The sequence below is a fragment of the Pinus tabuliformis genome, chromosome 3_2 (assembly GCF_031772625.1).
Source record: "Pinus tabuliformis cultivar Carrire ecotype Pingquan chromosome 3_2, CPIR1, whole genome shotgun sequence".
In the NCBI taxonomy this organism is placed as follows: Eukaryota; Viridiplantae; Streptophyta; class Pinopsida; order Pinales; family Pinaceae; genus Pinus; species Pinus tabuliformis.
Genome location: NC_142302.1, coordinates 116,291,069 through 116,435,247, shown reverse-complemented (window position 1 = coordinate 116,435,247; position 144,179 = coordinate 116,291,069). Strand labels below are relative to the sequence as shown.

The following is a 144,179-nucleotide window of genomic DNA, read 5'->3' as shown; positions in this document are numbered from 1 at the left end:
GTTGCCTCGATGCTTCCATCTCAGGCCTCCTCCTCTACATCCCTTAAAAACCTTCTGGGGTCCTCCTCCCGGGGAAGCCTTCACCTGGATGAGTTGTAATGGGATCCACCGCCATCCAATTACTGCACTTATTGTTGTTGTCATCATCTTGGCCCTAGGTCATTGACTCATTTTTCATGTGTGATAATGCTCCAAGTTATCCCACTCAATCTCGTACTTCTTATCATTCCGCCAGGATGCACCAGTTGGGGTACTGCCGTCGGGATGAGTTGTGTGATGGAATCCACTGCCAACCAATGAAAATTATCTATCGCTGCTCCATCTACCCACATATTCTTGACTCTCCTTTAGTGCCTCCGCTTGCAGCTCTGCCACATTTGGTGAAATTCACCAAACTAACCATCCTCCAAAGGGTCCTCCATCCATTTAAATTTGCACCTCTGACTTTGGGCAACCTAAGCTTTGAATGGCGATAAGTTGTGACCGAGGAGGCCATTCACGAACTTCAATATACCGCTGGAAAGATCTTTCCAAGTACAATCCAAATATGCCATTCCCTAGAGCATATGAGCTAAACTCCTAGGGTAGAATCTCCTCCAAATCCAAGGACTCCCTAACCATCATAGCTATAAGACTTTGTAAAGTCTTTTCATATCTTGCTACTCTGATGGTTCTCTACCTAAGACTACAGGAACCATAGGACTCCCCTTGAGCTTGAAACACCAAGCACATCAATGATAGACCAATGGAAATCAATGCTAACATGGTTAACATCAATGTCAACACTTTTTCTACCACCAACATCAATGTTAATCTGGTTGACATCAATGCCAACACACTTGCTTCCACTGGCCATCCACATAATGTCAATTTTCCAACAAATCCAACATGCAAGATAGGAGGAAAGGAGGCTATGTTTGGTGTGTGATAATCATGGTGGTTTGAGTTAGAATACAACTGGTGCATTGACCTATGAAGTGCTACTTGCTGGATAATGACCTTTCTTGAGAGATGTGCAACTTGTGATTTGGTTGAGGAATAAAAACAATGGTGGTCCTCGTTAGTGAGAATACATGAGTTCAAGTGAGAGTCATAGTTGGAAAAGTGTGAAAATATATAAGGAATACCTAGAATAAAATTAGTGCAATCAAGAAGGGCTATGCCACACAAAATCATGTCTTGAAAATGAGGGTCAATACTAAAGGTGACAACTCATTACTTTAATACAAATAAGGACCAAGTGCCTTCATTCCTTAGTTGAGATGATATGAATGAGGATGAGGGTCAACTGGCAAAGCCAATGTCATATCAAGAGTAGTTGAGATTAAACTATTTTAACTATTGTTTTCCAGAATTAGCTCAAGCATATGCTCTTTAATTTCACAATAGTGAATACTGCTCATTATCTAGAAATGTAGGAGTCAAAGGGAGTATCATAAGTGCTAGGTTGGGATTTGGTTTAGCGAGATTCTCCACATTGATCACATCCTCAAGAGGAGTCATGTATGTGACTATCTCAGGGTATAAAGTTTTAGTGGAGTGTAAGTGGTGAAAGGCAAGGGCAATATATTGCATTGTGAGATGCCATTTTGTGTGAAGTGTAGTATTTTCCAATGAGAGCTAGGGAAGGAAAAGTAAAAGGGAATTTTGTTAGAGCAAGATACATTTGAGATAGAGAATGAAGGTCAACATGGCACTTACCCAATTTCTTTTTCATGGCAACAACATTTTGGAAAGCCAAGGAAATAGATGCATTAGGGACGAATATGATTTCATGGCACCACTGAGGAAGCAACCCACAATTAGACTTAATCATAAGTACATATTTAAGATTTGAAATCATGTACTTGGAGTTTGTATAAGGTCTCAATCTATTGGTACATTGTCTAGCTAGAAAAATATTACAATTGAAGCCACCTTGTCCATAAATCTTCACTATAATCTAAACATTCAAAGAGTGCTATGCATAAGTTGTCCTAACTGATGATGGTATTATAAGTGTGGGTCATTATCCTATCATTTAGTTCTACACACAAATGTTGCTTTGATCTATAAATGCAAGACATTTTCCCACAATTGAGTTGCCAACCCTAGTAGGTGATGTGCTACTAATGTACTTTTATCACGATGTAGTAGATCTACCATGCGTTTAAAATACATCGAAAAAGATCTAAAACAAGCATCCACTTGTTTGCCATCAAACACACAAAAAAACCAAGCAAAAGTGAGTTTAGGGTCCAAGTGTAGTCCAAAAGTAGGTGTTGTTGAAGGGTTTCTAACCTCTAGATCTATACTTGAATTTGTCATTGTAATCACTTGAGTACACTACTAGATGAGTTGGATGTGGTGGAAGAATTGGATTTATATCACTGCAAATGATGCAACTTTACCTTGAGAAGCCTTATGAGGCGCCATGTGATATATTTAAACTAAACAAGAAAAATTTCTAGAGTCATTGTTGCTCGAGTGAGCATATAATCTTAAGATTGTCCAAAAGGAGTTGGTCCCTTTGTGTCCCTTAACATAGACTAAACAAATTACCATAGAAAAGAGAGACTACATCCACATAGAGAGGGCATAAAACCTTATTGAATCTCGATGGAGAAAATCCTTGTTAGGCTACCTAGGTCTATAGAAGAAGGAAATGGATCCCTTATAGCAACTGTAGATACAAGTTTTGATACTAATTGATGCATAATGAAAATGTAACAAACTAAAATTGATTATATATGTAAATGTGGTAGTCTTACTATTAAATGTTTTTGCCTTTTTCGTCAAAATCTGATGATACATTTTTTGACAAAATCATGAATGTAAATTGTTTAAAATATGTTTTTGAGTGTATAAATAGAATCAATACCTAAAAGACTTCTTGAACACTCTATTTCTACACATTATATAATTGAACCGTAAGATTCCAATAAAGACTAAAACAATACTCTAGAAAAAAACAAAAATATCAAACTGTCAAACTACTGCTGAGTAAACAATTAAGTTTGTTTATATCTCCTTCTTTTATTTAATTCTATATAACTAACTACTTATTAATAATAAATCACTAACAACACTACTAATGACAATCATTAATCTCCACTTAGTCCTCTTTTGGGTTTTGCACAACGACATTTGTACCACGTCAATAGTATATTGTATAAATCAGTGTGAAAAGGAATCAGTCACATGTATTATTGTTAAGAGATCCAACCAGAATCGTGACTGCACATCGGTCACTGTTACACGTTGTCATTCCAAATTGGAATATAAAAATGTGAAGCGACGGACTCAAGGAATTATAAAATATAGGAAAAAGAAAACTTTTGGAGGTTATCGAAGATGCCGCAGTACAAGAGGCAGTTTTAGTGTTTGTTGCGTCATCCTGATGATTGGTCTAAAAAAGCAGCGTGGATTTAGATATGATGGTAGATTTTATATATAAATATATATATATGATGGTAGATTATATATATATATATATATATTTCATAAAGAGTGAAGTTGATAAAGTGAACAGCCCCAATAAAAAGGAGTTAAAATAATTTTTAAGTGTATTGAAAGAAAATATAATATTATAATTATTTAAAAAAACGTGGTAATTATATTAATGTCGTATTGGTCTAATTAAATCAAATATAAATATCTACACATCTCCACTTTCAACTTCGAAGTCTACTGCATATGTTAATTTCAATAAGATTTCGTAGCCCTCGATCTTCACATCACATAGAAAAAGTTCACCAATTTTAATAAGGTATAGAATAACAATAATATAAAATAAAGGCATTATAAATAAAAATATTAATGAAGACCATGCATTTTTTCATTAATAAATCATAATAAAATATACTTGAAAAATTAAATAATGAAAAGAAAATACAATTGAAAAAAAAAATTAATACAGAAATCTTAACATATCAATTAGTTTCTTGAAGTTAAAGTCCAAATTGAAGATAAGAAATACTTAATACATTATTAATGAAGTTTTAATAATTAACATCCATGAATGGGGATTAATAGAAAATTGATAAAAAGTCAACATGTACACATTTAATTATAAATGAAGATTCATTAGGGAACATTAATAAAGTTCTATCTCCACCAAAAGGATGATGAATTAGTGAATATAAAAACTTCAAATATTAACCTAATGAATAAGTAATTCACAAAAATTTAAATAAGAAGGATGAATTTATTTGAGTACTATATCATCACTCCATGTACATAAATCATAGTACTAAGATCCAAAGTTACCTAACTAAATAGCATTTATGATCCTAATGCATATCATGTTAAAAATGGAAAAGGCTTCATAAAGTTCTCATTATAGAGAGTGATTTATGTGAGGAGGAAGAGAAAGGTCACTGAGCAAGTAAAATAAATTTTGATAGACATTTTGAGAGTCAACCCAATATGTATTTATATACACGAAATTGTATCTCAATTCATCAAGCCCATATAATTTTATGATATCAATAAATATTATTATTTTAATATAGATATTATGGAATTCTCTCTTCATGGATGATGATTTAATGAAATGAACTATCAAGTGCATTTCATTTGTAAATGGGATCATTTATTTAAGCTCACAAGGATCAAACCATATCATTATAACCACACATTTACAATATATACATAACCCAATCCAATACATTCTAGGGTTCAAACTCGAGGTATTACATTCACATGCACATGGAGTGTTTACATTACAAGCAGTAAATAACACATGATAATGAACAAGAAATGAGAGAAACCAACAAATGACAAACTATAGCAATAAACATCCATATGAAAGGGTAGGAGATTCCATTGAGAGGGAGGCTAGAAATACACAAGAGTAGAGATTGAAGTTGAAAATTCAATCTCAAGCTTCAAGGGCTCTAGGTCCTATGGAATATTCTTCAGATTGAATCCATCCAACATGTGGATTCTAATCTAGGGTGATATATCATAGTAAGGCTCTATAAATAGAAGAATGCAAAAATGATGAAGTGGAAGGGGATAAATAAATAATGTCTAATGGGGGGACCCCACAACAAATTCAAGTGTAAAAGGTTCAAATGTGACACTACATGGGGAAGCATAAACCTATATGTTAGTTTAGAAAAACATATTCATGATTCAACCATGGTCGAAAGGATAATTAATAAGTATAATAAAATATATCAAGATCTAGCTCCTAAGGAAAAAACACTTAAAAGTCTTGTGAGATTACATATGAGCTATTATTTTCGTAGAAGTGTTTTTAATCTTAATTTGTTCATCAACATCCTACTCAATTGAAACATAATTTGTATCAGTGATGGCAAATTGAGACAAAGCCTTCTCTTCAAGTGCAAGTGGTGCATTTAGGGAGTTTTAAAAAGATAATTATTGTTAAGAGGGATGGAATCTATGGATACCCTTTTAGAATGGTCAAGACTACGAAGGATTTCGATAAGAGAGCTAGTGTTGAGGTCATCTCAAGAACTATTTAAGGGAATCATGGCCTCTGAAACTTTTCATTGTTAGGAAATAATATTGGCAAAGTGGCAAGGGCTAGAATCAAGCGTACAAGTATGAGGAAGCAAATTTTTCACAACTAATGTGAGGAAGAAAGGCGCACACCCTTCATTCTTGTAGTGAGAGTGCATGTTTTGAAATATTAAAAGATGGTCCTTAGGTTCCTTATCAAGGTTAAATAATTTCTTCACTTGGTTCAATTGAGGAGGAAGCTTAATAAACTTAAGAATAGGCACGAGAACACTTACTTTAGCAAGAAAAATAACCAAATCAACACTCAAAACAAAATCACCATTCCTTTTGGCCAACATGGGATTAGGGTTAGTATTCAAAGGTAAAGGAGTTCTAGTCCATATTTTTGTTGGAGCATCAATATTGTTTGGTTTGGAGTTGTGAGGCTACTTATTTCTACTTATGTATTGCAATGAATTATTAAACTCATCCTTTGCTTCTTCACTAAAAGGATTTATGTCTAAATTATATAATTAACACATCCTTCAACAAATTGTTTATGATGTTCCTTCGTAAGATGATCATTTTTATTAGGAAACACATAAAATAGTGTTGGGTCCCTATAATACTAGTGATTACCCCATTACTATTGTAGTTATACCCCTTATCTATATTGTTGTGCCCCTATTACCCACATATTGTTATTTCTGTGCCCCATAGAATCCCTCTATTATTATTTTTGGGGCTTTATATTATTATTGTTAGGTCGGCTAGATTATATTGTGACTCCTTAGACTCCTATATATAGAAAGGAGGTTTTGTCATTTGTGGCATCCAAGAATTGTTCATTTATGTAATGTAAAGGAGGTTGCCCCCTTGAAGAGGCTGAATTCTAAGGCGTTGATCTTTCTTTTCTATCTTTTCTTGAGCTGGTTTCATAACATTTGGTATCAGAGCTTTGGATTCTAGGGTTTCGCTGCTCCAAACAGGTCATAGTGGAATTTTCGCTATAACTTTTTTTCTGTGACGTTTCAGAAGTCACAAAAAAAACTCATTTGAGAAGAAATCGCGCTGAACCTTGGGTCCGAATTTCAGAGTTTTTCGCGCGATATTTTCGGAGATATGATCTGAGGAAGTTGGTCTTTTTGTAGACTCCTGAATTACACTAAAAAAAGGTGACCTGGGGAAAATCGTCATAAATTTCTTTCTGAGCATCGGATTGAAATTTCGTAAGAAGTTACAGAAAGAGGACGGACTGTAGTTTTCTTTTATATATTTTTAAGAGTCAAAGGTTGAAACAGTGACATGTGGTACGTCGTACAAGTTCTCTCTACTGAACTAGTCTATAATCAAGTCACTGTGGGAGATTTCGCATAACTCTTCCTTGGAGAATCCAATTTGGGTCAGACTTGTGGCATTGGAAAGAGGACACAGAGGGCTACTACAGGGCACAAATTTAGAACTAGATAATCAGAAAGTACAGAGATACATCGGAGGCAATATCGAGCTCCTACAAAGTGAAAAAAGGTGTGTAGATTTTCTTTAATTTTTGCTTAAGCTTGGTTTGAAAATTTATTTTGAAGGAATTCAAAGGGCATATTAGAGAATTATTATCGGTAACTGATGCCCCGAGGAAAGAAAATGCAAACACCTAGTAAGGAGCCTGAAAGCTCTAGCATGACTCATGAAGAAGAAGAAGAAATGCTATATGATATATCAAAATTACAAGAACAAGTGCAACGAGTCTCACTTGCACAAAAAGCAACAGAATCTAAAATGGACGGTTTAAGGAAAGATGTAGAAGCTAAGATGGACAGTTTAAAGAAAGGTGTAGAAGCTAAGATGGATGGCATGGAAGCTAAGGTGAATGGCATGGACGCTAAAATTGATGGCATGGATGATAAGATGGATAAGTTGCTACAAGAAATGGTCACTAAGGGTGAAAGAGTACTAAAGGAAACTCATGATGAGAACAAAAGAAATGTTAATCATGATTCCATAGACTCTAATGTTGGATCGAAGACTCACCATGTTCCAAAAATCGATATGAGGAAGTTTGATGGCAAGGATCCCGCCACATGGATATTACAGATGGAGCAATTCTTCGATCTCAATAATGTGCAAAACACACAAAAGGTACGTATGGCAACTTTATATTTGGAACCAAATCAGTTTGTATGGTATCAATGGCTTTGTTCTCGTAAACAGTTTATCACTTGGGCAATTTTTACGGAAGAATTGATAGCACATTATGAGGATACAAAAAGCAACACTTTTTTTAGCCAATTGATAAGTCTCAAACAAAAGGGTTCAATAATGGAGCACATTGAGGAGTTCCAAAAATTGAACATAAGGGTAAAAGATATTCCAGAGGAGCATAGGATTGATGTGTTCATAGGGTCTTTAAAGGATAATATCAAACATGATGTTCGCCTTTGGGAACTTGATTCATTAGAGAAGGCATTCAGGTTAGCAAGAAAAATGGAAAGCAAAATTATGGCAACCAGGAAGCATACCACACACAACTATAAAGACGGAAGTGTTGTTGCCCCTAGTCTTCCACAACCTATAAGGTTGACACCACAACAATTGGAAGAAAAAAGAGAAAAAGGGCTTTGTTACAGTTGTGATAGCAAATACACTAAAGGTCATAAGTGTGCTGAGAAGAAATTATTCTACATAGATTGTGAAGAGGAAGAAGAAAAGGAGCAAGAAAGGTCAAAAGAAGAGGATATACTCCAGGAACAAAGCCTAGATGAAGAACAAATAAATCCGACCATATCTTGTAATGCATTGGTGGGAATTACCACTCCTCAAACCATCAATATAGAAGGACAAATCAAGAAGAAAAAGGTAATAGTGTTGATTGATTCAGGAATCACCCACAATTTTATTCATTGTAGGGTAGCAAAAGAATTGAATTGCTTCCTATATCCAGCACCAGAGTGTCAAGTGATGATTGCAAATGGAGGAACAATAAATTGTTCTGGAAAGTGCCATAATATCAAGCTATCCATGGGAGAATATGTATTGACTAGCCCAATGCTTTCCATTCCAATGGGAGGTGCTGATGTTGTACTAGGAGTCCAATGGCTACAATCCTTGGGTACAATAGCTTTTAATTTTCAAGAACATTTCATGAAATTTTCTGTGGAAGGAAAGGAAGTTGAATTAAGGGGTATTGCAGGGAAACCAGGAAAGATAATCAGCTCTAATGGCATGACAAAGCTTCTAAAAAAGGAGCAAAGAGGTGTAATTGCACAATTATGTTCGCTAGATGTTTCCACATTGGAATCATCTATTTCTCCAGATCTCCAAAAAGTCCCGGACAATCATTCCAAGGTATTTGAGACTCCCAAAGGTCTCCCACCTATGCGTGATCATGATCATGCTATTCATCTGATTCCAGGAAGTGTTCCTCCAAACATCAGGCCGTACAGATATCCATATGTCCAAAAAAGTGAAATTGAACGTATGGTTGCAGAAATGCTAGAGGCTGGTATAATTCAACCGAGTCAAAGTTCTTTCTCAGCTCCAGTAGTATTGGTGCACAAGAAGGATGGATCATGTCGCATGTGTCCAGATTATAGGGAGCTCAACAAGCTCACTATTAAAGATAAGTTCCCCATTCCTGTCATTGATGAATTACTGGATGAATTGCATGGATCAATTTACTTCACCAAGTTGGATCTTCGTTCGGGATATCATCAAATCAGAATGAAGATTGAAGACATTCCGAAAACGACATTTAGAACTCATGAGGGTCATTATGAATTTTTGGTCATGCCTTTTGGCCTTACCAATGCACCTTCAACATTTCAAGGTTTGATGAATTCAATTTTCAAACCATTCCTTAGAAAATTTGTGTTAGTATTTTTTGATGATATACTAATCTACAGCAAGTCTTGGAAGGATCATGTTGAACATGTTGACAAGGTGCTACAACTATTGGAGGAGAAACAATTATATGCAAAAAGATCCAAATGTTTCTTTGGAGTCCAGGAGGTGGAATATTTGGGTCATATTGTATCTCATGAAGGAGTTAAGGTAGACCCTAGCAAAATTAAAGCCATTAAGGAATGGAAAATCCCCACATCCATAAAGCATCTGCAAGGATTTCTTGGGTTGACAGGGTATTATCGCAAGTTTGTTAAGAATTATGGGAGAATAGCAGCACCTCTAACAACATTATTGAAGAAAGATTCATTTTCATGGACTCTGGAAGCAACAAAGGCCTTTAAACATCTTAAGGAGGCAATGTGCCAAGCACCAGTCTTAGCTACGCCGGACTTCACAAAAACCTTTATTGTGGAATGTGATGCTTCAGGAAATGGAATTGGTGTTGTTCTAATGCAAAATGAAAGACCCATTGCTTTTGAAAGTCGTCCAATCAAGGGAAAGTTTTTAAGCAAAGCTATTTATGAGAAGGAAATGTTGGCAATACTCCATGCACTTAAGAAATGGCGACCCTACCTAATGGGAAGACACTTCAAGGTAAAAATGGATCATGATAGCCTTAAATACTTTTTAGAACAAAGATTATCCTCTGAAGAGCAACAAAAGTGGGTCACAAAGATGTTGGGTTATGACTTTGAAATCATCTACAAAAAAGGGAAGCAAAATGTGGTGGCAGATGCACTCTCAAGAAAGGATGAGGATATGGAAGCATTGTTGTGTGCCATTTCTATTATCCAACTAGATTGGATAAACGAAGCAAAGGAGGAATGGAAGAATGACGAAGAAGTGTGGGCACTTATTCGAAAGCTACAACAAGATTCAAGTACTTCTGATACATTTAGCTGGAAAAATGATTCGTTATGGTACAAAGATCGCTTATACCTCTGTAAGAATTCCCATCTAAAACAAAAGATTCTTATGGAATTTCACACTTCTCCATTAGGAGGGCACTCAGGATTTTTAAAAACTTACCACAGGGTTAAGAAGGAATTTTTTTGGGATGGCCTTAAATCAGATATTCAAAAGTTTGTGGCGGAATGTTTGGTTTGCCAACAAAATAAAGTTGAAACAATTAAGACACCGGGTCTATTACAACCTTTATCCATTCCAAGCCAACGTTGGGAGGAGGTTTCAATGGATTTTATCACAGGTTTACCCAAGTCTGAGGGAAAGAGTGTCATCATGGTGGTAGTTGACAGACTTACCAAGTATGCACACTTTTGTGCATTATCACATCCATTTAAAGCCAGTACAGTTTCTACTGCATTTATGGAAACAATTCAAAAGCTACATGGAAACCCAAAGATTATTGTAAGTGACAGAGATCCCATTTTCACTGGAAATTTTTGGACAGAATTATTTTCTTGTCTTGGTACTCAGTTAGCTCATAGCTCATCTTATCATCCTCAATCTGATGGGCAAACTGAGATAGTAAACAAATGTTTGGAAGGATATCTTCGTTGCTTTGTATCTGATAAACAGACACAATGGGTCAAATTGTTGCCTCTAGCTGAATGGTGGTATAACACTTCCTTCCATACAACAACAAAAATGACCCCATTTATGGCACTTTATGGGTAACAACCACCATCAATCACATCATATTTAAGAGAAAATTCTAAGGTTCAAGCAGTGGAACATCACATCGAACATCAACAACAAGTCCTCCAACTCTTAAAGGATAACCTCGTGTTGGCACAAAATAGAATGAAACAACAGGCAGATCAACATCGCAGTGAAAGAAGTTTTGATGTAGGTGATTGGGTATTCCTACGGCTACAACCATATAAGCAAATGTCCCTAAAGCAAGCTAAGAAGGATAATAAATTATCACCAAAGTATTATGGTCTGTACAAGGTGTTGGAAAAGATTGGTACTATGGCATACAAATTGGAGCTTCCTGCAGCTTCTCGATTGCACCCAGTTTTCCATGTTTCATGTTTAAAGAAGGTTATAGGCGACAAGCTCCCAGTTCAAACAATATTGCCAGAACTTGACGAGGAAGGAAAAATTATATTGGAACCGGAAGCAGTCACAGAAACAAGAACTCGGCAGCTACGAAATCGATCAATTTCAGAGTATCTTATCAAGTGGAAGAACTTATCCGCTGAAGATTCCACATGGGAGGATGAGAATTTTATGCAGAAGTATCCAGAACTGCTCAAGCGTTGAGGACAACACTTTTTTTGAAGGAGAGGGGCATGTTGGGTCCCTATAATACTAGTGATTACCCCATTACTATTGTAGTTATACCCCTTATTTATATTGTTGTGCCCCTATTACCCACATATTGTTATTTCTGTGCCCCATAGAATCCCTCTATTATTATTTTTGTGGCTTTATATTATTATTGTTAGGTCGACTGGATTATATTGTGACTCCTTAGACTCCTATATATAGAAAGGAGGTTTTGTCATTTTTGGCATCCAAGAATTGTTCATTTATGTAATGTAAAGGAGGTTGCCCCCTCGAAGAGGTTGAATTCTAAGGCGTTGATCTTTCTTTTCTATCTTTTCTTGAGCTGGTTTCATAACAAATAGACCTGAATAATTAATGAAATTCATGTATTGAGCATTACCAGGGCTTTCTCTTCATACCGTTGATTGGAAGGACATTCCTCCTCTCCATGGGATGCATAATAATAATTGCACCAATGGATAAATTCTTGATTGATCATATTTGTAGGAGCCATGGCATTATAAACACTCCATTGAGGAAGAGATTTATTAGTATTGAATTATTGGTTCCTTGTTGGTGGCTTATTGTTATTTAATTGGGGCTTAGAATGGCAATTTCGATGTTGTCCCTAATATCTTTCTAATATGGTTAAATTATTGATCATAGTATGTTGACATTGAAGAGTCTCATTTAAAAGTTGTCAAAATTTTGGGTGAAAGAGAGTAACTCACTTTAGATAGGATCAACATGATTCATAGATCTAGTTTTGGTCTCATTTCTAGCTTGTGGTATGGAGAAAAGGTCAACTTTGGAATCCAAGAGTTTTTCTTCAATACTAATGGCATATTCTTTATCTTGTATAATATTACTAACTGATTTATCCCATAAAACAAAACCAAATTATGTCCCAAAACCATTAGTATATTGCAATAAAATAGTAGCATTAGGAGGCTTAAGGTCTTCAGGAATCAACTTGACCAAACCATCAAATATTTGGTTGAATTCAAGATTGGTTTCAAAGATTTATTTTTGAATTTCAAGGAAATGGGTTAAAAAAAACATTCCATCTTTCGTAGATTCCTATTATTAGCATCCTTTAATTTTGTCCATGTATTAATTAACTTTTTAGGTAAATCCCCGAACCATGATTTTACACTTTCTTGCAAATAAATAGTAAAAATATTCAAATAAACATATTTGTCTTCAACATTAATCATAGTAACACAACACTAAGGAGTTCTTTGTGTTATTAAAAAATGATGACATTATTCCCAAATAATTTAGGTAGCCACTCATCAAGCAAATCAGGCATTTTGTCAAGGTCATTTTGAATGGAAGATATATCTATAAGATTAAATGCATTGATGAGTCATGGATTTGTAGCCATTTGAACAACTCTTGAAAAATTATTGAAGAGAGAGTTAATCGTAGGAGACACTGTTGGGATCTTTTCTTATAGATTTTAGAAGGATTAGGTAATATTTTAGTGGGTACTTAGTTATTTCATCCTAAGTTAGAGTGATGGGGTGGAGTTAGTAGATGAGAAAAATAAAATAGGTTTTGAGATATACCAATCAAAAATTTTGAGGAATAAGCTTTGGATCTGAAGGTGAAGGACTCAGCTCCTCCCTGAGAATGACACCAAAATGTTATAGAAAAATATTGCACCTTAGTGAAAAGTCTCACAAGGTGACTAAGACAAGGAGTAACATGACAGAGTCACCATTTTCACTTTAGTAACTACTCCCCTTGTTTGAGTGATGTATACAATCCAACACAAGGGAGGCTTCCATAATATATATTAAGGATATAATGGACCAATCAATCTAAGTTAAGAGCCCTCTAAGGTCTCTGCTTGTATTACCACAACTTAAGGGGTTAAACGCTTATGGTTTCTAGTGGATTTGAAGGTAATTTCCAAACTTGAGTTGAAAAGGAAATATGGATACTATAAACACTTAAATCAACTAATAAAAGTTGAAGGAATGTCTCCAAGCAAACACAATTAATAAATTAAACAATGCTGCTATAAAATAGCTTAGTAAATGAGAAATTGTATCAACATGCCACTTTACAAAAATAGTAATAAATAAACCTAGAATCTATGATAATAAAATGAAAAATGAGGGTTAAAATAAAAGTAAAATAAAAATTCTCCCGGGGTATAGCTCACTTGGAAAGAGTGTTATGTAAAATATTATGAGCTATTTGTTTCAATCCCACGAATCTACCTGTGTCTAAGTTAGTGGTAGCGTGGTTCACCTAGTGGTTATAGTGGTAGTTAATGAAATCAACTCCATGTCATGCAAGTATGAGACTACCCTAGTTTCTGATTCCACTAGTTATAAAAAAAGAGACTAAAATAAGAAATTTATTAGAGAAATATTTCTAATTTTATAAATAATATAACATCAATTCAAACCTTATATGTCATCCTTAGAAAGTGGCTAAAAATGCAATAATAATTATACTTTGTATTTTCCAATTTATTTTAAACACTTTACAATTTTAGGACTACAACAACCAAGTCAATAAATACTTGAAATTAATGGTTTTGATATAATTAAACCCTAAATTACCTTAATACATTTAAAAAAATGAATTTTTAAGTATCAATGGTTTCCACAAGAGAGAAGGCTAGTGCCTTTTTCAATCTAAGGTGTATGGATTCAAGCATCAACACACTCAGAGAAGTTGGAGTAGATCAAGGCTCAAAAGGCTAGGGTAAGTGCACTCACTATCCATAAGAATTTAAACCAAGTCTCTCAATATTCAAGGATGAGATAAGGGAGGAAGCCCACTTACTCATTCCTCAAAGAATTGGAATAAAGTGTTTTCCTGAGAGAGATAATGTCAATAAAATACCATGCACACTTGCTTAATACTTATTACCATAATCCATAAATAATAACCAAGACAAAAGAAGTGCACAAAATTAGTTTATCATGCATTAATCCAAGCTTCACCATAATCCATCCAAGAAAAAAGTGCAAAATTCACATCAACAAGTCCTCCTAAGAGCTCACTCTACTCAAGCATCCACAACGAACTAGAAAAAAATATAATATCTAAGAGGGGACATCTCTCCATAATGTGCAATGTCTCAAGTGAAGGTTGTCATATATATATATAAGGAAAACCAAGGACTTGGCCTAATTAGGCTAATATCCACCAAAAGTCCTAAAAGTACATGTTATAAATATGTTGTCATTGATGGAAAAGAAAAAGAAGATTATGTAAAAGGCATAGGTGGGTGAAAAAATAATGATCAAGATGCAAAGAATTTGGAGCCATTTTTGGTATATAAGATCATCTCAAATATGGTTGGAAACTGCTCAAATGGATAAAAATCTGAAAAAGATTTCTAGTGGTATATGGAAATCTACAAGTGGCCTTCTGGATCCGAAGTTATTACTAGTCAAAGATAAATACCCTCAAAGTCAAAGGCTGTAGAGCTATAGTGGGTGGAGCTTTCTAAAATCGTGAAAGTTTGGAATTTTTGTCAAACTTAGCAAAGTAGAGCAATGTTATATAGCATGAAGCTATATATGATGGAAGTGTGCCATGCATCCCCAGTAACCCATTGGAGCATATGCGAGGGTTAAAATCCTCGACATGTTAACATTAAGGGGAGACCCACATTGGAAAGTATCAACCAAACAGACAAACATGAGATCAACAAACTAGATTAAAGTGGGACCTACTCCATGTTTTTCATGAAACCAACCTAAGGGGGTTTGCAAAACAATTGTTTTAGTCGTAGGTTGGGAGTAGTGATTGGACGACGAAGGACCCACAAGACAACTCACCTTGGACCTCAGAATGTCAAATGAAAGTGACCTAGGAAGAAATGGAGATGGACATGTTAAGATTTATCCAAGCTAGGATGTCATACCTTAGACCTTAGAAGCCTATGAATCTCAAAAGAAACCCCTCTGATATATCATCACGATTTGTCGCTTGAGATTATACAATAAGAAGAATTGGCCCAAGGCTATTAATTTTCAATGGAGAAATGCCTCACAAAACAAGGCCTCAGACCCTCCTTCTTCTAATGTGGACTAGACCACATGGACCTATATAAATGAGACACATGGCATGATTTTATTAGACGAAGGAGACACAATGGTATAATGACATCAACATGATGTGGCACCTATGAGTGTGTGATAAATGTCACGAAAATTCAACATTTTCATGTACCTAAGTGGACCGAAAATGAGTGACACATGGCACCCTGACAGAGGTGGTAGACAACTGGTGGTGACATGTCATCCATAGAGGCCGACCCCAGAAGAAACTCCAAGGCATACACGATGGGTCACAGGTGGAATGACAACTCACCTTAATAATGATATGATTGGTCTAGGTGCGCCGCATAGGTCCCATTAGGATGACTATATATCAGAGAAAATAAATCCTCAAACGAAATGACCTCATATATTACTGAAGGGTGCACTAGTGGAAATCTTCGAGAATATGGAAGTTAAGAAAAGTGAAGATTGCCGACAAGAGATGAAAATAGTTCGATTCCAAGAGGATGTGGTAGATAGGATATCCTTGTGGAAATATGATTGGTATAGGTGGCAATGGTGTGGTCCCATGGGGCATGTACCCCCAAAAGAAAATTCCTTGAAAGAAACGACTCCAGAGGAAATCCATCTTGGTTGAAATAATCTCAACGATAATACAAGGTGTGCTTCATAGAGATTTTTCCAAGAGAGTTGTCGGTGAGAAATAAAGGCCGGGAGCCTCAATATGGATTAACACCAAGTTATATGTGTACATATGACCATGAGCGTGGAAGGTTGAATAAATGGTGGTTAAAGCCCTCGGGCCTTGGAACAAATGAGCAACTAATGAAGGTTGTATGTGGCAGCTTTATGAGAAAAGTGCTCAAGCCTATACTGAAGGTTTAGCATCGACAAGTCGACAACATGTTGACTTTTGTGCTATATGTTATATTTGGTGGAAGAATAAAAGCTTAAGAATAGGCATGAATGAATTGGCAGCGTTGTTTCGATAATGCACAAATCTAGAGACAAAATTTGCAGTATTGACTAAATCTGGAGTGAGACAAATATAGATGAAACATTGTTAAAACCTGTAAAATTCTAGAATTATAGATTTGAGCAGTTTAACTTAGACGTTATTGCAGAGAAATGGAAGACGGTTTACGAGAATTAAAGAACACATTTAAAAGACATGTTTGAAGAAGGACAAAGACAAAAATAAATATTTATGCATGATATTGAGACAAACTTGACTACAAGTTCAATAACTAAATATATATGTCCAAATTATTTATAAGAAGAACCAAGTGGATGTGTTAATGGTGATTATTTAGAGGTGGATGATGGTGGTTTGATCATTGACCCGAGTTTGCTGAAGGTGATTTTATGGTGTTTTTGGTGAGTGTTTGAAGTGAGATTTTTTTTTTTTTTTGTGTGTAAGGAGGTGGCTTTCATGGTTTGAGTTTGAAAATGGTGTGAAAGATGAATCATCGAGGTCAGGAAAGTAGCAACTTGCAGATCAAGGGTTGTAGCTCCTTCCAGTAGTGGTTGGTAAATATTTAGGGGTTTGGAGCTCCTTTCAATGGTAGTTGATAAATTTAAGGTTGTAGCTCCTTTCAGTTGTAGTTGATCAATTAGGGAGTAGTAGATTCCTTCTAGTTACAGTTAGAAAACTTTGTAACAACAAGTAGAAGCTTTCCTTTGTGAAGTAAATTGAAGAAAAGTTTGAAGAATCGATGTGTCATATTCTGTGCTTCTTGTGATGTTGATATGAATTATTGTTGAATTATTTATTGGTGTCATCATTATCTTTACAAGTGAAAGAATAGTTTAAAATTCCTACAATACTGATTCACCCCCCTTCTCAACATTGTACTGGTTTCTAAAAAATGGTATAAGAGCCACCAAGTTACTTCATAACAATTTAATAATTGGAAGAAAGACAAGGACTATGGAAAACCAGGAAGGAGGATATACAATAGGGCACCTATGTTTAATGGAACAAACTATGTGTTTTGGAAAGTTAGGATGAAGACCTATATTTAATCTCTTGGAGATGATTTATGAGATCTAGTGGAAGAAGAATATCAAAATCATCCAAACTTGACTACCAAAGGTCAGAATATGGAATTTACATGCAATGCTAAAGCTATGAGTGTTCTACCTGCTAGCCTACTTGAATCAAAACTAGTTAAGGTAATGCATTTCTCTATTGTAAAAGCTTTTTGGTACAAGATGATCTGTTGTTATAAAGGTGAAAACAAGGTAAAGCAAGAAAAAATTCAAGGTTTTAGAATGCATTTTGAGTCTTTGAAGATGCATGATGATGAAGATATTACTAAATACTTTCTAAGAGTTGATGAGGTTGTAAACACTATAAGAGTACTCGATGAAAAATTAGAAGAACCTATAGTAGTTCAAAAGGTGTTGAGATATCTCCCTAAGATATTTAATCCCAAGGTTTCAGCCATTGAGGAGATGAAAAAGTTGAAGACTCTCACTTTGGACCAAGGCTATGATGTGATTTTTCAAAGATAAAAATTGTCAAATCAAGTTTGTAGGCACTAGAGAAATAATAGATGGAGTTGTGAGAATTACAATAATGTCTATGTATTAAAATATAAGACAAAGAGATGTTGTTTGTTAAATATTGATGAGAGATGGATGTGGCATAAAAGACTAGGACATCTGAATTTTTCTCAGATTCTCAAATTGAGAAAGAAGAATGTTGTCAAATATCTTCCAAAGCTTTCAAAGCCAAATAATACTATTTTCAAGTCTTTTCAGATTATTAAATAAGTGCAAGTACCATTCAATTCAAAGGAGAACTCATCAAATAGGACATTGCAATTAGTACATATGTACTTATGTAGTCCTTCAAGAAATTAGACACCCATAGGTAAATAAACACTTCATGCTTATCATTGATGATTTCAGTAGGATGATATGGGTTGCATTCCTTAGGGAAAAATCAAAGGCCTTAGAGAAGTTTAAAGAATTTAAAGCCATGTCTAAAAATGAAACAGTTTGTAAAATAAAGTGTATAAGTTATGACAATGGAGGTAAGTTTACTTCAAAAGAGTTTGATGATTTTTGAAATCAACATGGCATCAAAACGCAGTTTACCATAAAAAAGACTCTACAATAGAACAGTGCAACAAAGAGAGCCAATAAATCAGTTCAGCAGTTGGGCAGAGCCATGATGGGTGAAATGAATATTCAACATATATTTTGGGCTAAAACTATTCACATAGTAGTGGTGATTCTAAACAAAGAACAATTCATACCAAACAATGATAAAAATCCCTAAGAGCTTTGGTATGGAAGACCCATAGCAAAACAAACCTTTTAGAGTTTTTGGAAGCACCTGCTATATCAAAATAAATGATGAAAAGCTTGGTAAGTTTGATGCCAGATTTGATGATGGTATTTTTCTTGGATATTCTCAGAACATCAAGGGCTATAGATGCTACAGCAAGAATATAAAGAGTCTAGTTGATTGTGTTGATGTCAAAGTGGATAAGCACATTGAATCTGAATTTTATCAACCAATGAATACCAACTCAAATGATCCAGTAAATAATGATGAGAAGGTTGATGAACCATTTTCAGATGAATAAAATGAAGAATCCCTGAGTCCTCAAACCAAAGATCCTACAAGATATTTGCAAAAACACCACTCATATGAGGACATTTTTGGTGAATTGGAGAAATGTGTACAAACATGAAGAAGATTGTTAAATCCTCCTACTAAAGGACATGTATCTCTATTATCAATGATGGAACCAAAGGATTTTTCTCAGTCCAATCAAGATGATAATTGGTTAAAATCCATTCATGAAGAAATTATTCAAATAGAGAAAAATAAAACATGGGAGCTTATCCCTAGATCAACAAACATGAATGTTATTGGCACAAAGTGTGTGGGTCCCTATAATACTAGTGATTACCCCATTACTATTGTAGTTATACCCCTTATTAATATTGTTGTGCCCCTATTGCCCCCATATTGTTATTACTGTGCCCCATAGAATCCCTCTATTGTTATTTTTGTGGCTTTATATTATTATTGTTAGGTCGGCTGGATTATATTGTGACTCCTTAGACTCCTATATATAGAAAGGAGGTTTTGTCATTTGAATCATCCAATAATTGTTCATTTATGTAATGTAAAGGAGGTTTCCCCCTCGAAGAGGCTGGATTCTAAGGCGTTGATCTATCTTTTCTATCTTTTCTTGAGCTGGTTTCATAACATTTGGTATCAGAGCTTTGGATTCTAGGGTTTCGCTGCTCCAAACAGGTCATCGTGGAATTTTTGATATAACTTTTTTTTCTGAGACATTTCAGAAGTTGCAAAAAAAACCCATTTGATAAGAAATCACGCTGAACCTCGGGTACGAATTTCAGAGCTTTTTGCACTATATTTGTGGAGATATGATCTGAGGAAGTTGGTCTTTTTGCAGACTCCTGAATTACATTCCAAACAGGTGACCTGGGGAAAATCACCATAACTTTCTTTCTGGGGATCGGATTTAAATTTAGTAAGAAGGTATGGAAAGAGGACAGACTTTAGTTTCTTGTATGCATTTTTCAGATCCAAAGGTCAAAACAGTGACTCGGAGCACGTCGTACAAGTTCGCTCTACTGAACTAGTCTATAATCAAGTCATTGTGGGAGATTTCACATAACTCTTCCTTGGAGAATCCAATTTGGGTCAGACTTGTGGCATTGGAAAGAGCTCGTAGAAGGCTACTATAGGTCGCAATTTCAGAACTAGAGGATCTAAAATTACAGAGATACATTAGATTCAATATCAGGCTTCTACAAAGTGAAAAAAGGTGTGTAGTTTTTTTTTTTAATTTTTGCGTAAGCTTGGTTTGAAGAAATTCAAAGGGCATAGTAAAGCATTATTATCAGTAACTGATGCCCCGAGGAAAGAAAATGCAAACACCTAGTAAGGAACCTGAAAGCTCTAGCATGACTCATGAAGAAGAGGAAGAAATGCTACATGACAAAAGCTAACAGAAGCTAAGATAAATGGCGTGGAATCTAAGATAAATGGCGTGGAATCTAAGATAAAGGGCATGGAAGCTAATATGGATGATTTGAAGACAGATTTGAAGAGAGACATGGCAGATTTGAAGACAGACATGGCAGATTTGAAGATAGATTTGACAAATTTTCTACAAGAAATACTTACTAATGGTGAAAATGTTGTAAAGGAAACTCATGATGTGAACAAAAGAAATGTTAATCATGATTCCATAGACTCTAATGTTGGATCGAAGACCCACCATATTCCAAAAATCTATATGAGGAAGTTTGATGGCAAGGATCCCGCCACATGGATATTACAGATGGAGCAATTCTTCGATCTCAATAAAGTGCAAAACACACAAAAGGTAAGTATGGCAACTTTATATTTGGAACCAAATCAGTTTGTATGGTATCAATGGCTTTTTTCTCGTAAACAGTTTATCACTTGGGCAATTTTTATGGAAGAATTGATAGCACATTATGAGGATACAAAAAGAAACACTTTTTTTAGCCAATTGATAAGTCTCAAACAAAAGGGTTCAATAATGGAGCACATTGAGGAATTCCAAAAATTGAACATAAGGGTAAAAGATATTCCAGAGGAGCATAGGATTGATGTGTTCATAGGGTCTTTAAAGGATAATATCAAACATGATGTTCGCCTTTGGGAACTTGATTCATTAGAGAAGGCATTCAGGTTAGCAAGAAAAATGGAAAGCAAAATTATGGCAACCAGGAAGCATACCACACACAACTATAAAGACGGAAGTGTTGTTGCCCCTAGTCTTCCACAACCTATAAGGTTGACACCACAACAATTGGAAGAAAAAAGAGCAAAAGGGCTTTGTTACAGTTGTGATAGCAAATACACTAAAGGTCATAAGTGTGTTGAGAAGAAATTATTCTACATAGATTGTGAAGAGGAAGAAGAAAAGGAGCAAGAAAGGTCAAAAGAAGAGGATATACTCCAGGAACAAAGCCTAGATGAAGAACAAATAAATCCGACCATATCTTGTAATGCATTGGTGGGAATTACCACTCCTCAAACCATCAAGATAGAAGGACAAATCAAGAAGAAAAAGGTAATAGTGTTGATTGATTCAGGAAGCACCCACAATTTTATTCATTGTAAGGTAGCAAAAGAATTGAATTGCTTCCTATATCCAGCACCAGAGTGTCAAGTGATGATTGCAAATGGAGGAACAATAAATTGCTCTGGAAAGTGCCATAATATCAAGCTATCCATGGGAGAATATGTATTGACTAGCCCAATGCTTTCCATTCCAATGGGAGGTGCTGATGTTGTACTAGGAGTCCAATGGCTACAATCCTTGGGTACAATAGCTTTTAATTTTCAAGAACTTTTCATCAAATTTTCTACGGAAGGAAAGGAAATTGAATTAAGGGGTATTGCAGGGAAACCAGGAAAGATAATCAGCTCTAATGGTATGACAAAGCTTCTAAAAAAGGAGCAAAGAGGTGTAATTGCACAATTATGTTCGCTAGATGTTTCCACATTGGAATCATCTATTTCTCCAGATCTCCAAAAAGTCCTGGACAATCATTCCAAGGTATTTGAGACTCCCAAAGGTCTCCCACCTATGCGTGATCATGATCATGCTATTCATCTCATTCCAGGAAGTGTTCCTCCAAACATCAGGCCATATAGATATCCCTATGTCCAAAAGAGTGAAATTGAATGTATGGTTGCAGAAATGCTAGAGGCTGGTATAATTCAACCGAGTCAAAGTTGTTTCTCTGCTCCAGTAGTATTGGTGCACAAGAAGGATGGATCATGGCACATGTGTCTGGATTATAGGGAGCTCAACAAGCTCACTATTAAAGATAAGTTCCCCATTCCTGTCATTGATGAATTACTGGATGAATTGCATGGATCAATTTACTTCACCAAGTTGGATCTTCGTTTAGGATATCATCAAATCATAATGAAGACTGAAGACATTCCCAAAACAGCATTTAGAACTCATGAGGGTCATTATGAATTTTTGGTCATGCCTTTTGGCCTTACCAATGCACCTTCAACATTTCAAGGTTTGATGAATTCAATTTTCAAACCATTCCTCAGAAAATTTGTGTTAGTATTTTTTGATGATATACTAATCTACAACATGTCTTGGAAGGATCATGCTGAACATGTTGACAGGGTACTACAACTATTGGAGGAGAAACAATTATATGCAAAAAGATCCAAATGTTTCTTTGGAGTCGAGGAGGTGGAATATCTGGGTCATATTGTAGCTCATGAAGGAGTTAAGGTAGACCCTAGCAAAATTAAAGCCATTAAGGAATGGAAAATCCCCACATCCATAAAGCATCTGCGAGGATTTCTTGGGTTGACAGGGTATTATCACAAGTTTGTTAAGAATTATGGGATAATAGCAACACCTCTAACAACATTATTGAAGAAAGATGCATTTTCATGGACTCCAGAAGCAACAAAGGCCTTTGAACATCTTAAATAGGAAATGTGCCAAGCACCAGTCTTAGCTACACTAGACTTCACAAAAACATTTATTGTGGAATGTGATGCTTCAGGAAATGGAATTGGTGCTATTCTAATGCAAGATGAAAGACCCATTGCTTTTGAAAGTCGTCCAATCAAGGGAAAGTTTTTAAGCAAAGCTATTTATGAGAAGGAAATGTTGGCAATACTCCATGCACTTAAGAAATGGTGACCCTACCTAATGGGAAGACACTTCAAGGTGAAAACGGATCGTGATAGCCTTAAATACTTTTTAGAACAAAGATTATCCTCTGAAGAGCAACAAAAGTGGGTCACAAAGATGTTGGGCTATGACTTTGAAATCATCTAAAAAAAAGGGAAGCAAAATGTGGTCACAGATGCACTCTCAAGAAAGGATGAGGATGTGGAAGCATTGTTGTGTGCCATTTCTATGATCCAACCAGATTGGATAAACGAAGCAAGGGAGGAATGGAAGAATGACGAAGAAGTGTGGGCACTTATTCGAAAGTTACAACAAGATTCCAGTATGTCTGATACATTTAGCTGGCAAAATGATTCGTTATGGTACAAAGACCGCTTATACCTCTGTAAGAATTCCTAGCTAAAACAAAAGATTCTTATGGAATTGCACACTTCTCCCTCAGGAGGGCACTCAGAATTTTTAAAAACTTACCATAGGGTTAAGAAGGAATTTTTTTGGGATGGCCTTAAATCAGATATTCAAAAGTTTGTGGCGGAATGTTTGGTTTTCCAACAAAATAAAGTTGAAACAATTAAGACACCGGGTCTATTACAACCTTTATCCATTCCAAGCCAACGTTGGGAGGAGGTTTCAATGGATTTTATCACAGGTTTACCCAAGTCTGAGGGAAAGAGTGTCATCATGGTGGTAATTGACAAACTTACCAAATATGCACACTTTTGTGCATTATCACATCCATTTAAAGCCAGTACAATTTCTATTGCATTTATGGAAACAATTCAAAAGCTACATGGAAACCCAAAGATTATTGTAAGTGACAGAGATCCCATTTTCACGGGAATTTTTTGGACAGAATTATTTTCTTGTCTTGGTATTCAGTTAGCTCATAGCTCATCTTATCATCCTCAATATGATGGGCAAACTGAGATAGTAAACAAATGTTTGGAAGGATATCTTCGTTGCTTTGTATCCGATAAACAGACACAATGGGTCAAATGGTTTCCTCTGGCTAAATGGTGATATAACACTTCCTTCCATACAACAACAAAAATGACCCCATTTATGGCACTTTATGGGTATCAACCACCATCCATCACATCATATTTAAGAGAAAATTCTAAGGTTCAGGCAGTGGAACATCACATCGAACATCAACAACAAGTCCTCCAACTCTTAAAGGATAACCTCGTGTTGGCACAGAATAGAATGAAACAACAGGCAGATCAACATCGCAGTGAAAGAAGTTTTGATGTAGGTGATTGGGTATTCTTACGGCTACAACCATATAAGCAAATGTCCCTCAAGCAAGCTAAGAAGGATAATAAATTATCACCAAAGTATTATGGTCCGTACAAGGTGTTGCAAAAGATTGGTACGATGGCATACATATTGGAGCTTCCTGTAGCTTCTCGATTACACCCAATTTTCCATGTTTCATGTTTAAAGAAGGTTATAGGCGACAATATCCCAGTTCAAACAATATTGCCAGAACTTGACGAGGAAGGAAAAATTATATTGGAACCGGAAGCAATCACAGAAACAAGAACTCGATAGCTACGAAATCGGTCAATTTCAGAGTATCTTATCAAGTGGAAGAACTTATCCACTAAAGATTCCACATGGGAGGATGAGAATTTTATGCAGAAGTATCCAGAACTACTCAAGCGTTGAGGACAACACTTTTTTGAGGGAGAGGGGCATGTTGGGTCCCTATAATACTAGTGATTACCCCATTACTATTGTAGTTATACCCCTTATTAATATTGTTGTGCCCCTATTGCCCCCATATTTTTATTACTGTGCCCCATAGAATCCCTCTATTGTTATTTTTGTGGCTTTATATTATTATTGTTAGGTCGGCTGGATTATATTGTGACTCCTTAGACTCCTATATATAGAAAGGAGGATTTGACATTTGAATCATCCAAGAATTGTTCATTTATGTAATGTAAAGGAGGTTGCCCCCTCGAAGAGGCTGAATTCTAAGGCGTTGATCTATCTTTTCTATCTTTTCTTGAGATGGTTTCCTAACAAAGTGGGTCTTGAGGAACAAATTGAGTGAGTGTGGTGAAGTGGTAAGCAATAAGGAAATATTAATTTCCAAAGGCTATGCACAAATTGAAGGTTTATACTTTGATGAATCTTTTTCTCCTGTTGCTCGATTAGAGGTAGTTAGAATGTTCTTTTCCCTTGATAGCTTCATATATCATATGGATTTCAAATTTACTTTCTTGAATGGAGAATTGTATGAAGAATTATACATAGAGCAGCCAAATGGTTTTCAGTTTTTAGATAAGCCCGATTATGTTTGCAAGCTGAAAAAGGCCTTGTACGGTCTTAAGCAAGCCCCATGGTCTTGGTATTCCAAGTTGGATAGTTACTTGATCAAGTTTGGTTTTAAAATAGGTGAAACTGATAACAATTTTTTTGTGAAATATGATAATGGAAAATTGTTAGTGGTGGTTTTATATGTTGATGATATTAGTTTTGACAGTGATTCAAATCATTTAACATGCCGGTTTGCAGTTGATGTGAAAGCCACATTTGAGATGTCTTATGCTTGTAGAAATTTCTTATTTCCTTGGTCTACAAATTGCATAGTCTTCTAAAGGAATCTTTATCTCACAAAGAAAGCATCTCAAGGAAGGTTTGAATAAATTTAGCATGGAGGAATTTTCTTTGGTAAGCACTCCAATGTTTACTAAATGCAAGCTTAGACTGATGATTCGCTAGAGGTGGATCATACTTTATATAGATCTATTATTGGTAGCCTCCTATATTTGATAACCTCAAGACAAGACAGCATGCAGGAAATTTATATTGTTTTAAGATTTCCAGTAGCCCCCTAATAGAGCCATCTCCTAGCAACAAAGAGGATTATCAAATATCTTAGAGCCATAATGGCTTATTGAATTTGGTACCCCCGAGGTAAAGATTTTCATTAACTATTTTTATTGATGCTAATTGGGCAGGTGATGTAGATGAAAAAAAGAGAACCAGTGGTTGTGCTTTCTTTCTTAGTGAATATCTTGTTTCAGTGTTGAGCAAGAAGCAAGCTTCAATCTCTCTATCTACTGCTGACGCATAATACATATTAACAACTTCTTGTTTCACTCAACTCTTATGGATGAAGAAAACTTTACAGGATGTGCAAGTATTATATGATCAACCTATTCTAATCATCTGTGATAATACAAGTGCCATCAACATGTACAAGAACCCTATTTTTGATTAAAAGATAAAGCATATTCCAATCAAGTACCATTTATTAAGAGAGAAACTTGCAAATTAGATTGCCAAGTTGGAGTATGTACCTACAAAAGAGCAAGTAGTTGATATAATCACCAAACCTCTATCAAGAGATCAACTTCAGTATTTAAGGAAAATATTGTGAGTAGTTCCTCTTGACCCCCTCCACTAGATCTTCCTTAACAGGAAGAAAGACAACCGACAAGCACTCAACATATCAAAAGCAAGCTACCAAGTCCACATGATCAGCAAGACACGAGGAGATTGTTGGTTAGGGGAGGATATTAGTTTCTTTTCCATTGATGTCAAAGGGGGAGAAGGAACTCAAAAAAAATATGGGGAGAGGTAACACCACAAAAGGAGAAATGCATCACAGGGTGAGTAACATCCACAGGGGTAGAAAAAGGAGAAGTCAGAATTACACAAAGTAAGAGAATTACACTTTGATTTTTTTATGCTTATGTTTGGTGTTTCCATATGTTTGTTTAATTGTGGTTTTTCCATCAATTATAATGGGGGAGAATGTTAGAAATATGTTATCATTGATGGAAAAGACAAAGAAGATGATGGAAAAGGCATAGATGGATACAAGGAGAATAGTCAAGATGTAGAGAATTTGGAGCCATTTCTAGTATAGAAGATCATATAAAGTACATTTGGAAATTTCTCAGATGGATAGAGATATGAAAGAGATTTCTAGTGGTATATGGAAGTTTACAAATGGCCTCCTAGATCAGAAGTTATTTCCAGTCAAAGGTGAGTACCCCAGAGTCAAAGGTTACAAAGATATAGTTGGTGGAGCTTGCCAAAATGGTGAAAGTTTAGCATTTTTTTCAATCTTGGTGGAGCAAAGAAACATTATAAAATGAGTAGCTATGTGTGATGGATGTGCACCACAATTTCTCATTAACCCATCAGAACATATGCGGGGGTCCATCATCCTCAGCAGGTTAAAAATAGGGGGAGCCCTGCATTGGGAAGTATTAGCCAAATAGACAAATAAGAGATTGATAAACTAGATTAATGTGGGATCTCCTCGCTATTTTCCATGAAAACAACCTAAGGGGGTTTTCAAAACCACAATGGTAGTTGGAGGTCGGGAGAATTGATTTTTTCGTTGGAGGACCTAGAAGACAGCTCACTCTAGACCTCAAAATATTAGATGAAAGTGAATTGAGAAGAAATGGAGATGAACATGTTAATTTTTATTTGAGCTCGGACTTTGGACCTCGAACCTCAAAAGCCTTTGAATCTCAGAAGAAAATCCTCTAAGATATCACTAAGATTTGTAGCCCGAGACTATACAGTGAGAATAATTGGCCTAGGACTCTTAATTTTTAATGAATAAATGTCTTGCAAAATAAGACCTCAGACCCTCCTTCTTCCGACGTGGACTTGAAAACATGGAACTATAAAAATGAGACACATGGTATGATTTGATTGGTTGAAGGAGACACAGTGGCATCATGATGTCACCATGACATGGAACTAATGAGGGTGTGACATGTGGCATGTATATTTAGCATTTTCAAGTATCTGAGTGGACCGAAAATGAGTGACACATGGCACTAGTAAGTGGGTGACATGTGGAACCCTAGCAGAGGTGGCATACAACTAGTAGTGACACGCCATCCTTGGAGTTCAACCTCGGAATAAAATATAAGGCAAAGAAATTGTATCAAAATTGGAAAGACAACTCACCTTGGTAGTAATATGATTGGTCTAAGTGTGCAACACATGTCCCACCAGGATGACGTATTCTAGGAGAAAACGCTGTCCTCATAATAAATGAACTCAGATATTACTGAAGGGTGTACTAGTGGAAAGCTCTAAGAAGATGAAAGCATAAACTTGAATATTGATAGTAGGAGATGACAATAGTTCCATTCTTAGAGGACGTGGTGGATAGGGAATCCCTACAGAAATATGATTGTGCAGGTTTTAGTGGCATGGTTCCATGGGACACATAACCCTAGAATAAAATTTTCTGGAAGAAACAAATCGAGAGGAAACCCATCTCAAAAGAAATAATATCGGCGATAATCTAGGCATGCTTCATAGATTTTTTTCCAAGAGAGTTTTTCACTAGAAATAAAGGTCACGAGCTTCAGTATGGACTAACAATAGGTACTACGGAGACATAAGACTATGGTAAAAAAAGGTTGAATAGGTGGTCGTTAAATACCTTAGGGCTTGAAAAAAGAAACACCCAATGAAGGTTATATGTCGTGGTTTTATGAGAAAAGTGTTCGGGCCTATATTGAAGGTTGAGCATGAATGGGTCAAAAGCATGTGGAATTTGGAGCTATATGCCATATTTGGTGGAAGAATAAAAGCTTAAGAACATGCATGAACAATTTTAAAGCATTATTGGTAGAATTGATAGACCTGGAGAGAAAATTGGCAATATTGACTAAATTTTGAGTGAGCCAAATTAGTTGAAACACTACTAAAAGCTGTAAAATTCCAAAATTACAGATTTGAGTAGTTTAACTCATCTTTTCTTTCAAATATAGGGAGAAGGTTCAAAATACTTAAATAACACATTCAAAAGACATGTTTTAAGTAGGACAAAGGAAAAAATAAAGATTTATGCATGATATTGAGTTGAATTTAACTACAAGTTCCATAACTAAAAATATCAGTCCAAATTCTTTATAAGCATAATCTAGTTGGTGTGTTGATGGTGGTTATTCAGAGGTGGATGATGGTAGTTTGATCAATGATCAAAGATTGTTGAAGGTGATTTTATGGTGTTTGTGGTGAGTGTTGGAATTTAGAATTTGTTTTTTTGTGTGTAAGGGAGTGGCCTTCATGGTTTGAGTTTGAAAATGAAATGAAAGATGAATCATTGAGGTTAGGAAAGTAGAAACTTACAAATAAGGGGTTGTGGCTACTTCCAATAGGGGCTACTAAATAGTTAGGGGTTGGATCTCCTTTTAGTGGTAGCTAATAAACTAGGGGTTGTAACTTCTTTAGTAGTAGCTTCCTTTTGGTTGCAACCAAATAAATTTGTAACAACAAGTATAAGCTTTTCTTTGTGAAGTAAATTGAAGAAATTTTTTAAGAATCCATGTGTTATATTATGTGCTTCTTGTGTTGCTTCTTCTGATGTTGATACAAATTATTGTTGAAGTATTTACTAGTGTCCTATTAATATTCACTAGTGCAATAAAAGTTTAAAATTCTTGCAATATTGATTGACCCCCCCCAATATTGTCTTGGTTTCTAATAATACATAATATTTGTGATACAAAGTGGATAGGTATCCCACTGACCCCCTCCATAGTGCCTCTAAAATAAAGATACAATGTCCAGACATGAAAAACATCCTCCAAATGGTCACACATATGAGTGTAGAAGGTGATGTCATCTCCATAAAGGGATATAAATGCTCTAAAGGTCATCTGTCTCTAAAAAAGGTTCGATTCAACATCAAAATTCATGTTGTATCATTAAAATGTGTCCAAAAATATCCTCATTAATGCTAGGCTATCACCACAAGTCATCATATGTCCCATCAAGGTAACACTCACTAAAGGAGTGATCACTTCTACCTAAGGCATGATGCCATCAATTGGAAAGGTGCCATGATCCCTCAAAGGCATGATGTCATAAATGGAAATGGTGCCTTAAACCCTCAAAAGGGGTGTGCTATCATCATCTACATCATGTAATCAATCTAATATCCAATGACCCCAAGAAGGTGCAATATGATTAAGGGGCTCCATGATCCCTCTCTCCAAGGGACATGTAAAGTTCATAGTGAAATATCCTAGCTCTAGGATGAAATTCCCCTGGTATAATGTGTGATGCAGTATGCCATGAAGTGTGATAAGTCATCTCATCGTGCATTTGTTATCATCAAGGATCCAACATTCATCAACAAGTTCAATCTCCTTCATAGTGTGTGCAACATTATCAATGAAGTGTGAGAAAATAATGATCAGTGTCATTCAAAGGACCATGTCTATGTATGCATCATCATCAAGAATGGCTCAAGGAATAAGTGAGGTAAATCCATCATGCATACAACAATCTATGTAACATAAAAAGTGGAATGACATTATTGTAATAAGACATTTAAGTAGATCACATTAGGTATCTTCTTCAAACTACACACTAGCTTATGACCTTATGCAAGTTTCCAAATTTAGGTATGGGAGAGTCATCAACTAACCCTATTAGGTGCTCCTTAGTGACAGTGAAAAAAAAGGACCTAGGAGGAGGAACAATTCCTAGGCCAAACCTTCAATCGATTGGTGTATGTGGTAAGTGATATGGTTAGGGGTGAACTTCATGATAAGTTTCATAGTATTATACATGGGTTATGTAAGACTGTCATCCATGAGTGCCTTTATAGAGGGAATGATTTATACTTGAGTTACCCTTTCCTTAGCATTTATTTTTATACCTCCTATTTAACCTTTTATTTTACTTTTATTAGCTTATTTTTCTAGATTGATTGATCTCATTTAGGTCCCATTTTAAGCATGGGAAGTTCATTTCTCATAGGGTTTGTGAATTTATTTAAGTCCCTTTTATTTTGATAGGAATGAGATGCATGGGACTGGGGGTGATGGCCTCATTTGAGGGGATAGAGATCAAGATACCGTGGATTTTGACTCTATGTTTCACATCTTTCCTTTATTTTGCATAATAACACTTTACATTTGCTATTTTTTATTTCATGCAACAAAATCAACCTATGGGAATTTCTAATCCCCTTCTTGTCATAGGATGAGACAAATAGGGAACCAACACGAGTGACTGATAACAACCAACTCAAAAATAGGAGAACAGAAAAAGGGATAAGTGGCAAGTGTTATGTTGAGCAATTGTTTTCATTGATTTCAAGGGTTAGTCATTGATGTTAAGCCCAAGGATATTGTTAAGCATGTTGGCAGTTGTACTTGGTTGTGTCAAGTTCAAGGGGATCCTAGTAAGAGTGTTTTTGCCCAGTCAAGGTTAAGGATATAGGTAATATATTTGAGGGAATTTATGTGTCAGTTTGCAGCTCCAAGAAGGGAACTACATGTTCAATTGGATAACCCTCTCAGAGACCTTTCCAACAATATATAGAATTAAGTCAAAATTATAAGGATTGATGAGAAAAAATGTTTTGAAGTGAAGGTCGTTTATGCTGTTCAAGGTATCTGAAATATCCTGGCACATATGAGAAATAATTATAATCTAAGGGGATCATTATTTTTCCAAAAACCAAATAATTTGGAAGTTACATTATTTTTTCGAAAATCAGATAATCCAGGAATTTCATTACTTTTCCAAAATCAGACAATATGGAGGTTGTATTACTTTTCCAGAAATGGATTTGACAATCCGAGGGTTGAATTGTTTTTCTAGAACTAGATTCATCCGAAAATATATCTACAACATAGGAAAACCACCAGATACCAAGGTTTTCTTTGTACCAGATGAGGTGGTAGCAATGATAGATGACAAAACATGAATGGTGAACACAAATGATGTAGGACATAACATGGCACTAGGTGACAATGATGTGGTAAGAAGATGACATGGCTCATTGATAAAGTACCATGTGGTAGGGTTGCATGGAATATCCTTAGGGTTTTGCTGTGCTTTTAGCAAATCCCTATTTTTTGTCCTTTTCACTACCTTTTTTCCTATCGCTTTGAAAAATTCCACTTCTATCCTATCCATATCATCCAACCCTACTCCATAAAATTTCCCTATAAATTTCCTCACTCCCATCCTCCTCATCTCACGCTTTCAAAATTGCTGCACTTCTAAGATTGTCACTACACTTTTCCCCTGCCTCCCCTTCACAACTCCCTTCCCATGGGTAGCACTTACTCATACCATTGTTTGAATTCCATGTCAATTAAAAGGGTAAGTATACATCTCCTACTCCACAGAAACATTAAATACCAAAAAGAAGTCAGAAGAAGGAGGTGATTGACATGACTTTTGGGGTTTTGAGGTCATTTGTTGCACACAAGGACAATTTTACTTAAAAATCAGTTTATGAAGTAATGGAGATGAAATTTACAAAAGTTAAATATGTTTTTTTCAATAATAGACCAAATAACAAAAACCTCCTTCAGTTTATGCACATGTGTTATGCTTTGGGAGATATGCAGTGAGATTTGAGGCATAGTTTTCAAAAATTTAGTCATTCTTTTGTGGCACGGATTCCAAGAATATGGGAACGAATTAAAAACAAATGAGAGAGTTTTTTTTCCAAAAAAACTTGTATACAAAAACCTCTCCCATTTTTGTAACATGTATTATGGTTAAAGAGATAATAGTTCATCTTTGACCCCTATTTTTACAAAAATGCAAAAATTTGACTACCCAAAAATGCAACGAGTAGTTGCTGTGCTTTTTCCCAGGAGGTCCAAATGCATAATTTATAGAATGTACAGACATATTAAGGAATAAGGATGTCAAAAAAGTACCTTAGGATGCATGAAGAGTCATAAATTTTCATAAAATCACCAAATATTTCCCATTTTCCACATTTCTGCCACTTTTTCAGGGCACTCGCTTTGCTTTTGGACAATATAACTTCAAGGAATTTTTAAGGGGTTTGAATCAGGTTTTTTTAGGTCCTCATGACTCCATTGTGTATAGGACATCTCTAGATTTCCATACATACCTTTTTCAGAAAAAAAAATAATCTAGGAAGTTCTCCAAATCATCCTCCAAAGTTGTGTTGTGCTTCTGCTGGACTTGCCATGCTTCTATGAATTTGATTGTTTTACTGCTTGTGATGGTGAAAGGTCAAGCTAGAATGATGTAAATGGTTACCTTATGATTTCATATTATGTAAATGATTTTTTTAGGGGTTAAATAGTAAAGAATCTTGTAATTAAAGGCTTTGAGAGACAAACTCAACCAATTATCGTAAAAGGGGAAGTGGTTTCTAACTCCCCTAGGTTTTGGCATTGGTTAGAGAGAATCATGTAATCAGTTCCTAGGAAGAAGGATTTGACCCCTTGGAGGGGAAAAATTGGTTTTCATCTATATGTAGACAAAATTAAGTCAAATAAAGGGTTGGACACTTGAAGCTCATACATTTTGAACTACTGTACTTGATTTTGACAAAAATAATACAGGCAGTTGCAACTACTTTTATGGGATTCTTGTGATGTGGTTAGTGACACTGTTTTTCTCGAATTTTCCTTATGCATTTGATGATTAAGTAGTTCTAGAGGAAATCTATATTCTTCTTGTGTTAATCTCCTAAGTTTTAAACATAATACATTGCCTCATATGCTCTGTTTCGTTTGAGATTGTCACATAAATGTTTTATCCTCTAAGTAAGTGAATTCATTATGCTCACTTAACTCCTTCTATATGGCTTCCTCCTCACCACACTACAATGAAAAACTCAATTTGTGTCATTGACTACATCTACCTTGCCTCATTCCATGATTGCAACTAATCATTTGGAATACTTGGCCTAGTTCCTAGAACTTGTGCTTCTTATCCAGCAAACCCTAATAAAAAACCTACTAAGCTGATAACTAGCCTAAAACCCTAGTATTCTCTAGTCACTTCCATTGGTTGTGAGGATTGATTTAGAGAGATCCCTCTTTGATTTGGTAGGGCTAGCTTCCAAGTCCAAATTTGGTATGTGGTTACCTCTTTGGTTTCCTTTATTAGCCTTGGGAAACTAAGGAGTGCTAATAGGAGGCACCAACCTCCAAGCTCTACTTAGACATCCATTGAGATGGAAGCACCAAATCCTTATATGTAGGCTCCAATCCACACTCAATAAGGAAATATATGTTCTCTATAATTGGCATTCACTCTGCTTGATTTCAACTCTTTATTCTACTTTGCAGACTTCTCTGTATTCATCCCACGCAACACTTTGTCATCTACTCATTCTACAACAACACACATTATTACAGCTCTCAGGCCTCTGCTCTCAACCACGTACACTCAACTCTCAGCCCCTTTTGTTCCATAGGCTCTCTTGGCCTCTCACAAAAACATAGGAACACTCTCAGCCTATCCTCAGTAGTGCACACGCTCCTCATAGCTCTCCACATAACTCTCTAAAAAATGTTGCAACTCCCCCCACTTGGTCAATTGCAATCCTGAGTTTTTATTTCCATTTTACACAGGGAATGATTTTATCTCTACTGCCATCCACACTACCCAAGAGTGTACTCCTGCATGGCACTCCATCCTGGTGTTGCATTAAGTTTCCTAAACATTGCAACTGCATTAAGCATAAGAATGGGCACCCGTGTGCTTCTCCATACTGAGAATTAAATATTAGTCAGCCTACACACTCAAGAAGTATCGCTCATGAATTTTGTCTACACAAATAAGATGGTTCTCCATTCGTTCTTAATTGCCCACAAACCTCATTTTGTACTCCAAGCATGGCTCTCATGGACTGTTATCAGATATTCTACACTTAGCCATCTTTTCCATTTAATTTCTTTATAGCATGCAAGGGAGATTAGAGGTGGCTTGTTTCCATTCAAGACAATCTCCATTAATTTGTTCTATGCAATCGTGGTCCTTGCTGCCTTAACTCATTGTTTCTTGATAATTTCCATTTCCACTAGTCTTCAAAGATATAATTTTCGACATTTTTCATGATAAATGGTTTTATGTTCTTAAACAATTATCATTTCATTCATTACTTGCATGAACCAACTGTGGTAAATACCCACTTCAACATATTTGTGAAATATGGAACACAATGTCCAAGATTTCTTGACTTGTTTCGACCATTAAATATATGTCATCAATGATTTTTCCTACATTCCAATGCTCACAACATTTCTTATTGAAAACAACTTGAAGGACCATGTTTACCAAAACACATGAAAACCACCGCAAAACCAAGTCTTGGGTACGCCTTCTGTCATTCGATGGAACAATCAAATGTCAAAAAATCTTCCATCTTCCGGCATTGTTACTCATAATAATAGCTCAACGATTTGTCCTTTTGGCTTCACACCCTTGGTCATAGATGTTGCATGTGCCCTCATTCTAGCGCAAAGCCTGTAGCCGTCAAACCTGAATAGTTTATTTTGGATCCTTTTAAAACCTTTGGGGTCCTTCCAATGGGCTTAGCCATCTCGTGGGACCCTCCCACTTAATGAGAGAACAACATTTCATTTGGGCTCAGTCAACTCTGACACCACCATATTTTCCTGATGCCCAGTTTGCACTTCGCATCCTTATTTCCATGCTCTTCAACCTTCTGGGCTCTGACCAGTGGGATGACGTCAGACTGATGTAATTAGTGCCACATGGCACCTCCACAGTGGTGACATGTGTCACATGGATTTGGCCCAATAGGTTACACAAAAATGGCGAATGTTTCTTCCATGTGTCCCTTTATACCAACATCATGCTGATGTCACTTTGGCCATTCCAATACATGCTTGCTTCGAGGAGAGAGAAAAGGGGTCCTAGGACTTATGTTTTGCATTGATTTCCTTTATAAAATTTTATAGGTACCGACTAAATTTTAACATGGCACTGCTTTGCCCTTATTGAGATGCTACCATGTTGCCCCGACGCTTCCATCTCGAGCCTCCTCCTCTACATCCCTTAAAAACCTTCTAGGGTCCTCCTCCTGGGGAAGCCTTCATTGGGATGAGTTGTAATGGGATCCACCGTTGTCCAATTACTGCACTTATTGTTGCTGTCATCATCATGGCCCTGGGTTATTGACTCATTTTTCATGCGTGCTGATGCTCCAAGTTATCCCACTCAATCTCGTGCTTCTTATCATTTCGTCGGGATGCACCAGTCGGGGTACTGTTGATGGGATGAGCTGTGCGATGGAATCCACTGCCAACCAATGAAAATTCTCTATTATTGCTCCATCTACCCACATATTCCCAACTCTCCTTTAGCGCCTCCGCTTGCAGCTCTACCACATTTGGTGAAATTCACCAAACTAACCATCCTCCAAAGGGTCCTCCATCCATTTAACTTTGCACCTTTGACTTTGGGTATCCTAAGCTTTGAATGGCGATAAGCTGTGATCCAGGAGGCCATTCACGAACTTCAATATACCACTGGAAAAATCTTTCAAAGTACAATCCAACTATGCCATTTCCTAGAGCATATGAGTTAAACTCCTAGGGTAGAATCTCCTCCAAATCCAAGGACTCCCTAACCATCATATCTGTAAGACTTTGTAACATCTTTTCATATCCTGCTACTTTGATGGTTCTCTACCTAAGACTGCAAGAACCATAGGACTCCCCTTGAGCTTGAAACACCAAGCACATCAATGATAGACCAATGGAAATCAATGCTAACATGGTTAACATCAATGTCAACACTTTTTTTACCACCAACATCAATTCTAATCTAGTTGACATCAATGCCAACACACTTGCTTCCACTGGCCATCCACATAATGTCAATTTTCCAACAGATTCAACATGCAAGATAGGAGGAAAGGAGGCTATGTGTGGTGTGTGAAAATCATGGTGGTTTGAGTTAGAATACAACTAGTGCATTGACATATGAAGTGATACTTGTTGGATAATGACCTTTATTGAGAGATGTGCAACTTGTGATTTGGTTGAGGAATAAAATAAATGGTGGTCCTCGTTAGTGAGAAAACATGAGTTCAAGTGAGAGTCATAGTTGGAAAAGTGTGAAGATATATAAGGAATACCTAGAATAAAATTAGTGCAATCAAGAAGGGCTACACCACACAAAATCGTGTCTTGAAAATGAGGGTCAATACTAAAGGTGGCAACTCATTACTTCAATACAAATAAGGACCGAGTGCCTTCATTCCTTAGTTGAGATGATATGAATGAGGATGAGGGTCGACTGGCAAAGCCAACGTCATATCAAGAGTAGTTGAGATTAAACTATTTTAACTATTGTTTTCCATAATTAGCTCAAAGATATGCTCTTTAATTTCACAATAGTGAATACTGCTCATTATCTAGAATGTAGGAGTCAAAGGGAGTATCATAAGTGCTAGGTTGGGATTTGGTTTAGCGAGTTTCTTTGCATTGATCACATCCTCAAGAGGAGTCATGTATGTGACTATCTCAGGATATAAAGTTTTAGTGGAGTGTAAGTGGTGAAAGGCAAGGGCAATCTATTGCATTATGAGATGCCATCTTGTGTGAAGTGTAGTATTTTCCAATGAGAGCTAGGGAAGGAAAAGTAAAAGGGAATTTTGTTAGAGAAAGATACATTTGAGATAGAGAATGAAGGTCAACATGGCACTTACCCAATTTCTTTTTCATGGCAACAACATTTTGGAAAGCCAAGGAAATAAATGCATTAGGGACGAACGTGATTTCATGGCACCACTGAGGAAGCAACCCACAATTAGACTTAATCATAAGTACATATTTAAGATTTGAAATCGTGTACTTGGAGTTTGTATAAGGTCTCAATCTATTGGTACATTGTCTAGCTAGAAAAATATTACAATTGAAGCCACCTTGCCCATAAATCTTCACTATAATCTAAACATTCAAAGAGTGTTATGCATAAGTTGTCCCAACTGATGATGGTATTATAAGTGTGGGTCATTATCCTATCATTTAGTTCTACACACAAATGTTGCTTTGATCTATAAATGCAAGACATTTTCCCACAATTGAGTTGCCAACCCTAGTAGGTGATGTGCTTCTAATGTACTTTTATCACGATGTAGTAGATCTACCATGCGTTTAAAATACATCGAAAAAGATCTAAAACAAGCATCCACTTGTTTGCCATCAAACACACAAAAGCCAAGCAAAAGTGAGTTTAGGGTCCAAGTGTAGTCCAAAAGTAGGTGTTGTTGAAGGGTTTCTAACCTTTAGATCTATACTTGAATTTGTCATTGTAATCACTTAAGTACACTACTAGATGAGTTGGTTGTGGTGGAAGAATTGGATTTATATCACTGCAAATGATGCAACTTTACCTTGAGAAGCCTTATGAGGCGCCATGTGATATATTTAAACTAAACAAGAAAAATTTCTAGAGTCATTGTTGCTCGAGTGAGCATATAATCTTAATATTGTCCAAAAGGAGTTGGTCCCTTTGTTTCCCTTAACATAGACTAAACAAATTACAATAGAAAAGAGAGACTACATCCACATAGAGAGGGCATAAAACCTTATTGAATCTCGAGGGAGAAAATCCTTGTTAGGCTACCTAGGTCTATAGAAAAAGGAAATGGATCCCTTATAGCAACTGTAGATACAAGTTTTGATACTAATTGATGCATAATGAAAATGTAACAAACTAAAATTGATTATATATGTAAATGTGGCAGTCTAACTATTAGATGTTTTTGCCTTTTTCATCAAAATCTGATGATACATTTTTTGGCAAAATCATGAATGTAAATTGTTCAAAATATGTTTTTGAGGGTATAAATGGAATCAATAACTAAAAAACCTCTTAAACACTCGATTTCTACACATTATATAATTTAACCATAAAATTCCGATAAATTCTTACTTGATTTCCGTTAGACTAAAACAATACTCTTAAAAAACAAAAATATCAAACTGTCAACCTACTGCTGAGTAAACAATTAAGTTTGTTTATATCTTCTTCTTTTATTTAATTCCATATAACTAACTACTTATTAATAATAAATCACTAACAACACTACTAATGACAATTATTAATCTCCACTTAGTCCTCTTTTGGGTTTTGCACAACGACATTTGTACCACGTCTATAGTATATTGTATAAATCAGTGTGAAAAGGAATTAGTCACACGTATTATTGTTAAGAGATCCAACGAGAATCGTGACTGCACATCGGTCACTGTTCCACGTTGTCATTCCAAATTGGAATATAAAAATGTGAAGCGACGGACTCAAGGAATTATAAAATATAGGAAAAAGAAAACTTTTGGAGGTTATCGAAGATGCCGCAGTACAAGAGGCAGTTTTAGTGTTTGTTGCGTCATCCTCATGATTGGTCTAAAAAAGCAGCGTGGATTTAGACATGATGGTAGATTATATATATATAATATGGTAGAATATATATATAGAGAGGATGATTGGTCCAAAAAAGCAGCATGGATTTAGACATGATGGTAGATTATATATATATAAAATATGGTAGAATATATATATATATATATATAAAAAAGTAAAGTTGATAAAATGAACAGCCCCAATAAACAGGAGTTAAAACTAGCATTTGTATCTTATGTTGTAAAGGAAACGTCGTAAGGCATAGAGTGGTGAAGAATAGCATAGAGTGGGGAAGAATAGGGACATGTATAGAGTGGGGAAGAATAGCATAGACTGGGGAAGGATAGGGACATGTGAATGGACATTGTTGAAAGCAAGGGTGGATGATAATGAGTTACAATTGCAATAGTTAGTTATGTGTATTCTGAAAATGGATATTTTGTAAATAATAATAGTTTGTGAAAGAATAGCGACATGTAAATGGACATTGTTCAAAGAAAGGGTGGATGATAATGAGTTATACTTGAAATGATTAGTTATGTGTATTCGAATATGGCTATTTGGTAGATAATAGTGATGTCATGTAGAGGTTATCTATTATCCATGTAGTTTTTGTTTATGTGAACATGTTTTTGTACATTATTTTTTTTTGTCTTCCGAGATGTAATTTTTCCATATGCTACTAATTTATGGTGTTATTAGAAAATGCTATTATATTGTAATGGAAGAGGTGAAAGAAACGATACGACATTGTGAACAACATCATGGTTGTCATTCCATATTTGAAAATGCATGAAAAATTGTTGGAGCCATCATGATAAAAATAAAAATTCCAGCATGATTTTGAAAAAATTTAGCTAAATTTTTTGAAAAAGTGGATTATAGTTGTCAAGTTCTAGAATTTTGAGTGCCTTAATTTTGCATAGAAAATGATAGAAATTACAACATGATTTTGAAAAAATCCAGCTAATTTTTTTGAAAATGTCAACTACAACGGTCAAGATTCAGTATTTTGGGTACCCAGGAATTCAGTATTTTGGGTACTCTAGCCTTAGTCCATTGAAGGCCATCTTCTCAGCTCCGAATAAATCTTGCTACATTGATCTTCAAATTTGAACCTCTGAGAAACGACTTCGAATTTGTTGTTTTAATGTGAAGCCTGCTCTAATACCATGTAGAAATTAGGTTGTATATTTGCAATTGCTCATGAAGTTTTAATCAAAATCACAAGACACAAACCTACTCTACTGCTTTGAGGACATTAATTTAAAATTTATAGAAAAAATCTCAGACATACAAGAAGAAATAACACACATGCAACAAGTATTTTTATCTGGGGAAATAAATTTGCTAAAAATCCCAATGCTTGCTTGCATTAATCAAATAAATTGAGATGTATTACAATTGCTTTGCACAACTGATCTCACCCTGCAAGTGCACAATTTATTTCATTCTTCATTGAAGCCATCTAACCTAGACTAGGTCACATTTTGCCTCGTCTTGAGCTCATACTTCCTCGTGTTGTTCCTTGAGGAATTAAGCCCCATTATTTAGGAAATTCCTCTAATTAAATTCTTAGGCTGATAATTTGACTGCATGCAACACCTGTACACTCAAGACTAGTCTACTATTGATGTTACATTGCCTTGGAATCTCCACCTCAACTTGGTAACTCGAATTCTCTGGATGCACTAGGTATTTTGGGATGATTGATCAGTTACTGGATGATCATTAAGTTTGACTGAAGTCCCACTGCTTAACTTGACCCTCCACTAGTTCGTCCAACAGTTGGAACTAGTTTAACTGGAAATGAGATAAATGGCCTTGATTGCTACAAATTAGCAATCACACATGCAAAATTGAACTCTAACTCCTCCAACTCGAATTTATTGAGTAAACTGGGTGACATAAGCCATGTCATACAAGTTAACATCATTCAAGTTGTTTGTTGATGTGGAAATTCAAATTTTGTCAATTTGATCAAGGAAAAATCAAATTGAGAATTTCTTGTTGCAATTTTCAACACCTAATTGTTATAGCACATTGAGAACAATGTTTGGTGAGGCCAATCTTTAGTGCGTAGGTAGTTGAGTAGTACAACTAAGGGCATGATTGAACCAAGCACTACTATTGAACCACACATGTATATCAAACGACTATAACACCTAACACTCCTTTTCCCTGAAAACCAATAACTTTCTCCAGTGAGCTCATTATAGTTGTGATAAAGAGATAAAAGAGGAGCATTATTTTTCTCACATGGCTCCAAAGAAACACCCAAGAGTTACTTCACCAATTAAACTTCTAGAAAACTCAATCATGACTGATGAAGAAATAGAAGATGTGCAACATCAAGTATTCAATTTAGATATTCAAATTAAGAAAATAATTGACACTATGTTAAGAAAGGTTGAATTGTCACAAATACAAGAATCAATTAAATAGGATATGGAAAAAATGAAAACAAAAAAACAAAAAAAAATGGTGGAATGATTGAAACAAAAGATGGATGAAAATAAGGAAATGGAGAAAAAGATGGAAAGTTGGAACATAAGATCGTACAAGCCCTCTATGAAAGGCTCCCTAAAATTGATAATGTTTGAAGTGATTCATGAAAATAAAGGTAATATCCATGTTGTTAAAGTTTCTAAAAATAAGCAGTTGTCAAAAAGATTTAACTCTAAATAGTGGAGCTACTTATGGATTGTCTCCAAACAGTATGAAATTTCTTGAGGTTGAATTAAAGAAGTTTTAAGGAACAAATATCTTTACCTAGGTGAAACAAATAAATAAATATTTTGAATTGCATAATATTATAGATGATAAACAAACAATTCATATAACAACTTTGAATTTTGAAATATAACGCTATCAATGGTCTAAATGGGTAGTTAAAAGAAAGCCTTTTTTTTATTCTTATACTTTGGGTTTATTTACAATAGACTTAGAAGCACAATATGGAAAAGTTTGGGAATAAGACTACTTTAGTCAATTGACAAGAATCAAGTACTTAGGTGATATCGAAAATTAAAATTCAAAATTTTGACTATTGGCCACAAGGATGGATAACATAAGTGATGAACATTTGTTGGAAGCTTACATGGCTGGATTAAAATAAGACATTAAACATGAGATTTTCCTAGAACATCATGAAAATATTATGGAAGCTATGCAATTGAATAGTCATATTCAAGCCAAGAATAACACTACAAACAAGTCTACTTGTGGGACCATATGCATGAAGCAAAGATTGTTTGAGATTCATAAGACAACTCTAACTCAACCTACTTGAATATCACAGAAGAAAATAAAGGAAATAAGAGCAAAATGTATAGCCTTTGGTTGTAACAACAAAGGATCAAAAGAGAATAAATGCCAAGAAACAAAAGTGTTCACCTTGAAAACTAATGATAGAGAGAAAATGGAAACATCTACACAATGAAATGAAAAAGAACTTGTCAACTTAAAAAAGTAGACATAGAAGTTGAAATTGTGCAAATATCGTTTTATCCATGTGTGAAATATCTATGCATGCATTGGCAAGTTTGTCATCACCTCAAACCTTGAAGATTGTAGGTTACATTGAGAAGCAAAAGGTCACGATGCTTATTCACTAAGGAAGTAACTATCACTTCATTGATAAAATATTAGCAAAGTGTCTCAATAGCTTGGTATATCTAAGCTATTAAGTATGGGAAAAATGCCACCACATTAAACTAAGTATGGGAGAATATAATTTGGTAAGCCCAATGTATGCCATTTCCATTGGAGGTGTAGATGTTCTATGGATTCCATGGTTGTGAACATTAGGTAAAATTTCTACAAACTACAATGAATTATTCATGAGATTTGAATTGAGAGGAATTCAATATGAATGGCAAAGAGTTAAAATCTAGACCTTCTCAAGCCATCAACTATCATAAAATAGAAAGGGTAGCAAGGGAGTTGTGGTTAAACTTTATTTTATGAAAGTTAAATGGAATGCCAAAGTAGTCTCATCATTCCATACAAATATTTTTTTTCTTCGAGAGAGATGTGAGTGGGTTTGTAATGTGTGCATAATTTTTAACAAATTTTTAATAATATCTTCCAAGTCCCAAAAATCCCCTAAGACTCTTGATGTTCTTGAGAAAATGTCATTTTGTAATGGATTGGATCTTTTGAGGATCCACTTTAACTCCTTCCTTTGAAATGATATAACCTAAATACTCTACTTCTTGTTTCCCACAAGGACATTTGGATATTTTACATACATTTTTGTTCTTGAGAATTTGTAGAACTTTATCCACATGGTTAATGTGGTCTTCCTATTATTTTCTATAGATAAGTATATCATCAAAGAAAACCAACACAATTTTTTCAAGATGGGGTCAAAAAAATTTGATCATAAGGCTTTGAAAAGTAGAAGCATTAGTCAACCCTAAAGGCATGACCAAGAACTCACAGTATTATTTGTGTTCTAGAAGTTATTTTTGGAATGGTTTCTTTTCTTAATTTGATATAGTGGTATCTTTTTTTAAGATCATGTGCATGTCTTCTATACCAGTATTGGCAATGCCTAAGTTTTTTAAAACACTCACAAAAAAACATGATGCATCAGGATAAGAAATTAGAGAAATATTGACACAAAAGGAAGACTATTGGTTTTTGAAAGCAAATAATTCAAGGGAAAAGACTTGGTGAAATCAACGTGTAGTAGAAATAGAAGCAATTTTACATGCAATAAAAAATCATGACAGTGTCTCATTAGGAGAACATTAAAGTCAAGACAAACCATGATATCCTAAAGTACTTTTTGGAGCAAATATTGTCATTAGAAGAGTAGCAAAAGCACAAGGGTTTGATTTTGAAATAATCTACAGAAAATGGAAGGACAATGTAGTAGCAAATGTTCTTTATAAAATAAAAGAAACCTCAAGTTCATATTCTAATACACATTCTATCCATAAGTGGCTAGAAAAAGCTCACCATAAATGGAAAATGACAATAGTTCTAAACAAAAAACACAATGGATAAAGGGATGAACTATATGGAGCATTGTGAGTGGAGGGGAGATATACTTTAGTATACAAGGGTAGAATGTTTTCATACCCTTAATCATAGTTGAGGCAACAAATATTAAGAGAATTACATGATCCAAGATCCAAGACATGCAGGGTTTCTTAAAACATATCAAAATATCATTTTTTTTAATGAATAAAGAAAGATATTCAAAAACTTGTAAAAAAATAAAGGGAGACAATAAAATCTCCAAGGCTACTTTTGCCATTACACATACTTAATCAAAGATGGAAGATATCAATAGACTTCATTTCAAGGTTACCAAAATTTAAAGGCAAGAGCGTCATTTTTGTGCTTGTTGATAGACTCACGACATATGCACATTTTTGGAATTCAAAGTACATATATAACAAGCCAAGCAACGAAAGTGTTCATGAAAGAAGTTCATAAACTTCATGGTTTTCCGAAAGTGATAGTAAGTGAAAGAGACCCAAAATTCATTAACTTTTTAAAAGGATTCATGAAAGAAATTCATAAACTTCATGGTTTTCCGAAAGTAATAGTAAGTGAAAGAGACCCAAAATTCATTAACTTTCTAAAAGGAGTATGAAAAATGAGTGGAATAACACTAGATATGAGTTCAAAGTTTTATTCACAAAAAAAGGGTCAAATAAAAATAGTTAACACATGTTTAGAGAGTTATCTACGATGTTATGATTTAGATAAGAAAACTCAATGGATGAAGTAGTTGCTTTTGGCAGAATGGTCATATAATTCCACCTATCACACATCTACTAAAATGTCCCCATTTGAGGTCATTTATAGATATACATCTCCTAGTATCTCATACTTTTTGCAAGATACGTCCAAAGTACATGCAATCGAGTTACAAATGGAAAAGACTAGAAACTGTAACAATTCTCAAGTAAAACCTTAAAATAGCGCAAAACAAGAAGCAAATCAACATGTAAATGAAGAACAATTTGAGAAAATTGATTGGGTATTTTTGAGACTACAACCTTACAAACAATTTATATTCAAGCAAAAGAAGAAAAAAAAACATAGCTACAAAATTTAATGGAAATCTACAGGATTATTCATAGGATTGGACAAGTGGCATATCAGTTAGATTTGTGTTCGCACATTCATAGGATGTATATTGTCTAAAAAAGGTTTTGAGATAAACTATGCTAGTGCAAACAAAACTTCTAAAATTGTATGAAGAATGAAGATTGATCTTAGATTAGAAAAAGTTATAGATCAACATTCTATATCACTTTAGAATAGAATTGAAAAGCTAAAATCAGTGGAAGAACATGCATTTTGTAAAGGCTAAATGGAAAATGAACGGTTCATGAAGACACAATCTCAATTCCAAACTTTAAAGGCAAAACATTTTTAAAAGATGAGGGCTATATTAAAACTCTAATAAAGATTTATTATTACTTTATTTATTATGATTAAGTTGAAGACACAATCTCAATTACAAACTCTAAAGGCAAAACATTTTTAAAAGATGAGGACGGTTAAAACTCTAATAAGCATTTATTATTACTTTATTTATTAGGACTAAATTGACCTACTAATAGGTTACATCATGTGGCGCTGTCTCCTATTCTCCTATTTATAATAAAAGAGATTCATTTCTCCTATTTTTGTATTCTCCTATTTGTAATAAAAGAGATAGAGATTCATTTATATAAATATCATATTTGTCTTTGCATTAAATTTATTGTAGAAAAAAGATTTCCCATTTGATATTTTCAAAATATTTAGAAAATCAAAATTTGAATTTCCATCTCTTCAAAATATTTAAAAAGTAAAAAATATATATATTCTGATATTTTTAAAATATTTAGAAAATAAAAAAAAATATGAATCTTGTCTTATGCCTTCAACAACAAGAACAAAAAATATTGATTTTAGACAATAAAGTAAACGAGGTTCACTTGTATAGAGATCATATTTGACTTTGCATTAAATTCATTTATAATAAAAAAATATTTTCATATTCTCCTATTTATAATAAAAAGAGATAAGATTCATTTATATAGACATATCCTATTTATAATAAAAAATCCTATTTATAATAAAAGAGATGAGATTCATTTGTAAAGACATCATATTTGTTTGTGCATGTCTGTGCATTAAATTCATTGTAAAGTAAAATATTTCTTTACATCAAAATTCGACTTTTGATATTTTTTAAATATTTAGAAAATAAAAATTTGACTTTTTGATTTTTTTTTTAAATATTTAAGAAATAAAAAATAAAAAAAGTAAAAATATATATCTTTTGATCATTTTTAAAATATTTGGAAAATCAAGAAAATATATGAATCTTATCTTACGCCTTCAACAAAGAATTGATTTTGGACAATAAGATTGTCAAATGATTATGGAGATTATCGGTCGCGTGAACAATATCATGCAACCAGGCAGGTAGTTTAAGCTCTTAAGGAAGGAAGAGATGTAATTTTTTCCTTGCCCAATGAAGCTAGAAATGTTGTGAAATATAATCTCCTAGGCCAAAGTGGGCATTAACAGTGTAGTGAGAGATGGAAGGCATGTCATCCTCATTGAAGTTCCTTAATAAAGACCAACTATCAATTAGTAAATCTGTTCCATGAATAAATGGTCAAATGTTAAAATAGCTTAGCTTTACTTTCTGCATATGCACAAAGCATTTCAAGGGTATTCCCTGCTAGGATTTTATGCCCGAGTAGGCTCAAGATCTGTCCAAAGAGAGCCTACAGTGTGATCCTAATATTGCTCATAAAAATCACAAATTGTCAAAACAAGTTCAAAAATCTCATCAAAATCACATTAATATCCCCATGACATAACATCCAAAGAAAAGGATAACTTTTGAGAAAGATAAATCGCAACTCTCCCAGCATATGGCATTCATCTTGTAACAAAGGGAATTAAGCTGTCAAATATGAGCCATTAAATAATTTCAGGAGCTTTTGCCCACGAGTATATATAACAGAGGATCATGACCAATTTGGAAGCGACTTCTAGCTACTGTGAGTCACAAGATTGAAAGAATGCATTTTGAAATAGCTTGCCCATCCTTAACTTCTAAAACAGACCAACTACGAAAATCTATAGTCCTGCTTTAGAAAGACATCATTTTCAGAGTGGAGTTTTCCGTAAACATGATTTGTTAAAAAGGAAATGGAGTTAAAAACAGAAATTGACCTTTTAACTTATCAAAGATCAGGATTAAGACCAGATCCCCATTCTAAATTCACCCTTCATCCAAATTATTACCATCAGTTGAGTCACCAGAGATTGAATTCAGACCAGATCCCCATTCTAAATTCATCCTTCATCCAAATTATTACCACCAATTGAGTCACAAGAGATCAATTTCAGAGTTGAGTTCTTTGTAGACATGATGAAAAAAGAAATGGAGTCAGAAATCGACCTTTTAACTCATAAAAAATCAGAATTAAGACCATTTCCCCACCGTAAATTCACCCTTCATCGAATTTATTACCACTAAAAATCTGAAGTTTGAACCCCTTTTTACAAAGTATATTAATAAGCAATTTCAAACCAAGGAGCTCAGCATAACTGTCAAATTCCTCTCCCAATCTGGCCTTGACCCTGAAAAAGTGGGTGTCTTAAAAAAAAATTATGCCACTTGCTTTATATTTATATTTGGGAGGAGATCCTTGATTTGTTAAAAAGGAAATGGAGTTAAAAACAGAAATTGACCTTTTAACTTATCAAAGATCAAGATTAAGACCAGATCCCCATTCTAAATTCACCCTTCATCCAAATTATTACCATCAATTGAGTCACCAGAGATTGAATTCAGACCAGATCCCCATTCTAAATTCATCCTTCATCCAAATTATTACCACCAATTGAGTCACCAGAGATCAATTTCAGAGTTGAGTTCTCTGCAGGCATGATTAAAAAAGAAATGGAGTCAAAAATTGACCTTTTAACTCATCAAAAATCAGAATTAAGACCATTTCCCCATCGTAAATTCACCCTTCATCGAATTTATTACCACCAAAAATATGAAGCTTGAACCCCTTTTTACAAAGCATATTAATAAGCAATTTCAAAGCAAGGAGCTCAGTATAACTGTCAAATTCCTCTCCCAATCTGGCCTTGACCCTGAAAAAGTGGGTGTCTTAAAAATAAATTATGCCACTTTCTTTATATTTATATTTAAGAGGAGATCCATGGCTTGCTCCGTCAAAATCGTGAAAGGGCTGCCTCTCAGGCATTGCTTTGGGAAGAGTCATATAACTAGCAAATATAAATCTGTGCTGGGATGCACACTGGAAAGGTGGGATGAATCTCCCTTCAAAAGCGTCAACGTTTCTTGCAAACCAAATTCCCAACTATCAAGAGTAAATCTTTTAACTCTTTTAAATATGGCTTCTACTGCCACTGTGTAAAACTTACTACTTTAGTTTCACCTTGCCAAGCACCTCCTACCGTATCAGGCTATCCATTCCATCCCAGAATGGGGAAGAATATGGGCAAGATGATCTCCTATAGCTTCCTCATCCAGCTTGTATAAAGTACATCGACTTGGCCCATGTCCAATCCTCTTTTGTACCATGTAGTACTTACAAAGAGTAGGGCCTTGTTCTATATGGCCAGCCACATGAAGATCCTTGCTTCATGCTTTTAGTGGGGACTTGATTTTCCAAAGTGGTTTCCACTGCCATTAGATTCCATTAGGCCGATCTGTTAACAAACATTGCATTGCATTGAAACCGAGTCTGGGGGTTAGAGAATCACTAGACCAACTCATCCTTGTCTCCTTGAGTCGAACATGACTCACTTTTAGTCGACCTGTGTTAGACTCCCACTGCTCCCCTTCATTCCCTAATAGCTCTGGAAAGTTTGCCCTGCTCCTCTTCATTCGCCTCCCGCTCTAGAGGGTTGCCTTTTTCCACTTTTGCTACCAAAAGGTAGTGTTTTATGGAGAGGCTGCCTGAGCTAGATAGAAGTAAAATTTCCCTCACAGGTTGTAGATCAGATGAAGGCATAATTTTTCTTTTAAAATCCTCTTCATTTGTCAGCAATGCTCCAAGTTCAATGTATTGGGTCCACATAGTGATCAAGAATTAGAAAGAACTATCCAGTGTTGTCCATAGAACCATAAATCATGTAAATTTGAATGTACAGAACATAAATGAAAACCATACACGGGAAATATTCCATGTTAGGATGTGGTTTAGTACAGGTAATGCAATTTGTCCCAAAATATATTACTAAATCACTACACAGGATTCAATCAGATAATTTAGATGAGAAAGCAAAATTAAATTGCATCAACATAGTTAAAAATCAGAATCTCATATTCTGCGTATATGCAGACAAATATACATCAGTGAGGAATTGTTGACTGCTCTTATCTCACATTTCTTACTTTCACAGTCCGTGGAGCAACATAAAAGATGGATGGATGATCTGTAAAGCTCAAAATGTTGTTCCTGCACCAATCAACCCCTTCTAAGTAAGGTAAGGTTTCATGGACTAAAGAACAATGCCAATGAACGTTTCTATCTAACCACTGTATCAAATAAAGAAAAGAATCAACCAAACTTGAAGTGTAAACTGTAATAATGAGCACTGCAGAAAGCTACAGAACAAGTCAATGTCTAGATGCATCTTCATACTGGACAAGTTTCCAGGGTAATTCAATTTAACCTTCCAGCCATCAACCATAGGAGTTTGATTGCGTTAATGCCCTATTCTTATTTTTCCAGTCTCTGGGGAATGGGTGCATTCATCGGATAGCCGTCCCTCTTTAGATTTTCTATTTGAGCTGCCACGTTATGTGCATTCGCTGATTCTGAATCTGGAGAAATCATAATATGAGTTTCCCCTGAAAGAAAGTTAGACAAAGGAAATGTCGACCCTTCCCGCACAAGGGGCATACCCTGTGGAGGAAGAGAGTTTTCAATGGAATAATGCATTGGACTCAAAACTGGCAACACTGAAGCTTGAGCATTCAAATTTGGTGACATGTCTGATTTGATCCAAGAGGGTTAATTCAAAGCTGGTGATCCTGGTTCATGACCCAACGGAGCCAAACTCGGTGAAGCATCTCTCAGGTCTTGTGAATCTTGGCCAAGATATTTTTTAGAATAGAGTTTATCCTCATAGACCTCATAGAAATTTCCAGTGCGGACCTCCTGACAGAGAGAACAAACATCGCAGAAAAGCCACTGCATTAGATCTTTCACATTAGGCTGCCCACAACAGCAGCCATTTCCAGGTAAGCCAAACCTCTTCCGCATCTGAATCCTCCAAAACCCACTGTACAGAAGCCCAAACACGCAAAGAATGATCCCAATGATACCAAGACCTTCCCGAATATTCTCATTATCAACATTGATAACAACCAAGGTGAAGATCCAATAAGGGGCAATGCACAACAAAATGAAGGTCACTATGTGCACATACATGTTCCCAAACCCCAGACTATCCATATTCCACCCAAAAATGTAGAACCCACAAAATGTTGAAAAAAATGCAACAGAAGGATCACTCCAGCAGTCAAATAGACCTCCCTGCCATTCCGGTTTAGGTTCCATTCTTTTACTACCTCTTCTAAGAAGAGAGTATTTCTTCTCAAGCTGCGCGTATGTCAATTTGTTTTTCACAGAGTTATCATCTATCCTAATAACATTTGCATTTGCGTCTGCATCAGTGATACTTATAACCGTAGTCTCCAAATCACCTTCGGCTCCATAATCTTTCCCAAGAGGACTCAGGATAAGATAAACACCAGCTGCAACAGGGGCACCTATTGCAATAGAAACGCACAAACCCACTCCAATAGTTGGACGCTGTGATCTCTTATAGCCCCAACTCAGACCACAGAGCGCATACTGCGCAAAACAATTTATTTGCAGAAGTAGCACAACTACCATCATGTGTGCCCACTCGTGAGGTTTGTAAGTCTCATTTTTACAGTAGACCTTTCTAAGATTGACAATGTCCTCTGGTTTCCATCTAATGAGAAGTAAAATATGATAACAACGCTGTGGGTGTAGATAAAGGAACATCATGATAAAAAGTGCATTTAGAATTTGATTATTGACCTCAAACCAGGCATCCCTCTCACTCTTTTTAGGCACGGACTTGTTAAGAAAGCCAACCAGAACCAAAAAAAGAATAGCTCCAGATACTGCCACAACAATACCCCTTTTTAACAGTGCCAAATTCTTCGGATTTCGCAGCCATACTTTCACTGCCTCCTTCAAAAATACCCACCTGATTTCACCAACAAAAGGGACTTTAACACCATCCTTGAGGCTGCGAAAAGGCTTCGCCGGCACTGGAGTTCATTGCCATAAACTCCGCTAAGAATTCAAACGGGCTCTCTCTGGATCTCCTCCGTAAAAAGCGCACAGATGTCAAGTGGAGAACATTGTTCAATCACCTAATAACGCTTTTTAAGGTTTTTTAATCTTTTAAAACATTTTTTATTAAATTAGATGGCTGATTTTTGTTCAATCGTCTAACAAAAGATCTAACGGCTACGATTAGGACAGAAAGGCATTTGGGGGAGTCCATTTCAGAGGGAAACGCCTTACGGCGTAATAATTTTTAAGTGTATTGAAAGAAAATATAATATTATAATTATTTAAAAAAACGTGGTAATTATATTAATGTCTTATTGGTCTAATTAAATCAAATATAAATATCTACACATCTCCACTTTCAACTTCGAAGTCTACTGCATATGTTCACAATTTCAATGCAGTTGTCTATAATGCGACTTTTTGGAAGCCTTTCTGGTGGGTTTTTCCGGTCAAAATTCGGCAGCAATTTATTGGAATCGCAAGTTTGATAGCTAGTTTCTGCACAATCAAAGCATCCTAGGGGTTTTCCAGGGTGCTGAATCCAAATATGTAGTTAAAAAACCATTTTAACGGCAACAAATCAAGATTTAACCTCAATTTCTTCCGTCGGATTCCGTCACCGGAATCTCCAAAAAGTCACATTATAGACAACTCCAATTTCAATAAGATTTCCTAGCCCTCGATCATCACATCACATAGAAAATGTTCACCAATTTTAATAAGGTATAAAACAACAATAATATAAAATAAAAATATTAATGAAGACAGACATTTTTTCATTAATAAATCATAATAAAATATACTTGAAAATTTAAAAAATTAAATAATGAAAAGAAAATACAATTGAAAAAAAAAATTAATAAAGAAATCTTAACATATCAATCAGTTTCTTGAAGTTAAAGTCCAAATTGAAGATAAGAAATACTTAATCCATTATTAATGAAGTTTTAATAATTAACATCCATGAATGGGGATTAATAAAAAATTGAAAAAAAGTCAACATGTAGACATTCAATTATAAATGAAGGTTCATTAGAGAACATTAATAAAGTTCTATCTCCACCAAAAGGATGATGAATTAGTGAATATAAAAACTTCAAATATTAACCTAATGAATAAGTAATTCACAAAAAATTTAAATAAGAAGGATCAACTTATTTGAGTACTATATCATCACTCCATGTACATAAATCATAGTACCAAGATCCAAAGTTACCTAACTAAATAGCATTTATGATCCCAATGCATATCATGTTAAAAATGGAAAAGGCTTCAGAAAGTTCTCATTATAAAGAGTGATTTATGCGAGGAGGAAGAGAAAGGTCACTGAGCAAGTAAAATAATTTTCGATAGATATTCTGAGAGTCAACCCAATATGTATTTATATACACGAAAATCTATCTCAATTCATCAAGCCCATATAATTTTATGATATCGATAAATATTATTATTTTAATATAGATATTATGGAATTCTCTCTTCATGGATGATGATTTAATGAAATGAACTATCAAGTGCATTTCATTTGTAAACGGGATCATTTATTTAAGCTCACATGGCTCAAATCATATCATTATAACCACACATTTACAATATATACATAACCCAATCCAATACATTCTAGGGTTCAAACTCGAGGTATTACATTCACATGCACATGGAGTGTTTACATTACAAGCAGTAAATAACACATGATAATGAACAAGAAATGAGAGAAACCAACAAATGACAAACTATAGCAATAAACATCCATATGAAAGGGTAGGAGATTCCATTGAGAGAGAGGCTAGAAATACACAAGAGTAGAGATTGAAGTTGAAAATTCAATCTCAAGCTTCAAGGGCTCTAGGTCCTATGGAATATTCTTCAGATTGAATCCATCCAACATGTGGATTCTAATCTAGGGTGATATATCATAGTAAGGCTCTATAAATAGAAGAATGCAAAGATGATGAAGTCGAAGGGGATAAATAACTAATGTCTAATGGGGGGACCCCACAACAAATTCAAGTGTAAAAGGTTCAAATGTGACACTACATGGGGAAGCATAAACCTATATGTTAGTTTAGAAAAACATATTCATGATTCAACCATGGTCGAAAGGATAATTAATAAGTATAATAAAATATATCAAGATCTAGCACGTAAGGAAAAAACACTTAAAAGTCTTGTGAGATTACATATGAGTTATTATTTTCGTAGAAGTGTTTTTAATCTTAATTTGTTCATCAACATCCTACTCAATGGAAAAATAATTTGTATCAGTGGTGGAAAATTGAGCCAAAGCATTCTCTTCAAGTGCAAGTGGTGCATTTAGGGAGTTTTAAAAAAAATAATTATTGTTAAGAGGGATGGAATCTATGGATACCCTTTTAGAATGGTCAAGACTAAGAAGGATTTCGATAAGAGAGCTAGTGTTGAGGTCATCTCAAGAAATATTTAAGGGAATCACAGCCTCTGAAACTTTTCATTGTTAGGAAATTATATTGGCAAAGTGGCAAGGGCCAGAATCAAGCGTACAAGTATGAAGAAGTAAAATTTTCACAACTAATGTGAGGAAGAAAGGTGCACGTCCTTCATTCTTTTAGTGAGAGTGCATTTTTTGAAATATTAAAAGATGGTCCTTAGGTTCCTTAACAAGGTTAAATAATTTCTTCACTTGGTTCAATTGAGGAGGAAGCTTAATAAACTTAAGAATAGGCATGAGAACACTTACTTTAGCAAGAAAAATAACCAAATCAACACTCAAAACAAAATCGCCATTCCTTTTGGCCAACATGGGATTAGGGTTAGTATTCAAAGGTAAAGGAGTTCTAGCCCATATTTTTGTTGGAGCATCAATATTGTTTGGTTGGGAGTTGTGAGGCTACTTATTTCTACTTGTGTATTGCAATGAATTATTAAACTCATCCTTTGCTTCTTCATTAAAAGAATTTATGTCTAAATTATATAATTAACACATCCTTCAACAAATTGTTTATGATGTTCCTTCATAAGATGATAATTTTTATTAGGAAACACATAAAATAGACCTAAATAATTGATCAAATTCATGTATTGAGCATTACCAGGGCTTTCTCTTCATATCGTTGATTGGAAGGACATTCCTCCTCTCCATGGGATGCATAATAATAATTGCACCAATGGATACATTCTTGATTGATCATCTTTGTAGGAGCCATGGCATTATAAACACTCCATTGAGGAAGAGATTTATTAGTATTGAATTATTGGTTCCTTGTTGGTGGCTTATTGTTATTGAATTGGGGCTTAGAATGGAAATTTCAATGTTGTCCCTAATATCTTTGTAATATGGTTAAATTATTGATCATAGTATGTTGACATTGAAGAGTCTCATTTAAAAGTTGTCAAACTTTTGGGTGAAAGAGAGTAACTCACTTTAGATAGGATCAACATGATTCATAGATCTAGTTTTGGTCTCATTTCTAGCTTGTGGTATGGAGAAAAGGTCAACTTTGGAATCCAAGAGTTTTTCTTCAATACTAATGGCATATTCTTTATCTTGAATAATATTACTAACTGATTTATCCCATAAAACAAAACCAAATTATGTCCCAAAAACATTAGTATATTGCAATAAAATAGTAGCATTAGGAGGCTTAAGTTCTTGAGTAATCAACTTGACCAAACCATCAAATATTTGGTTGAATTCAAGATTGGTTTCAAAGATTTATTTTTGAATTTCAAGGAAATAGGTTAAAAAAACATTCCATCTTTCGTAGATGCCCAATATTATCATCCTTTAATTTTGTCCATGTATTAATTATCTTTTTAGGTAAATCCCCAAACCATGATTTTACACTTTCTTGCAAATAAGTAGTAAAAATATTCAAATAAACATATTTGTCTTCAACATTAATCATACTAACAACAACACTAAGGAGTTCTTTGTGTTATTAAAAATTGATGACATTATTCCCAAATAATTTAGGTAGCCACTCATCAAACATATCAGGCATTTTGTCATGGTCATTTTGAATGGAAGATATATCTATACGATTGAATGCATTGACGAGTCATTGATTTGTAGCCATTTGAACAACTCTTGAAAAATTATTGAAGAGAGAGTTAATCGTAGGAGACTTTGTTGGGCTCTTTTCCTATAGACTTTAGAAGGATTAGCTAATATTTTAATGGGTACTTAGTTATTTCATCCTAAGTTAGAGTGATAGGGTGGAGTCAGTAGATGAGAAAACTAAAATAGGTTTTGAGATATACTAATCAAAAGTGTTTGAGGAATAAACTTTGGATCTCAAGGAGAAGGACTCAGCTCCTCCCTGACAATGACACCAAAATGTTATAGAAAAATATTGCACCTTAGTGAAAAGTCTCACAAGGTGACTAAGACAAGGAGTAACATGAGAGAGTCACCATTTTCACTTTAGTAACTACTCCCCTTGTTTGAGTGATGTATACAATCCAACACAAGGGAGGATTCCATAATATATATTAAGGATATAATGGACCAATCAATCTAAGTTAGAGCTAAGGTTTCTGCTTGTATTACCACAACTTAAGGGGATTAAACACTTATGGTTTCTAGTGGATTTGAAGGTAATTTCCAAACTTGAGTTGAAAAGGAAATATGGATACTATAAACACTTAAATCAACTAATAAAAGTTGAAGGAATGTCTCCAAGTAGAAACAATTAATAAATTAAACAATGTTGTTGTAAAATAGCTTATTAAATGAGAAATTGTATCAACATGCCACTTTACAAAAATAGTAATAAATAAACCTAGAATATATGATAATAAAATGAAAAATGAGGGCTAAAATAAGAGTAAAATAAAAATTCCCTCAAGGTATAGCTCACTTGGAAAAGCGTGTTATGTAAGATATTATGAGCTATTTGTTTCAATCCCCCGAATGTACCTGCGTCTAAGCTAGTGGTAGCACGGTGCACCTAGTGGTTATAGTGGTAGTGAATGAAATCAACTCCATGTCATGCAAGTATGAGACTGCCCTAGTTTCTGATTCCACTAGTTATAAAAAAAAGAGACTAAAATAAGAAATTTATTATAGAAATATTTCTAATTTTATAAATAATATAACATCAATTCAAACCTTATATGTCATCCCTAGGAAGTGGCTAAAAATGCAATAATAATTATACTTTGCATTTTCCAATTTATTTTAAGCACTTTCCAATTTTAGGACTACAACCACCCTAAATTACCTTAACACATTTAAAAAAATGAATTTTAAAGTATGAATGGTTTCCACAAGGGAGAAGGCTATTGCCTTTTTCAATCTAAGATGTATGGATTCAACGATCAACACACTCAGAGAAGTTGGAGTAGATCAAGGCTCAAAAGGCTAGGGTAAGTGCACTCACTATCCATAGGAATTTAAACCAAGTCTCTCAATATTCAAGGATGAGATAAGGGAGGAAGCCCACTTACTCCTTCCTCAAAGAATTGGAATAAAGTGTTTTCTTGAGAGAGATAATGTTAATAAAATGCCATGCACACTTGATTAATACTTATTACCATAATCCAAAAATAATAACCTAGACAAAAGAAGTACACAAAATTAGTTTATCATGCATTAATCCAAGTTCACCATAATCCATCCAAGAAAAGAGTGCAAAATTCACATCAACAAGTCCTCCTAAGAGCTCACTCTACACAAGCATCCACAACTAACTAGAAAAAAATATAATATCTAAGAGGGGGCATCTCTCCATAATGTGCAATGTCTCAAGTGAAGGCTATCATATATATATATATATATATATATATATATATAAGGAAAACCAAGGACTTGGCCTAATTAGGCTAATATCCACCAAAAGTCTTAAAAATACATGTTATAAATATGTTGTCATTGATGGAAAAGAAAAAGAAGATTATGTAAAAGGCATAGGTGGGTGAAAAAATAATGATCAAGATGCAAAGAATTTGGAGCCATTTTTGGTATAGAAGATCATCTCAAATATAGTTGGAAACTGCTCAAATGGATAAATATATGAAAAATATTTCTAGTGGTATATGGAAATCTACAAATGGCCTTCTAGATCCGAAGTTATTACTAGTAAAAGATAAATGCCCTCAAAGTCAAAGGTTGTAGAGCTATAGTTGGTGGAGCTTTCCAAAATCATGAAAGTTTGGAATTTATGTCAAACATAGCAAAGTAGAGTAGTGTTATATAACATGAAGCTATATATGATGGAAGTGTGCCACGAGTCCTCAGTGACCCATTGGAGCATATGCGGGGGTCAAAATCTTCGACATGTTAACATTAGGGGGAGCCCCACATTGGAAAGTATCAACCAAACACACAAACATGAGATTGACAAACTAGATTAAAGTGGGACCTACTCCATGTTTTTCACGAAACCAACCTAAGGGGGTCTGCAAAACAATGGTTGTAGTCATAGGTTGGGAGTAGTGATTGGACGACGAAGGACCCACAAGAAAACTCACCTCAGACCTCAGAATCTCAGATGAAAGCGACCTAGGAAGAAATGGAGATGGACATGTTAAGATTTATCCAAGCTAGGATGTCATACCTTAGACCTCAGAAGCCTATGAATCTCAAAAGAAACCCCTCTGATATATCATCACGATTTTTCGCTTGAGATTATACAATAAGAAGAATTGGCCCAAGACTCTTAATTTTTAATGGAGAAATGCCTCGCAAAACAGGGCCTCAGACCCTCCTTCTTCCAACGTGGACTTGACAACATGGACCTATATAAATGAGACACATGGCATGATTTGATTAGCCAAAGGGGACACAATGGTATAATGACATCAACATGATGAGGCACCTATGAGTGCCTGACAAATTTCATGCAAATTCAACATTTTCATGTACCTAGTGGACTGAAAATGAGTGACACATGGCACCGTAACAGAGGTGGTAGACAACTGGTGGTGACACGTCATCAATAGAGGCCGAACCCAGAAGAAACTCCAAGGCGTACATGATGGGTCACAGGTGGAATGACAACTCACCTCAACAATGATATGATTGGTCTAGGTGCACCGCATAGGTCCCATCAGGATGAAATAATATCAGAGAAAATCAATCCTCAGATGAAATGACCTCATATATTACTGAAGGGTGCACTAGTGGAAATCTTCGAGAATATGGAAGTCAAGAAAAGTGAAGATTTCCGACAAGAGATGAAAATAGTTCCATTCCAAGAGGATGTCACAGATAGGACATCCTTATGGAAATATGATTGGTATAGGTGCAAATGGTGTGGCTGCATGGGGTATGTACCCCCAGAAGAAAATTCCTTGAAAGAAACGACTCCAGAGGAAATCCATCTTGGTTGAAATAATCTCAGTGATAATGCAAGGTGTGCTTCATAGAGTTTTTTCCGAGAGAGTTTTCGGTGAGAAATAAAGTCCGAGAGCCTCAATATGGACTAACACCAAGTTATATGTGTACATATGACCATGAGCATGGACGGTTGAATAAATGGTGGTTAAAGCCCTTGGGGCTTGGAACAAATGAGCAACTAATGAAGGTTGTATGTGGTAGCTTTATGAGAAAAGTGCTCAAGCCGATACTGAAGGTTTAGCATGAACAAGTCGACAACATGTTGAATTTCGTGCTATATGTTATATTTGGTGGAAGAATAAAAGCTTAAGAATATGCATGAATGAATTGGCAGCGTTGTTTCCATAATGGACAAATCTAGAGACATAATTTGTAGTATTGACTAAATTTGGAGTCAGACAAATATAGATGAAACACTGCTAAAACCTGTAAAATTATAGAATTATAGATTTGAGCAGTTTAACTTAAATGTTATTGCAGAGAAATGGAAGACGGTTTACAAGAATTAAAGAACACATTTAAAAGACATGTTTGAAGTAGGACAAAGGAAAAAATAAATATTTATGCATGTTATTCAGACAAACTTAATTACAAGTTCAATAACTAAATATATATGTCCAAATTATTTATAAGAAGAACCAAGTTGATGTGTTGATGGTGATTATTTAGAGGTGGATGATGGTGGTTTGATTAGTGACTCGAGATTGTTGAAGGTGATTTTATGGTGTTTTTGGTGAGTGTTTGAAGTGAGATTTTTTTTTTTTTTTTGTGTGTAAGGAAGTGGCCTTCATGGTTTGAGTTTGAAAATGGTGTAAAAGATGAATCATCGAGGTTAGGAAAGTAGCAGCTTGCCGATCAAGGGTTGTAGCTCCTTCTAGTAGTGGTTGGTAAATATTTATGGGTTTGGAGCTCCTTTCAATGGTAGTTGATAAATTGAGGGTTGTAGCTCCTTTCAGTTGTAGTTAAACAATTAGGGAGTGGTAGATTCCTTCTAGTTACAGTTAGAAAACTTTGTAACAAGAAGTAGAAGCTTTCCTTTGTGAAGTAAATTGAAGAAAAGTTTGAAGAATCCATGTGTCATATTCTGTGATTCTTGTGATGTTGATATGAATTATTATTGAAGTATTTATTAGTGTCATCGTTATCTTTACTAGTGAAAGAATAGTTTAAAATTACTACAATACTGATTCACCCCCCTTCTCAACATTGTACTAGTTTCTAAAAAAAATGGTATTAGAGCCACAAAGTTACTTTATAACAGTTTAATAATTGGAAGAAAGACAAGGACTATGGAAAACTAGGAAGGAGGATAAATCAATAGGGCACCTATGTTTAATGGAACAAACTATGTGTTTTGGAAAGTTAGGATCAAGTCCTATATTTAATCTCTTGGAGATGATTTATGAGATCCAGTGGAAGAAGAATATCAAAATCCTCCAAAATTGACTACTAGAGGTCAGAAGATGGAACTTACATGCAATGCTAAAGCTATGAGTGCTATACCTGCTGGCCTACTTGAATCAAAACTAGTTAAGGTAATGCATTTCTCTATTGTAAAAGCTTTTTGGGACAAGATGATCAGTTGTTATAAAGTTGAAAACAAGGTAAAGCAAGAAAAATTCAAGGTTTTAGAATTCATTTTGAGTCTTTGAAGATGCATGATGATGAAGATATTATTAAATACTTTCTAAGAGTTGATGAGGTTGTAAACACTATAAGAGTAATCGATGAAAAATTAGAAGAACCTATAGTAGTTCAAAAGGTGTTGAGATATCTCCCTAAGATATTTAATCCCAAGGTTTCAGCCATTGAGGAGATGAAAAAGTTGAAGACTCTCACTTTGGACCAACTACTTGGTACTCTTACCACTTATGAGATGGAAATTTCTAATACAAAGCTTGCAACAAAGGAGTCAACCTTCAAAGATGATAAGAAGCCCAAGGAAGAACATGGTGATTCATGTTGTGAATTAGATGAAGAGAAAGCTAAATTTGTGAGGAAGGTCAAGAGAGGATTATACAAGTACAAAGGTAAGCTAGACTTTAAGTGCTCTAATTGTGTAAAGTTGGTCACTATGCTTCTAAGTGTCTTGAAAAGAAGAAGAAAGATATGATCCTAGAGATAAGTTTAGGAAAGTGAAAAACAATAGAAATAAGACTAAGAAGAAAATATCCTAAGCCCAATATACCAACTCCTCTGAAAGTGAAGGAAGATAATCTTCAGATGAGGACATAGATGATGGAATTCGAAAAGAATTTATGCTTATGGCCATACATAATCTAGAAGTAGAAATGATTGATTCTAATCGAGAAAGGATGAAGTTGACTTAGAAGGAGAGTTGGTTAGTCCTCTTAAAGATATTAAAAGGCCAAGGTAGAAAAATTAAACTCAGAAGGAGTTGTTTATAAAGGATAAAGTTAAATCTATAGAACCTCTGCTCCTGCAAATTGAAGAAGGTAAGGATATTCAAGAAACATTAAATCAAAAACTCAATGCGAAAAATCAAGCAAGTGAAAGGCTTGAAGGATAAGTTGTTTTTCTAAGGAAAGAGATAGAAAAGGGAAAAACTCAGCTGAGCTTTAATGAAAAATTTAGAAAAGGGACTAAAAATTTAATTGAGCTTCTTGATGCTCAAAGGGTCTCCAATAACATAACAAGTATTGGATTTGAGGCCGAGTAAAGCTCAGTAGTTGATTCAAAGGAAAGAAAGTGATTACCTTTATTCAGGTAGCAACCAATGATGTTTCAATGCAACAAAAGATAAACAAAGAGAGCAGATAATCCAACATGTAGCCAAAGATTAATTAGCAGCAACAAAAAAGGAGGGATTTGACTTAGCAAAAGTCAAATAACATTGGTGAGGTAAATCAAATTTCAAAAGGGAAAGCCCAACATAATTTCAGAAATTGATTTTCTCCCATGTATGAAGGAATATTTATAGGATATTGTTTTACATGCAAAAATTACGGGAAAAAGGCAACAAGTTGTAGAGTGAATCTATCATTTAGACAACTTAGGCCATGAAGAAAAAATTATCAGTCAAATAATCAAGTTATCAGGCAAAGGATGAATAGACCTAGGTACAACAATCCATTCACTACTTTGAATAATATGATTCAATGCTATACCTGTCATAATTTTGGGCATAAAGTAGTTGATTGCAGACTTAAAATTAAAAGGCCTGATCCAACTAAAACTGTAGAAATTATGGTTTAGATTTGAAACTTCTCGTGTAATTTACTAAAACATAAGACTCAAATCTACTCTATTCATTTGCGGAAATAAATTCATGATCTGGAACACAAACCATAGACCTGAAAAAAGAAAAATCACACATGCACAAAGATTTATCTAGGGGAAGAAACTACTCAAAACCCATTCCTATCTGTATTGCATTAATCAAATAATATGGATGAATACAATATTCTTGCTCAAGCTTGAGAACAACCCACACTTGTATCTTCTATCCTTTGCTTGACTCAGTAACTTTAGCCAATACTTAGCTAAGTTTCCTATCCTCCAAGATCCTATTTCCTTGCCCTATTTCTTGAGTAATTAGGCCCCTATTTAAAAGGATTTTTCCTCCATTGGATTGCACAGTTTCTGTCGGCTCATCCTCTGACTGCATCCACCACTTGTACAACTTGGAATAATTTACAACTGATAGTACACTTCCCTTGGACTCCAATCTCAACTAGGTAACTTGAATTACTTACATGCATGAGCTAATTTAGGCTAATTAATTAGTTATCTGGATGATCAAGGAGTGTGGTTGAAGTTCCACTTCCACAACTTGACCGTTCACTAGTTCCTACATCAGTTAGAAATAGTTTAACTAACCATAACTCAATTTAACTGAATTAAATTGCTACAACTGAGATTAACTCAACCTATGTTCCTAAAATTTAGGAATCACTACACACAACTGAAATTCATTCCCTTTACTCGAATTAACTCAGACAATTGAGTGATGAAAATCATGTCAGCTCATTTAACTCATCCAAGCTATCTTTTGATATGGAATTTCAAATTTACTCATTAAGGAAAAAATCAAATTGAGAATTTCTTGCTACATTTTTCAAAACTCCCTCTCAACAAGAAAGGGATTCACATCTACCCATATCTATCACCTTTGGAATGTACTGCATGCAACAATTCTCTCTGTTGCTACTTATACTGTAACATTTTCAATTGAGAAGCATCCAAAACTAAAAATAAGCATTGAATCAATATGCAATTGTCTACTGGTAGAACTGTGTTGATGCTAACTCTGCTACTGAGCCTCTTGATTTGTTGTCAGTACTCCTTAGTATCTAACTAACATTGATCCTCCTTCTACTGAATATTGTGGGACCCTGTAGCAAGGATAATGATCCATGAGATAAACACACCTCCATGGACCCTACCCAAATTTCTGCAACTCTTGGGACTAGGGATCTATGTCGCTCCACCTCACTATTAGAGGTATAGATGCATGTGTGGCGAAAGCTGATCTACTCATACTATTGTTTCTACTGCTCTGCTACTACTTCTACACTACTGCTACAACCATTGGAATAATGATTATGATCTCCCTAGATCATGAAGTACTAGCTTCCATAGGGCTTCTCCCTCTGAAACTAGACTCCCTTTGAGTTTTGATTTCCACATGGGAAATCTCTCTACTCCTCAATTTTCCAATATCAATGATCACAACTCCTTTTTGTGTCACTAAACATTGGCTCATTAATCTACCCATTAGTAGTGTTCTAGATCCATTAAGAAGTCTGATCATTGGGTCTTCTAGATCTTCCCTATACTAGGGCTCCATAACTTTTCCTCTTAAAGATTCATTAGTTCTTTAATGATCATTGTACATGAGGACTTCAAGGACTAGTTCTAATGTGAATTTTTCTTTGATACCATGTAGAAATTATGGTGTAGATTTGAAACTTCTCATGTAATTTACTAAAACATAAGACTCAAATCTACTATACTCATATGCAGAAAGAAATTCATGATCTAGAACACAAATCATAGACATTCAAAAGGAAAAATCACACATGCACAAATATTTATCTAGGGGAAAGAAACTGCTCAAAACCCCTTCCTATTTGTATTGCATTAATCAAATAATCTAGATGAATACAATATGCTTTCTCAAGCTTGAGCACAACCCGCACCTATATATTCTACCCTCTACTTGACTCACTGACTTTGGCCAATACTTAACCAAGTTTCATATTCTCCAACCTCCTGTTTCCTTGTCCTATTCCTTGAGGAATTAGGCCCCTATTTAATAGGACTTTTTCCTCCATTGCATTGCGTAGTTCCTTTAGGCCCATACTGCGACTGCATGCACCACCTGTACAACTTGGAATAGTTTACAACTAATAGTACATTGCCCTTGAACTCCAATCTCAATTGGGTAACTCGAATTCTTTGCATGCATGAGGTAATTTAGGCTAATTGATTAGTTATCTGGATTATCACTGAGTGCGGTTGAAGTTCCAATTCCATAACTTGACCTTCCACTAGTTCCTCCATCAGTTAGAACTAGTTTAAATAACCATAACTCAATTTAACTGAATTAAATTGCTACAAGTAAAATTAACTCAACCTAGGCTCCTACAATTTAGGAATCACTACACACAACTAAAATTCATGCCCTTAACTAGAATTAAATAAGCTAATTGAGTGACAACAACCATGTCACCTCAGTTAACTCATTCAAGTTGTCTGTTGATATGGAATTTCAAATTTACTCAATTTAATTAAGGAAAAATCAAATTGAGAATTTCTTGCTGCATTTTTCAACAAAAGCAAGCAAGGAACCGAAAGTCTAGAAGGGAAAGGAAAATACAGAGAATTTCAATATTTCTCTATATGATCATAATGAAGGAAACCATTGGTATGTTGAAAGTGGTTGTTCTAGGCACATGTCAGGAGACAAAAGTGAGTTTCTGTCATGGAAACCGGTTGAGAAAGGCAATGTGAGCTTTGGAAATAATGCACTTGGTAAGATTGATGGTAAAGGACTTATCAGTCTACCTAATAGTAGAGTAAAGATCAAGAATGTGTTGTTTGTTCATGGGATGAAGCATGATTTACTCAGTATGTCTCATATGTGTGACCAAAGCTATGATGTGCTTTTCAAAGATAAAAATTGTCAAATCAAGTTTGTAGGCACTAGAGAAATAGTAGATGAAGTTGTGAGAACTTACAATAATGTCTATGTATTAAAATGTAAGACAAAGAGATGTTATTTGTTAAATATTTATGAGAGATGGATGTGGCATAAAAGACTTGGACATATGAATTTTTCTCAAATTTTCAAATTGAGAAAGAAGAATGTTGTCAAATATCTTCCAAAGCTTTCAAAGCCAAATAATACTATTTTCAAGTCTTTTTAGATTATTAAATAAGTGCAAGTACCATTCAATTCAAAGGAGAACTCATCAAATAGGCCATTGCAATTAGTACATATGTACTTATGCGGTCCTTCAAGAAATTAGACACCCATAGGTAAATAAATATTTCATGCTTATCATTGATGATTTCAGTAGGATGATATGGGTTGCATTCCTTAGGGAAAAATCAAAGACCTTAGAGAAGTTTAAAGAATTTAAAGCCATGTCTAAAAATGAGATAGACTGTAAAATCAAGTGCATAAGGTATGATAATGGAGGTAAGTTTACTTCAAAAGAGTTTGATGATTTTTGCAAGCAACATGGCATCAAAAGGCAGTTTACCATAACAAAGACTCTACAACAGAACGATGCAACAAAGAGAGCCAATAAATCAGTTTAGCAGTTTGGCAGAGCCATGATGGTTGAAATGAATATTCAACATATATTTTGTGCTAAAACTATTCACATAGTAGTGGTGATTCTAAACAAAGAACAATTCATACCAAACAATGATAAAACTCCCTAAGAGCTTTGGTATGGAAGACCCGTAGCAAACAAACCTTTTAGAGTTTTTGGAAGCACCTACTATATCAAAATAAATGATGAAAAGCTTGGTAAGTTTGATGCCAGATCTGATGAAGGTATTTTTCTTGGATATTCTCATAACATCAAGGGCTATAGATGCTACAACAAGAATACAAAGAGGCTAGTTGTCTGCGTTGATGTGAAAGTGGATGAGCACATTGAATCTTAATTTTATCAACCAATGAATACCAACTCAAATGATCCAGTAAATAATGATGAGAATGTTGATGAACCATTTTCAGATGAAGACAATGAAGAATCCCTCAGTCCTCAAACCAAAGATCCTACAAGATATGTGCAAAAACACCACCCGAATGATGAAATTTTTGGTGAATTGAAGACGTGTACAAACATGAAGAAGATTGTTAATCCTCCTACTAAAGAACATGTATCTCTATTATCAATGATGGAACCAAAGGATTTTTCTCAGTCCAACCAATATGATAATTGGTTAAAATCCATTCATGAAGAAATTATTCAAATTGAGAAAAATAAAACATGGGAGCTTGTCCCTAGACCAACAAACATGAATGCTATTGGCACAAAGTGGGTCTTGAGGAACAAATTGAGTGAGTGTGATGAAGTGGTAAGCAATAAGGCAATATTAATTTCCAAATGCTATGCACAAATTGAAGGTTTATAATTTGATGATTCTTTTTCTCCTGTTGCTCGATTAGAGGTAGTTAGAATGTTCTTTTCCATTGATAGCTTCAATAAATTTAAGAATGGAAATTTCAATGTTGTCCCTAATATCTTTGTAATATGGTTAAATTATTGATCATAGTATGTTGACATTGAAGAGTCTCATTTAAAAGTTGTCAAACTTTTGGGTGAAAGAGAGTAACTCACTTTAGATAGGATCAACATGATTCATAGATCTAGTTTTGGTCTCATTTCTAGCTTGTGGTATGGAGAAAAGGTCAACTTTGGAATCCAAGAGTTTTTCTTCAATACTAATGGCATATTCTTTATCTTGAATAATATTACTAACTGATTTATCCCATAAAACAAAACCAAATTATGTCCCAAAAACATTAGTATATTGCAATAAAATAGTAGCATTAGGAGGCTTAAGTTCTTGAGTAATCAACTTGACCAAACCATCAAATATTTGGTTGAATTCAAGATTGGTTTCAAAGATTTATTTTTGAATTTCAAGGAAATAGGTTAAAAAAACATTCCATCTTTCATAGATGCCCAATATTATCATCCTTTAATTTTGTCCATGTATTAATTATCTTTTTAGGTAAATCCCCAAACCATGATTTTACACTTTCTTGCAAATAAGTAGTAAAAATATTCAAATAAACATATTTGTCTTCAACATTAATCATACTAACAACAACACTAAGGAGTTCTTTGTGTTATTAAAAATTGATGACATTATTCCCAAATAATTTAGGTAGCCACTCATCAAACATATCAGGCATTTTGTCATGGTCATTTTGAATGGAAGATATATCTATACGATTGAATGCATTGATGAGTCATTGATTTGTAGCCATTTGAACAACTCTTGAAAAATTATTGAAGAGAGAGTTAATCGTAGGAGACTTTGTTGGGCTCTTTTCCTATAGACTTTAGAAGGATTAGCTAATATTTTAATGGGTACTTAGTTATTTCATCCTAAGTTAGAGTGATAGGGTGGAGTCAGTAGATGAGAAAACTAAAATAGGTTTTGAGATATACTAATCAAAAGTGTTTGAGGAATAAACTTTGGATCTCAAGGAGAAGGACTCAGCTCCTCCCTGACAATGACACCAAAATGTTATAGAAAAATATTGCACCTTAGTGAAAAGTCTCACAAGGTGACTAAGACAAGGAGTAACATGAGAGAGTCACCATTTTCACTTTAGTAACTACTCCCCTTGTTTGAGTGATGTATACAATCCAACACAAGGGAGGATTCCATAATATATATTAAGGATATAATGGACCAATCAATCTAAGTTAGAGCTAAGGTTTCTGCTTGTATTACCACAACTTAAGGGGATTAAACACTTATGGTTTCTAGTGGATTTGAAGGTAATTTCCAAACTTGAGTTGAAAAGGAAATATGGATACTATAAACACTTAAATCAACTAATAAAAGTTGAAGGAATGTCTCCAAGTAGAAACAATTAATAAATTAAACAATGTTGTTGTAAAATAGCTTATTAAATGAGAAATTGTATCAACATGCCACTTTACAAAAATAGTAATAAATAAACCTAGAATATATGATAATAAAATGAAAAATGAGGGCTAAAATAAGAGTAAAATAAAAATTCCCTCAAGGTATAGCTCACTTGGAAAAGCGTGTTATGTAAGATATTATGAGCTATTTGTTTCAATGCCCCGAATGTACCTGCGTCTAAGCTAGTGGTAGCACGGTGCACCTAGTGGTTATAGTGGTAGTGAATGAAATCAACTCCATGTCATGCAAGTATGAGACTGCCCTAGTTTCTGATTCCACTAGTTTTAAAAAAAAAAGACTAAAATAAGAAATTTATTATAGAAATATTTCTAATTTTATAAATAATATAACATCAATTCAAACCTTATATGTCATCCCTAGGAAGTGGCTAAAAATGCAATAATAATTATACTTTGCATTTTCCAATTTATTTTAAGCACTTTCCAATTTTAGGACTACAACCACCCTAAATTACCTTAACACATTTAAAAAAATGAATTTTAAAGTATGAATGGTTTCCACAAGGGAGAAGGCTATTGCCTTTTTCAATCTAAGATGTATGGATTCAACGATCAACACACTCAGAGAAGTTGGAGTAGATCAAGGCTCAAAAGGCTAGGGTAAGTGCACTCACTATCCATAGGAATTTAAACCAAGTCTCTCAATATTCAAGGATGAGATAAGGGAGGAAGCCCACTTACTCCTTCCTCAAAGAATTGGAATAAAGTGTTTTCTTGAGAGAGATAATGTTAATAAAATGCCATGCACACTTGATTAATACTTATTACCATAATCCAAAAATAATAACCTAGACAAAAGAAGTACACAAAATTAGTTTATCATGCATTAATCCAAGTTCACCATAATCCATCCAAGAAAAGAGTGCAAAATTCACATCAACAAGTCCTCCTAAGAGCTCACTCTACACAAGCATCCACAACTAACTAGAAAAAAATATAATATCTAAGAGGGGGCATCTCTCCATAATGTGCAATGTCTCAAGTGAAGGCTGTCATATATATATATATATATATATATATATATATATATATATATATAAAAGGAAAACCAAGTACTTGGCCTAATTAGGCTAATATCCACCAAAAGTCTTAAAAATACATGTTATAAATATGTTGTCATTGATGTGAAAGAAAAAGAAGATTATGTAAAAGGCATAGGTGGGTGAAAAAATAATGATCAAGATGCAAAGAATTTGGAGCCATTTTTGGTATAGAAGATCATCTCAAATATAGTTGGAAACTGCTCAAATGGATAAATATATGAAAAATATTTCTAGTGGTATATGGAAATCTACAAATGGCCTTCTAGATCCGAAGTTATTACTAGTAAAAGATAAATGCCCTCAAAGTCAAAGGTTGTAGAGCTATAGTTGGTGGAGCTTTCCAAAATCATGAAAGTTTGGAATTTATGTCAAACATAGCAAAGTAGAGTAGTGTTATATAACATGAAGCTATATATGATGGAAGTGTGCCACGAGTCCTCAGTGACCCATTGGAGCATATGCGGGGGTCAAAATCTTCGACATGTTAACATTAGGGGGAGCCCCACATTGGAAAGTATCAACCAAACACACAAACATGAGATTGACAAACTAGATTAAAGTGGGACCTACTCCATGTTTTTCACGAAACCAACCTAAGGGGGTCTGCAAAACAATGGTTGTAGTCGTAGGTTGGGAGTAGTGATTGGACGACGAAGGACCCACAAGAAAACTCACCTCAGACCTCAGAATCTCAGATGAAAGCGACCTAGGAAGAAATGGAGATGGACATGTTAAGATTTATCCAAGCTAGGATGTCATACCTTAGACCTCAGAAGCCTATGAATCTCAAAAGAAACCCCTCTGATATATCATCACGATTTTTCGCTTGAGATTATACAATAAGAAGAATTGGCCCAAGACTCTTAATTTTTAATGGAGAAATGCCTCGCAAAACAGGGCCTCAGACCCTCCTTCTTCCAACGTGGACTTGACAACATGGACCTATATAAATGAGACACATGGCATGATTTGATTAGCCAAAGGGGAAACAATGGTATAATGACATCAACATGATGAGGCACCTATGAGTGCCTGACAAATTTCATGCAAATTCAACATTTTCATGTACCTAGTGGACTGAAAATGAGTGACACATGGCACCGTAACAGAGGTGGTAGACAACTGGTGGTGACACGTCATCAATAGAGGCCGAACCCAGAAGAAACTCCAAGGCGTACATGATGGGTCACAGGTGGAATGACAACTCACCTCAACAATGATATGATTGGTCTAGGTGCACCGCATAGGTCCCATCAGGATGAAATAATATCAGAGAAAATCAATCCTCAGATGAAATGACCTCATATATTACTGAAGGGTGCACTAGTGGAAATCTTCGAGAATATGGAAGTCAAGAAAAGTGAAGATTTCCGACAAGAGATGAAAATAGTTCCATTCCAAGAGGATGTCACAGATAGGACATCCTTATGGAAATATGATTGGTATAGGTGCAAATGGTGTGGCTGCATGGGGCATGTACCCCCAGAAGAAAATTCCTTGAAAGAAACGACTCCAGAGGAAATCCATCTTGGTTGAAATAATCTCAGTGATAATGCAAGGTGTGCTTCATAGAGTTTTTTCCGAGAGAGTTTTCGGTGAGAAATAAAGTCCGAGAGCCTCAATATGGACTAACACCAAGTTATATGTGTACATATGACCATGAGCATGGACGGTTGAATAAATGGTGGTTAAAGCCCTTGGGGCTTGGAACAAATGAGCAACTAATGAAGGTTGTATGTGGTAGCTTTATGAGAAAAGTGCTCAAGCCGATACTGAAGGTTTAGCATGAACAAGTCGACAACATGTTGAATTTCGTGCTATATGTTATATTTGGTGGAAGAATAAAAGCTTAAGAATAGGCATGAATGAATTGGCAGCGTTGTTTCCATAATGGACAAATCTAGAGACATAATTTGTAGTGTTGACTAAATTTGGAGTCAGACAAATATAGATGAAACACTGCTAAAACCTGTAAAATTCTAGAATTATAGATTTGAGCAGTTTAACTTAAATGTTATTGCAGAGAAATGGAAGACGGTTTACAAGAATTAAAGAACACATTTAAAAGACATGTTTGAAGTAGGACAAAGGAAAAAATAAATATTTATGCATGTTATTCAGACAAACTTAATTACAAGTTCAATAACTAAATATATATGTCCAAATTATTTATAAGAAGAACCAAGTTGATGTGTTGATGGTGATTATTTAGAGGTGGATGATGGTGGTTTGATTAGTGACTCGAGATTGTTGAAGGTGATTTTATGGTGTTTTTGGTGAGTGTTTGAAGTGAGATTTTTTTTTTTTTTTTGTGTGTAAGGAAGTGGCCTTCATGGCTTGAGTTTGAAAATGGTGTAAAAGATGAATCATCGAGGTTAGGAAAGTAGCAGCTTGCCGATCAAGGGTTGTAGCTCCTTCTAGTAGTGGTTGGTAAATATTTATGGGTTTGGAGCTCCTTTCAATGGTAGTTGATAAATTGAGGGTTGTAGCTCCTTTCAGTTGTAGTTAAACAATTAGGGAGTGGTAGATTCCTTCTAGTTACAGTTAGAAAACTTTGTAACAAGAAGTAGAAGCTTTCCTTTGTGAAGTAAATTGAAGAAAAGTTTGAAGAATCCATGTGTCATATTCTGTGATTCTTGTGATGTTGATATGAATTATTATTGAAGTATTTATTAGTGTCATCGTTATCTTTACTAGTGAAAGAATAGTTTAAAATTACTACAATACTGATTCACCCCCCTTCTCAACATTGTACTAGTTTCTAAAAAAAATGGTATTAGAGCCACAAAGTTACTTCATAACAGTTTAATAATTGGAGGAAAGACAAGGACTATGGAAAACTAGGAAGGAGGATAAATCAATAGGGCACCTATGTTTAATGGAACAAACTATGTGTTTTGGAAAGTTAGGATCAAGTCCTATATTTAATCTCTTGGAGATGATTTATGAGATCCAGTGGAAGAAGAATATCAAAATCCTCCAAAATTGACTACTAGAGGTCAGAAGATGGAACTTACATGCAATGCTAAAGCTATGAGTGCTATACCTGTTGGCCTACTTGAATCAAAACTAGTTAAGGTAATGCATTTCTCTATTGTAAAAGCTTTTTGGGACAAGATGATCAGTTGTTATAAAGTTGAAAACAAGGTAAAGCAAGAAAAATTCAAGGTTTTAGAATTCATTTTGAGTCTTTGAAGATGCATGATGATGAAGATATTATTAAATACTTTCTAAGAGTTGATGAGGTTGTAAACACTATAAGAGTAATCGATGAAAAATTAGAAGAACCTATAGTAGTTCAAAAGGTGTTGAGATATCTCCCTAAGATATTTAATCCCAAGGTTTCAGCCATTGAGGAGATGAAAAAGTTGAAGACTCTCACTTTGGACCAACTATTTGGTACTCTTACCACTTATGAGATGGAAATTTCTAATACAAAGCTTGCAACAAAGGAGTCAACCTTCAAAGATGATAAGAAGCCCAAGGAAGAACATGGTGATTCATGTTGTGAATTAGATGAAGAGAAAGCTAAATTTGTGAGGAAGGTCAAGAGAGGATTATACAAGTACAAAGGTAAGCTAGACTTTAAGTGCTCTAATTGTGTAAAGTTGGTCACTATGCTTCTAAGTGTCTTGAAAACAAGAAGAAAGAATATGATCCTAGAGATAAGTTTAGGAAAGTGAAAAACGATAGAAATAAGACTAAGAAGAAAATATCCTAAGCCCAATATACCAACTCCTCTGAAAGTGAAGGAAGATAATCTTCAGATGAGGACATAGATGATGGAATTCGAAAAGAATTTATGCTTATGGCCATACATAATCTAGAAGTAGAAATGATTGATTCTAATCGAGAAAGGATGAAGTTGACTTAGAAGGAGAGTTGGTTAGTCCTCTTAAAGATATTAAAAGGCCAAGGTAGAAAAATTAAACTCAGAAGGAGTTGTTTATAAAGGATAAAGTTAAATCTATAGAACCTCTGCTCCTGCAAATTGAAGAAGGTAAGGATATTCAAGAAACATTAAATCAAAAACTCAATGCGAAAAATCAAGCAAGTGAAAGGCTTGAAGGATAAGTTGTTTTTCTAAGGAAAGAGATAGAAAAGGGAAAAACTCAGCTGAGCTTTAATGAAAAATTTAGAAAAGGGACTAAAAATTTAATTGAGCTTCTTGATGCTCAAAGGGTCTCCAATAACATAACAAGTATTGGATTTTAGGCCGAGTAAAGCTCAGTAGCTGATTCAAAGGAAAGAAAGTGATTACCTTTATTCAAGTAGCAACCAATGATGTTTCAATGCAACAAAAGATAAACAAAGAGAGCAGATAATCCAACATGTAGCCAAAGATTAATTAGCAGCAACAAAAAAGGAGGGATTTGACTTAGCAAAAGTCAAATAACATTGGTGAGGTAAATCAAATTTCAAAAGGGAAAGCCCAACATAATTTCAGAAATTGATTTTCTCCCATGTATGAAGGAATATTTATAGGATATTGTTTTACATGAAAAAATTATGGGAAAAAGGCAACAAGTTGTAGAGTGAATCTATCATTTAGACAACTTAGGCCATGAAGAAAAAATTATCAGTCAAATAATCAAGTTATCAGGCAAAGGATGAATAGACCTAGGTACAACAATCCATTCACTACTTTGAATAATATGATTCAATGCTATACCTGTCATAATTTTGGGCATAAAGTAGTTGATTGCAGACTTAAAATTAAAAGGCTTGATCCAACTAAAACTGTAGAAATTATGGTTTAGATTTGAAACTTCTCGTGTAATTTACTAAAACATAAGACTCAAATCTAATCTATTCATTTGCGGAAATAAATTCATGATCTGGAACACAAACCATAGACCTGAAAAAAGAAAAATCACACATGCACAAAGATTTATCTAGGGGAAGAAACTACTCAAAACCCATTCCTATCTGTATTGCATTAATCAAATAATATGGATGAATACAATATTCTTGCTCAAGCTTGAGAACAACCCACACTTGTATCTTCTATCCTTTGCTTGACTCAGTAACTTTAGCCAATACTTAGCTAAGTTTCCTATCCTCCAAGATCCTATTTCCTTGCCCTATTTCTTGAGTAATTAGGCCCCTATTTAAAAGGATTTTTCCTCCATTGGATTGCACAGTTCCTGTCGGCTCATCCTCTGACTGCATCCACCACTTGTACAACTTGGAATAATTTACAACTGATAGTACACTTCCCTTGGACTCCAATCTCAACTAGGTAACTCGAATTACTTACATGCATGAGCTAATTTAGGCTAATTAATTAGTTATCTGGATGATCAAGGAGTGTGGTTGAAGTTCCACTTCCACAACTTGACCGTTCACTAGTTCCTACATCAGTTAGAACTAGTTTAACTAACCATAACTCAATTTAACTGAATTAAATTGCTACAACTGAGATTAACTCAACCTATGTTCCTAAAATTTAGGAATCACTACACACAACTGAAATTCATTCCCTTTACTCGAATTAACTCAGACAATTGAGTGATGAAAATCATGTCAGCTCATTTAACTCATCCAAGCTATCTTTTGATATGGAATTTCAAATTTACTCATTAAGGAAAAAATCAAATTGAGAATTTCTTGCTACATTTTTCAAAACTCCCTCTCAACAAGAAAGGGATTCACATCTACCCATATCTATCACCTTTGGAATGTACTGCATGCAACAATTCTCTCTGTTGCTACTTATACTGTAACATTTTCAATTGAGAAGCATCCAAAACTAAAAATAAGCATTGAATCAATATGCAATTGTCTACTGGTAGAACTGTGTTGATGCTAACTCTGCTACTGAGCCTCTTGATTTGTTGTCAGTACTCCTTAGTATCTAACTAACATTGATCCTCCTTCTACTGAATATTGTGGGACCCTGTAGCAAGGATAATGATCCATGAGATAAACACACCTCCATGGACCCTACCCAAATTTCTGCAACTCTTGGGACTAGGGATCTATGTCGCTCCACCTCACTATTAGAGGTATAGATGCATGTGTGGCGAAAGCTGATCTACTCATACTATTGTTGCTACTGCTCTGCTACTACTTCTACACTACTGCTACAACCATTGGAATAATGATTATGATCTCCCTAGATCATGAAGTACTAGCTTCCATAGGGCTTCTCCCTCTGAAACTAGACTCCCTTTGAGTTTTGATTTCCACATGGGAAATCTCTCTACTCCTCAATTTTCCAATATCAATGATCACAACTCCTTTTTGTGTCACTAAACATTGGCTCATTAATCTACCCATTAGTAGTGTTCTAGATCCATTAAGAAGTCTGATCATTGGGTCTTCTAGATCTTCCCTATACTAGGGCTCCATAACTTTTCCTCTTAAAGATTCATTAGTTCTTTAATGATCATTGTACATGAGGACTTCAAGGACTAGTTCTAATGTGAATTTTTCTTTGATGCAACAAAGAGAGCCAATAAATCAGTTTAGCAGTTTGGCAGAGCCATGATGGTTGAAATGAATATTCAACATATATTTTGTGCTAAAACTATTCACATAGTAGTGGTGATTCTAAACAAAGAAAAATTCATACCAAACAATGATAAAACTCCCTAAGAGCTTTGGTATGGAAGACCCGTAGCAAACAAACCTTTTAGAGTTTTTGGAAGCACCTACTATATCAAAATAAATGATGAAAAGCTTGGTAAGTTTGATGCCAGATCTGATGAAGGTATTTTTCTTGGATATTCTCATAACATCAAGGGCTATAGATGCTACAACAAGAATACAAAGAGGCTAGTTGTCTGCGTTGATGTGAAAGTGGATGAGCACATTGAATCTTAATTTTATCAACCAATGAATACCAACTCAAATGATCCAGTAAATAATGATGAGAATGTTGATGAACCATTTTCAGATGAAGACAATGAAGAATCCCTCAGTCCTCAAACCAAAGATCCTACAAGATATGTGCAAAATCTCCACCCGAATGATGAAATTTTTGGTGAATTGAAGACGTGTACAAACATGAAGAAGATTGTTAATCCTCCTACTAAAGAACATGTATCTCTATTATCAATGATGGAACCAAAGGATTTTTCTCAGTCCAACCAATATGATAATTGGTTAAAATCCATTCATGAAGAAATTATTCAAATTGAGAAAAATAAAACATGGGAGCTTGTCCCTAGACCAACAAACATGAATGCTATTGGCACAAAGTGGGTCTTGAGGAACAAATTGAGTGAGTGTGATGAAGTGGTAAGCAATAAGGCAATATTAATTTCCAATTTCTATGCACAAATTGAAGGTTTATATTTTGATGATTCTTTTTCTCCTGTTGCTCGATTAGAGGTAGTTAGAATGTTCTTTTCCATTGATAGCTTCAATAAATTTAAGATATTATCAGATGGATTTAAAATTTACTTTCTTGAATGGAGAATTGTATGAAGAATTCTACATTGAGCAACCAAATGGTTTTCAGTTTTCAGATAAGCCTGATTATGTTTGCAAGCTGAAAAAGGCCTTGTATGGTCTTAAGCAAGCCCCATGGTCTTGGTATTCCAAGTTGGATAGTTACTTGATCAAGTTTGGTTTTAAAATAGGTGCAATCGATAACAATTTTTTTGTGAAATATGATAATGGAAAATTGTTAGTGGTGGTTTTATATGTTGATGATATTAGTTTTGACAGTGATTCAAATTGTTTAACATGCTAGTTTGTAGCTGATGTGAAATCCAAATTTGAGATGTCTTATGCTTGCAGAAATTTCTTATTTCCTTGGTCTACAAATTGCATAGTCTTCTAAAGGAATCTTTATCTCACAAAGAAAGCATCTCAAGGAAGGTTTGAATAAATTTAGCATGGAGGAATTTTCTTTGGTAAGCACTCCAATGTTTACTAAATACAAGCTTAGACTGACAATTTGCCAGAGGTGGATCATACTTTATATAGATCTATTATTGGTAGCCTCCTATATTTGACAACCTCAATACCATACAACATGCAGGAAATTTATATTGTTTTAAGATTTCAAGCAACCCCCTAATAGAGCCATCTCCTAGCTACAAAGAGGATTATCAAATATCTTAGAGCCATAATGGCTTATTGAATTTGGTACCCCAAGGTAAAGATTTTCATTAACTATTTTTATTGATGCTAATTGGGCAGGTGATGTAGATGAAAAAAAGAGAACTAGTGGTTGTGCTTTCTTTCTTAGTGAATATCTTGTTTCATGGTTGAGCAAGAAGCAAGCTTCAATCTCTCTATCTACTGCTGACGCATAATACATAGTTACAACTTCTTGTTGCACTCAACTCTTATGGATGAAGAAAACTTTACAGGATGTGCAAGTATTATATGATAAACCTATTCTAATCATTTGTGATAATACAAGTGCCATCAACATGTACAAGAACCCTATTTTTGATTAAAAGATAAAGCATATTCTAATCAAGTACCATTTATTAAGAGAGAAACTTGCAAATTAGATTGCCAAGTTGGAGTATGTACCTACAAAAGAGAAAGTAGTTGATATATTCACCAAACCTCTCTCAAGAGATCAATTTCAGTTTTTAAGGAAAATATTGTGAGTAGTTCCTCTTGACTCCCTCCACTAGACCTTCCTTGAGAGGAAGAAAGGAAACTGACAAGCACTCAACATATCAAAAGCAAGCTACCAGGTCCATATGAACAACAAAACATGGGGAGATTGTTGATTAGGGGAGGATATTAGTTTCTTTTCCATTGATGTCAAAGGGGGAGAAGGACCTAAAAATAAATAAATGGGGAGAGGTAACACCACAAAAGGAGAAATGCATCATAGGGTGAGTAACATCCACAGGGGTAGAAGAAGGAGAAGTAAGAATTACACAAAGTAAGAGAAGTACACTTTGATTTTTTATGCTTATGTTTGGTGTTTCCATATGTTTGTTTAATTATGGTTTTTCCATCAATTATAAAGGGGGAGCATGTTAGAAATATGTTATCATTGATAGAAAAGACAAAGAAGATGATGGAAAAGGCATAGATGGGTACAAGAAGAATAGTCAAGATGTAGAGAATTTGGAGCCATTTCTAGTATAGAAGATCATCTAAAGTACATTTGGAAATTTCTTAGATGGATAGAGATATGAAAGAGATTTCTAGTGGTACATGGAAGTTTACAAATGGCCTCCTAGATCAAAAGTTATTTCCAGTCAAAGGTGAGTACCCCCAGAGTCAAAGGTTACAAAGCTATCGTTGGTGGAGCTTGCCAAAATGGTGAAAGTTTAGCATTTTTGTCAATCTTGGTGGAGCAGAGAAACATTATACAATGAGTAGCTCTGTGTGATGGATGTGCACGACAATTTCTCATTAACCCATCAGAGCATATGCGGGGATCCATCATCCTCAGCAGGTTAAAAATAGGAGGAGCCCTGCATTGGGAAGTATTAGCCAAATAGACAAATAAGAGATTGATAAACTAGATTAGTGTGGGATATCCTCCCTATTTTCCATGAAACCAACCTAAGGGGGTTTTCAAAACCACAACGGTAGTTGGAGGTGGATAGAATTGATTGGTCAGTGGAGGACCTAGAAGACAGCTCACCCCAGACCTCAAAATATTAGATGAAAGTGATCTTAGAAGAAATGGAGATGAACATGTTAAGTTTTGTTTAAGCTCGGACGTTGGACCTCGAACCTAAAAAGGCTTTGAATCTCAGAAGAAACTCCTCTAAGATATCACTAAGATTTGTAGCCCAAGATTATAGAGTGAGAATAATTGGCCTAAGACTCTTAATTTTTAATGAATAAATGGCTTGCAAGATAAGACCTCAGACCCTCCTTCTTCTGATGTGGACTTGAAAACATGGAATTATACAAATGAGACACATGGTATGATTTGATTGGTTGAAGGAGCCATAGTGGCATCATGACGTCATCATGACATGGAATTAATGAGGGTGTGACACGTGGCATGTATATTTAACATTTTCAAGTATTTGAGTGGACCGAAAATGAGTGACACATGGCACTAGTAAGTGGGTGACATGTGGAACCCTAGCAGAGGTGGCATACAACTAGTAGTGACACGTCATCCTTGGAGGTCAACCTCGGAATAAAATATAAGGCAAAGACGTTGTATCAAAAGTGGAAAGACAACTCACCTTGGTAGTAATATGATTGGTCTAGGTGTGCAACACATGTCCCACCAGGATGGCGTATTCTAGGAGAAAACTCAGTCCTCATAATAAATGAACTCAGATATTACTAAAGGGTGTACTAGTGGAAAGCTCTAAGGAGACGAAAGCAGAAACTTGAATATTGACAGTAGGAGATGACAATAGTTCCGTTCTTAGAGGACGTGGTGGATAGGGAATCCCTACGGAAATATGATTCTGTAGGTTTCAGTGGCATGGTTCCATGGGACACATAACCCTAGAATAAAATTGTTTGGAAGAAACAAACCTAGAGGAAACCCATCTCAGAAGAAATAATATCGGCGATAATCTAGGCATGCTTCATAGATTTTTTTTCCAAGAGAGTTTTTGGTTGGAAATAAAGGTCACGAGCTTCAGTATGGACTAAAAATAGGTACTATGCGGACATAATACTATGGGAAAAAAAGGTTGAATAGGTGGTGGTTAAATAGCTTTGGGCTTGAAACAAAGGAACACCCAATGAAGGTTATATGTGGTGGTTTTATGAGAAAAGTGTTTAGGCCAATATTGAAGGTTGAGCATGAATGGGTCGATAACATGTGGAGTTTGGAGCTATATGCCATATTTGGTGGAAGACTAAAAGCTTAAGAACATGCATGAAAAAGTTTAAAGCATTATTGGTAGAATGGATAGAACTAGAGACAAAATTGGCAATATTGACTAAATTTTGAGTGAGCCAAATTTAGTTGAAACACTACTAAAACCTGTAAAATTCCAAAATTACAGATTTGAGTAATTTAACTCATCTTTTCTTGCAAATATAGGGAGAAGGTTCAAAATACTTAAAGAACACATTCAAAAGACATGTTTTAAGTAGGACAAAGGAAAAAAAATAAAGATTTATGCATGATATTGAGTTGAATTTAACTACAAGTTCAATAACTAAAAATATTAGTCCAAATTCTTTATAAGCGTAATCTAGTTGGTGTGTTGATGGTGGTTATTCAGAGGTGGATGATGGTAGTTTGATCAATGATCAAAGATTGTTGAAGGTGATTTTATGGTGTTTGTGGTGAGTGTTGGAATTAAGAATTTGTTTCTTTGTGTGTAAGGGAGTGGCCTTCATGGTTTGAGTTTGAAAATGAAATGAAAGGTGAATCATTGAGGTTAGGAAAGTAGAAATTTGCAAATAAGGGGTTGTAGCTCCTTCTAGTAGGGGCTAGTAAATAGTTAGGGGTTGGATCTCCTATTAGTGGTAGCTAATAAACTAGGGGTTGTAACTTCTTTAGTAGTAGCTTCATTTTGGCTGCAACCAAATAAATCTGTAACAACAAGTAGAAGCTTTCCTTTGTGAAGTAAACTGAAGAAAATTTTTAAGAATCCATGTGTTATATTATGTGCTTCTTGTGTTGCTTCTTCTGATGTTGATACAAATTGTTGTTGAGGTATTTATTGGTGTGCTAGTAATATTCACTAGTGCAATAAAAGTTTAAAATTCTTGCAATACTGTTTCAACCCCCCAATATAGTCCTGGTTTCTAATAATACATAATATCCATGATACAAAGTGGATAGGTATCACACTGAACCCCTCCAATAGTGCATCTAGAATAAAGATACAATGTCTAGACATGAGAAACATCCTCCAAATGGCCACACATATGAGTGTAGAAGGTGATGTCATCTCCATAAAGGGGTATAAATGCTATAAAGGTCATGTTTCTCAAAAAAAAGGTTCAATTAAACATCAAAATTCATGTTGTATAATTAAAATGTGTCCAAAAATATCCTCATTAATGCTAGGCTAGCACCACAAGTCATCATATGTCCCATCAAGGTAACACTCACTAAAGGAGTGATCACTTCTACCTAAGGCATGATGCCATCAATTGGAAAGGTGCCATGATCCCTCAAAGTCATGATGTCATAAATGGAAATGATGCCTTGAACCCTCAAAATGGGTGTGCTATCATCATATACATCATGTAATCAATCTAATCTCCAATGGCCCCAAGAAGGTGCAATATGATTAGGGGGCTCCATGCTCCCTCTCTCCAAGGGACATGTAAAGCTCATAGTGAAATATCTTAGCTCTAGGATGAAATTCCCATGGTATAATGTGTGATGCAGTATGCCATGAAGTGTGACAAGTCATCTCATTGTGCATTTGTTATCATCAAGGATCCAACATTCATCAGCAAGTTCAATCTCCTCCATAGTGTGTGCAACATTATCAATGAAGTGTGAGAAAATAATGATCAATGTCATTCAAAGGACCATGTCTATGTATGCATCATCATCAAGAATGGCTCAAGGAATAAGTGAGGTAAATCCATCATGCATAGAACAGTCTATGTAACATAAAAAGTGGAATGACGTTATTGTAATAAGACATTTAAGTAGATCACATTAGGTATCATCTTCTTTAAACTACGCACTAGCTTATGACCTTATGCAAGTTTCCAAATTTAGGTATGGGAGAGTCATCAACTAACCCTATTAGGTGCTTCTAAATGATAGTGAAAGAAAAAGGACCTAGGAGGAGGAAGAATTCCTAGTCCAAGCCTTCAATCGATAGGTGTATGTGGTAAGTGATATGGTTAGGGTGAACTTCATGATAAGTTTCATAGTATTATACATGGGTTATGTAAGACCATCATCCATGAGTGACTTTATAGAGGGAATGATTTATACTTGAGTTACCCTTTCCTTAGAATTTATTTTTCTACCTCCTATTTAGCCTCCTATTTTACTTTTATTAGTTTATTTTTCTAGATTCATTGATCTCATTTAGGTCCCATTTTAAGCATGAGAAGTTCATTTCTCATAAGGTTTGTGAATTTATTTAAGTCCCTTTTATTTTGATAGGAATGAGATGCATGGGACTGGGGGTGATGGCCTCATTCGAGGGGATAGAGATCAAGATACCGTGGATTTTGACTCTATGATTCACACCTTTCCTTTATTTTTCATAATAACATTTTACGTTTGCTATTTTTTATTTCTTGCAGTAACATCAACCTATGGGAATTTCTAATCCCCTTCTTGTCATAGGATGAGACAAATAGGGAACCAACACAAGTGACTGATAACAACCAACTCAAAAATAGGAGAACGGAAAAAGGGATAAGTGGCAAGTGTTATGTTGAGCAAGTATTTTCATTGATTTCAAGGGTTAGTCATTGATGTTAAGCCTAAGATATTGTTGAGCATGTTGGCAGTTGTAGTTGGTTGTGTCAAGTTCAAGGGGATCCTGATAAGTGTGTTTCTGCCTAGTCAAGGTTAAGGATATAGGTAATATATTTGAGGGGATTTATGTGTTAGTCTGTAGCTCCAATGAGGGAACTACATGTTCAATTGGATAACCCTCTCAGAGACGTTTCCAACAATATATGGAATTTAGTCAAAATTCTAAGGATTGATAAGAAAACATGTTTTGAAGTGAAGGTTGTTTATGCTGGTCAAGTTATCTGAAATATCCTGGCACATATGAGAAATAATGATAATCTAAGGGGATCATTATTTTTCCAAAAACCAAATAATTTGGAAGTTACATTATTTTTTCCAAAATCAGATAATCTAGGAGTTTAATTACTTTTCCCAAATCAGACAATATGGAGGTTGTATTGTTTTTCCAGAAATGGATTTGACAATCCGAGGGTTGAATTGTTTTTCTAGAACTGGATTTATTTGGAAATATCTCTAAAAAATAGGAAAACCACCAGATACTAAGGTTTTCTCTGTACTAGATGAGGTGGTAGCAATGATAGATGACAAAGCATGAATGGTGAACACAAATGATGTAGGACATAACATGGCACTAGGTGACAATGATGTGGTAAGAAGATGACATGGCTCATTGATAAAGTACCATGTGGTAGGGTTGCATGGAATATCCTTGAGGTTCGCACCAAGGGTTCATTTTGTAAGGGTTACATAGTCATCAATATTTTAAAGGAAAAATCATCCAACTATTTGGGAATATGGGAGTAAATGGGTGCAAGCAGTTTTCAAAGTAAAAAAATGCCCGGATACTGGGAATGAGGTCAACATTCAAAGATCAAGGTTCTGATACTAGTCACAGTTTCGTTTAAAATGATATCCAACTTATTTAAATTTTCTTAATGGACCTAGATCTTGAATACATTATCTAGATGTTTTAGCTTGTGGTCTCAAATCCTGGTCATATGGGGTAAATGATGATATTTTGTGCTAAAGTTTGCAATTTAGGTCAAAAAGAATTTAGGTTTACTGTAATTTTCATAATGTCCCAGATCCAGATTTCCAAGACTACGGTCATATCTTATGGTCATGTGAGTTAATTTTTGAAGCCCTAAAGAGCCATTGACTGAAGTTATATCCATGTTATCAGGACTAGATAACCAACAAGGAAATAAAAATAATATAGGTTGGTTGGATGATCATTGGCCTTATCATGATTGGCTGATCCGATAGTGTATAAATAAGCCAAAGAGATTGGCAGTTTGTCTAAGAAATTTGATCACGTGTGAATTTTGGAAAAGTTGTGTGTTTGTTTGGACAGTCTCATTGAGTAGCATGATGACATCTAAAGTGAGGATTGAATTAATTGATAGTAGATAACCCATAGGTTCGAGAGTTACTTCTATGTATATTTGTTTGATCTATTTCGGTTTGAAGGGGTGAATTTATCTACTATTAGTTGGACCAAGGTTATTTGCTTGTAGAAGTTGAAATTAATGAACAAAGCCTAGTCCGAGCTTATTTGAATTCATTGTGGAACATTGAGTAGTTCCGATGAGATTGATTTGAAGAATGAATTGAAGGTTGTGGATCTCGTTTGAAATATTGTGAAAAGGGAAGTCCACTATGATATTTAGAGGTTGGTGCCTCAATTAGGTTGTTGCCTACAACAAGTGAGCTCTTGCACATTTTAGAGGTTGGTGCCTCAATCAGGTTGGAGCCTACAACAAGTTTGTTCTTTCATATTTCATAAGTTGGTGCCTTAATCACGTTGTAGACTACAACAAGTTGGTTGTTGTATATCTTTAAGGGTCGATGCTCATTGATGATTTTCTAGTGCTAATTAGACAAGGACACTTTTCTGCAACTGATAATTACTTCCAATGATATATGATATTACTTTAACAAACTCCAAAACACTATTATGTAATTACACTCAGAAAATTCAACTAGTCAATCTTATATAGTCTCATAAATTGTACTCCTTAGAAACTTCAACCTCTTCCCTAAATTACTTCCTGCATGACAAAGAGAGGGAAATGTGAGTGATGATTGAGTGATTAGATGAGAATTTTAATGTATTTTTATAGTGATATTAGGATACCCAAGAGGCATGTTTCTTTGCAAATCAAAATTAAATTCTCTTTCTTCTAAATAGCTAGGGAATACCTCTTGCTACTACCCAAAGGTCAAAATGAATTAGGTTATAATCCAATGACATAATGTTTGACTTTGCTAAATTATTCCTCCATAATTTATGCGATCCTTTGCATACTTTTAGATAGAAGTAAAAAGTAAATATGCAATACATTATTTTATATTTCAATAATTAAACATATTTACCAAGAATTACTTCCCACCATAATTTCATAAATTTAGGTAGGAAGAAAAGTAAATAAGTTGTACATAAATATTGTAACAAGCCAAAAAATTTAACACCTGCAAATTTATTTTTGGGGGTTGGTTCCTGCAAATTAATGTACTTAAATATTGAAGAAGATAAAATATTTGTGGTTTTCTCCCACAAGGATTTCTACGTATATTTTGTGTTTTCATTTGTTGATGTAATTATTGTCATTATTGTTGCACTACTATGTTTATTGATATGATCAATTATGAAATTGTTTAAATTCCATTACATTGATTCACCCCCCTCTCAGTGTAATCATTACTCTAGCAATTGGTATTAGAGAAAGTCCCTTCAAGAATATTTAATCACTGGAAGGTTAATCTCAGGGAACATGGAAAATCTCAGATCCTTAAGTAAGCCTCCTAATTTTGACAGAACAAACAATGTTTTTTGGAAAATAAGAATGAAAACCTACATCATGTCGTGAGGTACTGATGCATGGATGGTTGTTGACAATTGTTTCCAAGTACTTGCAACTCCTCTCACTGATACAATTGGTAAATCTCCCTATACATTTAACGCAATGGCCAAAAATTCCATCATAAGTGGTTTATTGTATACTTAATTTGTCAAAGTGATGGATTACAAGTTAGCCAAAGAATTATGGGACAAGCTCAAAAGTTGTTATGAAGGGGATGAAAAAATAAAGGAAGCCAAGATGTAAACTTATAAAGTTCAGTTGAAAGTCGGAAAATGGAGGAAGATAAAAATATTTGTTCATATTTCCTTCGAGTAGATGGTGTTGTCGAATCTATCATAGTGTTGTACTACGAAACAACCCCCCCATTTATAAAAAACAATAGCTAAGGTTAGAGTTATAAATGGGAACCCTTTCGAATTTTTAGGCTTAGGATAATAATACCTAACTCTAAGAAAATACCTAGCAAAACCTTGCAAAATGAACTAAGGATGAAATCCACATCGTAAATCGCAAATCCCACTTTTCCGCATGAATATCTTAAAGCACCTTAAAAAATTGTGATCTGTGATTAGCTCCGTCGCTGCGATAACCCGATAAATAACACCTTGCCATTTCACAATCACATTTCTCACTTTGCATACTTCGCAAGAAACGTAGCCATTCCATTAGAATGTCCATTAGCGATTTTCAAAATGCGATATTGCAATATCCGCAATCGCATTTCGCTTGATGCATTTGGTAGCACTATACTCTATCCCTTTAAAGTTTGAGATGCGCGATTAAGAGCGGTAAAACATGTAAAATAATTACATTTTAAATACCAAAACGAACGAATTGATAAGTTAATAAATATTTAGCGGCCCGAGGAGGGATAATCATTTTCTAGGTTATGGGTAGTTAACATCAAGTATCTCATTAAACCTTTCTCACGATCCAAAGTCATTTTAGAGAAGCTTTCAGTCTTAATTACCTAATATCGTCTACACTGATATATCTTGTCTATTTCAAGCAAGCTACAAAAGACATGTCACTAAGAAAGGTGATGCAGAAATAGAGCAAGCAAACCATTGTTGAATTCGAGTTTACAGAGATGGCTCCTATCTTCGCTGATAAATTTTGTGATGCTGTCGAAGGTGCAACAACTTGGGAGGCTATATACAATAGACTGGAGGACGAACATCCTAAAATCACTATCACTAGAGCAACAACTAACTCAACAAGGCCTTTAGGACTTCAATGCATAGATGCTTCTTGTTCTTTCCTTCATAGGATAGGAGCAAGAGCTAAAATCATCCCATACACGGATATGATTAGATGGGTGATCGAAAACCTTATCATTGAAGATAGGAAATTCTAGAATTCAAGAATGGAGCTCATAGGGTCATTCAGAGCAGAGGACTTGAATAAAATGTACCACATACCTGACTTGCAGGATATCTATGACAACACATTTGTGGCTAACTTCACAAAGATGTCCCCAGACCCCTTTAAGCTAATTCATGGTTGGAGAGTGTTGGACAACAAATTCAAATATGATAAATTGGGTATGTATTCTATAGCCTCTTTGGCAAACCCCTACACCTGTGCAGCAGTTATGTTATGTAGATTGTATGGGCTACCTAATAATACTAAGTTTTCAATAGAATGGATTCCTGTGATTGAGGCATGCGTTAATTCCCATATCATGAATTGGCCTTCCATCCTATCTAATAACCTAGCCACCACCATTACCGAATATCGATAAAAGAAAGCCTCCTCTTCAGATAACCCGCCTTCGTTCTATTTTAGTGCCTACATTATGGATTCTATCCGTTTTTGCATGACATTTCCAACCATGGGTTGGAAATGGAACTCACAGGACCCCTACCCAATCCATCTCAATCATAAAAAAATATGGGAATCGCATTACATACCTCACTTCTATAAGATATTTCATGCTATTGTTTTTCCCCCACATCAAATAATTTTCAATAAGAAAGCCCCTATGTTTTCCCAAGGAGCCACAACAGACCTCTTTAATATTGGAAAATATTTCATTGAAGAATGGTTCACCTACATTAGGGTTTTTTGGTAGCACAACTGATCCACATGTCCTTCCTTTGTATGTTTCTGATAAATTATTAGCAAGAGAGATTACCTACCAGACTATGGGAAAGGGCCTGACTGAAGTTCTGAAAGATGACAAGAAGTCATTATGGCCCTCTTTCCCTATCAAATGTGGTTCTTTTGCTTTAGAAAATTTTGTTCATGCTACTAAAGAGTTAACACATATGGAAGCCCTCAGGCTTCATATGTTGCCTAAGAGGCAATTTGATCCAAACAAAGTGACATATAATGTCACTACTAGAGTAAAGCTCAAGCCATACAACCATGAAGATAATTATTTTTAAGACTTGTTACAGTTGGCCATATCCTTCGAACAAGTGTTCGAATGGGAAAAGGCAAATATGAAACCTGAAGATTTTCAAAGCTTTCAGGAATTTAGAAATCAGAGGCTTTAGGTGATCTCAATGCATCTATTGAAGCCCGGGGATAAGCCTACACCAAGTGTCACTGTTGATAGTGAAGGTCCTAGTTCTCGAGTAGACTCTCAGGTAAACATTGAGAAGACACCAGACACAGGGAAAACCCAAGATGCAGATAACACAACCGAGTCTAGCAGGAAGTCAGCTAAGAAACAAGTGATGAGAACCCCAACTACAAAGATTAGTTCAGAGGTCAAAGGTAGTAGTTTGGAGTAGGAGTGGGATCAGTTTAATCAGAAATTGCAAGGCACCCCCAAAGCCACAAATACCCAATAGATAGTGGAATGTATAACTCCTCTACATGTTCATAAGGATATAGAGCCCAAGTCTATGAGTGAAAAATCCAAGCCTATGGAGAAATAAGTGACAATGTCCCAGCATACTGAAATTATCTTTGCTCTGCCCACATCAAAAATTATTTTGAAAGTAACTGAAATACCTCCACTTGATGTGTTCTATAGCCCTCTCCACAAGGATGTAGTAAGAAGGCAGAGAAAAAGGAGAAGGATAGACACACCTAAATTCCCACCTGGAAACAAGCCGATGGATGTTGTTTGGAAAGACATTCCTTTCAATCCGGCAAAGAACTTGACTAGACTATCATAGTTCACAGGAGCATACACATCGGCCACTATGGACAAGGCTACTAAAGTCTCTACTTTGTTAAGGTAAAAAGAGGAGAGGATTACACAACTCGAACAAGAGCTCGAGGCAGAGAGAGAAAGCATAAACAGGTAAGCGACTGAGCAACTCGCACAATTGCACCAAGAGATGGAGGTCCTGAAAATAAGCCATGAAGCTGATATATTGGCCAAAAACATGCTACTCCATGAAATGTAGCAATCCATGGAAAGATACAAGGATGTTCCCACTACTGAGAAGTCTATTAAAGAAGGAAATCTAAAAGAAATGCCTGATTTAAATTCTCTGTATAAAAGTTGGCAAGAAAAGGTGGGGAGTCAAAGAGAGGCAATTACAAAATTGACCACGACCAACTGGGAGTTGTATTGGCAGTATCTTGTTAAGCCACACATCCAGATTATGAATCTCAATTGTTCCCTTCATATGACTTAATGGATGTTGCCACCTCTCACTGATGCAATCTTTATAGGACAGCTCAGGACACATTTTGGGCACCTCCTCAAATTCAATCGATGACAGATATTTGCGATTTAAAGGACAAGTTGGTAGATAACAAGTCATCCTCTTAGTTCTATTCATTTAGCCTCTATTTATTTTTGGAGTTACTTACCTAGTTAGGAGGAAGGTTGTTTGAAACCTCCTCAAGTTTTGTATAATCTATTTTTGAACATTAGTTAGAATAGTATTTAAACATTTCTCATGCATTTAGAGAAGGGTCTAGAATTTAATCAAATTTTTTTGCAAAGAATGCACTATTGTAAGTTTGTGAATGTTTTGGTGAAATTATGGAATATGATCATTTCTTTTAGATATCAGATTACTTTACTTTGTTGATGCACTTTTGTATTCTTGGGAGACAATTTGATTTGAAGAAAGAAGTTGGTCTATATCATTTGTCAAATGAGCAGGAATTCACACATATGGTACTATTATCTTGTATGATTGATTCTATTTACATTTAATTAATGGAAAACTTTACTTTCATGAATTGTATGTGAGATTTATTGTTTCTGTTAAGCGTTAATTGCACTTTTGTATGATGCCTAGCTGAAATTATGATTTTCATATATAACTCATCATATATGCGATATATTTTATAAATTCTTATGACTAACTATTTAGTCAAAGGAATTATCTTTTACGTTATCATATCTGTTTAGTTGTGTTCAATCTTTATTATCACATGTTAAACATATATCTTTGTAGATTGCATATCACACAGGAATACCCGGGTTTATATTAGAATAAGTTAGTTAGAGAATTGCATCAGAGAATAGGTCATTTAGATTATCATTATTCTATTGCAAACACTCATGAACCACCCACTCTCATTTTAAAACCCACACTGAGAAACGGGTCCTATTATCCCTAGACAGAGCCACCACTTTAAATAGAAGAGGAGTTGTCTTAAGGTTTAGACTGGGTGGTTATCCCCCATGTTTCGGCAGTAGAATTCTAAGGCCACAACATTTTGGTGCTAGAAGGAGGGCCATTCAACTGTGAATGGCATATAAATCTAAAGATCATTCGAAAATCATTCATAATATTCAAAAACCCTCCACCATTTCTACACCTTCTGAATCTCATTCAGAATCTCTTGATTAGAAGTATGAAGTTGTATAAACACCTCCCTCATCTTCCAAAGTAGTAAGGAAACTACCCTCTCCAGATTACACTCCCGAGTCTCCTGAAGTTAGTTCTTTGATACAGAAATTGGAACAGATATCCATTTCTGCCGAGAAACCAGAGAGACCCGAAGTTTCTAAAGAAAGTGTTACCTCCTTATTACAACAAACTGGTGTATTGACTAGACTGCAAAGTGAAAGACTTGGGGTCACCCCTTTTGAGTTCCCCATCTGTCGGTGACGTAGGAAAGTTACTTCATCAAGATCTAAATCAGATATCAATGAGATCACATCACCTTTCCATCCATTCAATTCCCCATCTACTTCTACTCAATCCATGACTTCTCAACTATCCACTTCTCCAATTAGTACTACCATTAGTATTACTAACCCAATAGTAAGTTATTTGCCATATATGCCTACTTCTGGAATGACCTTCCCATCTTCTCAGTTCCCATCTCAAGTTATGTCCAATCAACCTTGGACAAATCCTGGTGCTGTCCTAGTTGCAAATCCAAATGCATTCCCAACAAACCTAGAAAAATGGCTGCCTAAGTATAATCCTGATGATGCTCTCCCGACCGAAGAACATCTAAATAATTTTATGTTAGCCATGAATCTCAATGGGGTTGCACATGAAGATGTTGTAATCAGACTGTTTCCTTATACTTTCCAAGGATTTACTGGGTCTTGGTATTTTTCCCTTCCAGTAGGTTCAATTAGAGACTGGGATACTTTTCAAGAAGTATTTCTTGCAAAATTTGGTGATGATAGGACCATAGCATCCTTGATCAATGATATTTCTAATTTGAAAGCTAATCTAGATGAAAAGATCAAAGATTTCAACTCCAGATTTAAGAAATTGCTAAATAAAATCCCAGCTGCCTCTAAACCTATTGTAGATGTACAAATAGAGTGGTATATCATCTCTTCCTTATAATATTGTGATTTTTGTAGATAGAGCCAATAAGGCTACCCTTGTAGAAAACATGAACGAAGCCCTGTCTGTAGAAAGAAGAATCATAGCTTTGGAAAAGAGATCAAAAATAGATGAAAGGAAGTCAAAGAACGTAACATTTAAGGATGATTCTAAGAAGAAAGCTTCAAGGACCCTTTTGATCTTGAAGCCCTTCAAAAAGTTTTAAAAATAATGTCTAATGAAATGGTCGAAATTAAAAAATAGGTCACAGAATCCTCTGCTCTAAGAAACCTTTTTGACCATTCAAAAGGAACCCTTTTTCTGCATCACAACCCCCAAACACCATTTCAAATGCTGAGTCTGACTAGGAAGTAGAAGAAGATTCACCAAACGAAGAGGAAGTTGAAATGGAAGAACAAATTGAATTAAATTGGATGTGGGATTTCATCCTTCCAACTGAGGAAGAGGCACAATCAATGCTAATGACTACAAGAAGTAAAAAATCTCCTTACATTTCTATCACAAATCAGAAGCAAAAAGCTACTACTCCTGTAAAGGAGAAAACAATAGCTAAGAAATATAAGACTAGCCAAACCAATCCTATTCCTCCGGATTCCCCAAATGCCTCAAAAACATTGGTAATCTTAGATACAGTGGAATACAATATAGTGGAAGACATGAAAAAGACTAGAGCTAACATCTCGTTGCATGAGCTCACTAAACTGAAACAACAACAAAATATTCTATTAAGAGAGTCGAAAGTAGTTCCAGTATCTCCTCTGCCATCTGCTGTATTTACTCAAGCTTCCTACGATATGGGAAAGCGTCCCTCATCCTCAAATATGCAGTACACATAGTTCAGTTAGATATGACAAAAGTAGAGGTGATTGGAGAGATAGCATCAGTTTCAATTAGGCTTTCTTCTAATCCAAAAGTTTCACAAATAATTGATATTTTGGTGGCTGACATCCTTGAATTTTATGGTTTTGATTCTCAGTAGGGTTTGGTATGAAAATTTGCATGGTTATTTTGCAACTAATTGGTCTGACATGTGGTTTCCACACAACGATAAATCAAACCAAATCAGGGTAGACCGAGAGAAATTTTATGAAATATATAGTCACTAACCTCAAGGGAAGCAACGAACTTGTTTCCTTCACTAATAATATCATTGGAAATTACTCGTCTGAGTCCTCTTTAGGATCCTTTAATGCTTAGAGGTCTCCCTTTTTAGATAACACTGTAGTTTCTCAAATCGAAATTTTTTCACAAACAAATGCTTCCAAATGTCTAAATTTAGTAGATAAAGTTTCTAATAACTCTTTGTTCTGGACTCTCTATTTTGATTGTTCTAAATCAGAAGACGACGCAGGTGCAAAATGCATTTTGATCAATCCACAAGGAGAGAAGACCATGCTAGCCTGCAAACTTGAATTCCAGTGCACTAATAATATCACTAAATATGAAGCACTGATCCAAGGACTGTATAAAGCCATCGGTATTAATGCAAAATACCTGCAAGTCTATGGTGATTCTAAAATAATTTTGAAACAGGCGAGAAATACAATTCATTGTTTCGTTGGGCATCTTAAACATTACCAATCATTAGCTCATAAATTGACTTCTCATTTTTTTGCTTTTAACATATCTTTAGTTTCTAGACTGCAAAATGCAAGTGTTGACTTACTTGATAATGTGGCATCCACGCTTATACCCTCAGAAGACTTTAGTCCAGATAGATTTTCAATAGAGTTAATATTTAGGCCATCTATTCCTGAAAATGTAACAAATTGGAGAGTATTCAACAACGATACAAATATAGTCCTTACATCAATATGGTCTTATGAAGAACAGATCATAGATGAACATGAGCATGATCTAGAAATCAAACATAATCATGATCAAAACCCAATCCCAAATTCAGTAGTTAAGATGGAAGATCTCTATGATCTAAAGGATAGGTTCAATAAAATTACCAACTCCAAAACTCAAAGTTCTACTCTGGGATTTGAAGTAGTAAACCTAGGGTCAATTGAAAAACCTCAAAATGTCAATCCAAGTCTTGGCCTATCATTTGAAGAAAGACTATCATTCATCAGGTTGTTGAAAACATACAAAGGTGTCTTTGCCTGGGATTACGTAGATCTCAAGACCTACGATACCTTTGTAATTCAACATACCATACCTATGACTTTGAATGAAAAGCCAGTTCAACAGAAGCTTCGAAAAATTCACGTAAACCTTGAGATTCAAATCAAATATGAATTGACCAAGCTTCTAAAGGCCAAAATAATATTCCTTGTTAGACATTCTAAGTGGGTATCGAATATGGTACCCATAAGAAAAATAATGGTGATATTAGGATTTGTATTGATTTTAGAAACTTGAATAAATCTTGTCAAAAAGATAATTTTCCCTTGCCTACTATAGAACATATATTGCAATCAATTGTAGGTTTTGAATTAATGTCTTTTCTAGATGGTTTCTCAGGATATAATCAAATTCTTGTGCATCCAGATGATAGATTAAAGACAACATTTAGGACCAAGTTGGGAACATATGCCTACCAGAAGATGCCTTTCAGACTCATTAATGCTATGGACATTTCCTTCAAAGGTCTAATAAATCAGTTGTTATTTACTTAGATGACATCAAAGTCTATTCCAAGGATAGGAACAATCATTTAAGTGACCTGATGCACATTTTCGAAAGATGCAAGAAATATGGAATTTCCTTAAACCCCAAAAAATCTTATTTTTCTTTACCAGAAGGCAAACTCCTTTGGTTTGTACTATCCAAGAAAGGAATTTACATTGATCTTTATAGAGTCCAAGAGATTGAAAAGATTCCCCTCCCACGCAATAAGAAAACCATGGAATCATTCCTAGGCCAAATAAATTTTGTAAAAAGATTTGTTCCAGATTTTTCACAAATTTTCCTACCCCTTCAAGCAATGATAAGAAAAAACACAGTTTTCAGATGGAACAAGGACGAAAGAGAATCATTTGAGTTTATTAATCCTCCTTCATTGACAACCCCTGACTTTCTCAAACCTTTTGTATTATATACTTTTTCATCTGATACATCATATGCAATAGTTTTGACACAGTTGAACGATGAAAATATCGAGGCACCCATCTCCTTTTTTAGTTCTAACTTGCAAGGCACTGAGTTAAATTATTCAGCTATCGAGAAACAAGCATTTGTTGTTTTTAAAACTTTGAAACATTTCAAACCTTTTCTTCTTAAAAACCATACAAAGCTAGTTGTACCCTACCATGCAGTAAGACAACTATTGATCCAAAGAGAAGTAGCGCAGAAAAGATCTAATTGGGTGACTGCACTTCAAGAATATGATGTAGAAATCCAGCCAGCTAAAATTGTCAGGGGCCAAGGTTTTTGTAGGATGTTAATAGGAGTTTCCCAGTTACGACCAGAAGAAGATCAAGGTAATGGAGTGAAAATGTTAGAGGTAAGCATCAATGCTATACAATCACAATATGCTGATTTGAAATTTTACCTAAGAAACAAATATGCTCCTATGCATCTTAATTATAAAACAAAGCGACCCTTTAGATTGAAAGCAAATCAGTATGAACTAGTCAATGATGTATTGGTTAGAAAAAAATATGATTTAGTATTGCTAATATGCTTGGAGAAAACTGAAGACGAAAAGGTCATGTAGGAATTACATGATGGACCAACTTGAGGACACTTCGGGGGAAATACCTCAACTCACAAAATCCTGCATGCAGGATATTACTAGCCAGCAGTATTTAAAGATGCACATGAATATGCAAGGAAGTGTAAAACTTGTCAAACCACAGCTAGAAGAGAAAGAAAGCCAACATTCCCTTTACAACCAGTTAACATCCAACAACCATTCGAAGAATGGGGATTAGACATAATTGGTGAGATTGTTCCTAACTCTTCCAAACAACATAGATACATCCTTACAAATACCAATTATTTTACAAAGTGGGTAGAAGCTATCCCATTAAAGATAGCTAATACAGAAAATATCATAGACTTCATTGATCAGTACATAATTACCAGGTTTGGCTTACCCTCAGCTTTAATGTTTGACAATGCATCTTACTTTTCTGGAAATACAATGGTAGAATTTGTTCTAAAGCGAGGTTTCAAGTTGAAATATTCAGCCAATTATTATCCACAAGGTAATGGATTAGTAGAATCAACAAACAAGAACCTCATCATAATTATCAAAAGGACTATTGATCAAAATCACAGGAATTAGCACAAAGCATTAACATTTGATCTATGGATAGACATAATTACTCAGAAAGCTTCTATTGGTTCTTCTCCTTTTTCTTTAGTTTATGCAAAAGAAGTTTTTCTTCCCAAACATAACAATCCCATCTCTTTCCCTAGTACAATTCATCAATGAAAACCCTTCTTCTTCTCTCCAGGCCAGACAATTTCAGATTCTCAAGCTTGAAGAAGAACAGGAAAAGGCTAAAGCAGCCCGCTTCCATCATCAACAATTAGTCAAAGCTTCTTTTGATACAACTTCTGCTAGTCAAAAAACTCTCGAAGTAGGTGACTTGGTTTTGAAATGGGACAAAGCACACGAGGAAAAAGGTAGACATACATAATTACAAAGACTATGGCTTGGCCCTTTTCAGATCATTGAAAAAATTGGACAATCAACGTTTCGTTTACAAGACTTGTTAGGTAAGAAGGGTTCTTTTCCCGTTAATGGGAAAATTTTGAAAAAATACTTTTCCTAGGAGATAACCTCTTCCAATTTTGTAACATATTTCTTTTTAGGAAAATAATGGTTAACTAGTATTCGTTTTTGGCTTTTCAAAATAAAATCTTTGATAATATTTTTGTTTTTCACTTTTATAAGCAAGAGTTAAAAGGAATAATTAGGGCATTTGAAGTACTAAAGTAAACTTGGTTTCTTTGGAAAAACTTGATCTTGCTTAAAACATTTATTCTATGAACAAACTCTTAACTTTCTAGAATATGAAAGTTTTGTTATCAGTCAAGAAAAGAATATTTAACCTAGTAAGGACTTTCTGCAGACGAGTATCTTAAAAAACTCTATCATTATCACCCAAAACTCTAAAAATAACCAATGATTCACCCCATCTGTTAAAATTTTCCTTTTCAGAGTGTAATTCTAAAATATATAAACTTAGAAGATAAAAAGTCTCATTACAAGCTTGTTTACCATGTTCAGCAGGAAGTGAATAAACTGATATTACCATACTGCATAACAAATAGGGTAATAGCTAATGATCTCCTCGATCAGAAGACAAGGGGTCTCATCAAGAGCCAGGCTCCAACTTGTTTAGTTTACATACAACCAGTGAATGGCATTGTCATTAGTAGGTTACCATGCTTAGACAATGTCTTTTAAAAAACCAAAAAAGACAAAGATTATATTCAAAAAGGAAAAAAGGGACAAGGTCCAAGTGAGATTCAAAGCACATGAATATTATTTTGAAATTTGAAAATTCATATAGATGGGATAATGAATCATTGTTGGTTAAAAGATAACCCTGTCGAGGCTATGAACGCCTGCTGGCAACAGAGGCTCTGTCTTTGATAAATGAGTAAACACCAAAAAACTAATCTGCGAAAGACACCTGCTATATTACTTTAAATCCTATTATTGGTTGATGCGAACGTGTATACTTTTATCATTACAAGAGTAAAGTAACAGAGAAATCTTGTTTACCTTCTAACTCATGTAATCATTATTCTTATAGCTATAATTATTTTGAAAGTTTTTAGAAATTTCAGAAAACTACTTAGAAATAACTAGTTCTCCCAAGTGAATTGCCAATTTTTGTACTACGAAACAACCCCCCAATTTATAAAAAACAATAGCTAAGGTTAGAGTTATAAATGGGGACCCTTTTAAATTTTTAGGCTTAGGATAATAATACCTAACTCTAAGAAAATACCTAGAAAAACCTTGCAAAATGAACTAAGGATGAAATCCACATCGCAAATTGCAAATTTCACTTTTCTGCATGACTATCTTAAAACACCTTCAAAAAATTGTGATCTACGATTAGCTCTCCCGCTGTGATAACCTGATAAATAACACCTTGTCATTTCGCAATCGCATTTCACACTTTGCATACTTCACAAGAAACTTAGCCATGCCATTAGAATGTTCATTAGTGATTTGCGAAATGCGTTATTGTGATATCCACAATTGCATTTCTCTTGATGCATCTAGTATCGCTATACTCTACCCCTTTAAAGATTGTGATGTGTGATTAAGAGCAATAAAGCGTGAAAAATAATTACGTTTTAAACCAAAACGAACGAATTGACAGGTTAATAAATATTTAGTGGCCCGAGGAGGGATAATCATTTTCTAGGTTATGGGTAGTTAACATCGAGTATCTCATTAAACCTTTCTCATGATCCAAAGTCATTTTAGAGAAGCTTTCATTCTTAATTACCTAATATCATCCGCACTGATATATCTTGTCTATTTCAGGCAAGCTACAAAATACATGTCACTAAGAAAGGTGATGTAGAAACAGAGAAAGCAGACCATTGTTGAATCTAAGTTTACAAAGATGGCTCCTATCTTCACTAATACAGTTTGTGACACTGCTGGAGGCACAACAACTTAGGAGGTTATATATAATTGAATAGAGGACGAACGTCCTAAAATCACTGTCACTAGAGAAACAACTGACTCGAAAATGCCTTCAGGAATTCAATGCAAAGATGCTTCATGTTCTTTCCTTCATAGGATAGGAGCACGAGCTAAAATCCTCCCATACATGGATATGATCAGATGGGTGATTGAAAAACCTTATCATTGAAGATAGGCAATTCAAGAATTAAAGAATGGAGTTCATAGGGCGGTTTAGAGTAGAGGACTTGAAGAAAATGTGCCACATACCTGACACGCGAGATATCTATGACAAAACATTTGTAGCTAACTTCACAAAGAAGAACCCAAACCCATTCAAGGTAATTCAGGTTTGGAGAGTGTTGGAAAACAAATTCAAATATGACAAATCAGGTATGTATGCTATAGTCTCTTTGGAAAACTCCTACAACTATGTAGCAGCTATGTTATGTAGATTGTATGGGCTACCCAATAATATTAAGTTTTCAATATAATGGATTCCTCTGATTGATGCCTACGTTAATTCCCATATCATGAATTGGCCCTCCATCCTATCTGATAACCTAGCCACCACCATTACCGAATATCGACAAAAGAAAGCCTCCTCTTCAGATAACCTCCCTCCATTCTATTTTAGTGCCTACATTATGGATGCTATCCTTTTTTGCACAAAATTTCCAACCATGGGTTGGAAATGGACCTTACAAGACCCCTACCCAATCCATCTCAGTCATAAACAAATATGGGAATCACATTACATACCTCACTTATATAAGATATTTCATGTTGTTGTGTTGCCCCTACATCAAATAATTCTCAATAAGAAAGCCCCTAGGTTTTCCCAAGAAGCTACAACAGACCTCTTTACTGTTGGAAAATATTTCATTGAAGAATGGTTCACCTACATTAGGGTTTTGGTAGCACAACTGATCCACATGTCCTTCCTGTGTATGTTTCTGATAAATTATTAGCAAGAGAGATTTCCTACCAAATCGTGGGAAAGGGCCTGACTAAAGTTCTCAAAGATGACAAGAAGTCATTATGGCCCTCTTTCCCTGTCAAATGTGGTTATTTTTCTTTAGCAAAATTTGTTCATGCTACTAAAGAGTCAACGCATATGGAAGCCCTTAGGGTTCATACGTTTCCTGAGAGGCAATTTTATCAAACAAAGTGGCATATAATGTCACTACTAGAGTAAAGCTCAAGCCATACAACCAGGAAGATATTTATTTTCAAGACTTGTTATAGTTGGTTGTATCCTTCGAACAGGCATTCGAATGGGCAAAGGCAAATCTGATAATAATAATAATAATTAGTATTTAATTACAACATTTACAATAATAATTATGATAATAGCTATTACTATTGTCATCAACTATTTTTATGAATTATTGTTATTAAGTATTAATTAATATCTATTAATAAATCTATTAATTAGTTAAACTAGTAATATAAATTAAACATTTCCTAGTAAATATTCATAATAATGATTACTATTTTAATTATTAACATTAATTATTAGGTCTTGATATTAATTATCAATTATTAATATTAATTATTTATTATTATTCATTATTAATATTATTAATATTAATTAATTTTAATATAAGTATTAATATATTTTAATAATTTAATATTTAATATTAACACAATATACTATTACTACTATTCATTAAATACTAATATATATATTAAAAAATAAAAGAATAAATATTTCACATACTAATTTATAATTAATAACATTACTGTTTATTGTAATAAAACATTTAATATTTTACATTCACAAACTAATATATATTAAATATAACAAAGTATAATAGTTATTATTAATTATTATTTAAGATCTATTAATAAGTCTATTAATTAATTAATAAAAATTAATCATTTGGTAGTAAATATTTATAATAATGATTACTATCTTAATTATTAATATTGATCATTAAGATTATTATTAAGGTTTAAAAAAAAAATTAATTCTTTAAAATAATAAATTAACTCATCAGTAATTAATTGAAAATTATCTAACAACTACGATTAATATTATTAAACAAGCCGACATTCATCTCATCCTTAATCTACTCTCCTCATAACTATTTAAGTCCCTCATTTAAGCTCTTCTACTATCAGCATTCAAGAAGTCCTGATGATGGATCCCTGTTGGGATTTGAAACGTTGATGGAAAATGGTTTTTACTGTGGATTCTTCGGTAACTAAGTCAAAAGATGTAAACCACAGATGTCTTAAATCCAGAGCCTGAAGATTTTCAAAGTTTTCAGGAATTTAGAAATGAGAGGCTCCAGGTGATCCCAATGCATCTATTAAAGCCTGAGGATAAGCCTACACCAAGTGTCACTGTTGATGGTGAAGGTCCTAGTTCTCGAGTAGACTCTCAAGTAAAAACTGAGAAGACACCAGACACAGGGAAACCCCACGACGCAGATAACAAAATCGAGTCTAGCAAGAAGTCAGTTGAGAAACAAGTGATGAACACCCTTACTACAAAGATCAGTTCAGAGGTCAAAGGTAGTAGTTTGGAGTAGGAGTGGGATCAGTTTAATCAGAAATTGCAAGGCACCCCCAAAGCCACAAATACCCAAGAAACAATGGAATGCATAACTCCTCTGCACGTTCATAAGGATATAGAGCCCAAGTCTATCGGCAAACAGTTCAAGCCTATGGAGGAACAAGCAACAACGTCCTAGCATACTGAAATTATCCTTGCTCTGCCCACATTAGAAATTGTTTTGAAAGTAACTGAAATACCTCCACTTGATGTGTTCTGTAGCCCTCCCCACAAGGCTGTAGTAAGAAGGTAGAGAAAAAGGAGAAGGGTAGACACACCTGAATTCCCACCTAGAAACGCGCTGATGGACATTGTTTGGAAGGAAATTCCTTTCAATCTGGCAGAGAACTTGACTAGACTATCACAGTTCATAGGGTCATATACATTGGCCACTATGGATAAGGCTACTGAAGTCTCTACTTTGTTAAGGGAAAAAGAGGAGAGAATTGCACAACTTGAACAAGAGCTTGAGGCAGAGAAAGCAAATGTAAATAGGAAAGTGACTGAGCAGCTCGCACAATTGCACCAAGAAATGGAGGTCCTGAAAATAATCCATGAAGGCGATATATCGACCAAAAGCATGCAACTCCACGAAATGCACCAATCCATGGAAAGATACAAGGATGTTCCCACTACTAAGGAGTTTATTAAAGAAGGAAATCTAAAAGAAATGCCTGATTTAAATTCTCCGTATAAAAGTTGGCAAGAAAAGGTGGGGATTCAAAGAGAGGTAATTACAAAATTGACCATGACCAACTGGGAGTCATATTGGCAGTATCTTATTAAGCCACACAACCAGATTATGAATCTCAACTATTCCCTTCATACAACTCAACAGATGTTGCCACCTCTCATCGATGTGATCTTTATAGGACAACTTAGGACACATTTCGGGGTGCCTCCTCAAATTCAATCGATGACCGCTATTTGTGATTTAATGGAAAAGCTGGCAGACAGCAAGTCATCCTATTAGTTCTATTCATTTAGCCTCTATTTTATTTTGGAGTTAGTTACCTAGTTAGAGGAAGGTTGTTTGAAACATCCTCAAGTTTTGTATAATCTATTTTTTCACATTAGTTAGAATAGTATTTAAACCCTTCTCATGCATTTAGAGAAGGATCGAAAATTTTATCAAAAACGTTTGCAAAGAATGCACTATTGTAAGTTTGTGAATGTTTTGGTGAAATTATGGAACATGATCATTTCTTTTAGATATCGGACTACTTTCCTTTGTTGATGCACTTTTGTATTCTTGGGAGACAATTTGATTTGAAGAAAGAAGTCAGTCTATGTCATTTGTCAAATGAGCAGGACTTCACACATATGGTACTATTATCTTGTGTGATTGATTTTGTTTACATTTAATTAGTGGAAAAACTTTACTTTCATGAATTTTATGTGAGATTTATTGTTTTTGTTAAGCATTAATTGCACTTTTGTATGATGCCTAGCTAAAATTTTGATTTTCATATATAACTCATCATAGATGCGATACATTTTATAAATTCTTGTGACTAACTATTTAGTCAAAAGAATTATCTTTTACGTTATCATATCTATTTAGTTGTGTTCAATCTTTATTATTACATGTTAAACAAATATCTTTGTAGATCACATACCACACAGGAATACCCAGGTTTATATTAGAATAAGTTAGTTAGATAATTGCATCATAGAATAGGCCATTTAGATTACCATTATTTTATTGCAAACACTCATGAACCACCCACTCTCATTTTAAAACCCACACTGGGAAACTGATCCCATTATCCCCATTCAGAGCCACTGCTTTAAACGGAAAAGGAGCTGTCAAGGTCTGGATTGGGTGGTTATCCCCCATGTTTCGACATTAGAATTCAGAGGCCACAACAAATAGGTCTCAGTGAAGAATTCAAGGAAGATAATATTGTTTGTAAAATATTGAGATGACTTCCCTTAAGGTTCAATCCTAAAGTATCATCCAATGAAGAGTTATCTGAAATGAAAATTTTAAATATGGATACCCTTCATGGAGCTCTTACTACATATGAACTAAGGATAGAAAAGGAGAAGGCATGATCTAGAGAAGTCACATTCAAAGTAGACAAGGAAAGTAGCAAGCATAAGGTGCAAGAAGCCTCGAGTCATGAATTAGATGAAGAGGAAGCCAAGTTTGTGAGAAAGATAAAAAGTGGAACTAGAAAGATTAAAGGTAAGCTTCCATTTAAATGTTTTGAATGCGGTAAAATAAGACAATATGATTCTAAACATACTTATGAAAAAGTGAATGATAGTGATGATGAAGTAAAATTCAAATATAATGATCTTAAGATAAGATGAAATATCAAAAAGAGAAGATTGTACTCCAAGGAAGACAATGATTATGAAAGAGATGAAGGAATATATGATAATGAAATAGGAGATATATTGTTCATGGCTATGAGTGATAAAAATATTGAAGAAGAAATTGAAGCAGAAGTAGACTTTGAAGGAGAACTCATAAGTGCCTTGGAAGAACTAAGACCTCTGAGGAAAATGGTAGATCAACTAGAACAACAAATACAAAAGTATAAGGATAAATATTATGATGAAAATTCTGTCATACTTCTAAAAATGAACTAGAATAAACCAAAAGGATAAAGGAGATTTTGTCGAAGCAGTTAAAAGGAAAGGAAAAATGTTGTTAAAATTTGGAAGAATGAATTGTTCTTTTAAGAAAAGAATTAGAAAATGCCTTAGAAAAACTTAATCAAAATTTGAAGCTTATGAAGGGTTTTGAGTCATTGGATCACATCCGTAGCATTAAGAGATCTCCATTATTGAAGACAAGTCTTGGGTATGAAGAGATATTAATGACAAACAAGGGAGAGTCAAGTTCATCAATAGTAGAAAAGGAAAGCAGTAAACCCACCAACTATATTGATTCATTAAAAAATAATCTAAGAATTGATCTTGATTTATGAAGGAACAAATGAAACACAAATATAAACAAAAACATAAAGCTAAAATAAAAATATAACTTCAATTCATTAATAACAAAGTACATGCAAAATGGAATTAAACTAGCTTGGGTGATGGTAACTTATCTCTGATAAGAGATGTGGCAACTACATGCCGGATGAACTATGTTACAATGAGGCTTGGAGGCCTATTTATTATTTAGAAACAATGGAAAACCCTAAACTTCCAAAAACCCAACCTTAGGAGATGAAGCGTCAAAATTATGTGGGCCCCGTATATTGATTCACTCAACAATAATCTAAGAAGTGATCACGATTTATGAAGGAACAAAATAAAATATAGATATAAATAAAAACATAAAGTTACAACAAAAACATAACTTCAATTCATTAATAACAAAGTACTGAAAATTGTTACATGCAAAATATAAATAAACTAGCTTGGGCAATGGTAGCTTATCTCTAAGAAGAGATGTGGTGACTACATGCCTTATGAAATGTGTTACAATGAGGCTTGGAGGCCTATTTATTATTTAGAAACAATGGAAAGCCCTAAACTTCCCAAAACCTAACCTTAGGAGATGAAGCATCAAAAGTTTGTGGGCCTCGTTGGGGTAAATTGTTACATCAACTTCTTGGGGTTGTAACTTTCGCATACGATCTTTGTTTGACATGTATGATACCTCGTTAGAAAGATATATTTGAGTAATACAACCTTTGATTACAATCCCTTTCTAGAAACTATGGGTTTAACTATTTTCCAAAAAAACATCGTTTAGGGCCTTAAAATAGCTCCGAAAGTTCAAGATCCAAAAAATTGCCAAAAATACTAAAGTGTGCTATAGTTAAGGAAACTTAAAAAAAAAAATTGAGGGTACAAATGGAATAGGTGGGTGGCCACCAAAATCCACCTAGATTATTCCTCCCCCTTAGGAATAAATGGTCCCCATTACGTTGAGTGCCTCCATGAGATGGGGAAACTTTTGCTCAACTTGGTCCTTGGTGAGCCACTTGCCATAGTGCAGGAGCTGGCCAGGTTTGACAACTCATTACAGTTGGAAATTCTATTGGTGAGTTTTCTTGATTAGTCTGTCTATGATCTGATCAATTATGGTCTGTTCCATGCAGTTTGGGTTGATCTCTTTTGGTGTTAGTTGTTCTAAAATGTTTGATGTGTCCAACAATGGTGGAAAGTATTGCCGAAGGTAGTCCACATTGAACACTAGGCGCAGGTTGAAGAATGGGGGAATAATGAGCTCAAAATAATTATCTACCCAAACCTTGGTGATGGTGTAAGGTCCACATCAAAGTGGTCAGAGCTTCTAATGGGATTTTGAAAGGCATTCTTTTTGCAAATGCAACCAAACTTTATCGTCCACTTGAAACTTATGTGGCACCTGATTCTGATCATACCACTACTTGTACTTGGCATTGGAGTTATCCAAGATGTCATGCACTTGATGGAAGCTGTGGTGGATGCATTCAATAAACTTGGGTTCTTTATCAACCTTAGAATGTACATGTGCAGATTTTGTTTGTGTAGTTGCACAAGGCATGGCAACATCAATTGGACATAATGGTTCAAATCCTAGACCCGCTTAAAAGGGACTATGGCAAGTCGAGCTCTGGAGAGCTCTTTTATAAATGTTCTACAAATAAGGAAGGCTCTTATCCCAGGTTTATGGATGATTGGAGTTGTATATGCATAGTATGTGCACTATCATTTTGTTGATGACCTCTCTATGGCCATCGATCTAGAGATGGGATGTAGTTGACTTGTCCAATAATGTCCAGAGGGTTGACCATAATATGCTTAGGAACCTGCTATCCTGATATGATATAATGGTCTATGGGATCCAAAAATGCACCCATACTCATTCATAGAAGACTTCGGTAGTGTCCTCCACTGTGATACTCTTCTTGCAAGCCACTAATATAACCATCTATTAAAATTTGTCCACGACCACAAATACACAATCATTATTGTTCTTGGTAGAACGAGGATTAAAAGATAGTCCATGGAGATGTATTCCTAGGGCTGGCTGGGAGTAGGAAGAGGAGTGTACATGCCTTGCTTCTTGATGGTTGGCTTGGAGATGGCATATCAAGTGAAGGATATGATATATTTTCCAACGTCTTGTTGGAGTTTTTGCTAATAAAAATATTTCTATAGTATGACCATAATTTTCTCCACACTAAAGTGGTTTGCGACCCGACTATAGTGCGCCTCCAAAATAAAATTGGCACACTTGCTTGAAGGAACACAAAGGTGACCCATGTAGCATAATAATGCATCCTGGAGGTGGAAATCTGGAACTTGTTTTCCATCCACTAGCATATGGTATGTGGTGGCAAACTTTGGATCATTTTTGTATAATTACGGCCATCTGGAGGTCTCATGGTCACAAGAGTTGAGACCAGTAGTCAATGTTGCAACTGGGGGCTGACTGAGACAATATCCAACATGATTACTGCTGCCCTTCTTTGATTTAATGTTCAAGAGGAATTGTTGCAGATATGTAGACCACTTTTGATGTTTATCATTCTGTAACTTCCCTTGTGTCTATATAAAATGAAGAGGTCAGTGATCCGTGTGGATGATTGTCTCTTTCCCCATAATGTAATTTTTCATTTCCAACACACCTGCATGATAAAGTACATCTCTTTATCATAGGTGGGGTATTTATGAATTGTATCAGAAAGTGTCTCACTATGATAGGCCACCAGATGCCCTTGTTGGGTGAGAACTGCACCGACAACATAGTCAGAGGCATTTGTCTCAATTTCAAATGGTTGTTGTAGGTCTAGGAATGTGAGTACTGGTGCAGAGCAAAGGAAGTTCTTCAGCTCAACGAACACCTTTCGTTGGGACTTGGACTAGGAAAACTTTTATTTCACTCTACCATTGGTAACCTGTCTCAAAGGCCAAGTGATATGAGAGAATCCCAAAATGAACCTCTGATAAAAATTGGCAAGGCCCAAAAATATGAGAAGCTCTGTTAGAGTGGTTGGGGCTACCAACCCCAAATTAATTGTATCTTAGCTGAATCCACATATATGCCTTTCTCATCAATGATGTAGCCAGAATTTTGGACATAGCTCATTCCAACAGTGCATTTCGCCAAGTTGGCACATAGTTTGTGCTATCACAGGGTTTGAAGGACTTGTCAAATATGTTCCAGGTACTCTTCCAAAATCTTGTTGAAGATGAGGATATCATCTAGATATACAACCATGAATGATTTGGTGAAGGGCTGCAAGATGTCATTAATCAGTATCATAAAAGTTGCAGGGGAAATTTTCAAATAGAAAGGCATGACCAACTAGTGCAAAAGGCCCTCCTTGGATTTGAAGGCAGTCTTCCATACATTTTTGGATTCTATTGGAACTTGGTGATAGCCACACTTCAAATAGATATTGCTAAAATACTTGGCCCTTTTGAGCTAGTCAAGGAGGTCATTAATTCATGGGATTGGATACATGTTCCTGATAGTGATTTTGTTTAGTACTCGATAATAAATGCATAGCCTCAGGTTCCATCCTTCTTCTGTACAAGTACAATCAGGTTCCCACAAGGTGAGGAAATTGGTCGAATGTGCCCTTTTTGCAGCAATTCCTAGATCTACTGCTTAATTTCTTCATTTTTTAGAATAGAGTGACGATATATCGAACCATTGGATAGAGGTGCTTAGGGAGTCATATCGATTGAATTCTTGACTTGACATTGCAAAGGTACCCCTATGGGTGAGGAGAATATGTCTCTATATTCTTCCACAACCTTATCCGCCTGCTTTTGCTACATGGAGGAACCCTTTCCGGGGGCCATGAATGTGGCTGCTATCTTCACCTTACTTTCAAATTGAATCAGAAAGAACGAAAATTTCCTAGCCTGGGATATGATATTACTTCATGTTTTAGAAGAGACCAAAGAGATAGTGGTAGGCGGGGCTACCTCTGGTATCCTGTATAACTTATTTCCCAAAGTAATAATAATAGTACAAGCCCTGGACTCATACACAACATGACACTTCCATAAGTATGGTTGGCCTAATAACACATCAAAAACTTCAAGAGGAGCAACATCACATAACACCTCATATGTGAAGGGCTTGACGTTGCAGGGAAGGTGACACTGCTAGTTGATGCAAAGATCTTATTCTTGATGGAGCCAACTGATGGTGTATGGATGCAGGTCTGGTGTGGTAGGTTGGCAAACCTGCTTAATAGCCTTTGCTGAAATGAGGTTCTTTTGGATCCTACTATCAACAATGAATTGTAGTGGTGATCCCTTCACCCATATACGTGAGTGGACGAGACGCTCCCCCTACTATGGATATTCGGGCTTAGTATTCTAAACCTTGGTGGCAAAAACAATGGAACTGGGTTCTACCTCAATAATATTCTTCCCCTTGTCAGGTTTTGGCTCAGAATCAAACCATGCATCAGAATATGAAGCTTTTAGTTCGGTCACTAATCACTACTTGGTGCAACACTCATTTGTGTTGTGAGTGGGGATCTTGTGGAACTTACACCACTTTCCTATGTCCTTCTTCGTCTTCATTGTGCCATTCTTTACTTTTGGATTTGATGGGTTGTCAAAGGATACTCCACCTTGGATCTGTCCTTTGTTATGTGGTTTGGGGGTGTTCTTTCCCTGCTTCTGATTCGTAGATCCAAAGTCACTCTTATTTTGTTTAAATTTTTGTTCAGTCTTGGAAGCATATTAGTATGATGTACAAAGTGAGGAGATGTCCATGAAATCCATTTCATCCTAAATGTATTTGTGTAGACAACCACGGTACTTGAGAAATAGATGTCACTATGATTCTTTGATACCCAAATTTGTGCGTAGAGTATGAAAAATATCTTTGACCTCATGCACATCTTATTCCCTTTGTTTTCGTATTGTGGTCCATTGTATATACTTGTCTTCATATATCCCCACAGTTTAATACTTTTCCTTGACAATGTCTCGGAAAGAGTTACAAGAGGGTGCAACTATAAACAAAGAGGGTTCCTCGACTCATTTCTCAGAGTAAGTTTCCCACCAGTCCTTAACATGGGAGGTGACCTTAAGCAGTGCAAAAGTAATCTTTTCCCTATCAAAGAAACTATGGACCGAAAAATAACCTTCCAACGTATTTAACCATTTATCTACAAAATATGCATCTATTTGACCTTTAAATATAGGGATATCAATTTAACTTGTACCTTCAAGGGGGAGGCGTCTCCAAAATGACTGTTGGATGAAGATGCGTCTCTTGTGGGCATCTTCTGAAGGATTTGGACAAAGTTGTCCATCATCTCATTCATTTACTACTTGAGGGCTTCTTCAAGAAACAATTTGATAAGATCTCCTGCTCCCTCGTATTTATTTTCTTTGTCCATGGGAGGTCGTCGGTGTCACTGGGATGATACTGCAAAGACCCACTAGTTCAAGTCCCAACTCCTTATACCCCAACCTCGTTGAGGACACACATAGAAAAATAGAGAAAGAGAAGACCGATATGATACCACTGATCTAATTTTATGAAGGAAAAAAATGAAATAAAAATATAAACAAAAACAAAGATCTAAAATGAAAACAAAAATTCAATTCATTAATAAAAAAGCACTGAAAACTATTACATGTAGAATGGAAATAAACTAGCTTGGGCGATGGTAGCTTATTTCTTAGAAGAGGTGTGGTAGCTACATGCCTTCTAAACTGTGTTACAATGAGGCTCAAAGGCTTATTTATTATTTAGAAGCAATGGAAAACACTAAACATACAAAACCTAACTCTAGGAGATGAAGTGACAAAAGTATGTGGGCCCACATTGGGGTAAATTGGCACATCAACTTCCCTGAGTCATAACTTTGGCATACGATATCTAGTTGATGCATACGATACGTCAATTGAGGGCTATACCTTTCGACTAAAAACCCTTGTAATAGGCAATGGGTTTTTTTATTTTCCAAAAAAAGTTGTTTAGGGCCTAAAAATGGCTCTAGAAGTTCAAGACTCGAAAAACTGCCAAAAATAGTAAATTGTGCTACAATTAACGAATATGAAAGAAACAATGTTGAGGGTCCAAGTGGAATATGCGGGTGGCCACCAATATCTATATGTATCAAGATGAAAACAAAGTCATCTAGAAAAACCTAAATAAGATGTAAAGCAATCAACAAAAGGAGAAAATGGTAGCCATGTAAGCATTCCAAAAGACACAAATGTTGATACGAATCAACAACGTCATGAAAATGAAGGCAGTCAAAATATAATCAACAAGACTATTATTTTCAATAGGAAATATTCATCTAGGTGATGAGCCCCAATATTGAAACAAGAATGCTACAACTCCCAAGGCTACCAACTTAAATTATCAACCCGGGTTCGTACAAACTTTAGAGCTGTTAACACTATATGTGCAACATACAATGTGTCCTTCTTTCATTGATATGATGTAATGGATTGAATATCACGAAATCTAACCTAAACTGATTGTAGAAATGGAAATTCTACTTGCTCAAATGTAAACACTAATATTAATTGTAGAAATGCAAATCAAACACTAGCCTAATTGCAGGATGAAAGTTGCATTGAAAAGGGAACCTAGTCTTAACTTAAGAATAAAGAAAATAAAATAATCTAACATGACTGAAGTAATGAGAATGTAATCAATCAATGCATTCCAAAGAGGTTATATCCATTGAGAGAGTTCATTATATACTTCATGTGGCAATCAAGGAAATCATTATTGTGCTATTCAATTCATAAATCTATCCATTAACCCAAATTTCTTAGATGTGTTGTAGGGGTAAAAAAGAAAATACTAAGTGTTTTTTTTTTTTTTTTTTTATATTTCTCAATCAATGATTTACATCCTGGGGGTCATTATTCATCTATACTAAGTCAAAGTTGCAGTGGGGATCAAAACTAGTGAAGGAAAGTGATTGTATAGGTTTGCTACAGGCGATTGCTACAAGAGGCCTGCAATGCTACATGAGTGAGAATATTGCTAAATGCGCAAGTAAATCAAACTCAAATGGGATAATTTTTATTTATTTATTAATTAGGATGTATTATGTATCCATTCCAAGTGGAATCACCCCAAAATACCCTTGTTAACACGTGCTAAAATATACCAGAAAATTTCTCCTCTAAAAGATGGAAATTCAAGAACTAGTGAGCTAATTAACCTATAAAATACCTAACCTAACCAAGTGAAAATTCATTGGGGTAAATTTTTTTATTAACTTGAATGTTTTTATGACCTAATACAAGTGGAATCAACTCAAATGAATCTCATTAACACATTCTAAAAAATAGCAGAAAATTACTACTATTTTTCAAAAAGGACTTCCAAAAATTCTAGATTTGTGAACTAGTAAACCAATCCAAGTAGCTCAATGATGAAGATGACTTTTCAAAGTTGTTATAAGGATACATCATTCTTGTGAATCTATAAATAACCTGAAAAATAAATTCAATCATTTAATCCAATCCTACAACAAAAGAAGCATCAATAATAAATGCAGAAATAGGAAACACAAGAATAAGAGATGCACGTGAATAAGAAGTGAAAAGAAGAAAAACAAATTATAAAAAAAGGCTCTGAGGCTCCTAGGATGTCCAAGACCAAGGATACCTAGAGTCATATGAAGGATATCAATCTTTAAAAGCTAAAAATGGCACCAAACTTCATTATTTGAATCAATCCAAGTACATCCCTGCTGGAAATGAAAGTGGAGCTGCAAAAATACAAGTTTTCTCTACAAGAAGACTAAGAAATACATGCACCTAGAGGCCAATTAGAATAATTAATTATATAAAGTGAAGAGGAAGAATTCTACTTGAGAGGAGGAAGCTTTCCTCTCCAAAATTCTGCAAATAGTGGATCTTGTTCCCAACACTAGCAATCTACATTAAATGATAGGGAACACATCCATAGATTTTCTCAATGAGTGAAGCTCCAAGATTTTTCAATAATTTCATGATATTCTTTTCATTTATTATCCAATTATGATCCATTTCATCATAGGGAGAAAGTTCCTAGATTATATCCTCTTCCAAATCTTCATAATCTGCCCAATATTCTCACAATATTCTACAAAAGTAAATAATATTATGCACAAATATGCAATTATCTCAAAACCTTCCTAATTAACATCTTAAAGTTAAAAAAATGTCATCTAATGAAAAAATAGGGGTTTAATGTGTTGAAGGATGGTTATATGGGCCTTAATTTATGTCTAATTTAGAGGCCCATCATACCACCTGTTGAAAGTGTTGCTCATCCTATGAGCAACTTAGTGACCTAATTGTGCCTCGTTCATGGACCTGGTGGCCTCCTTAACATCCCAAGCTACCTCAAAAGTAATTTTATCGCTTATTCTCTTGCTCCATCCTCTTCCTCTTCTTTTCTAGCTCCTCCATCCTTTTCTCCAAGTTCTAATTAGGCTTGTGTTTGTGTCTTAAGAAAAGTGTCCCTATTAATGTCGACAATGTTTGTCCATGATACAAGTTTTTTACCATTCTCCACAACATATGTGATAATTAACATCCTTGATGACACCGTGGTCTCTCTTCAATTGAAACTAGTCCCCCCATGATTTGTCACTTTGATTTTCCAAATTTTTGCAAACCAATACTCCCAATTTGCTATAAAGGTAAAAGAGCAATTTATCTATATTGGTTAGAGGAAGGAGAACTTCAGAATCAACTCAAAAACAATTCCATTTCCTTTCTTATCTTGCTTAACTCAAAAGAAACATTCCCATTCAGTTTTTAATTTTGAAATTGTTATCAGAATTTTTGTTGAAGGAATGAGAGGTTTTGTAGGTCTCTTGTCCACATATGGCAGAGAAAAATGTGTACTTACCCTTGTCTTATATGTACCTCTTCAAATATAGGGTAAATTTGCTCAAAATCAGGATTTTTGTAGCTCTTTGGACTTTCCTTTAGCACAATGTGTTCTCCTATAGAAAATTTGTTTCTCCTAAAACACACAGTCTATCTCTCCTATATCAGCCTGATTTCTCCTGTCGTAGCCATGCCAAATCCTATAGCACCTACAAATCAACCCTGTAACACTTATGTAGCACCCTAAGCAACCTCTCGTAGCATCTAGCTCGTCCTTTTGTACCTTGATGGGTTTCTCCAACGGTTTCTTGGGAATGAGTACTTGTGCAAGTGAATATGAGCCTCGTTCTTTTATTCCGTTTTGTGGTAATGGCCTAGAGCACTTTGGTGATTGGGCCTTTGCATGAATTTTCTCTTTTAACCATTGTCCCCACTCCTCATAATCATCACCCTTCTTAATTTGGACTTTCTACATTGCATGAGTGAGGGAGTTAGCTGCACTTAACTGGTTGAGGGTGGTTGCGACTGATGATCCATCCTTAGCTTATAAAACCTCATCTCTCATGCATTGACAACAAACTTCTAACCATAATACACTCAAGAGAAGAGGTGAAGAATATTGCATACATATACCTACCTGATGGTTGCTGGAGAGGCATGCATGCTGCAGTCGAGTTGATGATCGATCCATGGTTCTTTGGAGGTTCTAATTTCCTTATTTTGCTTGTGCACAGGTCTTCACATGATGTAGTTTATTGATGGAACCTTTCTTTCTTGCAAGTATCTCTCCAATTTTCGATTTGATTTTGTTGGAATGGATGGATTATCTGATGTGTGGCCCTTCTCACTTCAGAAATGGCTTCATGATGCTCAAGGTGGCTAGATCTTTTGCTCGGTGGGTGAAAACAAATTGATTCTTGGATTTGATGTGACTATACAGGATTCTACAGGAGGAATTTCCCTCTTGTAGTAGTCACTTAATTCTTCTTTGAAACCTTATGTTGCATGTGGAACTGAGGGAAAGTTAGAAAAGTTACAAGGGGAGGACTAAAATCATCAGGAGGTGGTGGAAAAATTGAAAGCAAATCTTTTTCTGTTTTTTTACGTATGAAAGAGTTGAATCTGATGATGAATTTTTGCTAGATGGAGTGGATGGGTAATGAAAGTGGTGTTGGGGGACCTCTCTCAACCTTCCCTAAAGATGACATGACTTTTTTACCCCTTCTTCCAATTAGATTTACCTCCTGTAGCATTTCGGGCTCCTCCTGAGCATTTTAGGCTGCTCCTGTAGAATTTCAGGACAATCTCTTGTAGTTGAATTTTTTTATCCATACCTCTCAAATATGGATATCATAATCCTTATGCACCTCCCCATAAAACATCTTGGCCTATGGATGTTCGAATATAAAAATAAAATAAAAATGGTTGTAGGTGATGGAGGACAATTTCTCGAAAAGTGTGCGCTCTAATTTGATGAAATTTCTTGAGCATGTTACCATCATCCATATGCATCTCCTCATGAAACAACTTGCCCAATGGATGCACATTTTTCGAGATATGGTAAAAACAATTTTCTGCTCTATGTATTTTGGCCTCATATAGCAAAACAATCCCTCCTATAAAATTTTAGGACAATGAGGAAAATGAATGGGAAAGTCTTAGAAATGATTGGTGGATGTTGGAAATGGATGAAGGTGATGGATTGACATGGTGTTGGTATTGTTGGAGAATTTGAGCAAAGGAGCACAAAGCCCAAGTTTGACTTTCTTTGACTTGATGAACTTTTATTTTGGTAGCTAACTTGTTTTTGTTGCTTGCAGAGGTTCGAGAGCACCCGCATTCATTAGAGAGAGATACATGGCGCAAAAAAAGTCTTTTCATCTTTTAATTTTTTTTTTCTCTTTTTACTTAGGCGTAATAGTTGCCTCAATGAGGTTTTCAACTAGTAGGTGTTGGAAATAATACTGAGAGGGGGGGGGGGGGGTGAATCAGTATTATCAGATCAGATAAAACTTTTCAATTTCATACTCAGAAACATATACGCGACTTCAGTTAAGTGAACCCGCGTGTACACGCGACTCTGTCTAAAGAAACTAGCGTATATGCAGAGATCTTATGATTCAGTTAATCTTATCTTCAGTAAATGCATCAGGATATTATTAAGCATATTAACAGTAAACAGGTGTAGTATAACAGAATAGATCATCACACAAAAGCCACACACATGAACACCATGATATAAGGTGGAAACCCAATGTGGGTGAAAACCACCTGCTGCAATTTGTCTCTTTCTTCTTTAATGAGAAACTTCTTTTACAATGTACTGGTGCAGTCCTTTACCAGCACGCAGGCTACAACCTGCAGAGGGCTACAACCCTCTCTCGTTTTCCAACTACTTTTGGAAGGGAGCTACAACCCCTCAGCTCTTGTACTAGCTGATCCATTTACTAGTACGTAGGTGCTGACCCTACAACCTTCAGGGACCACGTTTCATACATTTTCATACTGGATCCAAGAGTACAAAGCAAACATTACCGCAATATAATCATCAACTTATACTTGCATCATAATTCATTAAACAAGCCAATACCGAATCACTGAAACCCTGTCATCAAGAACACAGAACCCAAACCAGAATCTAGAACTCTGCAACAACCACCAGAATCAGCAGCAACCTGAAATATCAACACTTATCATGCATACGCTACTTCACTGTACCAAAACCGCGTGTATACGCGCTTTCTCCAAAGGCAACCCGCGTGCAGATCTAGAAATGATTACTTCTGCCTTTGCTGTCAGATCCGACCCTTGCCAAGTGTCCCGAACAGATAACCAGCAATACCAGATCCTCTCACTGCGTCAGACACCCACACAATATCTTTGCCTAGTGATCTTCTCCTTATATAGCCTTAGGCCTTGTTCAATACCAAGAGCCAAAACCATAGAAACACAATACCATCAACTTCAAAACTAGGGATCGACACGCCCGTCGAGACACAATGGTCCGAAACCATAGGCACAACTTCCAAGGACTAACCGCCATGGACCAAAGGTACTTTTCCACATACACGCGCTTTTTCTGAAGCCAACCTGCGTGTACACGCGACTTGGTCTTAACAAACCTGCGTGTATGAACTTCCTTGGCAAGCTGTACTAGGATCTGTCTTCTGATTAAGTTGCCATCTCCTGTACCAACTTCTGAGCATCTGTACCAACCTCTGAGTGAGTTGCCATCAAGGACAACACTTGAATCATAATGCCAACAGTAGGTCTATCTAGGCACCTCAAAGGAGGTTTTCACCTAGGATCTTTTTTTTTTTTTTTTTTCTAACCCATTCAATCAATGAGCCAATCTCAGGTGCCTCAAAATATATTTTCACTTGATATTTTATTATTTTCCTCTTATTTTTTCCATTTTTTTAATTTCTTTTTTTCTATCCTACTCTACTTGAAAAAAAAAATATGTCTCATGTGTAGGAATACTTCCAATGGATCCATGTTCATAACAAGATGACATATAAACTCATGTGTAGGATCAAAACATATGCTTTGACAAGTGCTTGAATATCAAATACCAAATGCTTTGACTTTTACAATATCGGACACAATTGAAGAAGAGAGTGATGCTCCATCTTGTTGATTTTATGGAACAAAAACTCAATATAGATTTGATTCCCTTGGTTTGATTGCTTGTTTGTATCATTCTTCATGTCTTTCTATACCATGACATTCAAATATTTCTCTTTTTGTAGATTATTCTCTCGAACACATGAAGGATCTGATGGTAAACATGAGGGAACTTTCTCAATCTCTGATTCTGATGTCTGCTCTTCATCAAGTGCAACCCATGATTCTTTTGTATTCTCATTTGAATATTCTTTTTCTGAATTCCATCCTTCAATGACATTAAGAGAACCTATTTTTCAATACTCTTCTTGAGATAGTATGAATACCATTAAGATCAAGAGGGGATGTTAGGAAGTGTTGTACCTCAACATTGTAAGTGGGTTGAGGTACTTCGTTGTGTGGGTTTGGAAATGGTGGTATAGGTAGTTGAGTGGGAGTGGACCTTTTAGATGGATTTGGTTGGGTTTTTGGTTGTGTTGGAGGTGGATGATAGGGATAACATGGAGTTGGGTATGGGGGATATTGAGGATATTGTGGATTTCTCCAATAAGGTACTTTCCAACCTTGTTTCAAACATTGGTTTTGGGGTTGAGATGGCCAAGGTTTCCAAGGAAAGGGTGTGTTCCAATTTCTTTGAGATGGATGTGAATGACCTTGAAATTATGAATTAGGTTCTTTCATCATACTTGGTTGAATAGGCTTCCATAGTCCTCTTGGAGCTACATAACATAACTGCTTTGGTGATTTGCTTGCTCCATTGTCCTCTTGGTAAACTTCCTTCAACCTTGGTAATGATGGGAAATATTTAATAGCATGTGATTCTACACGGAAAACACAAATATCAACATCTTATTTTTCCTCACCTTTCATTATTAACATTTCTACTTGGTTCACTTGGATTGCTAAGAATTTCTGTTTTAAAGTCATCAAACAAATTTCCAAGTTTAGCTTGACTTACCAATCTTGATGCTCATTTACTTACTCTTGCCCTTCCTTTTGATATGTGTTTGCATGTTTCACAATTATTTTCAAATGAAAATTGGTATACATAACCTCTACTCATGATATCAAGGAGATCAATCCACTCATCCCTAATTTTTCTAAGTAAGAGGGTTTTTAGTGTGTCAGATCCTAAATGATGTAATTTTTCTCTCTTAACATTAGACATGAACCTCTCTATTAGATCCTCAAGGATCTCATCTTCTTTTTGATTTATTCTAAAGATTTTTTCTTTAAGATAATGATATTTATGTTTTTCTAGAAATATATTTTGCATATCATTCCATGATCTTATTGAATTAGTCCCTAAACTCATGAACCATTTAAGAGCTCTATCCTTCAATGTTGCCGGAAACAATCTCAACTTTCGAGTGGTTAGTAAGTAACCATAAAATCTACAAAGGATTTAAAATTCAAAGAGAAAGGTTTCAGCATCCTCTAACCTCATACCATGGAAGTTGGGAAGGAAATATGAAGGGATGTTCTTCATATGAACACTTACATAAATATCTTGAATGGGAAATCCAAGAGGATATTCTTCATTGCTATCATGTCCATCCATTTCTTCTATATTCTCTGCCACCTCTTCTTCTTCTAATTGAAAAAGTGGATGGTGATGTGGTTCTTGCTACACCACGTGATCAAATGGGGGTTGGTGTTGGAGAAGTATTTTTATTTTTATTTTTGAATAAGAATGCTAATGTGATGCAATTTTCTGTTTTTGAAATGAAATATGCCTAATGATTTTTTTCACGCAAAAAGTAAAAGAAATGAATCAAATATGGTATAAAACATTGAATACTTTGACACCTCCATGATAATGATCCCAAAAAGTGATAAGCCCCATTATTTCAACAAGAATGTTGCGACTCCCAACACTACCAAGGTTTGTACAAACTTAAGAGGCATCTACCCTATATGTGCAACATACAATGTGTCCTTATTTCGTTGATCTGATGTAATGGAGTGAATATCATGAAATATAACTTAAAATAATTGTATAAATGGAAATCTACTTGCTCAAATGTAAACACTAATTCTAATTGCAAAAATGGAAATCAAACACTACCCTAATTGTATGATGTGAAAGTTGCATTGAAAAGGGAACCTAGTCTTAAATTAAGAATAAAGAAAGTAAAATAATATAACATGCATGAAGGAAAGAGAATTTAATTGGTCATTGCATTCCAAAGATGTTAGATCCATTGACAAAGTTCATTATATACTTTATGTGGCAATCAAGGAAATCATTATTGTGTTATCCAATTCATAAATTTGTCCATTAACCCAAATTGTTGAGATGTGTTGTAGGGGTAAAAAGGAAAATAATAAGTGGTATTTGGTCTTCCCCAATCATGGATTTAGAGCCTAGGGGTCATTATTTATCTAGACTAAGTCAAAGTTGTAGTGGGGATCAAAACTGGTGAAGGAAAGTGATGTTACAGGTTTGCTACACTTGATTGCTACATGAGGCCCATAATGCTATATGAGCGAGAATCTTGCTAAATGCCCAAGAAAATAAAAATTAAATGGGATGGATTTTATTTATTTATTTTTATTAATTAGGATGTCTTAGGTCTCCTTTCCAAGTGGAAGTACTCCAAAATACCTCTGATAACACATGCTAAAAAATAGTAGAAAATTAGTACTTGTTGAATTGAGGCTTTTGTGATCCATAATATTTATAAGAAGAACTTCGGCGTAAATCACATGTAGAAAGACCTTTGTCGACGCGTTTCGAACCAACCAGGGTGGTTCATCATTAGGACAAGTTGAAGAAACAGATCCAGCTTTGCATGTTAAATAGTATGAGCAGAGCCTCCAACGGCTATCTTGCCCAACGGCTAATTTTGACTTAGGGACCAGAGTCATAAATTCATTTTCATAACTTAAAGGAAGCTATTTATATTTGTTGACCATACCTTTAAAAAATAAATAAATAAAATATTTTTAATTGGTGTTAATAGTTAGTTAAAAAGGTATCATTTAATAATTAAAACTTATAAGTTATTTGTAATTTAAATGGGATTTAGTTATATGGAAGACTTTTCTTTTAATATAAATATATATAAGGTAATTTTAAGATATTAGTTAGTTAGAATAAATATATATTAGAACGAGACAATAATAATAAGTTAAAAAAAAATTTAAATTAAAAATAAAATAATAATAAATAAATAAAATACATAAATAAATATAAATAAATAAAATCAAATTAATCAAATTAATTAAGAACATAGGTAAAGGTTAAATTTAGTTGAAAAAAATTAAAAATAAAAGTAAAAAAAAATTAAATAGATAAAAATAATAAATAAATAAATAAATATATCCGAAAAAAATAAAAATAAAATAAATAAATATAAGTATACCTAGAAAAAAAAAGGTGGGGGGGAGGGGGTTATTTAATAAATAAAGAATATTAGTTAAGATTATATTTATTAATATCTATCAGGAAAAAATAAATAGAAAGAGTGTCACAAAATAAAAAGAAGGAGAAGGACAGGAAAAAAGACCATTAAAAAACCACAGAGCAAGAAGGATAAACCCTAGGAGGAAGGAAGGCTCCAGGGGGAACAACGAAAGCTAGAAAAGGATAATAAAGGGGGGGGGGGGGGGGGGGGGGAAGGAAAATAAAAACTAGGACAAAAGGGCAGGGATCCAATAGCTACTGATCTTCCAGCCGTCATCTCTATTGAGATTGTTAGGCCTTCTTTCAATCTCAATAGCTTCCCTGAATTTACGATGATGGAACTAAGCAACTTTGGCCACAACCTTGGCCTCCTCTATACAAACCTGATGCTTGGTCTTTTTCGCATGCTCTACTAACGCTGAAGACTTGGTTCTCCCATGTCTTAGGTCAACTGCATGTTCGTTGATCCTCTAATGGATGGAGTACCCTGTTTACCCGATATAGGGGGTCCCACAAGAACAAGGGATCAAGTAGACCCCCTTCATGTCCTTAGGGTCAACGGGATCTTTCATCAATTGGAGGGATTTACGAAAGGTGTTGAGGGGCCTAAAGGTTGAGGGAATATCATGCCTATTAAGGATTCGAGAAATCTTGTCAGTGGTTCCTTGGACATAGGGAAGATGGACACCTAGTTGGCGCTCCTTTGATTCTTTTTAAATTAACGCATTTTTAGAGGCTTTAAGGAAAGCCTTCTGACCTAGGCACCTACTATAGCCATTCTCCACAAAGACATTAAGGAGATGGGATCTCTCCTTATCAAAGCTCTCATTATCAGAAATCCTAAGGGCACGAGTAGCGAGGGTGTTAAGAACACCCATCTTTTGAGCAGGGAAATGATGGGAATCAGCATGAAGATACTGCTCAGTATGCGTTTTCTTCTGGAACACTGAGTGGGAGAGAGAGCCATGCTTTTTCTTAGATATAAGAATATCCAGGAAAGGGAGGCAACCATTGACCTCTTTTTCCATGGTGAACTTAATGGTAGAGGACTGATAGTTGAGGTGATCGAAGAAGAGATCTAGCTCCTCTTGGCCATGGGACCAGATGACATTAGTGTCATCTACATACCTTTTCCATAGCTTGGGAAGGAGATGAGCTGAGGCTAAAGCTTTGGCTTCAAAATCTTCCATAAAAAGATTCGCAACAATAGGGGAAAGGGGGGAGTCCATGGCAACACCATAGATCTGTTCAAAGAACTCACCCTCGAAATAGAAGAAAGTGGAAGTGAGATAGATCTCAACCAGATGTGCGGTATCAGGATTTGTTAGGTGATAGATCACTTCCATGGCCTTCTTTATAGGGATGCAAGTATAAAGGGAGACCACATCAAAATGGATGAGAATGTCCTCAGGGTTAAATTTAATATCCTTAAGCTCCTTAATGAAGGATGTAGAGTCTTTCACGAAGGACTCAGTGCGACCAACGAGGGGCTTAAGTTTAAGGGCAAGGAACTTAGCTAAAAGGTAGGTCGGACCACCAATGGTGTTGACGATAGGCCTCAAAGGGGCCCCTTCTTTGTGAATCTTTGGTAACCCATAGATCCTAGGAGTAATGGGACTGCTCTCAATGAGTTTGTGGCACAGGGAAATCATAGAGCTACTAGACTTGATGGCGAGAGCCACTGTCTTAGAAATCTTCTTTAGAGGGTTCTTGGGCAGTTTTTTATAACTTCCACTATTGTAAAGATTATCTAACATCTTCTTATGGTAATAATCCTTGTTACGGATGACTGCAACCCCTCCTTTGTCATCCTTCAGAACGACAATATCTTTGTTCTGATTTAAGGATTTAAGGGCCGAGAATTCCTCATTGTTGAGGTTCTTCTGAGGGGGCTTAGCCTTTCTAAGGACGACAGTAAAATCCTACCTAATAGTGTCCTTGATTTTACCCGGAAGATCTATAATCCCGTATTCCACGTCACAAATAATGTCATCCACCGAGATTTTTCTAAGGGCAAGGGCAAAGTTTAAACCTTTGCCTAAAAGACTAAAAATAGAAGGGGGAAAAGAAAAGCTAGATAGGTTAACAACTCTATTATTCCGGGAAGAAGGGGGAAGAATAATCTGGTCCACATTCAAAACCTCATTGTTATGGTTACCAATATCAATATCATTGCTAATGTTATTGTTAAGAGATTCCTTATCATCATGGTATAAAATATTATTATTAATATCACATAAATTGTTATTATTATTATTAAAATTATCATTATTATTATTAGAAAAATTATTATCCAAAATATTATTAAAATTATATAAATTATTATTATTAATAATATTATTATTATTGTTATTATAATAATTATAATTAAAATATACAGAATCATGACAGTCAATGCAAAACAGAGAATTGTTAAGAGACGACATATTGCACACGGAGTTTCGAAGCAAACTCTGATCACACGAAGGGGACACAGTGACTTCTCTCCAGTCAGCAATGCCACCACTCTGGGCAATCGAGCATCTGTGCACAAGTCGAGTCAGAGAACTGCGTGTGAGGTTCTGCAGCAAACCCTGATTGCATGAAGGAGAGATAGTACTTTCTCTCCGGTCAGCAACACCACTACTGCGCCTATGTTGAATCAGAGAACATGAGAGAGCCGAAAACCCAGGAACAAAATTGCAGACCTTCTTGCTTGCTAGCATTGAAACCTGATTAGTTGAATGAAGTAGCTTGGATGCGCCAGATTGTTGGTTGATAGGTTGACCAGGAGAAACCGGGGGATAAGCCACGTGAGAACCACTTGAATGATCCGCTACACATATCGATGACGGGGCAGGCCTACATCTGCAAACTGAAGGAGAGCCAAACGTATCGCATGGAGTAGGATGCCTGTAAGGTGGCACAGGTATAGTGGAGCGCTCCCCAGAGATATTTTGACCTGCTAGGGGCGAGGACAACAGTGCAGCGCTCCCCTCTGAGGCCTATCGTCAACACCATTGGTGGTTTGAACTACCTTCTAGCTAAGTTCCTTGCCCTTAAACTTAAGCCCCTGGTTGGTCGCACTGAGTCCTCCGTGAAAGACTCTACATCCTTCATTAAGGAGCTTAAGGATATTAAACTTAATCCTGAGGACATTCTCGTCAGCTTTGATTTGGTCTCCCTTTATATTTGCATCCCTATAAAGGAGGCCTTGGAAGTGATCTATCGCCTAACAGATCCCGATACCACACATCTAGTTGAGATCTATCTCACTTCCGCTTTCTTTTGTTTCGAGGGTGAGTTCTTTGAACAGACTTGTGGTGTTGCCATGGGCTCCCCCCTTTCCCCTATTGTTGCGAATCTTTTTATGGAAGATTTCGAAGCCAAAGCTTTAGCCTCAGCTTGCCTCCTTCCCAAGCTATGGAAAAGGTATGTAGATGACACTAATGTCATCTGGTCCCATGGCCAAGAGGAGTTGGATCTCTTCTTCAATCACCTCAACTATCAGTCCTTTGCCATTAAGTTCACCATGGAAAAGGAGGTCAATGGTTGCCTCCATTTCCCGGATATTCTTATATCTCAGAATAAGGACGGTTCTCTCTCCCACTCAGTGTTCTGGAAGAAAACGCATACTGAGCAATATCTTCATGCCGATTCCCATCATTTCCTTGCTCAAAAGATGGGTGTTCTTAACACCTTCGCTACTTTTTCCCTTAGGATTTCTGATAATGAGAGCCTTGATAAGGAGAGATCCCATCTCCTTAATGTCTTTGTGGAGAATGGATATAGTAGGCACCTAGGTCATAAGGCTTTCCTTAAAGCCTCTAAAAATGCGTTAAGTAAAAAAGAAACGAAGGAGCGCTGACTAGGTGTCCATCTTCCCTATGTCCAAGGAACCACTGACAAGATTGCTCGGATCCTTAAGAGGTATGATATTCCCTCAACCTTTAGGCCCCTCAACACCATTTGTAAATCCCTCCGATCAGTGAAAGATCCCGTTGACCCTAAGGACATGAAGGGGGTCTACTTGATCCCTTGTTCTTGTGGGACCCCCTATATCGGGGAAACAGGGTGCTCCATCCATCAGAGGATCAACGAACATGCAGCTGACCTAAGACATGGGAGAACCAATTCTTCAACGTTAGCAGAGCATGCGGAAAATACCAAGCATCAGGTTTGTATAGAGGAGGCCAAGGTTGTGGTCAAAGTTGCTCATTTCCATCATTGTAAATTTAGGGAAGCTATTGAGATTGAAAGAAGGCCTAACAATATAAATAGAGATGACGGCTGGAAGATCTGTAGCTATTGGATCCCTGCCCTTTCGTCCTAGTCTTTCTTTTCCTTCCCCCACCCCCCTTTTTTATCCTTTTCTAGCTTTCATTGTTCCCCCTGGAGCCTCCCTTCCTCCTAGCATTTATCCTTCTTGCTCTGTGGTTTTTTAATGGTCTTTTTTCCTGTCCTTCTCTTTCTTTTTATTTTGTGACACACTTTCTATTTATTTTTTCCTGATAGATATTAATAAATATAATCTTAACTAATATTCTTTATTTATTAAATAACCCCCCCCAACCCCTCCTCTCCCCCCCAACTTTTTTTTTAGGTATACATATATATATATATATATATATATTTTTTTTTTCCGGATATATTTATTTATTTATTATTTTTATCTATTTAATTTTTATTTATTTATTTATTTTCAACTAACTTTAACCTTTACCTATGTTCTTAATTAATTTTATTTTATTTATTTATATTTATTTATGTATTTATATTTATTTATTTATTATTTTATTTATATTTATATTTTTAATTTTAATTAATTAAATAATTTATTTTAACTTATTATTATTGCCTTGTTCTAATATATATTTATTCTAACTAACTAATATCTTAAAATTACCTTATATATTTATATTAAAAGAAAAGTCTTCCCTATAACTAAATCCCAATTAAATTACAAATAACTTATAATTTTTAATTATTAAATGATACCTTTTTAACTAACTATTAACAACAATTAAAATTATTTTATTTATTTATTTTTTAAAGGTATGGTCAAAAAATATAACTAGCTTCCTTTAAGTTATGAAAATGACTTTATGACTCTGGTCCCTAAGTCAAAATTAGCCGTTGGTCAAGATAGTCGTTGGAGGCTCTGCTCATACTATTTAACATGCAAAGATGGATATGCTTCTTCAACTTGTCCTGACGATGAACCACACTGGTTGGTTCGAAACATGTCGACAAAGGTCTTTCTACATGTGATTTACGCCGAAGTTCTTCTTATAAAAAAAAATTAGTACTCTTAAAACTAGAAATTCAAGAACTAGTGAGCTAATTAACCTGTCAAATGCCTAACCTAATCAAGTGAAAATGAAATGGGGTAATTTTTTTTATTAACTTGAATATTTTTATGCCCTAATCCAATTGGAATCTGTTATCCTCCACAATATCCCAAGGCTGAGAAGGGAAATCGAAGGAGGTAACCTCAAACCACTTACATTTTAGAAGCTAGCCTTGCTAAACCAGAGAGGGATCTCTATATGAATTCATAGCCAATGATGAATAGAATGGAAAAGGATTTTATGCTAGATATGTTAGGCTCAAGTAGGGTTTTGAAAGTTTTAGGTTTTGATGCTGGACAAGGGATGAAAACCAGGTCTCCAGATCAAAGACTCAAAGGGTTACAACAACAAAGATATAGAGGATCAAGGTAGCAATAATTTTGTGATGGCTTTATGGTTTGTCAGTGTAGTGTAGCGTTTGGAAGAATGAAAAGGTCTTAATGAGCAAGAGAACTTGAATTCATTAAGCTAGAAGGAAAATTACACAAAATGATATTCCCATAAAAACAGAGCTTTATGCAAAGAATTTTGTTTATCAACTTTAAGGAAAACCACTAAAGAAACAAGATATGAAAAGGAAAGATGTATATCATTTAAATAAAACTAAAAAAGAGAAAATACATCATCACAAACTCACTGCACATGAATTCCTAGGTAATAGATGCAAACTGATCCTTTGATTTCCTAAGTAAAATGTCCAAGTACAAGCTACAAGTGTTCTCTTCTCTGATGTCCAACCTATTCCATGACTGAGAAAATGATACATATAAACTAAAACAACATCTCCTCACTCTTAGGGGTCTAATCCATGAGTTGTGGAGTTGTTCCCCAAACATCTCAACCAAACCCCTAATGACTTAATGGAGACATTGATCTAAATGAAGACAATGGTGACATGATTGAGATGGGGATGATGATTTGTTCAATGATGGCGCATCCAGCTGAGTGGTGGAAGTGATTGGACCATGAAAACTTTGAAGGAGAAGCAATAGACCTAGACACACCAGCCAATGACCAAATTTTATTTTGAAAACATAATGAAATGATAAAATTTGATTTTGAGACCCCTTACAAACCTTGTAAGATCATATTTGATCACTGGTGACAGGAAAAACTGACTGACGCTAACATTTTCTCCAACTGGGGATGGAAGATTCATGTAGGTGTCAAGAACACCATAGACTAGGTAGCCTTAACCATTGGGCATGGAGTCAAAATACAAAGACCAAACTTGAAACTGAAAATTGAAAAATGGTTGACTAACTGACTTAACTATAAAAAACATATTGATGAAACTTAATTATGGCAGCAGACCATCAGGATCTTAGGGCCTTCATCTTGGGCTTCAAATCCCAATGTTAACTACCCACTTGCTAAAGATATATATAAAATCATGTGAAATGATCCCTCTAGTGTAAGCAATCTAGCAGATGGCTACTTATTTGAATTCTTCTTGTACTTTCCTTGAGAAGGTAGAACAAACCAAAGCTAGACAACTCCAAATTCCATATGGATCCAACACTTGTATTGTCAAACTTGGAAAATTCGTCCTCTACTGATGACTATAATAAAATCACCAGAGGATCATGGAAATCATGCAACATAAGATCTTCTGGATGATTAAAAGAAGTAAAACAAACCTTATTCCGAATTGTTGATTTGTCTATGTGTTGAAACTGATCACCTTCATCGATGAATGTTGCAACATCGAACTTCATTAATGGCTGTAATGAATTTTCCACAAGATCCTGAAAATCATGAAAAATTGGCTCTTGTTGATTTGGAGGAATCAAGAAACATCCTTCTATTGCAACTAGTCACTCTCCATGATGAATTTCAGCAAGAGTGTTCCCTTGGTTTTCAAAAAATTCTAAACATATTGATGAACTATTTTCATCTTGAAACAAAAATTCAAGAAATGAAATATTTGAAGAGAAATCTGATGGACACTCCTCATCAATGTGTTGGTCTCCTGAACACATATGAATACCTTCATACAATTCAAGGGAATGAATGTGATCTTCTTCAATTGATTACTGATTAATATTATCTTTGGTCAAAGAAGACATTGTTTGCTGGAAATTTTCCTAAATACAAATTTCTTTTGCAAGATGCTTTAGAACAAACTCTTCTCTTTGACTGCTATTTTCTTGATCCTTGACAATCTGATCAATTTCATTTTTAGCTGCATAAATTGTTATCTGTAGGGAATCCACCTAAATATCATGGCAACAAACCTCTTCTATTTCCTCTTGAGGAAAAGATAGCTAAAACAAAGCTTCTTCAATTTCATGAAACATTAAATCCTTATCATATATGTCAATTCCCATATGCTGAAAAAGATCTTCAAACTTTCCAAAAAAAAATTCTATTAGCACTATAAAAGAATAAGTTTTCTTACAATTTTTACAAAATGCTGCACATAAATCCTTAAGAGAACATAGACAAGCAATTGGAAATCCTTCATACCATGATTTTTCCTTTTCCTCTAAAGTTACCATAAACATCTTCATTAAGGAATCCTCATGAAATACAACTTGTAGTCTACATATGTGCATGTGAAACTTAATTAAATTAAGAGCAATGTCTTCTCCTTCTTGATCTTTAAAATTAGGCAAGTAGGTTAACCAATCAACATAAGGCATTGGGTTTGGAAAACCAGAGACATGAGATATATCCATAGGAGCATACCTGCATTCCATTCTTGAAAATAGTTAAGTCCCCAAGAAGTTCTTCAAACCATCGATTTTTTAACAGTGGAGTCGCCATGAAAATTATAAACCTTTGGATTCTTCAACACTGGAGTCGCCAGGTAAAAGATGCACAACCTCTCTTGTGTCTGATCACTGTTCACCATCAGTAATAAGATCTGATCCTTGTCGTTCTTTCCTAGGGAAGATATGATCTTAAGTTCCCCGGCAACGGTGCCAAAATGTTATCCTCCATAATATGCCAAGGTTGAGAAGGGAAATCGAAGGAGGTAACCTCAAACCACTTATGGTTCAATAGCTAGCCTTTCCAAACCAGAGAGGGATCTCTCTATGAATTCACATCCAATGATGTCTAGAATGGAAAAGGATTTTAGGTTAGATATGTTAGGCTCAGGTAGGGTTTCTAAAGTCTTAGATTTTGATGCTAGACAAAGGATTAAAACCAGGTAGCTAGGTCAAAGGCTCAAAGGGCTACAACAACAAAGATATAGAGGAGCAAGGTAGCAATAATTTGATGGCTTTAGGGCTTGTCGGTGTAGTGTAGTGTTTGGAAGAAGAACAAGGTCTTAATGGATATGAGCACATGAATTCATTAAGCTAGAAGGAAAATTACACAAAATGATATTCCCATAAAAACAAAGCTTTATGCAAAGAATTCTATTTATAAAATTTAAGTAAAACCACTAAAGAAACAAGATATGGAAAGGAAAGATGCATATCATTCAAATAAAAATAAAACAGAGAAAATACATCATCACAAACTCACTCCACATGAATTCCTAGATAATAGCTGCAAACTGCTCCTTTGATTTCCTGAGTAAAATGTCCAAGTAAAATCTACAAGTGTTCTCTCATCTGATGTCCAACCTATTCTATGACTGAGAAAATGATACATATAGACCAAAAAAACATCTCCTCACTCTCAGGGGTCGAATTCATGAGTTGTGGAGTTATTCCCCAAAGATCTCAACCAAAACCCTAATGAAGTAATGGAGACACTGAGCTGAATGAAGACCATGGGGACATGACTGAGATGGGGATGATGATTTATTCAATGATGGCACATCCAACTGAGTGGTGGTAGTGACTGGACCATGGAGTAACAATAGACCTAGACACACTAGCCAGTGACCAAATTTTATTTTGAAAACCTAATGAAATGATAAAATTTGATTTTGAGACCCCTAACAAACCTTGTAAGAGCATATTTGATCACTGGTGATAGGAAGAACTGATTGACACTAACAAAATCAACTCAAATGAAGCTCATTAACACGTTCTAAAAAATAGGATAAAATTACTACTAATTTGCTACAAGGGACTTCCAGAAATTCTAGATTTGTGAACTAGTAAACCAATCCAAGTAGCTCAATGATGAAGATGACTTTTCAAAGTTGTTATAAGGATGCATCATGATTGTGACTCTATAAATAACCTACAATATAACTTGCTTCAATCATTTAAGCCAATCCTACAACAAAAGAAGCATCAATACTAAATGCAGAAATACGAAAAACAAGAATAAGAGACGCATGTGAATAAGAAGTGAAAAGAAGAAAGTTTTTTTTATACAAAAGGGCTATGAGGCTCTTGGGATGGCCAAGCACAAGGATAATCAAATTCCTATGAAGGATACCAAGCTTTAGAACCTAAAAATGGCACCAAAATTCATTATTTGAATCAATCCAAGTACATACATGCTAGAAATGAAAGCGAAGCTACAAAAACACAAGTTTTCTCCACAAGAAGACTAAGAAATACATTCCCCTAGAGGCCAATTTGAACCGTTACTTATAAAAAGCGATGAGGAAGAATTCTCATTGAAAGGAGGAAGATTTCCTCTCCAAAATCCCTCAAATAGTGGATCTTGTTCCCAACACTAGGAATCTGCATTAAATGATCAGGAACACATCCCTAGATTTTCTGAATCAATGGTGCTCCCAAATTTGTCAACAATTTCATGATATTTTGTTCATTTATTACACAATAGTGATTCATCCTATAGGATCAAGTCCCTAGATTATCTCCTTCTCTAAATATTCATAATTTTCCCAATATTCTAACAATATTCTACAAAGATAAATAATATTAGGCACAAATATGAAATTATCTCTAAACCTTCGTAATGAACATATTAAAGTTAAAAATATGTCATCTAATGCAAAAAGGGGGGATTAATGTGCTAAAGGATGGTCGGATGGGCCTTTATTTATGTCTAATTTGGAGTCCCATCACTAGGTATCAAAATTTGTTTTATGGACAATGTTGCTGATGCAATAAGTTTTGTCACAAATCAGATGAATGTAGAGCCTATGCAAGGACAAACCATTGAAGTAAATTTCTGAAGAACAACTATTTAAGCAACTAATATAGCAATATATATGAAAACAATTTTAGAAGAGGCATTTTTTTTGTGTCGATGCATAATTATGTTGTATGATATCTATGTAACAACTATGGGCATAAAACACGAGGCTGTAGGGGCAGTCTAATCAGATCTAAAAGCCACAACAACGAAGAATGTCCTCCTAGAAATCCAACTATGTGAAAGAAACAAGAAAATTAGGAAGATTGTGATCTTATGTTGTATGCCCAAAAACAACAAAATAAGTGGTATGTTGATAGTGGTTATTCAATAGGTATGACTGGAGATAAAAGTAAATTCATCAAACATAAGGAAGAGGATGGAGGCAAAGTACTTCTTGGTAATGATGCATCTGCAAGAATTGTTGGAAAAGGGATAGTTAGCATTTATAAACGTAGAACTAAAGATCAAAATGTTTTGTATGTGGAAGGATTAAAACACAACCTTTTGAGTGTTAGCCAAATGTGTGATCTAGGTATGATCTTACATATAATTCCAAGAGATGTGAAATCAGAAATATTGATACAGGAAAACTAGTGGTAAAGGCTAACAAAACATTAGGCAATTTATACAATATTGGTGGGACATAAATACAAGAATGATGTATGGGAAAGATGGAAGAAATATGGCTATGGCACAAAATAATGAGATATATCAACTTTGATAATTTTTTATAATTTACAAAAGCATAAGGCATTGAGGACATACCTAAAATATCAAATCCTCATAATGCTATCTATAAAGTGTTCTAGTTTGGAAAACAAACTAGATTATTCTTCAAAACTAAAGAATAATCTACATCCAAGCCTTTGGAAATCATTCACACTGACCTCTATGGACTAACCTGAATTCAAACTTTGAAAGGTGAAAGGTACCATATGCTATTCATTGACAGTGATACTAGAATGACTCGTGTTACCTTTTTTCTGGGCATTTTTTCCGGTCAAATTTTGGCAAAATCTAGTAGAGAATTTTTAGAATCATAAGTTTAAGTTGTTTAATTTATAAAGTTTGTTAAATTTCAAAATACATTCCAAATTTTTTTTCTGAGGAGAATTAATTTTATTCCCAATAATTTAGTTGTTTAGCAAAATAAATAGTAAATTATCGAAAAAACAAAATCACTGGTATTTTTAACCTATAATGATATATGTGTGTGTGTGTGTGTGTATCAGAGAGATCAATTACACATTGCAAAAATAATTCACCCACAATAATTCTCTATTATCTATTAATATGGAAAATTTGGGTTTTCAACCCACATATATATAAGGAAAAATAAAATTATGAAAACCTATAACTTGGCCCCCATAAGTGAATTGTGCCTCCTGGAAATCAACCTCAGAAGTAATTCAGCGTAAAGGAAATCAACCCCACTAATCACCAAAAAATTAGCCTTTGTGCTCAACAACTCGAACCTGGACATTTTTCCTCCCCAACAAATATGCATTACTTTAACAACTTAGCCCTGCAATATCCACAACTCAACCTCTTGGCTTTGCCTTCAAATTCTCTCGTACTTCTCCTCTTCTATGATTTAGTCTACTGAGCCACTCACACTAGAGAAAATAACTTTCTCTTGTTGTAACTTACTCTCTTGAGTTCTTGTGTGTCTTCAACTCTTTGCTAAGATTCTTTTATAATCTTCATCAAGCCCAAATCCCTAACCCCAATCACCCTTCTAGAAGATATCAAAGATTACTTGTTGATATTATTTCAATTAACTTAGATAATTAAATTATTTATCCTTAGAAAATGACTTAATAGTTCACAATAATTAATTAACTTTAATTATTGTATTTTTCCTAAGTTAGACTTAGGAAGGAAGACATGAATAACTTACTCCACCAAGAAAGCACCTAAATAGGCAATAAATCATCTCCCATGTGCTAAGACATGAAGCCTATGGATAAGACTTTTCGATGCTACTGCAAGCTTCAAAACTTCCTCCTAGCAAGGAAGGGATTCTCCACCACCCCTAGCTTATCTCTATACTTCAAAAGCTTCTCTTTTGACTAGAGGCTTACTGAGAATTGTTGGAAATAATACTGAGAGGGGGGAGGGGGGTGAATTAGTATTATCAGATCAATAATTTAATTTTCAAAACTGTTTTGTATACACTACTTCAGCTCAGTGAACTAGCATGTATACACTGTTAGCCCTGAGGTGTAGCACTGGTATTTTGAAGGCCAAAGGAGGGAAATGGCCCGTTTTTCTGTCATGGAGGAGTTCCCACACAGGCCACCATCACCCCATTTCCCTACTCTTCTACTTACATTCTATTCCACTCATATTCTAACTCGACCCTCACATCATAACGAAACCCTCTTTCACCTTAGCCTTAAGTAAATTAACCCAAAAACCCAGAAAACCTTACCTTTCTGCCCATACGCGCCGTCCACACATTTCTTGAGGGCATGTCGTACCTCCGTGTCCCTTCGCCGTCAATTCTCCCTGCCAATCTAATGTCCCACATTTCACTCGATTGATGAGACATGCTTGATCAATCTTCACCGTTAGATCACTCCCACTAGATCTAACGGTTGTCGCTCATATTGCACGGGCAACTAGCGAGAGGAATACCCACCTAATAAAGGCATTTTTCTCTCTCCTCTACCGCTACATGGTGTGCAATGAGTGGCATCGGGCAGACTCCACCCTTTACCGCTTACCGCCTGATGAGCGCTCGATAGAGGCCATAACCACCCAAACAAAACCACCCCCAGGTGCTATCGTCTGAGCACCTCCTTCGCTCGATAGTCATCTGATCTGCTCATCTGAGATCTGAAGGCTCAGACTTATTCTGCTCCCACCAAAACATCAGGCCTCCCACGCACGATCTCCACCATCCATTTCCCTCGATCCAATGGCCCTCGTCCATGACCACCCTGGTTCGCCCTCCGCCATCCGATCACCATCCTGGCCATCGATTCATCTCATCAAACAACCCATATACCTCGTACCCTGCTTCCCATAAGTCACACAGGGAGGAAAGTGGTTGGTTATGTCAGTACCTATGGCAGGCAGAAAGTTGAACTAAAATAACAGAAGGCATGACCGAGAAGGGAAAAAACCACAGCACGATGCAGCCGAACTAACAAAATGGTCTTGGAACGTCACAACATGTTCGATCCACCTGATAGAGTGGCGAAGTGACAAGAATTAGTTACTGTGCTTGTTAGAAACAGTGCCCCTATGCTCATGCTTGTCCACAAGCAGTTAGAAACTAGAGGGGATGGATTAAGACATCTTGGGCCCTAAAGAACCTAGGAGCATTGTAAAATCCTATAAATGGCTGAAAGTTAGAAGGAACAAAGGTTCAACTTTTGGAGATTATTTCCCCTTTGTTCATTCAAGCTTCTCATCTTCATTCTAGCAATATAAGCTTCTTTTGCCATTATATGATCAATGCCCATGCTCTTTGATGTTCTATGTTTGCACTTGAACAATTTGTTTAGGTTTCCTTTGTGTTTAAGGCCAGATAACTGTCATCTTATCTCTGCTTTGATATATTAGATTTGCAAGCTTCTTTGCTGCCTGTAGCTAGCCATTTATACGTGTTCTTATATGTGCATCTTCCAGTATAGTCAGTAAGCTCATTTGCTTCCTGTAGCTGGCATGCAATCTGTTGAACTGTCAGTATCTCCATCTATCCATTAAATCTACAAACTATTGAGCATTAGTGGTCTAAAGCCTTGTGTTGTTGAGGGTGTTCATGCATGTCTTTAGTGAGAATAGAGCTGAAATGATTATCTGACTTGATCCAAACTATCATCCATTCCAATAGTTCTAAGAACAATATTGAAGATTATATGTTACCAGGCATCTCTGAGCTACAACCTAGGAGAGTTTCCTAGAGTGCTAACATAATTGGTGTTGTTGCTGGGGAAAGGAAACTGAAGCTTAGCTTCCTTGGGAAACGCCACAGATCCAGTTGTGATGATAGACAAATTCTGGGCACTTTTTTGGTTGTAATCATCTATCTGGCGACTCTACTGGAGGCCAAACCTCTGGGCGACTCCACTCCATAATTCTGGCTCAGTTTGGGAGGCATACTCAGAGAAATCCTCATAAGCCACAGGCTAATTCAGTACCTGACCCTGAAAAGATCATCAAAGAAAGAAAGGCATTGCAGAAAGGAGTATCAGGTTTAGGTAAACCTAAACAATATTCTATATCTCTTCAAGAAAATCCTAAAATAGAACAAATACATGTTGAAAGTATAGCTTCTAATACTAGCAGTGAAGAAAAAATCTTAGAGATTCATAAAGCTCCTTATTCTGTAGGTTCCCCTTTTGTTGTAAGTCTAAAGGAAACCTCAACTCCTATCCATCATACCCCTTTAGTCTTATCAGTCACTCCTCAACCCTCTATCATTCAGACTTCCAGTACTCTTGTAGTCACCACAGCTATGGAAGGTCCACAAGCACCTACCAAAATGGAAATAATCATAGCTGCTAGGTATGGACCTTTAGTACTGCCCACTCCTTTGAATGCCATGCCTACTGGGGAATATCAAAAATATATGCCTAAGTTCACTGGGACTAAAGGCGTTACAGCTGAAGAACATCTTGAATCATTCTATAGCTATGTTGACAACCTGGAAATTAGTGAAGATGATGTCTAGATGAGAGTCTTTCTCCAAAGCCTAGATGGAGAGGTTAGAAAATGGTTCAGAGAACTAACCCCAAGATCTATAGTAGATATTGAGGCTTTAGATGATGCATTTCTAAAGCATTGGGGAGATAAGAAGGATCTACTTTACTACCACACCGAGTTTGGCAAGTTAAAGAGGGAAAATGGTGAGTTGTTGTCTAATTTTAATAAAAGGTTTAACCACATGTACAATAAGATACCAGCTGAAGTAAAACCCACCACTACCTCTGCTAAACTCACTTATGCCAGTGATTTTTATTCTGACTTCTGTCTATTGTTGAGGGAGAGGTGATGTGCTACTTTGGTTGATATGAAGGATGCAACCTTGGAAGTGGAATCAAACATCATGGCTATAGAGAAGCTCAAGGGAAATGTTGATAGAAGAAGACAGACGAGTGAGTCTTCATCATCTTCAGACCACAAGATAGATAAAATGACCAATACAATAGAGTCACTAGCCTCTGAAATCTTGAAATTAAAGGTTAAGCAAAACCCTGGGAAAGGAAGAGTGCCTAATACCTTTAATCCTAGAAATCCAAATCCATATAGAAGAGCTAATGAGCAGTTGCAGATTCTGCAAAGAAGCAAAGATGCCAATGAAGACCAAAGGGTGAAACCCCCTTTTCAAAATGCAATCATGGAAGAGGAGCAGTTTGAAGAAGAGGATGAGATCCATTGTATGGAAGACAAAGGTAATGACCCCTTTTTGACTTTAGCTGCCTATGAAAAGTCATTATTCAGTGACTAGATCAACCAAGAGTGGGATGGTGAGGTTGTTCTACAAACTAAAGACCAACAAAGATATAACCTAAGGTCGAAGATGAATAATGCCAAGGAAACCCTTGTTCAAAGAGCTGCTATCCCTATAGAACAACAAGCTAATAAGCAGAAGTTATCAACAGCTAATCCTATCATCCTAAAAGCTCCCGCTCACGAGGTGAGAGGCATTGACAAGTCTCCTTCTCCTTTCAGTTTTCAATCAGAAATTCAGAAGCTAAGGATACCTATACCTCTGGTTGAACTAGTGAAGAATGAGTCCTTCAAGAGATCTATCCTAGAGGCCCTTTAGCTCAATGCCATCCAAGCCTCCACTAACTATGTGAATCTGCAAGATGACAAACTAGCTGTTGTTCTTAGCCCAATGATTGAAAATTATGATGATAGCTCCCCATAATTCTACGTCTATTTGACTATTCATGACAAAATCCTTCACAACTGCCTTCTAAACACAGGAGCCAGCCATAATCTAATGCCCAAGGCTATCATGGATGAGTTGGGTCTTGAAATTACCAAGCCTTATCATGACCTGTTCTCGTTTAACTCTCGAAAAGTGAAATGTTTGGGATTAATCAAAGACCTAGCCATCACCTTGTCTCAGCTACTGATGAAGAGCATGATGATGGATATTGTGGTAGCAGATGTGCCCCCCAATTTTGGCATGTTGCTTTCAAGAGGATGGATCAAAAGAATAGGTGGAACATTGCAAAATGATCTATCCTATGCTACTGTCCCAATTTTTGGAGGTGAGAGTAGGAGATTATACAAAGAAGCTCAGTTGGCTTATATCATTAGTGATGAGAAGAATCCCACTAATCATCCCATCTACGCTGTTGAAACTGGTTTTTGAGCCTTTATTATTCAAATTGAAGAATCCCAGCTAGCCTCCTTGCAGCTTAGGAAGCCAGTTTGACAGATCACAGAGGAAGAAGGCCCACAAATTTGGGACATGTTCTTTGATGGAGCTTTATCTAAGGAAGCTACAGGGGTAGGTGTAGTCCTTATATCCCCTACACAAGAATGCATTCATTTATCTTTCAAGTTAACTTTTCAGGTCACCAATAACATAGTAGAGTACGAAGCTTTGATATTAGGCTTAAATGCTGCTAAAGAAATGGGCATCAAAGGTCTAAAGGTGTTTGGAGATGCAGACCTTATCATTCAGTAGGTGAAAAAAACTTTCCAAGCAAAGAATCTAAGGCTGAAAGCATACATATATGAGGTATGGAAGCTCAAGGGTTATTTTAATTGTTTCAACATTTCTTACATCCCTAGAATGAAGAACGAGCTTGCTGATTCCCTTGATGTGTCTGCTAGCACGTTTATCCTTCTTTGCCTCCTAAATTGACTTATGAAGTTCAGGTGAAATATAGACCATTTCTGCCTGATAATGTCAAATACTGGAAAGTTTTTAAAGATGATGATGAAATTAATAGGATTTTACAAGTCATTGATGAATTTTCTGAAATGCACATTGACCAAGAAAATGAAACCATTGAAGAATGCAACCAATCCGAGCTAAAGAATGAGATTGGACAGGATAACATTGTCCAGTTACCTAGTAACCATATACCCAAAGGATTGGTGCCCCTAGAGAAGTTGTTTGATCATAATGATGTACCTTATAAGCCTGCCAAAAAGTAAAATGAGTTTGCAATTCATAGACATAATATAAGGAGCCCAGACCATCCAAAGTACATAAATTTTTCCACCCACTTGTCTGCTGCCCAAACTTCTGAGTATTGCATCTTGATGAGGCAATTTTCTGATATCTTTTCCTGGGAGTACAATGATCTTAATACCTATGACATAAACATCATCCAGCATAAGATTCCACTAGAGAAGGACACCATCCCTTTTAAGCAAAAGTTAAGAGCTATCATCCCTCTCTTAATGCCTTTGATTGAAAATGAAATTAAGAAACTGTTGGATTCCAAGATCATAGTTCTCTTAAGGTATTCAAAGTGGATAGCTAACGTTTTGGTTGTTAGAAAGAAGAATGGAGAAATCAAGCTTTTCTTTGACTTCAGGAATCTGAATAAGTGCTCTAGAAAAGACAACTACCCCCTGCCTAAAATGGAACACTTGCTGCAAAAGGTTTCAGGGGATAGAGTTATGTCGTTCTTAGATGGATTCTCAGGTTACAATCAGATTGTTGTACATCTAGAAGATTAGGAAAAGACCGCCTTCACTACTCCTTGGGGCACTTTCATGTACTCCAAGATGCCTTTTGGACTGATGAATGTTGGGGCTACTTTTTAGAGGGCCATGGACATAGCCTTTGTGGGAGAGAAGGACAAATTTGTCCTTATTTACCTTGACGACATAACGATTTTTTCTAGCAGTCATAAGGACCATTTGCAGCATTTGAATAAGGTGTTTATAAAGTGTAGACAGTTTGGATTCTCTGTGAACTCAAAGTAATCATAGTTTGCGCTAGAAGAAGGCAAACTTTTGGGACATATTGTTTCTGCTGAAGGTGTGAAGATTGATCCAGCCAAAGTTCAAGAAATTCAGACATTGTCCATCCCAAGGTCAAAAAGGGACATTCAATCTTTCCTGGGTAAGACTAACTTTGTCAAAAGGTTCATTCCAAACTTTGCAGAGTTAGTGAAACACATCAACTCCATGCTGAAGAAAGGGTCAAAAATAAAATGGATAGATGCTGCAAGAAGCTCTTTTGAGGCCATTAAACAAGCTATTATGGAAGATCCCACCCTAATCAGTCCAGATTACACCAAGGAGTTTTATATCTTCTCTTTTGCCTCTTATGATACCCTTGTAGCAGTTCTATTGTAGAAAAATGATGAAGGTATAGAGCACCTTATGACCTTTTTTAGCAAAATGCTGAGGGATGCTGAACTAAGTTATGACCTTATTGAAAAACCGGTTTATGCTCTCGTAAAATCTTTGAAGGCATTCAAAATTTATATTCTACATTCCAAAGTAGTTGCATATGTACCTTCAACCTCAATAAAATATGTCTTAACTTAGCCAGATATTGATGGAAAAAGAGATAAATGGATTGCGAAATTCATAGAGTTTAACATAGAGGTGAAGCCCCCTAAGCTGGTCAAAGGCTAGGGCTTGGTTAAACTTATGGCTAAGGAAAATTGCAGCTTGTTAGACATAAATTACATGGGTCCAAATTCAGATGACAAGTAGATAGAAGAAGCAGCAGAAGAACAGAAGCAACATTAGTTTTTGGCTGAAAATCTAGCCACCTGTGAATGGTACTCCAACATAGTTCATTTTTTGCAGAAGCTAGAAGTCCCTTCAGGGCTTAGCTCAAGTCAAGCTCGTGCCATTAAACTCAGATCAGCCAAATTCTATATTGATAAAAATATGCTTTATTGGAAAGACCCATCAGGAATCCTCTTGAGATGTTTAGATAAAGAACAATCTGTGGAAGTCATGCATCAGTTCCATTCTAGCATCTATGGAGGGCATCATTATTGGAAAACCACAGGTCACAAAATCTTGAGGGTTGGATATTATTGGCCTACCTTGTTCTCTGATGTGTTTTCTTTTGTATAAGCTTGTGACAAGTGTCAAAGGTTTGTAGGCAGATAACAACTAAACTCTCTGCCCTTAAAGCCAATACATGTCAATGGTCCCTTCCAGCAGTGGGTTTTGGAATTTATAGGTGAGATCAACCCACATTCCAGTGGCCAACACAAATGGATCTTAGTAGCCATTGATTACTTTACCAAGTGGATTGAGGCTATACCCACTAATAAGGCCAATCATCAAGTTGTCATAAAATTCTTAAATGAGAATATTTTCACTAGATTTGGTTGCCCAACCAAACTAGTCACTGATAATGCAGAAGCTTTCAAAGCAAAAGAAGTGTTGGACATGATTGAATCCATGGGCATTCAAGTGGTGCATTCTACCTCATATTTTCCTCAATGTAATGGCCTAGAAGAATCATCTAACAAAAGTCTAGTAAGGGTAATCGAAAAGCTGTTAGAGGACAACAAAAAGAGCTGGAATTCCAAGTTGAAATTTGCACTATGGGATGATAGAGTAACCATAAAAAATTCCATAGGGAATTCTCCATTCAAACTAGTTTATGGTGCTAATGCTATTTTCCCCATCCAGCTCATTCTCGTTATGGCTAAGTTCTTTCAAGAAGACCAAGGTGAGGAGAATGATATGGTAAGAAGAATGAATAACCTGGTTGAACTACATCAGATGAGAGAGCAGCTGGTTGAGAAATCAAAGGCTCATTAGAAGGCAATCAAAGAAACCTTTGACAGGAAGGCAAAAGTGGACAATTTCCAAGTTGGTGATTGGGTGCTTAAATGGGTTGCATTTAAGGAAAAGAGAGGTAATCATGGCAAGTTTGACTCCTTGTAGACAAGTCCTTTTGTCATCGCTCAAGTTCAGCACAACATTACATTCATCCTGCACAATCTGGAAGGGGGAGATACTTTTGGCAGCCCAATAAATGGATGGTTCTTGAAGCTCTGTTTTCATTTAAGGCCTTAAAAGCCTTGGTATTGAAAATATGTTTTTCTTTCAGTTTTTATGTTTATGCTAAAAAGACTCCATGCTAATCGAACACTGGAAGGAAGATTTAGTTTTTGTTTTATAGGAAAGGCATTGATCTATGGTTCTTGAAACCTCATAGGGAGGCTTTCATCCCCAGAAGGAGCTAGTGTTAGCCCTGAGGTGCAGTGCTGCTATTTTGAAGGCCAAAGGAGGGAAAAGGCCCATTTTGCTATCATGGAGGAGTTCCCACACAGGCCATCATCACCCCATTTCCCTACTCTTCTACTTACATTCTATTCCACTCATATTCTAACCTAACCCTCACTTCATAACGAAACCATATTTTGCCTTAGCATTAAGTAAATTAACTCAAAACCCCAGAAAACCTTACATTTATACCCATACGCACCCTCCACACATTCCTCAAGGACATGTCGTACCTCTGTGTCCCTCCGCCGCCGATTCCCCCCTGCCAATTTGACAGCCCACGTTTCACCCGATCAATGAGACATGCTCAATTGATCTTCACCATTAGATCACTCTTGCTAGATATAATAGCTGTCGCTCATATCACACGGGCAATTAGCGAGAGGAATACCCACATGATAAAGGTAGTTTTCTCTCTCCTCTGCCACTACGTGGCATGCAATGAGTGGCATTGAGCGGACTCCACCCTTTATCGCTTACCGTCTGATGAGTGTCCAATAGAGACGATAACCATCCAAACAAAACCACCCCCGGGTGCTATCGTCCGAGCACCTCCTCCACCCAATAGCCATCTGATCTGCTCATCTGAGATCTGAAGGCTCAGACTTATTCCACTCTCACCACGACTTCAGGCCTCCCGCACGCAATATCCACTATCCATTTCCCTCAATCCAATGTCCCTCATCCATGACCACTCTGGTTCATGCTCTGCTGCCCGATCACCATCTTGACTATTGATTCATCTCATCCAATGGCCCATATGCCTCGTACCCTGCTTCCCATCAGTCACCCAAGGAGGAAAGCGGTTGGTTCTGTCAGTACCTATGGCAGGTGGATAGTTGAACTGAAATAATAGAAGGCATGGCCAAGAAGGGAAAAAACCGCAACACGATGCAGCCCAACTAACAAAATGATCATGGAACATCACAACGCATTCGAGCCACCTGTCAGAGTAACAAAGTGACCAGAATTAGAAACAATGCTCCTATGCTCATGCTTGTCCACAAGCAGTTAGAAACCAAAGGGGATGGATTAAGACATCTAGGGTCCTAGAGAACCCGGGAGCCTTTTAAAAGCCTATAAATGGCTGAAAGTTAGAAGGAACAAAGGTTTAACTTTTGAAGATTATTTCCCCTCTATTCATTCAAGCTTCTCATCTACATTCTAGCAATATAAGCTTCTTTTGCCATTATATGTTCAATGGCCATGCTCTTTGTTGTTCTATGTTTGCACTTGAAACAATGCTCCTATGATCATGCTTGTCCACAAGCAGTTAGAAATCAAAGGGGATGGATTAAGACATCTCGGGCCCTAGAGAACCCGAGAGCCTTTTAAAAGCCTATAAATGGCTGAAAGTTAGAAGGAACAAAGGTTTAACTTTCGAAGATTATTTACCCTCTATTCATTCAAGCTTCTCATCTTCATTCTAGCAATATAAGATTCTTTTGCCATTATATGTTCAATGGCCATGCTCTTTGTGGTTCTATGTTTGCACTTGAACAGTTTGTTCAGGTTTCGTTTGTGTTTAAGGCTAGATAACTATCATCTTATCTTTGCTTTGATATATTAGATTTTCAAGCTTCTTTGCTACCTGTAGCTAGCCATTTATACGTTTTCTTATATGTGCATCTCCCAGTATAGTCAGTAAGCTCATTTGTTGCCTATAGCTAGCCATTCATATATGTTCATATATGCAATCTGTTGGTATTGTTAGTATTCTCCATGTATCCATTAAATCTACAAGCTATTGAGTATTAGTGGTCTAAAGCCTTGTGTTGTTGAGGGTGTTCATGCATGTCTTGAGTGAGAATAGAGCTGAAATGGTTATCTGACTTGATCCAAACCATCATCCATTCCAATAGTCCTGAGAACAATATTGAAGATTATATGTTACCAGGCATCTCTGAGCTACAACCTAGGAAATTTTCCTAGAGTGCTAACATACACAACTGTACTTAATGAAACCAGCGTATATGTAGAGATCTGTTGATTTACCTAAATTATCATATATTGAACTTTAATCAGCATATTAGGAATTCAAAAGGAAGAATAAAGCATGACACATAAGAAACACACATGAACACCAAGATATAAGGTGGAAACCCAATGTGGGTGAAATCCACATGCTGCTGTCATCTTTGTCCTCTTTTAATAATAAGAAAATTATGTTTACAATTTTTTTACTGCTTCAGTCTTATACCAGTACGCAGGCTTCTACCTGTAGAAAGCTACAACCTTCTCTCGTTCTCTAGCTTCTACTAGAAGGGAGCTACAACCCCTAGCTCTTGTATTAGCCGATATGTTTGCTAGTATATTGAAGGCTACAACCTTCTTTCTTCCTTTAGGGACCTCGTTTCATAAATTTTTAGACAGGATCCATCAACAACATCATTCAATCATCAAATATATATCTGCAATCTCCTTTTGAACCAACCACAACTGAATCAATCACTTTGACAACCCATCAATCTGATCATTCAGAATGCTATCACCAAAATACAGTAACCAGAACCCAAGCCAAAACCCAGGACACTGCAACAGCAAATAGAAGAAACTAAAACATATTTTATAAGGTATACGCTACTTCCATGTGTCGAACCTGCGTGTATACGTGCTTTCCTCAAATCCAACCAGTGTATATATCTACAAATATAAATTCAAAATTCTGCAACTATGCCAAACATTAGTTATACCCATATCATATCATTTACAGAATAATATATGCGTCAGAATTCAGATCTAGAATATACATGAGAAAAAACACCTAATGATAATTCATTTTATGCCTTAAGATCCCAATCTATCATTAGATCTGATCCCTCATCATATCCTAAGGTTCATCCTTGGTTCATATCCAACAATGCACCATAACCCAATAACTTGCATACTAGATCTCACACTTCATCAGATATTCGATACTTGCACACCTTGGCCAAATGATCTTCTCCTCCTTTTATAGTTTTAGGCCTTTCTCAATACCATGGACCAAAACCACTTAGGACCAATACCTTGGACCCAATACCCGCGGTCAATACCTCAAACTAGATACCTTGGACGAATACCATGGATCAAAATATCATGGACCAATTACTTCGGCCCAAAAATTTAGTTTTCCAAGGTATATGCGCTTCTCCTTCCGTGAAAGTGTGTGTGTACGTATACACAACTTGTATACAGTGAACTTCTGTGTATATGCAGCTTGGTCAATGGTGAACCTGTGTATACCTCTCTTTCTTCATTCTGTAATTCTTTGTTGTTTACCTGATTCCTTGAAGTTTCCCTGCATTTCATCACATTTGTAAACACTACTGTCATGCATTCTATCACATTTGATATCTCTTCTGTAGATTCATCTAGTTACCATATACAAGTGAGTTGTTCTGCTACAAGTGGGTTGCCATCAAGTACAACACATATACTATAATGCCAACAAGTACAACACATACATCATAATGCCAACAATCTCCCCCTTTGGACTTGATGGCAACAACAACCACACCAAGTCACTCTTCCCCTTTGACATCATGGGCAAAGGGTCATGCTCCCCTTGAGTGCATGTTGAATTCTTTGATATGCTGAAGTGTGCTGATTGAGCTCCCATGATCGAGTTCATGCTCCCCCTGAGCATAAGCAAATTCTACAAAAAGATGTTCTAAAAGAAGAACATGACTTTATACCTACATCACAAATGCCCTTCCTATCACCAATGACTCATACATACATCCATCTCCCAACGAACTGGGGATATACTAAATGTGACTCATCCACCCAACCAAGTGGGGATATACCAATTATTTATACATGTCAAAGACAAGAAATATTACATCATCCATCCCATGCATAGTGGGTTTACAAATTAGGTCTTTTCATGACCTTTACATTAAAAGATATACATGATATATATAACAGAGACAAAATATCTTAAACAAGACCATGATAGTCATCAACAACTATCATATGATCTGCAGCATCAACAACATCATTCAGACCAACAACCTGTATATGTCCCAAAATATTATCGACCATGTTCTTCCCCTGAACCTGTTCCACTTGTTCACTGTTAGATTGCATCATCATCAATCAGATATGTTGGAAATAATACTAAGAGGGGGGGGGGGGTGAATCAGTATTAGAAAATCAATAACTTTTTCATTTCCATACTCAGATTCATATACGTTACTTCAGTTAAGGGAACCCACATGTATACGCAACTGTGTTTAATGAAACTAGCGTATATCCAGTAAACTTATGATTCAGTTAATCCATTATATGTTGAGCTTTATTCAGTGAATTAGAACTTAATTAATAATATAAAAAACAAATAGGTGCAGTAAAATAGAATAGATCATCAC

General features: G+C 35.5%; 1 protein-coding gene across 1 annotated transcript; it reads right to left on the bottom strand.

Annotated features, from left to right (window-relative positions):
• Positions 1–50,526: 50,526 nt before the first annotated feature.
• On the bottom strand, positions 50,527–132,617 carry LOC149180091 (uncharacterized). Its single transcript, XM_089413767.1, has 4 exons — positions 132,504–132,617; positions 132,363–132,365; positions 132,068–132,144; positions 50,527–51,757 (listed from the first exon to the last, which is right to left on the bottom strand). Exons 1-4 carry the CDS (start codon positions 132,615–132,617, stop codon positions 50,527–50,529), a joined length of 1,425 nt encoding a protein of 474 aa, XP_089269893.1.
• Between the last annotated feature and the right edge of the window lie 11,562 nt (positions 132,618–144,179).

Bases quoted from the DNA above. Each gene is read 5' to 3' on its own strand.
- LOC149180091 (XM_089413767.1), bottom strand. From the start codon at position 132,617: ATGGCCAGGATGGTGATCGGATGGCGGAGGGCGAACCAGGGTGGTCAT. The intron at 51,758-132,067 runs GTAAGGTTTTCT...TGGTGAAATCAG, and splicing joins CGGCGCGTATGGGCAGAAAG to GTGGGTATTTTTGAAGGAGG.